General features: G+C 34.8%; 4 protein-coding genes and 1 long non-coding RNA gene across 13 annotated transcripts in view; 4 read left to right on the forward strand and 1 right to left on the reverse strand.

Moving 5' to 3' along the window:
* The first annotated feature begins 6,215 nt into the window (after nucleotides 1-6,215).
* Nucleotides 6,216-29,172, forward strand: LOC149792902 (uncharacterized). Of its 4 annotated transcripts, none has more exons than XR_016422667.1 (5): nucleotides 6,216-6,329; nucleotides 11,284-11,461; nucleotides 22,153-22,192; nucleotides 23,258-23,357; nucleotides 25,323-29,172. It is a non-coding gene; the product is annotated as an uncharacterized LOC149792902 (long non-coding RNA). The 4 variants fall into 4 exon arrangements; XR_016422666.1 differs by lacking the exon at nucleotides 6,216-6,329 and adding an exon at nucleotides 8,604-8,684; XR_016422668.1 differs by lacking the exon at nucleotides 6,216-6,329 and adding an exon at nucleotides 8,723-8,853 and having other exon boundaries at nucleotides 23,258-23,361.
* A 4,460-nt stretch (nucleotides 29,173-33,632) lies between these two features.
* Nucleotides 33,633-67,162, reverse strand: LOC149792903 (uncharacterized). 2 transcript variants are annotated; one of them, XM_089966726.1, is made up of 12 exons: nucleotides 67,082-67,120; nucleotides 63,284-63,304; nucleotides 55,854-55,881; nucleotides 53,446-53,551; nucleotides 52,770-52,855; nucleotides 51,379-51,465; nucleotides 49,837-49,985; nucleotides 48,301-48,394; nucleotides 47,476-47,569; nucleotides 47,036-47,128; nucleotides 40,067-40,145; nucleotides 33,633-35,000 (listed from the first exon to the last, which is right to left on the reverse strand). In XM_089966726.1, the coding sequence occupies exons 1-12, from the start codon at nucleotides 67,097-67,099 to the stop codon at nucleotides 34,908-34,910; spliced, it is 948 nt and encodes a 315-aa protein (XP_089822852.1). In that variant the 5' UTR covers nucleotides 67,100-67,120; the 3' UTR covers nucleotides 33,633-34,907. The 2 variants fall into 2 exon arrangements, with proteins under 2 accessions (XP_089822852.1, XP_089822853.1); XM_089966727.1 differs by lacking the exon at nucleotides 63,284-63,304 and having other exon boundaries at nucleotides 67,082-67,162.
* Nucleotides 67,163-67,369: 207 nt separating this feature from the next.
* Nucleotides 67,370-107,225, forward strand: LOC149792904 (tetratricopeptide repeat protein 23-like). Of its 2 annotated transcripts, none has more exons than XM_089966728.1 (12): nucleotides 67,370-67,508; nucleotides 73,134-73,310; nucleotides 78,295-78,499; nucleotides 81,591-81,714; nucleotides 82,990-83,272; nucleotides 87,782-87,908; nucleotides 89,546-89,628; nucleotides 94,209-94,291; nucleotides 95,483-95,610; nucleotides 101,541-101,690; nucleotides 102,513-102,595; nucleotides 106,226-107,225. In XM_089966728.1, exons 2-12 carry the CDS (start codon nucleotides 73,162-73,164, stop codon nucleotides 106,341-106,343), a joined length of 1,533 nt encoding a protein of 510 aa, XP_089822854.1. In that variant the 5' UTR covers nucleotides 67,370-67,508; nucleotides 73,134-73,161; the 3' UTR covers nucleotides 106,344-107,225. The 2 variants fall into 2 exon arrangements, with proteins under 2 accessions (XP_089822854.1, XP_089822855.1); XM_089966729.1 differs by lacking the exon at nucleotides 67,370-67,508 and adding an exon at nucleotides 67,606-67,887.
* A 9,174-nt stretch (nucleotides 107,226-116,399) lies between these two features.
* On the forward strand, nucleotides 116,400-131,871 carry LOC149792905 (E3 ubiquitin-protein ligase TRIM45-like). Of its 2 annotated transcripts, XM_089966731.1 has the most exons (9): nucleotides 116,420-116,438; nucleotides 119,541-119,627; nucleotides 122,777-122,941; nucleotides 125,007-125,612; nucleotides 126,004-126,369; nucleotides 126,746-127,292; nucleotides 127,591-127,748; nucleotides 128,091-128,308; nucleotides 129,793-131,871. In XM_089966731.1, exons 4-9 carry the CDS (start codon nucleotides 125,010-125,012, stop codon nucleotides 129,878-129,880), a joined length of 1,980 nt encoding a protein of 659 aa, XP_089822857.1. In that variant the 5' UTR covers nucleotides 116,420-116,438; nucleotides 119,541-119,627; nucleotides 122,777-122,941; nucleotides 125,007-125,009; the 3' UTR covers nucleotides 129,881-131,871. The 2 variants fall into 2 exon arrangements, with proteins under 2 accessions (XP_089822856.1, XP_089822857.1); XM_089966730.1 differs by lacking the exon at nucleotides 122,777-122,941 and having other exon boundaries at nucleotides 116,400-116,438.
* Nucleotides 131,872-138,522: 6,651 nt separating this feature from the next.
* Nucleotides 138,523-144,179, forward strand: part of LOC149792906 (E3 ubiquitin-protein ligase TRIM33-like) — a 14,828-nt gene continuing 9,171 nt past the window's right edge. Inside the window, exons 1-3 of one of the 3 annotated variants that reach the window (XM_089966741.1) lie at nucleotides 138,536-138,569; nucleotides 141,167-141,260; nucleotides 143,612-143,754. The gene's annotated coding sequence lies outside the window, so the exon portion shown is untranslated. Of the gene's footprint in view, nucleotides 138,570-141,166; nucleotides 141,261-143,611; nucleotides 143,755-144,179 lie in introns of all 3 variants that reach the window. The other 2 variants (XM_089966739.1, XM_089966740.1) reach the window with 2 other exon arrangements.

The raw sequence follows: 144,179 nt of genomic DNA on the forward strand, positions 1-144,179 counted from the left end.
ATGGCCTTTAAACTTTAATTTTGAAGTGACTATTAACTCTTTGCTTGTGATTCTTCACACTTCCTTCCTGGGGACATAATTTTAAATAAGTCTCAAACTGAATTAATGTAGAGCTTTGTTTTTAATAAGCCAATTCAAGTGTTCTAACTTGAAAGTGAAATGGTAAATTGCCCATCATCCACACACGCCCTCGCACTTTTTCTTCTTTTCAGGTAAATTATTATGCCGTCAAATGTGAAGGAAATACAATAAGTAAAATTCTAATAAGAGTTTCAACATGAAAGAAACATCATAATACATTAGATCCTCTACGTCTTCAGTTTTGGCCTGTAAAACTTAAATCAACGATAGGTGTGTGAGTGGGCGGCTACGTATTGTGTGCCCATGAAAAGCTAAGATAAATAAAATATTGCAAAACAACCTGAGGAAGATAAATCCTCTCAAATCTGACAGACAAATCACTATACCACATGGGATTGCAATTCAGGAACGCTAATTTAAAGTGGAGGTGATTCGGTGAAAGATGATACCTGATAGTCGGACCCGATCAAAGGGGGCCCAGGAGAGGGCGTTGTTTTTTTTTTAAAACAAACAATTCTGAAATTAATACATATACTTCGTTGTGTACTTTGTAGTCTTTTCAATCTTTATATAGTAAAGTATATGGGCTTGGTTTAGCATTCCAAATTTCGGCGTCATACTCTCGAAGATGCCCAGGCCTCTCTCAACCTCGGAAGAGGCCTGCTTACAGTATGTATGTATGTATGCATGCATGTATGTGTGTGTGTGTGTGTGTGTGTGTGTGTGTGTGTGTCAACGGCAATTCTGCTCAGTACAAGCTATATAGTGCCCATGAAAAACTTATCTTTACAAATGAACAAATTAAGAATTGCCAAAGATAGTGTAGGAAGATAAACCCTTCCAACTTTATAGACATTACAAGTGTATTGTTTGATCTATGCAGAAATTAAATGGTGTAAGGTAATTTTTTAAAAAAAAGGAAATTTTAATTATTTGTTACATGTTATGGTATGGAGATATTTGTAACAACTGAATATTTCATCTTTTTTATATTTAAAAAATCGAACCAATAAGTTAGAATCGAGCTTAATTCACAACAAAAAAAATGAATGTAATAAAATATTTAAGTAACAAAAATATGTCATTTATCTTCATATAATTAATACTGATACAAAAAACACATGCATTATTGGGTATAAATATCTATATGCATAAATGATAACCTAAGATATTGACATATATATTCTAGCAGCCGCATATGTGCTGTATATAATGCTGGTACTAATACGTTTCATATCCATATATCACAGATCAAAGATTTTAACAGAAAATGAAGGGGCCCCGAGTGGCCGAGAGGTCTAAAGCGCTCTCCGTTACGGATCACTGCCATCTCACCTCTGTCTGCGTGGGTTCGAGTCTCGGATTCGACTAATGTGGGTTTGTGAGAAAGCTTGCCAGTAACTTCTGGTGGGTCGGTGGTTCTTTCTGGGGTTTTCCCGGGTTCTTCCTCCACCATTAATACTGGCCGCCATGTATAGCCTATCGTGTGCTGGAAACCCTACAACAACAACAACAGAAAATGTATTTGCTGCGATAATTTGCTTCATAATTAAATTAACTGTCTTTCGTATTGGTTTCTAAGCATTCTTACAAGGAAATATATAGCTTATCGACTGTGAACAATTTAAATCGGAATCTCGATATTTTAAAAGAAAATTACAATGGCTCATAGAAGCATGCCGTCCTGGCATGAGTTTGCAGTTTCACCAATAAAAGAAGAACGAAAAGGTTTCGTTTTGGAAGTTCTTCATCTTTATTCTTATTTTAGACTACAACGTCCATTCCTGTGGTAACATTTGATTTGACATATACAACTTCTTGCTTTTCTATGGGAACTTAATAAATTGTTCCTAACATTAATTTCATGAGATTATCTATAAAAAAAAACGTCGCTAATTAGTTGAATTTGGTGTGCTATTTATAAAAGAGGCTTCTGACAATCGAGTCCTTGCCCATTATTAGCTCCCCTTAGCTCTCTTCAATATTAAAGAGTGTAATAGTCTATAGCTACAATTTGGGGCAAGCTACATTCGGGTATGCTGTTTACACTTTAACATGGGTTTTCAACTATAATAAACATATCATTTGGTATAATATATTTGATATACATGTGCATGTATATGAAATTAAATCTGATGTATATAACTCAAAGATCCCATATGCATAAACAACTTGTTAATTTTCGCTGTCTTATGTATTTACATGAAGCACAATATAAGATGTATATTTGATAACCTCTCTCTCTCTCTCTCTCTCTCTCTCTCTCTCTATATATATATATATATATATATATATATATATATATATATATATATATATATATAAGTACGAAGAAAATTATGTTGATTAAAGACAATATTATAAAAAGAAATGTTATTTATTTTCATGGTATAGTTTCGAATGTATTTTATACAAATAACTTTTTAAAATGTTATTCATGTTGAGGCTATTATTACAGATAACTGCTTCAGGTTCAGTGAGTAAAAGTAATGCGCTAAGACCTTTTTATTAATAAATGCTATTATTTACTGTATTTGAACTAAAGCAAAATGTTTGTGTCATGCAAGGAAATATTAAGGTTGTTGTTGTTGTTCCATGGTTTAACGCCATTTTTCAGCACAAGATAGGCTATACATGGCGGCCAGTAGAACTGGTGGAGGAAGAACCCTGGAAAACACAGGGAAGAACCACCGACCCACGAGAAGCTACTGGCAGGCTTTCCCACGTACCCACGCTAGCCGAGCCTTGGACTCGAAACCACGCAGATAGAGGTGAGATGGCAGTGATCCGGAACGGTGAACGCTTTAGACCGTCGGCCACTCGGGACCCCTAATATTAAGGTTTAAACATATATCTATTTTGGCCCTTATAATTGCATATATAGCGATGTTATAGAACCAAGATAACCATCATCTTTAAACAAGCTAAATTTGCTAAAGGCACTGGCTTTCCAGCATACATACATTGTAAAAATATATTTAGCTGATGAAATCGCTTCTACATTTTTTTTCCGAGAAAGTTACTGAAATTTTAAGTCATTAAATAACATATTTCCAAGAATACACTGTTTTATCCACCTAATCTACTCCATTATTTTCAAGCATTTTAGCTAAACTACACTGAGACGTTATTAATATTGCCAAATTACAATATGGCCATGAATTATTAATACTCGGAAATGGTCATTTAATCTTTACTAACAATATTGCGTTATGTCACATGAAAATGCGTATATTGCTGACAACAACACAAGGATATGCAGTGAGCAATACACATATTATGAAATAACACTAAACAGGTGACACATAGTTTCTATGCAAGCTAATTTACTGCAAATACAATGTATAATAATATTATGTACTGGTTAAACAACATTTTAAAAGAGAAAAAATTAGAGAGAGAGTGTGTGTGTGTGTGTGTATGTGTGTGTGTGTGTGTGTGTAACGTCAGTCAAAATGCATGGCTCTCTGAGAGTATTACAAAAACATTCTTGTAGGCTGAAGATCAAGGCATATTTCTCGGAAAAGATTAACAGTCGATTGCTTCTTTCTGGTACAGAAGCTGATACACGCTTGTCTGTCTCGGCGTTATCAATAACTCCTGGCCACTCGCTCGACTTTAAGCTTGTTCGAGTGTTTCCCTTTTTCCCAAACTTACATGCATCTTGGGTAATTTGACACTTTGCACATAATAAATACCGTCTTTATTTGTCCTGTTTCGTTTTCCAGATACAAAATGACATCAACATATTTTCAGAATTGACGTTTTTCATTGTCAGATCGGTACGACCTGAGGCATGCATCCACTGTGATTTACGATTCGGCTGTTCAGGAATTTGATAAAATCCACAAGTATTATTAACTTTGCTCCTTTGGTGGTTATACACGTACTCTGCAAAATGATCGTGCCCGCCCATTTTATTCAACCTCAATAATATATAATTCAATAGCTTTTAACTTGACGTGTTTACCGATCACTGTAGTCAATAACAACAACGAATCGACTGTCTCTTCTTTTGTCTGTCTCGCAAGAGCTGGTATAATATCGCAGGATCTTGAGACATCAGCGCAGAACAATGCACAAAGGCAATTTGAAAAAGTAAAAAACAATGACCACGCACGTGAACAAGACACGCTTCATTAGACGACTAATCATGGTCGTCATTTAAATTGTATTACTTTTACCATTGTATTGGTATTCGTGTGTTTATCGTTCTCGTTTATATTTATGTGTACATGTTTACATATTAAAATAACATTTTTAAAAAACCAGCTCCAAGAAAAGTTTGACGGATAAATGATTGAAATATTACATTAAAACTCGATGTGAACGACTTTTGCTATGAGAGACCACCTGTTATTTCAACCCCAAAATTGTACTACACATATATATACTAATCCGCTATAAAGGCAATCTAATTAAATTTTATGGCAACTATTGCTAATAATCTGTCGGAGATCTCAAGTTTAATCGGTTATTTACATTACATTTCACTAACTGGTGTAATCGCCATTTTATAGCATACGTCATGTAAATCCCAAATACCCATTAAGATTGTATCACCTGTTCCGTATTTAAATACAGCGGTCATGAATGTATATAATCGATTTAAAAGTTGGAATGGGGGAGCGATGCTGTCATAATAAGAGATCATCTTGCTCGGCTTTTCAGTGTAGCATTTTGAGTGCACCAAACGGTAAGCATGTCATTTCAATGACAAACGTATATGCCTGGCTTGAATGAGATCTTTGTCTTTTGAAAAGTTGCTAGCGTTTTCCACATGACTGAATTCTAGAATGGTTCCTATTGTTTATTTCTCATATGATAATACCGTTATTGAAACCCACACATTAAGCCAAAAGTACCTCAGTCACTGATCTCGTTTTATGATCACCGTAGTTGAATAGCTGATTCACATCATTGAAATGACATGCTTACGACTCAGTATACTTATTTGGGTAAAAACTGTCAAGCTGTGTTTTAGAGGAAATCATGCAAATACCATTCCATTTATTTAATGGCAGCCATATTGAATTCCGGACAGAAACTTTTGATTTTACCGATTTTGTGAACGACTTAAACGCTTTTCAAAGAAAAGCCTGTCTATTTTGGGTCAAATGTCAAAGGTCAAGGTTGCTTTGACTGAAAGGAGAAAACAGGGATTCTGAGGTCATGGCCATCATGGCTCAACGAAAGTTAGTTTTGCAAAATAATTTCTGTTATATAAAAACATGTCTGACCAAACTTTGTCGTGGTTTGAACTTAAGGTACAAACAAAAATTACATCTATTCTGGGAACTAAAAGTCTTAGGTATTGATCTCCTGAATCTAATAAGCAAGACATGGTTTTCTCAGATTGAGACTAGTTTAAATCCGCATATTGTGTCCAAACGTCGAGGTCATTGACAGAACGTTTTCTTCTTACAGTCAAATCAATCGAGTAAAACCTGACTACGACCTTGTGACTGGACTGAACAGATGCAAAACTGCATCTCTAGAATAAAGCTGAGTGCATTTTGTACCCGTAACAAGCGCTGAAATTCAACATCGCTTAGCTTTTGGCGGTCGTCAGTTATAAATATAGTATGCCTAATATGGCTACTCGTTGTGACTCATGAACATATTGCAAAGAAAACGACTTGTTCCTTTTTAAACAGTTAATAATAAAATGGGTAAATGCAATCCCTCGATTTATCAATGGTGTTCGCATTTACAGAAACACCCTTTAACGCAGACGTCATTTTTATGTGGAAAAATAATTGCATACTTTCATAAATATATACGCCTTTACATAGGCGTGACAGTGAATTGATTAAGCCACAGTCTTGAAAATACTGGTAATATGGGGCAAACCTAATAATGTTTTACCAGACGAAATTATAAACTTTTGACAATGTCTCTTAACATCTCCAATATCTAACTCAGCGAAAACAAATATTATATGACACCTAAACTACTGAAAATCTTCACTGTAAACACGAATACGTCAAAACAATCACGGGCTATACGTGCAACTGCAATTTCTCGAGTTATAAACCTTATATCTTATTATTCTGTTTATTTAAGGAGCCATGCATTATAACAATATTTTCATGATTGTTGTTTACCCATTATCAAGCTTGCGTCAGGTACCTGTGGTTCTTTAAGAAAGCCTTAAGCAGTGTAGTGGAGAAGCGTACTGTATCGATTAAAACTTGGACAGGGACGGGTATCTCTTGCAACTCACTGGTCCAGGTAACGAGTGCCAGGTAATTTCTTTCTGAGCCCGTGTATAGTAATGGCGGTCTTAGCTGACGCCCCAAAGTTTTTGGAAACTTTGAATTTATTTGTCGATGTCAGTCCGTGTGTGTGTGTGATTTGGATTTTTAATGCAGATTTTACCATTTTTTCAGTCATATCGTTACGATGTCTGCTGTGTGACAGTTTACAGTGATGTCTAGCACTGGGGCATCATGCCGCAGACATGTAGCGTCATGCCTCACCCAGTCACATTATTCTGACACCAGGCCGACCAGTCCTAACACGAACCTCTTAATGCTGAGCGTCTAGCGAGTAGCCGTTAGTACCGTTTTTATGTCTTTGTTTTGACTTGGCCGGGGATTGAACCCGCGACTTCCAGCATCCGAGGCGGACGCTATAATCACTAGGCCACCGGACCGATTAGTCATATTGTCATTCCGCTGGCTAGACTTCTTCCGACACCACCTGAGAAAAATCGTTCCGAAACCTCGGTATCTATATCTAAAGTCCAAATGGTTCCAGTATTGAATGTCTCTGGCACGTTGATGGGTCAGTAACGCTAGGGTTGACACCAGTTACGTATGTAAAAGAAACGTTCAGTATTGCATAGTAAAATGCAGCGCTGTAATATGTCAGTTTTTTATGGGATCACAAATGTGTTCTTAATTTAGCTGTTCTTCATGTAGCAATCTTAATGACGCGTTTGAACCATACAATCTGAAGACCTGGCGAGTAGCTGCCTGCCTCTGCTCTAGTATTATGACAGCGTCAGGCATGGATTATTCTCATCAGATCGACTTGACGTCAGGCATGGATTATTCGCATCAGATCAACTTTAACGTCAGGCATGGATTATTCGCATCAGATCGACTTGACGTATGCACGTCGTTTACCATCCTATTTTTCTCGTTGTGGTTTTTTATGCAAAATAAGTCAAGTAATATTGTTTGTCCATTCTTCGTCTGTATGTTTTATTGAATGCCCCTGGATCTGTATACTATGTGGTCAAAATTTCGTTAATTTCAAATCACATTTACTCCATGTGTTTATTACACTTTCCTTTCTTAAGGGAAAGTACCATAGGTTTATCCTTGTAAAGTAATAAGTTCATCAGAGATTAATTTGCATTCCATATCTAGTAATGTATAACGTGTCTTCCTAAATATAACAATATATATGTAATTAATTTTAAACATGATCTTATTCCATGACTGTAATAATGTAACAATGCTGTTAATTTGAGTTAAATTGCGATTACTGTGGGACAAAATATTTCGTCCATGACTGATGTAAGCGGATGCAAAGTGAGATACTAATATTTTACCTGAAATTTTGCCTATAATAACCTGAGTGTAATAAAGAATTTGTCATCGTCATTGTCATTGTAATATCATCTGAATCATAACACTACAATTCCGTTTTCGATCATTTTGATAAATTAATATCGGGGACGTTCTGCCGTTCGTTGTTTTTCTTTTTAATTTATTTGTCCTCTTTTTTATAGCACCATATCAAAATACGTGAAGACGAATAGAAGTAATATTGGAAATGAAAACACTACCAAAATTATTTTTTTTAAAATTATGTTTGCTCATTTATCTCTTTATTTTGGTAGAGTTAGACCAAGTACATAAAATGTAATCGTCGAGATTAATAATGCCCGAGAGACTAGAACATATTAGACTCTTAAACGATATTCTATTGCAAGGTTAGAATGCAAGGAGCTGTTGAACCTTAGACAAGAAAATACTCTCGTGTAAAATTATTTCCTACATTTTCAAATTGACTTTAAAATGCAAACAAATACAGATCCTTCTGTTTACTTAAAGTGAGATTTATTGGGGACATAATTACCTTGTAAAGATATTAAAGATATGTTACGAAGCATTTTTCGAACACTGATTTCCCGTCTGTCTGTCTGTCTCTCTCACGTGTGTGTGTGTGTGTGTGTGTGTGTGTGTCCTGTTTTCTCAGTGTTAATCGGCTACCTTAAACAATAACAACATTTTGTGTAGGATTTTGTATAGCTCACAAAATGTGTGAACAAATTATGGAAAAATGAAAATGATAAAATAAATAATCGGCATGGTTACGACGGGTATTATTATCATTATTATTATAACAGCAAACTATAACGGCAAACTTTATTTCTGACCACCAACCCTTAAACCCATCACACAACCACATATGACTTTTGATTCATTACGACTTTGGCTAACTAACAGTTTTTCGAGTTCTCCGGTAATGTATATACCCCATTTCTGGAAATGAACAAGGGCGTGCTAGGACAGGAATGTTAAATTGTATGTCAGAGATAAGATTCGTGGGCAATACAATGTCGCAGAACAGTTTTTCAAATACAGGTATGTGACGGGCCCCATTTTTTTTTTTTTTTTTTGTGGGTGTATTGTGTCTCTACCAGTCTAGTCATTAAAATATAATCTTGAACAACCACTGACTTAGGAGCCCTCTTGTTGTTTACCTGGAAATAGGATACAGGAAGGGCAGATTCAGTAATTGTCTAGTACGAAGGTAAAGTTGGAAAATGTGTTATGTTACTGTTACATATATGTGTTTTGTGTGTGTGTGAGAGACAGACAGACAGACACATAGATTAGTTCATTCGCATTATCAGTTATTTGTTTAACAATAGCCTCGTTACCAATACTAAGTGTCAACGCTGCAATGGATTTATACGTTATTTCCGTACTCCCTCGTAGAAAAAGGGGCGCTTGTATGAACCTGTTTGTCCATGTTTGTGTCCGGTTATACAGTAGTAAAAATGTAGCGCACTATTCGAGGCATTGTGTAAGTAAATTTGAGGAGGTAAAATTTGCCTATGTTGTAGATGTGCAAAACTGTTACGTTGTATCATGATTAAGAAGAGTGACAGAATGGGGGGGTTGGGGTGGTCTAGCTAAAACATACGGGTAATTGGACAAGACAGCTTGGTAGGATGTCAGATATTAGATGTATGTATTATATAACTTACTTAAGTTTACCATTTGTATCATCAAGTACAAAAAGTTCAACCTTTCTGCTTTAAGACAGACACACATATAGACAGGCACAAACAATCGTATAGGGAGAGAGAGAGAGAGAGAGGGAGATTTCCCTAAATCTGACTGTACTTCAAATTAGCACTAATTAAATTTCATCAAATTGATACAAAGAATGATTCTCTCTCTCTCTCTCTCTCTCGTATTCTTTCTTGTAGCATGCAAAAAAAAATCTAATAACATTCCTATATCAGATTCTATCAGTATTAACTTAATGCTATACATGTTTTTTCAACTGAACATAGCAGGGGGTGTCTAAACTAAATATACATCGGTGACAATAAGTTACTTATGTTAGTTTGTAATAGCAAGCAGACCGAAGGGAGTGGCTGAGAGGTAATTTGTTGGTAATTTTTTTTATTTTGAACGCAAAGATAAACTACAAATTTCTCTACCAACACACACACACACACACACACGAATTGTGCCCCAAAAAATGTTGCTAATTCGATCAGACAAATTGATAGTTTCTAAGCCCCGATTCATGCTATTAATAAATACCTTCGATGTAGGGTAATTAGCCTTTATTTGAATGGAGGTATTGTTCTGATTAACATCTTCTGATGACATTATTAACCAAAATCAATACAACGGAGACTACTCGTATAAAATATTGGCGACAAGAACCATTTGTTTCAAGACAAAAATAAAAAAAAAAAATGTTTATTCATGTACACACTGACGTACTGGTTGTCGTCAGCGATCTGTTTGCTCAGGTATTATCGTTGTCGGTACTTATTTGAAGAGGTTGGTTGAACGATCTCCAGCATTGTATGAACAGTCACTAATCTAAGTACTTATTGCAGTGACATCTTACAGTTGGAGCTAAATAATTTCGCAAATATTGTCACACATTGAGCGGAGAAAGTAAGATTCTTCAAGAAAAGATTTTTAAAAACTGAGCAGAACATAGCCCATGCTTATTGGACTTGTAAAAAAATTAAATCCGAATAAAACAGAACATCCAAATATGCTGTTTTATCTTACATCATAACAATATCTTTTATTAGAGATTTACGCCTACAATATTTTTATGAGCAGATGAAATGGGAGGATGACGCTGGAACGTTTTCCGCACAAGCTTAATTTTGCTGGAAACAATATTAATATTAACATCAAAGGAATTTCAGTTATAAATGTTTTATTATCATAGGTTTGTACTGCACCAACGTATTTGGATTCGCATGCATAATGTCTATACCAGCGCACTAAAAATGTCCACCCCGGGAATGTATACTTACACAAGAAAAATTGTTTAAAGCGGCCCGCATCAAAGGTTATATCCATCTGAGGCAATTTGGGGTACGTTTTACCCACAGACACTACAAGACGGCTGACACAACCTATCTTGACAGTCAGCAGCATCACTGGTTAAAACTAGACAACGACGCATGAGGGTTAAATGAAACTGCATCTTAATAATGCTAAACTTTTGACTGTGTCAGTTACTGTTCGTAGTTGTAAAACAGCGTACGTTTAAAATGTGCTGGATAATTCTTCAGGGAAGACAATGTGTAGCTGCATCCATGTTAAAAGAGTACACACGATTGCAATTAGCTTGATTAAATCTTGTTTTGAGCTGATTAATCGATGCTCTTTTATATCTTGTTAATAATCAACTAGTCTGGTACACGTATCCACACTATCAACATGTAACTAACATACGTATTAGTTACTTATTGACAAGTCGATCTTATAAAATAGTCCTGCCATATGGGACCGTGATCTAACAAATTCCCTAAAATTGCGAACTTTCCTCTTGGGTTTCCAGAGCAATCTTCACGGAAATAGAGCACACAGTTAGAAAGCAAACTTCGTTTGAACGAATGACTTTTTGTTACTTTTCACTCGCTTTCTTTTGCTGAAGACCCGATATAATAGCAAAACGTCGTTGTTTTCACAGGGAACCACCATGTCTCGTGTAACTGTTATTAGAGTTTCATGGTAATGGACGTTTCATGTATATTGTACAAGAGAAGTCTAGTTGTAAGTGATGGAAACAGGAATGGGCAGCAACAAACAGCACTCACGACTGACATACGTTTTCGTCCTTCTCGTCTGCTACCAAATCAGCATCTCCGGTAAGTATTGTTAAATGAAGAGAACAGTATTGTCCATTGCTTTCATCCTTTATCATAACGAAACGAATTGGTCGTATTTTTAGCGTAATAACAGCTTTCACTACTAGTCAGCGCCTGGAATACATTGTAAGAGACCTATCATTTTCTTTTTTACGGTAAGTTTTAGGATGAGGTGGTTGCGGCCCTTTTCTTTCTTATGTACAATAAATAAATTCATTGAGAAATTTCGAGAAATTTAAATTCCAGTTCTATCTGCATGTACTCTATTCTAAAATTACTTGACTAGTCAATCTCCTTGATGCTGCTTCACAAATAATGAGTTCCATACCAGTGAGAATACAAAAACAATAATAAAGACAGAAGATTTTATGCAATTTTAACACACTATAAATAATGACAAGAAATTTACATTTATATATATATATATATATATATATATATATATATATATATATATATATATATATATATATATATATATATATTATAGGTGATTTGAATATTTAACGAGTGTAACATCAAAGAAACATTGTCAGGATACAGCTATAATACGTATTTGTTTAAATTTTGGGATGGCATAAAAGTGTGATCATATTAATTTTCATTAATAAAGAGTGATCGTTTTAAAATAAATTGGTTAAATAAATTGAAATCAAATGAATCGAAATTAAAATGTTGTGTTAATTTTCATATTAACGTTCACGAGTGTTGATTCCATATCAATTTTGAAAGATATATAGTCCAGTGTTTAAGAAATGACGCATAGGATGATATCAATTGAAATTAGCAGAAACAGACATATTAGCAAAATGGTTTAAACCTTACAGGATGAGGAAGGAAAAAAGAACAGTTGACATCGGCAAATGCACAAATTTGTATTCTGCTAAATTAACAGTACAACTCGAAGATCTCATAAATTTTTAAAGGTTAATCCACAATGACTTTATACGACCAGGGAGAGAATTATTGGAGAACTAAGTTCGATTTATAACAAAACTTGGTGACTCAGCATATTAGATGGTTTCTTTAGAATCAGTCATAGGAATAGAAAAATTTGAATAACTCTAGCATCATTCATATGTTTGAAAGGACTGAAAATAAAGTTGCAAACTGATGAAGAGAAAGTTGGCAGACAAAAGCCAACAACCATTTTTTAAGCATATAGTGTTTTCTGTTGTTACAACACTATTGTATTCAACAAGGTAGCAGAAAAGAGTGAAAACCGCCAAGTTTTGTAAAATTCAGACTTAATTTAATTCCCTAAATTAGAAAGTGAACAATTAAAATTAACATAGTATGGTGCATGAAATCCTAAATATTACCTGGTATATAAATTAAAACAAATATAAGGATTTAAAAGGAAGGTTTGTTGAACAATAAATTTACATATTAGGCAAAAAGGTGAGAGAACAATTCCTTTCTAAGGGTTTTATATATGTCACGTGAGCGACCAGCTCAAAGCAGACATTGTTGACATTGAACTATACAAAAAGCACAAAAGGACAATAATAACAATACATTTTGACAATGAATTGTTTTGTTTTAAAAATTCGCGTGTGCTGATAAAGTATAAACTGAGAAGATAGATGATATGTAAATTTCGTTTAGAAAAACGAAATGATTAACAGAGACAGCTTTATTAGGGAACAGTTGTATGTCAGGAAAGTTAATGATTTATTTGAAAGGCGTCATCCTCCCATTTCATCTGCGCATAAAAATATTGTAGGCGTAAATCTCTAACAAAAGATATTGTATGATGTAAGATAAAACAGAATATTTGGATGTTCTGTTTTATTCGGATTTAATTTTTTTTACAAGTCCTGAACTACCTTTAAGGGAAAGGTTTAACAGAACCTAAAGTAATAGGATATGCAAGAATGTCACTCAGACTGAAATCAGACAATGGGTTAAAGGTTTGGGGTTTTTCGGGGTTTTGTTTGTGCAAATATAATTGGATGATAAACAAACTAATAACAAAACAATTGTCATGAACTCGGCTGAAGTAAACATGGAAGAAAAACAGGCAAAAAAGCGCGCATTAGTCTTTTTAGTTGCTTGACAACTGATGCACTGGGAAAATTCAAATTTAAAATCGGTTAAACATGAAGAATTTCAAACGAAAAAGCAATATTTAAAGAACGTCACTTTCCTAACTTTATTATGAAGATATTTAAAATCAGAAAAATACTATTAGGTGAAGTAATTGATTACAAACTGGAAGACGTGACGAGAGAGAGAGAGAGAGTACTGAGGACATCTACAACAAAATATAGGTCAACTCTATACGACAAACAAAGATTACATATACAAAAATGTAAATGAGTCTTTAAAACAAAAGGGATGAAATAAAATGTACTAGTCAAATAGAAATAATATTGTGAATGCTTTAATATTGGGAAATCATCGGAAAACATGATGCCATTACAATAAACGATGGACACGAATGTCTGCATCAAGAATCATTGAGGTTCAGAACGACAATGAGCTTTTGGAATGTGATGAAAGCGGAAAATAATCTGCTCATATAAGCTGGGACGAGATAAATAACGTATAGGTGAGGATTTGTGTTCATTATAAATCAAGGTTTTAAAAAGAACGGTAAAAACAACATCATCACAGAACAATAGAATAGTACACCATAAAATGTGAGAAGCGACTATAGTCTACACAATATCCTGACAATGAAAAATGACACTAATGAAGAAAGGAAACTAGATAATATTTTTTATATAAATAAACTTGATTTCAACAGTATTTAAAAAAAATATAAAACATAAATTCGCCGTTAAAGACTGCATGCAGGTCTAGGATATTTTCACCAAGATAACGATAATAAATAAAATGTTGATACACTCTTGAGAAAACTAAGTTGTCTAAAATTTCTATAAAATGAATAATGCATTTATTTTATAATCTATGCATTTTGCCACGATAAAATATTTACCGCGTACAATTCTAAAACCTCTATAAAATGTTCATTTACAAAGAATTACCGCATATCAACAAAAACAGTGGAGAGGTTGGGAAATTATTAGACTACATGGATGAAATAAAATTCGGATACATCGCATAGCATATAGATATAAAGATTTAGCACATAGAGTTTTCGTAAAAGATTCATTTGACTTCTAGTTGCAAATGAAATTAGGCTACATAAATAAATAGCGCCGTCACAAACTCAGTTTTAAAGCATTATAAATGCATGAGGCAAAGATGATAGTTAACATACAAAAACGAAATACTGTTATGGTGTTTTATATATATATATATATATATATATATATATATATATATATATATATATATATATATATATATATATATATATATATATTACACTTGGTATATGATTGTATCTATATCATGTGTAATGAATATACTTAAAAAGATATAAAAAGCTATTTTTTTCATGGGTATAGATTGTTTTAAACTATTACAGTGATTGTAGATTGTATAGGATCTATAACTCCAGTTCTATTAATAAACCTTTTTGACAGGTTTCAGGTAATGTGTCATTGGCTGGTAGGGTCAGGTATGATCTTACAAGAATTAAGTTATTCCCATTGGATTGGTAAGGTCACAGAAACAGGTACTGTAAATATTAGATTGAGTAGTATGATTTGTCACGTGGCGTGTATTGCGAAAAATAGTCCATATAGACTCGTGCATGTGTATATAAGGAGAGAACTGAGCACTCATGTTCATTCTTATTTTGGGTTCATTACTATTTTGGATTCAATTTTATTTCGAATTTCCGTTTAATATATTAAAATCGGTCCGCATATGTGTTTAATGTAGTATCCAGATAAGTTGAGAGGAGACGTTTGTTCGGGTTATTCACTGGAATTACACAGTGCTCATTGGATGAGAAAATTATTCTGTGACTATTGGGATTTATTCAAAGGAGTTATGGGCATGCCATTGTAATAAGTGCATTCTAGGATCTGAAATTCATTCGGAATATTCGATTCTTTTCTATTCTAACAAAACCATGTGGGATTATTTGGGGTTTACTTCATAATACTATAAGTTTCTCTTATATTTACATCTTATAATCTTGATAATTAAATTATTTGTAAAATTTTACAAAACTGGTTGGTTTTGCTTCTTTCTGTTAGATAGTTTATGACCAGAGTCGTAACAATACAAAACGTTTATGAATGCAAAAAAGTGGTATTGATCGGTGTGTGCGAAAAAATTAAGGAGAGGAATCAACAAACACTTACAAGAGAATGTAATTCTGAAAACAACAGTATATATAGGTTCCATGTATTTGCACAAGATAAACAAGTTTCGCGTTAATTTCCGAGCTTAAAAAAAGATATTAAACGAAATAACTAATAAGTTACGTAACGAATCTATGGTCACAAACTAAATAATAGACGAAAAGCAAAAACAACAAGTTTTGTAAAACTTAACAAACAATTTAATTATCAAAGTGATAAATGAAAATGTGAGAGGAACTCACATTATTATGATACCATTTTTAATGAATTGGCAGCGTTTTCTACGTTTTTGATTGGATGTACACATTTTGAAATTTTGCACATCAATAAATTTTTCGCACTACTTTTGGTTCCATGTTTTAAGGTCATTCGATGTGAAGGTTTATCTATATCAACGCCTTACACTCTAATAACAAAAACCTCCACCCACCTATTCCTGTGATTTCCAATCAAAATTTACAAAGCCCAGATTAAAATCGACCATTAGAAGTTAATTGCATAGACCTTCTTGTACTTTACATTCAACCCTTTTGCCGAAGAAAGCATATGGCAGGCTTTAGAAGCCAATCTAGGGAAACGATTGCTTTCGCCTCGACAACATTTTCCAGCAGCTGTTGTTATAGGTCAGGGTGATATGTTCAGCAAAGGATCTCACTAAAAGAAGACATGATTTTGCTTTGGAAACCTCGAAATGCCTAGGAAGTAACAACAACGAATGGTATAACACTTCCTATACGCGAGTGTACGTCTAGGAAAAAAGGAATAGTCTGGTTTAAATAGCGCCATTTTTTTAAAAACAAATATTAAAATAATGATTATAACAAAATATACTGGCATAACCAACTATGACACTCTACTCTATATTAATGTATACAGTATCGACCACTCTTAGGTAGCGAAGATCGGGCTTTGTATTCTGTCGCAGTTAAGAGGCTAATGAAATAAAACTTCGATCTGCATAAAAGTGAATGTTTTGTTGATGAAATCTGCTGATCTGATGACAGAAGGGAAGTAAATTGGAATTATAAGGATTACATGATTGTTTTGGGTATTTATCGATGTGTAAATGTTACGTAATCACTCACAAAGTTAACATTTAAACTTCGGACTTTATTTACTTTTTGGTGATGAAGTAAAATTTACAGATCGATAAATATCCAACCATGATTATTTAATAATATATAAATGTGAATCCGAAATAATCCCTATAAAGTTTATGCCAATCCTAAATGAACGAAAAGTTCCTTAATAATTTCAAAACCGGAAATGTACTGATCCTCCTAGAACAGTGACGTTGTCAAGATGGCGTTGTCAAGAATTCCTTCGAATAATATATAACAGTTCAAGAATAATATTATAGTCCAAATAATGAGCACTTTCTGTTTTCACTGAACAATCAAAACAAATGTTTTTCTTCTAGAAATAAGATCTAAGTACAACATTAAACTCGTCTGCAGACTTACAACAGGAACACTAAAACTGTGAATGCTTCTAAAACCGAAATGAAACTGATAGCTCAATTCTCTCCTTATATTCACCATATATTGCTGCTGTATTTCGCAATAGACCCCAGTGACAGAATACACAAATCATTTTGCATCGACTTGGCCTATTCTTGTGACCTAGCCCAACCAATGGGAAGTTACATATTTATTCAAGAAACGTTGAAACCCCGTCAGCTACTGCGAAATTAAGCCATAAGCGCCATTTAAGTCATATTTATATATTATCATTAATTGTAAACACATACGTAAACATCTATAATAGATCATATGTAAAAGTATGCTTTTAACAGATTCAAGTCACGTAGGTGAAACAAAATAAAGATATTCTTTCAGACATTACAGTAATGAATAAAAATTATACAAATTAGACAAAATCATATGCCAGGTGTTACAATAGACATGAATATAAATAATAGTTAATAAGTACAACACTTTACTCTTGTTAGGGAACTCAGTTTTCTACATAAGCTTGCCCAAGCGTTGAGCAAGTACTAACAAAATAAAACTTGACGACACTGAAGCTCAATTTTTCATACCAAATTATTCAACATTTTTATCAATATACTCTGTTGATTGATACTGCGCACAGTGCGATGACAATTTAGCAGGATCAGTTAACTTGGTAGGTCCATGACGAGCTTTGTTTATCATTGGCAGTTTAACACAGCAAAGTTTTATCTATTTGCATGTTTTACATTTACACCCAAATAAGAAAAGCGTTATCCAAAAGCATACTACCGTAGACTGGAGAATGTTTTAATCCTAATTAAAACGTATAGATTTAACACGATTTAATATGATCTGCAAGGGTTTTACTTTTCCATCATATCAAGGTCGGAAATCCAGTAAGGACAGATTGGCTGTTGCAAGGAATAGCTAGCTACAGGTGTATTTGTACACGTGGATTTAAGTGGGTTTTGTTGCAACAATAACCGGATTTCTGGCTAAAGCTTTCGACAAAATGTTGATCAGCAACACAAATTTAATACACGATTAAATAGTAACACCTGTCAACAGTAGGTTATCCACAACGAAGGAAATGCCAAGCATAGCAATAAGTGACAATCAAATCAACTGCGATGAGTACATTTTAATAATCAACGAACACAGCAGATGCAAAAATAATACAAACGAACAAAAAGTAAATCGCAACCAAAACAAAACAAAGACCAAACCATCGCAAAATACTTTAATACAGTATGTTTATCTTTAGTTATCGGCTTATATAGGTTGGTCATTTTATTTTCAAGACTGTGCCTAAGGTACAAAATACAATACGTACTTGTTGCCTCTTGCATGATTATTTTAAAATTACTATAAATAAGATATGGAAGGTTTAATTAGTGTTATTTGTTTTTAAATTTTACAACCCTTGAGGTATTACATCTACGGAGCTATATATAATATGCAGCGTCGGTTATAATCCGTATCAGTGTTCTGGCTTATGGAGACAAATTATGCATTAATATGGACATGTATCTCTGTCATAACTATTTATTTGTGATAATATCAATTTTGCTTGTTTTTTATGTTGTTTTATTTTTTGTGTTTCTTTATTAAATCCAACTTTCTCTTATTTTTAGGATCACCATATTGAAAGATAATTTACTTGTCAACATGTCTTTGTCTTTTTATTTCTTTTGCTCCAATAGGTATAACGTAAGTTAATTAATCAATTTTATAGGCATATGTAGGTTTATCAAATTATTTTTTTTTTCAATTTCCCAAGTGTTGTCTATTTGTACGAGACATAAATCAAACAGAGGAATGCTTGTATCAAGTTGTATTCTGATGGTCATTACACATAGTGATTTACTGTATTTAACACATGTTCCACAAACTAAAATAAAAATGCTCTCTTTATATTCAATCTTTATTTTCACATAGTAATACATGACTTTGGTTCTTAATCCATTCAGAGAAATCCGTGTACAATCTTCTTGTGAATGGTTGATATCTATGTACAATATTAAATATCCATGTAGTATTTTTATTTCTTTTCCAACTTTGGTATATAAATTGTGGAATAAACGTGCACTGATTATATCAATCCAACATTTGTTCAATATATTTAGAAACATTTTTCTGTGGTAAAATCTTTTATACTGAACTGTACACTTTCTTGAATGGGTCCTTTCATACATCAAATTGTAAGATTTAAATGAACTTTAATAGAACAAAATTGCTTCATGATCTTCTTCAAATATGATTCAATTAAATTTGAAAAATGATAAAAAATGTTGATTGATCCCTATATAGAATACATAATTGTTGAAATTTCTCCAAAATATCTAATAATTAATATCTAATTTGTCCTCACTGAAATTATATCTCTCCTTCGTTCTTCTACATTTTTAAATATTTATAGTGGTTTCGATTGGTTTATTTGCCTGGTATTGGTGCATCAAGCATCAGAGTCTTTGTTTTGAATTTTTCTTTACTTAATTAGAAATATTTCAAATTGAATTGAAGTATTTCCTTTACATTCTTTTGCATCACTGTATTATACGTACCACAACATTGCTGTGTTATGTAGAACTACGTCACTGTTTTTCTTAGTGCAATCTATCACTAATCTAAAGTACTTTAAGTAACACTGAAGTCAAAATGATGTCATGGTTTTAACTTTGGTATTACATCGCTGTTTCATGTAATGTACCTTGCAAGTCTTAATTATTATTAGTAGTAGTAGTAGTTGTAGTAGTAGTAGTAATAGTAGTATTACTATTTGTGCATAACAGTTGTTTCGTCTTATAATTTGTTAAAACTCCTCTTTTCCTGGGCTACTACAAAAAATATAAATTGGCGATTTATATGCATATAATGTACTACAGATTTTGTACTCATTTTTTGTAACTTTCATCATATTTTTCCCAACAAACCAAAACATATCTCCACCTTGGCCATTTCTCTCCTTGTGTTGCGCCATTAGTTATGATTGTCTTCTGTGTTTAGCAGTTTTAAGTCCATAGCTTGTTTAAAGTGATCGTAGTCCATCTAATGCATTAATTATAATGTGTGAAATTATAGCATTAATAATAATAATAATAATAATGAGGACTTTGTATAGCGCCTAATCTTTAGAAGTTCTAAGCGCTTTACAACATTAGACAACACCTATAAGATAAAAAAAAAACATATATAATGGTATGATTACAAAAACAAACACCATGAAATTAGAAAACATACAAAATATGCTGAGAATATTTAAGGTAGGAAACATTATTAGACCTTTAAGTTTGTTCTTGCAGTCGAAATAAGTGAGTTTTGAGAGCACTCTTGAATGGGATCACTGTGTCTTTGTGTCTAAGTTCAGTGGGCAATTCATTCCACGTTGCTGGGCCCTGGTATGCAAAAGAACGCTGTCCATATGACTTTGTTTTCATAGTTGGAATAATGAGTATACGATTGTCAGAAGAGGAGCGTAAGTATATTGCTGGTGTGTACACATGGGTGAGGTCGGATAGGTATGTTGGACTAGAGTCCATCAGTGAAACGTAGCACAGAGAACAAAGTTTTTGTTTGATTCTGGATCGAATGGATAGCCAGTGTAGGGTACAGAGCAGCGGGGAGGTGTGCTCTGATCGTGGTACTCTAAGTATTATCCGAGCAGCTGTGTTTTGAACTTTTTGAAGTTTCTGGAGTAGATATTGAGATGAACCAAACAGAATTGAGTTACAATAGTCCAGTCTTGAAAGCACTAATGAACACACAAGTGTTTTAGTGGCATTAACTGAAGATATATTCGCATGTCTCATTTGTACAGTAGTATTGTACAGTAGTATTGTACAGTAGTATTGTACAGTAGTATTGATACAGATTTTAAGTTTGATTTTCTCATATGCTATGTCCTGCATCTTAAATGATCTTTCAATGTATCATTGTTGCTTACGTATTAAAATTGTTTTCCATGTTATACTCTAAGACTTGCAACTTGAAATTCACTCTCTTGGAGACTTGTTCTCCTTAATTTTCAAGGACCAGTAATTATAAAAGCAACTGACTGAAATGGTGACCATGTGATGTACAAGAAAAATAATTTTCTTTGAGAGCAACTAAATGTTACAAGGAGTTCTTTGGTGAATACTAAAATTATCAACATAAGCAAGCCATTAAGGAAATGGTCCAATACTGCCACCATTTGGCATCTTTGATCTCAAATATGCCATGACTGGATATAGCACCAACTGTATTTTGCAAAATTTCAAAGTGTGTGTGTATATGTGTGTGTGTGATTTGGATTTTTAACGTAGCTTTAACAATTTTTTCACCCATATCACTATGATGTCTGCAGTGTGGCAGTTTATAGTGATGTCTAGTACTGGGGCATCATGCCGCAGACATATAGCATGATGTCCCACCCAGTCACATTATCCTGACACCAGGCCGACCAGTCCTAACGCTAACCTCTTAATGCTGAGTGCCAAGTGAGGCAGCTGTTCGTACCATTTTTATAAGTCTTTGGTATGACTCAGCCGGGGATCAAACCCACAACCTTCCACATCAGAGGCAGATGCTCTAACCAATAGGCCACTGGAACGGTCAAGAAATGGTAGAAACATCGTGTAAAAATAAATCTGCAGAAATAGCACTGAAATGGAGACGGTGATGTGGACAACAGGTTATCACATAAAAGTCTAAGGCCCCATTTCCAAAAAGTCTTTTTTCTTTCTTCAAAATTGAGGTTTTCAAATATCTTTATATTGCATGGCTGGAGTAAATGATGTTTTTGCTGAACAGATAACAGGAATCAACAAATAAAATACACTATACGGTGCTTAAGCAGCTTATTGTTTCCAGTCTAATGGCAGTTGGTGAAAATTAATTATGGTTATCCTCCTTCCCAATCTTTCAACACAGCAAACCTTTACAAAAGTGATAACCCACTGATCACCTCCTTCCATGTCAGCATGAAGTGGCTTAATTTGACTCATATCAATAGGCTATTTATGATTTCCAGATTCTCAAGAGACCCAAGCAAGCAGTTCAAATAATGAACAGTGAGTATGCTTTATATCTAAATTCTGAGTACAGCATTTTAGATTCTCTAGATAAAATATAAGGTGTGTGTTGTAGGTCCATTAGGTGACAAAATCTGCATTTGTTAAAGTTTCGTCTACTTTCAGAACAAACAATGTCTAATCTGTATGATTCTACCAACAGTTAGTAAGATATTAAATTCTATACAGTTCACAATTACAGTTGCACATTTTTAAATGTTTAATAACCGTAAGTGTCCTTGACCTCCCCATCCCATGAAAAATGAAAGAGGAGAGTGAAGTATCAAGCAAACTTTTACATCTTAAACTGTCCAGTAAATTCCATATCCTGCAGGCTGAAAAACACTGAAACTTAAGTATTTGAAAAAGTTGTTTAAAAAATCGTCATTTTTAAGATTCAAATTCAATGCATTTTTAAAAATGCATAATGAATTATGCAAAGTGAATGGAAAAAAGATGCACTGATGTCATAAAATGTTTGAGTTTGTTATAGACATTTATTATCAAAACATGATGTTACAGTAAAGTTGGTTGGTTTGTGATAGACATTTACTATCAAAACGTGATGTTACAGTAAAGTTGATTGGTTTGTGATAGACATTTATTATCAAAACATGATGTTACAGTAAAGTTGATTGGTTTGTTATAGACATTTATTATCAAAACATGATGTTACAGTAAAGTTGATTGGTTTGTTATAGACATTTATTATCAAAACATGATGTTACAGTAAAGTTGATTGGTTTGTGATAGACATTTATTATCAAAACATGATGTTACAGTAAAGCTGATTGGTTTGTGATAGACATTTATTATCAAAACATGATATTACAGTAAAGTTGATTGGTTTGTGATAGACATTTATTATCAAAACATGATATTACAGTAAAGATGATTGGTCTGTGATAGACATTTATTATCAAAACAAAGTTGATTGGTTGAATCTCAAACTCAGAATGAAATGTTGCATGACCACAGAGCCAGCTCTACCAGCCATTTCAGTGTTAGATGTGCTTCCAAATGTACGACAATATGATTACCTATTAACCCATATCTTTATTTCAGAATGGGATATATTGCCCTTGTGGCAACAGCGACAGTGTGCTCAGTTGCTGGATGTCTATGCTGTGTAGGCATAGGGGTGTGCTGTTACCAAAAGTGCTATGTGCGTAAGTGATAACCTCTCTCTCTCTCTCTCTCTCTCTCTCTCACGATGTGTTGCAATGATATTATACAAAATAAAATGATGTGAAAATTATTGAATATACTTAGGGAAAGGTTAAGAAATTCATCTTTTATGTGAAAACAACACTTTAATTTTATTTCAAATATGAAAAACGAAGTGATGTGAACTTGTATATCAATGTATAACATAATTATGGAGGTTCTGCATTTGGCATCAGACCTAAACATATTTACATATACAAATCAGCAGTAGTGGATATATATATATATATATATATATATATATATATATATAGATAGATAGATAGATAGATAGATAGATAGATAGATATTTTACAAAATTAAAAATACAATAATATGCTTACTATAACACTGATACATATGGAATCAGCAGATTTATAACAGGCAACTATAAAAGACTCGAAAAAACCTACTCTGCAACTGGCTGGCTTAACTTGGTTACTAGTACTCAGGCTCAAGAGATCAGCACTAGCCCCATTATTCGACAGCTGATTATTGCAATTTTGTCTGGGTTTGATCGTTCCATACCAAATTAATTAACATCTAGATCAACACAACAATGCGCATAATCTCTGGAACATTACATTCCATTACCATGGCTGCCAATACTAAGCAACATTCCTCCTCCACATCTCCGTTGCCACGAAGCAACTACAAAATTGCTGGCTAAGGTCTATGCCAGTGAGAAACTTCCACTGTATTTGGACATAACTTCACATCCAGCAGTCTGCTTGGCTTTGAAACATCCAATCTGGTTAGGTCTATTGCTGGAGGATATGACTACAACACTGACACAGAGTGAATCATCAGATCTAAAATGGCGACTATAAAGCAGTACCAGTGTTCCAAGTCTTGGTAAACCTTCCAATCCTCACAAGAGTGCTATAAAATCAGCAGACTGATTTTGTTTTACATTTGGACTTAATCCATCAGAACTGGTTGATTTATGGTATCTATATTAAAAATACATATTAGCACTTCTTACTGAGTGACGGTAACATTATCTTGAAATCATTCCCGTGTTCCAAGTCTTGGTAAACCACTGCTAGATTGTGTTGTTTTTAGCTGATACTCCATGGAGGAGTTTTACCAAGTATGCTGTCTCAAGTCTGTTGTTGAATATATATATATATATATATATATATATATATATATATATATATATATATATATATAGCAATAGCACAGAGTGTGTGTGTGTGTGTGTGTGTGTGTGTAAATTTAATACTTTCATTAAATGTGTGAAATGGATTAACTTAGAAGATAAAATGAGACAGTGGGCATTGAATATTGCTTTTATTACAAAAATGAGGGAAGACTTGAAATGGTGAAAAGACAAAAATAAATCATCACAAGGAAATATGTATATTGCAATGTGTGTGTGTGAGAGAGAGAGAGAGAGAGAGAGGAGAGAGATTAAAAATAAATGTGACAAAACAAATAAAAATGAAATGGTATTGTCAGTTTTGTACCAAAAGTGATATGGCTTGTCAATACTAAAATGAGCAAAATATAAATAAATTGATTTTTCACAAACCTTACACATATTGTGTCCAAATGCATTTAAATTATGTATTGTACAACTTCAAGTATACATTGGTAAACACAAGGACATGCCCAACGTAACACACACACACACACACACACACACACACACACACAAACACACACACACATACACACACTAGTAGCACAAATCCCTCATGAGACTTTAATGTATACAAGTTTAAATTTTAAAGAAACTCAATACAAAATAATCTAAACATTTAAAATTGTGTAATTTTATTATTTTTATGTAAGTAAAGATACCCAAATAACTCTAGTCTACACAGTAAAGGTGACGAAAGCCATAAAAGTTTGTTATGAGTAGGAAATTTATTAATTAATTTATCAAATAATCCATGCAACTTTTCTTTTTTTCCAGAGGGGTGTGTTATTTAGATTCTGGAAATTGAGACCAATGTGAGTCTCAAATGTTTCAAGCTGTGATTTACACTTATGTGCCAATGAAGGAAAACGAGGTGCCTGACTGTCAACTACAACGTAAACTATAGTCAACCAGCCAAAATCATGTGAATCAAATGTGTCATCTGTACATAAAATCTTCAAAGTGGCTTGCATAATTTATAATTCATATGTGATAATATGTATATATGAAATTATCTAAACCACTCTGAGTTTGACAATAGTGTTGTGCTTAACCAAACATACAGAACATGATAAAACAAATTCTATAATGTACAAAAATGAATCTTTTTCAGTTTTCCTGTTACCTTCAGTAATTTACTTACATTCTGTTCAATTACTTCACATGATTTGAGGGGCCCAGGTGGCCAAGTAGTCTAAAGTGCTTGCATTTATTTTTCTCTGTCATCTCACCTCTGTCCATGTGGGCTAAAGACTTGGGATCAAGCAATGTGGGTACGTGAGTAAACTTGCCAGTAACTTCCTTTGGTACCGTATTTCTGACATGGGGTATTCTGTGTTGTTCCTCCACCAAATATGCCAGCCACCTTATATAGCCTAACTTGTGCTGAAAAATGGCATTAAACCCCAAAAAACAACAAAAAAAAAGAACTTAACATGATTTGAACATGACTACCCTTGCCTAGTTAGAGAGGGGAAAATCCTTTTGTATTTTCATATGAATCTCTGGAACAAAGGCAAAACTAGTTACCTACCATGATTAAGTTTTACCTCAACAATAACTGATTTTCTTTTAAACGCCAACAAAATAGTGACTGATCTTAAAACCAAATTAGCTGTTACCCCTGTCAGTTTAACACCATTTTTAACTTTGAAGGATCTTAGCCATTTGACCTTTGACCCCCAAATTAACAACGAACTCAATCTAGATCTGCAGTACATCTTGTAGCAAGAAAATGTGGGGAAAATGTGGGGGAAATACTGCAGGAAACAATAATTTTCATATATAAACCATGTGTCATTGGCAGGGCCGGCGCTACCATATAGGCAAACTAGGCAGCCGCCTAGGGCGCTGATTTCTGGGGGCGCATTTCTCCAAATCAACAACAGTTTTGAAAAATAAATAAATAAATTTCTGTTTTATTGAGGTTCATTTTTTATCTTGGTTTATTTCATACAGAGACAAATAATCGGGTAGATTCAGTCTGACCGAAACACCAGGCTGTTTATAAATTTTGAAATTGATATTTTCCGGGGGGGGGGGGGGGGCAGAATCTAACCTTGCCTAGGGCGCCAGATAGTCTGGTGCTGGCCCTGGTCATTGGGCAGACTTCTTCTACAGTGGAATGTGAATCTGCCACTATGAAAGGGTGTACCGTAGAAGCTCGACACGAAATAAGTTATTGTGCAAAGATAAAAGTTTACACCAAAGTCCAGCAACCTTGAATTTTGACCTGTTTTACCATCACTTCATTCCAAAATCAGCAGGAAGCTGCCTTCACATAAGTGCAGCCTATCTAATTAGTTTCATGAAAAAGGTTCTTCCATGAAATTTGTTTCTCAATAAGAAAATCAAAACCAGGGTTAAAGATTCACTGTTGGAAATAATGAATTATCAAATCCTATAACTATTACATTTAACTTTTGTACCACTTCCCAAATAGGGCACAAATCTAGCAAAGCACAACCCATCTAAAACACTTGATGAAAAACAACTAAGAAAGCCAACTGTGTTAAAATAAAACTTTAAATCCAACCTGAATTTTTGAGTCCACATCAACAAGGAGTTGCTAACTAAATGCAGGCTGCTTTTGATTTAAGAAAAATTACTGCACTGCATTGCTTTCATGTACTGTACAAGAAACTAAAAACACCTGACCTGACCTGAATATTAATTCTTGTATTTATTTCCGGAAATATGTGTTGCTGTCAAGATGTGTTTGTGAACAACAAGTTGATAAATACTGAGACTGCCATAAAGTGTGCACTGCTTTATAAATGGTCCAATGCACTTCACCCTGTTGACAATTCAAAATGATGTATGACTTTATTCTCACTCTTGTGAAAAATACCTCCTCATTTCAAAATAAATTCAAGACAATTTGTTTCACTCTTGTCCATCCCAATATGTAGCAGGAAAATCATTGTAATTAATTATTTACAACAGCAAAACCATCATGGCCACCATCAAATTCAACAACCTGATCTTTTCATCTAAGTTTAAAAGAATGGCAGATATTGCAGTAAATGGTATATGGTTACCATAAGGCCTCAGATACCATATATATCAGCATAAAAGTCTCATCCTACTACAAACCATATAGACCCAGATCTCCCATCACACAATGAGCTAGCAGTTCAGAGTCTATTTTTCCATTCTACTGATCACTCTTAACAAGCAACATTGAACCAGACCTCATTGTGCATTATACAACAGCAGATCTGGGTCTGTGTAGTTTGCAGCTGGACTCAATTTATAAGTAAGTAATGTGGTTAGTAAACAATAGAAAATTTATTTGTGAAACAGGGGCCATAACTTCAGTAAATGTTGGAAAACTGAAAATTTTAAAGTGGGGCAAAATTAGCATGATACAGGATGTGACTTGATGGGATGGGGTGGACAGAGATAGGTAACATTGCTCCATTTATATTGTTGGGCAGGGAACCTCCATCAAGATGTCACTAGTTAATCAAAATTTGGTCGGCATATCATGGATTTTACTGCAGCTAAATTTGATCATGAACATGCGTGGATTTATGTATCTGCTTGGCCAGTGTGGATATGTGAATAAGCTTGCCAGTATCTCCCTGTGGGTTGTTGGTTGATAAGCTTGCCAGTATCTCCTTGTGGGTTGTTGGTTGATAAGCTTGCCAGTATCTCCTTGTGGGTTGCTGGTTGATAAGCTTGCCAGTATCTCCCTGTGGGTTGTTGGTTGATAAGCTTGCCAGTATCTCCCTGTGGGTTGTTGGTTCTTCATCTTGGTTCCTCTTCCACCAAATATACTGGCTGCCATCATCATGCACTGAAAAATGGCATTGAACCCATAAAACCTTGATATCAAACAAAAAATAAACTAGAATCTTATATTAGCAGAGGTGAGTGTATTGTACTATTGTTTATGATCCACTAAATAACAGAAGTTGTGGTTCAGGTTAGATCAGCTAGACTGTGTTACTTCTGTATCATATTTGGTTGTTGTTGTTGTTGTTGTAGGGTTTAACGCCTTTTTTCAGCACAGGATAGGCTATACATGGCGGCCAGTATTAATGGTGGAGGAAGAACCTGGGAAAACCCTGGAAAGAACCACCAACCCATGAGAAGCTACTGGCAAACTTTCTCACGTACCCACATTGGCCGAATCCGATACTCGAACCCATGCAGACAAAGGTGAGATGGCAGTGATCCGTAACGGAGAGTGCTTTAGACCACTCAGCCACTCTGGGCCCCTTCAAATTTGGTAATTAACTATATATTATATTAATATTTGTGTGTTTATTTTTTAAACAGAGAGAGAAAACATGAAAATCCAAATAAAAAAGAAGAAATTTTAAAAACATATTGAACTTAATCCTTGGTTCGGGATTACCAGACTTTATGACATGTTTCGCATTTGTATGTTTCACCATATGTAGTTAACTGATGCATTTTTTCAGATAAATAGCAAATATGTTATTGTTGAATGTGTATGATTTACATTTAGAATATTTCTACATAAATTATTATACCACTATTATAACTGTGTGCCAATATTTCTGCTTTTGTATTGATGATGTTTTTACCTGCATGTCTCAGATAATCCTACTGACAATATTTTGAATACATTTGGAAATAAAACCACAAAAATGTACATTCTGGAGATATTTTAAATTTATATTTGGTTTATATCTTTCATTACATACTCTACTTACAAAACTTGAACAGAACCATGTGCATATTTTATATGGGTCTTGTACATACCATCTATAGGTCTGGTACACACTGTATATGGGTCTTGTACACATCATATATAGATCTTGTACACATCATATATAGATCTTGTACACATCATATATAGATCTTGTACATACCATATATAAATCTTGTACATACCATGTATAGGTCTGGTACACAGTGTATATGGGTCTTGTACACATCATATATAGATCTTGTACACACTGTATATAGGTCTGGTACACACTGTATATGGGTCTTGTACACATCATATATAGATCTTGTACACACTGTATATAGGTCTGGTACACACTGTATATGGGTCTTGTACACATCATATATAGATCTTGTACACACTGTATATAGGTCTTGTACACACTGTATATGGGTCTTTTACACATCATAAATAGATCTTGTACACACTGTATATGGGTCTTGTACACATCATATATAGATCTTGTACACACTGTATATAGGTCTTGTACACACCATATATATATCTTGTACATACCATACATACCATTTATAGGTTTTGTACATAATATATATATAATTTTTAATACTGTATATGGGTCTTTTACATGCTGTACATTGGTCTTGTCTATGCTGTATATAGGTTTTCTCTATGCTGAAAAAAGCCTTGTCTATGCTGTATATAGGTCTTGTCTATGCTGCATATGTCTTGTATATGCTGCATATGTCTTGTATATGCTGTATTTAGGTCTTGTCTATGCTGTATATAGGTCTTGTATATGTTGCATATAGGTCTTGTATATGTTGCATATAGGTCTTGTACATGTTGCATATAGTTCTTGTATATGTTGCATATAGGTCTTGTATATGCTGAATATGTCTTGTATATGCTGTATTTAGGTCTTGTCTATGCTGCATATAGGTCTTGTATATGTTGCATACAGTTCTTGTATATGTTGCATATAGGTCTTGTATATGCTGCATATATGTCTTGTACTTACTGTATATAGATCTTATGCATGCTGCATATAGGTCTTCTCTATGCTGTATATAGGTCTTGTCTATGCTGTATATAGGTCTTCTCTATGCTGTATATAGGTCTTGTCTATGCTGTATATAGGTCTTCTCTATGCTGTATATAGGTCTTGTCTATGCTGTATATGTCTTCTCTATGCTGTATATAGGTCTTGTCTATGCTGTATATAGGTCTTCTCTATGCTGTATATAGGTCTTGTCTATGCTGTATATAGGTCTTCTCTATGCTGTATATAGATCTTCTCTATGCTGTATATAGGGCTTGTCTATGATGTATATAGGACATCTATGCTGTATATAGGTCTTGTCTATGCTGTATATAGGGCTTGACAATAAATAATGTCATGAATGCATTTTAACTACTGCTTCATGAAAGCAGAGAACACTGTCATCATATTATTATGAGTGATGGTCCCTCACTATAGAGCACCTTAGTATGGCACTGCATCATCTTCAAAGCTGATATGAATTCTAGGCCAATACTTCATATAACAGTAATAGTGTTCTGTCTATAATGTACTCACCATAAGGTATACTGGTATAACACTGTCCCTCATATAACAGTGGACATGGAGTTTGATCCAATACTTCCTGTCCCTCATATAAGGTAGGCATGGTTTTTGATCCAATACTTCCTGTCCCTCATATAAGGTAGGCATGGTTTTTGATCCAATTTTTCCTTTCTCTATTTTAAAGTTGGTATAATGGTTATTTATCCAGTACTTCCAGTCTTTCTTACAAGGTCAGTATGGTTATTGATCTAATACTTCATGTCCCTCTTACATGTCCGAGCAGACCTGCCAACCCTGACGAGTTCATCTCAGTAAGGCAGTTGATTTTTTTTCTGTAAGTTTGACCAGTTTTCAGCAATATGTAACAAAATACCATAAACTGTTACTATAAAGCTGGAAAATTTATTTAAATGTTCGGTATTCAGAACATGCAGCGACGATAAACATTATGTTCAACTGAAAAGTTTGTAAAGTACACGTAGACTTTATTTACCACTAGTACAGTTGTACAAATTTTAGTCCCAAACCCTATGGAGCTAAATGGCTTGTTGCCATCTTTCAAAGATGTGATTCTTGGAAATTCTTTTTCCATTTCACATGACGACAGCAATCATATTTCCCGCCACGAGTCATACTCAAACTGGCATGTAATGTCCAATAAACATAAATGTATCCCTTCCAGCGAATCTGAATATTTATTTTTATTTTTCTGTGTTAATTCTTCAAGAGGCTTATTTCGCCTTTTGTTTTAAACATGCATCGCTTGCTGGAGGCTATTTTTAAAAAAATTCTATGATCAACAGTTTGATCATGTAGACGCTTCGTATGACAAATATGTGCAGTTTAAAGCGTCAGATTGCTGTTGTAAAAATAGTCTGGTTCCCTGACAAATTTACTACTTCTAATATGAAACCCGGATCCAAATCAAACACGGTTGAACAAATTTTCTGGATTTTTGGCATGGATCATTTTTATGTAGTTTTTGCTTGTATGCTGTAAGTTCGTATTTTAAGGGTAAATTTCTTATAAGGTCGGTATGGTAACTTATCCAATACTTCCTGTCCCTCTTATAAGGACAGTATGGTTTCTGATCCAATACTTACTGTCCCACTTATATGGTCATTATGGTTACTGATCCAGTACTTAATGTCCCTCTAACATGGTGTGAATGGTTTCTAATCCAGTACTTCCTGTCCCTCTTATAAGATTGGCATGGTTACTTATCTAGTATGGCCGAGTGGTCTAAAGCACTCTCCGTTAATGATCACTGCCATCTCACCTCTGTCTGAGTGGGTTCGAGTCTCGGATTCAGCCAATAGGGGTATGTGAGAAAGCTTGCCAGTAGCTTCTCGTGGGTCAGTGGTTCTTTCCGGGGTTTTCCTGGGTTCTTCCTCCACCATTAATACTGGCCACCATATATAGCCTATCGTGAGCTGAAAAATGGCGTTAAACCCTACAACAACAACAACAACTTATCTAGTACTTCCTGTCCCTCTTAAAATGTCATTATGATTACTGATCCAAGGCTTCATGCTTAGAACTGAATTGACGAACATGTATAACACTGGTAATGAAATGACACAACATGCATAACAAAATTAGCAATGAACTGACATGAAAAGAAAGATCAAGAACAGTAAACGCACCCAATAAAATTGGGACTTTTTCCAAACGTGAACTTTGATAGCATAGGATTTTAAGACTGAAATGGAACACTAGGACACATATTCATTAAACTATTTTGTAATGAAACTCAGATTAATACTGCAAACTCTACTTCGAATATATCAATGGAACTGATATTTTACAAATTATTATTGCAACTCAAGCAAGGATAGTCTCAAAATTCTATTATTTTGTATTAATTTGAATGTCATATGTGTCATGTAGGAACCATCTATTTCCACTACAGGTGTCATTTTGAGAATTTGATTACACATACCTTTTAATGCTGATTATTCACTTTATTTTGTTCCTCATTGATCAATATTCATCTGATGATCATTACACAAATACCATGAGGAATATATAAATTAAAAGGAAATTTTAAAAGTATGTCAACAGTTTTAAACAAGGCCGAACAAGAGAAGTAATTCAATGTAAGCCAGACTGAACACCTCAATGAAAGCCAAACAAGGGAAGTAATTCAATATAAACCAGATTGAACACCACAATGAAAGCCAAACAAGGGAAGTAATTCAAAGTAAACCAGATTGAACACCACGATAAAAGCACCATCTATTAGAAAATAGAGAATTATTGTCCAACCCATCTTAGTGTGCCTACCTTGGTGAGTCCTTGGGAAACGCACTTAGATCTTGGTTCCTCATCATGAGACAGACAATAATGTGTAAAAAGTGCCAATAAATCCCCAGAAACAAAACTCAAAAATAATCTGACCTACAGCCTCATATGCAACTCTGCCACAACATTGTGAACTGGTCCAGAATTAATTCTGTGAGTTGTGGAATTGGCAGTCACCACAAGCCATCAAATGTTAGATCAACTGGTCCACACAGAAAACATAGAACAGTCAAGGTTACCCATGCCCCAATATTTAATTAAACCAATGCATTTGCCTTCCCAAACCCTCACCATCTTTTAATCTTGATGAGCTTAAACTTCTAATGCAGATTTTTTCCGCACACACTTTATTATTTGTATAGCGAGGTCTCTTTCGAAACCCATACATATCTCACATTCAAAAACGGGTAAACAAAAATGAAGCGAAAGAAAAAAATTGATGTAACAGTTCTTGTCATTTTGTTCAAGCTGCTTTTGAAATTTCTTTTATCTCCACCCAAAACTGATTCACATGCATTCAGTCCATAAAATCAAATAATACAGAAACAACGACTATAAAGTAAATATTTTATTTACAGGTGTTTATTTACATATTATATGTCAAAAATGTTTGCCATTCACAGCAATATACTTCACATTTTTACTCCAGCCTACCAATTCAGACGTGGTGTAATTCATGTTACATTACTTACACTCTTGTCAGTTTCACACAGAATCTTTCACATGTAACAGGTACTCTCTGGATTTTAATCAAGAAAACATTCTTCATCACAACTTTGAATTCAGATCTGTATGTTAATTATAATAGTCTTGATCTTCTTCCATAAAAAGCTAAAAGAAACAATTAAGAAAGATTCAGTCTCAGTTGAACATCTGTGGCTACATTATCCATAATGAAATGTTGTCCTGTTGAGGTTCATCTGTTCAAGCCAAAGGAGTTATATTGTTGATGCAAAATGACTACATGTATCACTGAATCATGAGATTCCCAGAGTTTTAGGCTAACCTGCAGATATGCACTGATGGATGTCTTATTGAAAATTGAAGTTCTGAAATCTAGAACCACCACCATTATTGCATCTTTCTCAATCTTCAACATCAAGATATGTAGTTCAAAACATCCCCAGCCAAAGAAACTTCACAGTATAAACAGTAATCCATAACCGTACAGTAAATAAACAGTAATCCATAATTGTACAGTAAATAAACAGTAACCCATAACTGTACAGTAAATAAACATGTTCATCAAATATTTCCAAAGTAACAAATTTATACTTAGGGGATGTTAGATATCAATTTATCTTAGCCTCTACTGCAGTGTTTGCTGCAGAAATTTGAAAACAAAGTAAGGTTTAGATTCCTGATTTCTTTTACATACTACTATGACATACCAAGGTCACCTAGGCCACAGGTATAGCATCTTACAAGAAAGAAAAACGCATCATCACAATCAAAACAAGTTTATATTCTCACACAATCATGAACTTTCTTGAGTTGTGTTTCTTATGATTTACATGTGACTTATCACTTATATGTGACTTATCACTTACATGTGACTTATCACTTACATGTGACTTATCACTTACATGTGACTTATCACTTATATGTGACTTATCACTTACATGTGATTTATCACTTACATGTGACTTATCACTTATATGTGACTCATGATTTCTGTCCTTCAATTCATACTGTGAAAAATTACATTGACGGACTTAATGCATATCTAAAAATCTCGACTTCAGATTAATGAATATGTAACCACAGAGTCATTTTATATGCGACAAAAGACAAGTCTCTTTTCTTCATCAGTATCTGTATGCTAATATCACTGTGATGGCACATCATACAAATGTATTGCCTTGTCATCGGACACGGAAACTATCCTTGTTCCTGCATTATTGTACTTAGCTGACCATACCTGCAAGAGGATAATAAAAAAAATGGTTAACAAGGCATTTACTTGAGTGTACGCATGAACTGAGTACATTTTGAGTAACATGCAAGGATTAGTATAGAGGAAAACACCACTTGCTCACACCAAAAATTATGTCTCTGAGACTTAATGTATGGCTGAGTTCTGAGACACATTCTAATACATATGTAAGTGAAATGTGTTCAAAAGAATCAATTAAGTGTGAAAATTAAGTACAATGACCTGGTTTTTACATAGATGATTTAGTATGATTAAGTTAATCAGTGACCAATCAGATACCAAACTGTATGCATATTGAAAAAATATGGTCTAAGAAATTGAGGGTATGAAAAACAGATAACTGAAAATACAAAAGTGAAAATTAGGTCACAATGACCTAGTTTTGTTATGACTAATTTCCTTTTGTCTAGGTGTATCTAGTACATACCAATTTACATGAGTATGGGCAAAATAGGGTCTGAGGCATTGATGGTATAGCAGGTGTGTGAACAGTTACAAAAACAAAAGTCACTCATGTGAGAAAGTAGGGTCAGTGTGACCTTGCAATAGTTTAGTTAAGTTACTTTCATTGAGATATATCCATGTACCAATTTTCATAGAACCCTAGACATTGAAGCTGAAAAAGACCAACAGCTTAAAATATTAAGGTCACTAGAGTGCAAATCAGGTCAGTGACCTACTTTTTTACATGACTGAGATATTTCAGATGCATCCACCTACCAGATTTCATAAGAGTAGCTGAAATAGAGTCTGACGTAGGAATAATCAAATGTTCAGTAGGGTAAGAAATGAATGAATGAGCACATATCAGCAAATGTTCACACACTGGAAAAATATTGCTTGCAAGCCCAGGGCATGATGAAGACCTGCCCACAAGTACACTTCATTATTATGATGCTGGAAAAAACTTATTTCTAGTGAAATATTTATATATACTTTCTTTCAAAATGATAATGTCACTCATAATATTATACTCCCTGGATTGAAATCAGATGCCTTAACTTTAGCGACTGCTGTAATAAAAAAATGATATTGTAATCTGAGTCAAGAATGTATAACATTGATAATATTAAAAAGATATAAAAACCTAATGGATATTTGTTACAATATATAGTAATAATATACATTACTCTTGTTTATTACACAAAAACAATAATACCTCCAAAGTGATGTCCTGAAAATGTACTTGAGAGAAAGGTTCACTGTGGTGGTCTATGTGCTTAAAACATCTACCTTAAATGAGGGAGGTCATGGGTTCAAACCCCAGCTGAGTCATATCAAGGACTTATAAAAATCGTACAAGCAGCTGCCTTGCTTGGCATTCAGCAATAATATGTTAGCGTTATGACTGGTAGGTCTGGTGTCAGAATAATATGACTGGGTGAAACATCATGATACATGTCTGCAGAATTATGTCCCATTGCTAGATAGCACTATAAACTGCCACACTGCAAACATCATAGTGATAAGACTCAAATTGTTAAAACTACTTTAAAAGTTTGTTTTTTTAAAACACACACAAAACAGGCTTGAGATAAAGCACTTCCAAATTTGAAATTTGCATTTTTACAAAAGGGGGAATATTCGGATAATTATGCTTTTGTTACATGTAAAGAAAGCAATTAGATACAGAAAGATTTTGCTGCTGGGCAAATTTATTTGTTGCTGGGAAATTAAAAGCTGGTTTTACTTGTCTGGTGGGAAAATGGACAAAAGGATGACATTTTTCTAGCAAGGAAGCCTTGCAGTACATACCCCATACATACTCACTTATCAGATAAGCCCAACTGCAAACTGTGCAGACACCGATCTGCCATTAAATAATGTGCCAGCAGATATGGGTATGTGCAGTTTTGTAATGAGTAATAAGTAGAGCAAATAAAATAAACCATGATATACAGCAAATCAAGATCTATGTTAAGACTCAACTTATAAGCAATGTTATACAGTTTTGTTGGTTATGGGACGATGGACTTAATCTCTAATTTACTGTTTATAATGTCATCCAGCAGAAATGGAAATCTGCTTTATGGTACAGGAAAAACTAGTATGTTATATAAAGCAATGATTTGTTTTCATTCCAATATTTATAGATTACTGCGTAAACACTATACTTTATGTTCACATTTTAAAATTGATACAAACATGTTTGAAAAGAAATCAGCTGAATTATTTGTAGGAGTGAGTTGCAGATACATGTGAATACATAACTTGATACAAATTGACTTTATTTACTGTTCCATCATGTGATACCTAATACTGTCATCATGTGATACCCAATACTGTCATCATGTGATACCCAATACTGTCATCATGTGATACCTAATACTGTCATCATGTGATACCTAATTCTGTCATCATGTGATGCCCAATTCTGTCATCATGTGATACCCAATACTGTCATCATGTGATACCCAGTACTGTCATCATGTGATACCCAATACTGTCATCATGTGATACCTAATACTGTCATCATGTGATACCTAATTCTGTCATGTGATACCCAATTCTGTCATCATGTGATACCCAATACTGTCATCATGTGATACCCAATACTGTCATCATGTGATACCTAATTCTGTCATCATGTGATACCCAATTTTGTCATCATGTGATACCTAATACTGTCATCATGTGATACCTAATTCTGTCATCATGTGATACCCAATACTGTCATCATGTGATACCCAGTACTGTTATCATGTGATACCTAATAATGCCATTTAATGTTACAAAGCAGCAAATTTGCTAGTGTTTTTCAGCACTCAAGTATCTATGAAATTTAGGAAGCTACAGGTTGATTCTTTGGTAGTTCTGGGATGAATAATAGACCTGATCCATCGCACCCCGCTGCTGCATGTTATAACAGTTGATTAATAAGGGCAGACATTTTAATTTGAAATGCATCCCATGATAATGTTCCAGCTGAGAATATGTTAGCTGTTTAAAAGACTGCAAATAATATCAAGTCTGACAATGTATTTTAGGAAATTTATCTTTATTGCTAAATTTGTATTTTATACATTTTTAGGATGTCTAAACTTGCTAGGCACTAAGTAGCCAGGACTGTGCTGAAATGTCATTAAACTCTGCATGCAGGCATGCATCCATCCATCCATCCAAACATACAGGGATGTCTAAATTTCCATTTTAGTAAATATATCAAATTTTAGATCACCAAAATTTAACAATACAATACCTTACACACTGTTAACACAAATCAAAAGTTTATGGACTTACTTACAGAAGGTGAATGATTTAGCTAAGTGTAATTATAAAAATGTAAAGGTTATTTTGAACAAAATACACAGATCTATCTGAAAGAACTGTCAAAAGTCATTATCTTTGTTTAAACTCAAGCCAGTCATTTAAAGTTAACTATCTGGAGTCCTCTAAATCTTCCCTATGTATACCGCCCAACATCACATCCACCGGTAAAGAGCTATAACATCACCTTCCTCTCACGACAGCTTATTTTAATAAAACCATAGCCATATCATATCTGCGTTTATGAAAGTTCACCTAAGAGTAATTTTACTACCATCTAAATTTTCTCTATTTGCCTAGTCTGTAAGATTACCAAGTTGGATGCAGAGGCCATTAGTCACATTTCAAGATGGCAACATAAAGTAGAAACTAGCAGTCTCACAATAAAAACTGGAATTCTGTTGTGAGCTAAAATGCATCTAGGCAAGTTTTTAGTACAGAGTGGGATATATCTGAAATCAGTGTTTTCATTTATTACTTATGAATTGTGATGGTCACGTTGGACAACCATTTTAACATTTTCTTTTGCCAACTCTGAAGTTTTAGTAGCAAATGTAGTCATTTCAGCAGCAGCTTGGGGTCTTATTCTTAACTGACAAAACAATGCCTAATCTCTACAATGCCTAATACATACTTGTCTCTACAATGTCTAATATGTACTTGTCTCTAAAATGCCTATGAGGACGAACTCTTGAAAATCATTTTAACATTATCAGATTAAATCTTCAAACTAATCTTTGCACCCATGGGAATTTGTCCAATTTTCAACAATTAGCACCCATGGGTATTTGTCCAATTTTCAACAATAAGCACCCATGGGTATTTGTCCAATTTTCATCAATTAGCACCCATGGGTATTTGTCCAATTTTCATCAATTAGCACCCATGGGTATATGTCCAATTTTCATCAATTAGCACCCATGGGTATTTGTCCAATTTTCATCAATTAGCACCCATGGGTATATGTCCAATTTTCATCAATTAGCACCCATGGGTATTTGTCCAATTTTCATCAATTAGCACCCATGGGTATATGTCCAATTTTCATCAATTAGCACCCATGGGTATTTGTCCAATTTTCATCAATTAGCACCCATGGGTATTTGTCCAATTTTCATCAATTAGCACCCATGGGTATATGTCCAATTTTCATCAATTAGCACCCATGGGTATATGTCCAATTTTCATCAATTAGCACCCATGGGTATATGTCCAATTTTCATCAATTAGCACCCATGGGTATATGTCCAATTTTCATCAATTAGCACCCATGGGTATTTGTCCAATTTTCATCAATTAGCACCCATGGGTATTTGTCCAATTTTCATCAATTAGCACCCATGGGTATATGTCCAATTTTCATCAATTAGCACCCATGGGTATATGTCCAATTTTCATCAATTAGCACCCATGGGTATATGTCCAATTTTCATCAATTAGCACCCAAGGGTATTTGTCCAATTTTCATCAATTAGCACCCATGGGTATATGTCCAATTTTCATCAATTAGCACCCATGGGTATTTGTCCAATTTTCATCAATTAGCACCCATGGGTATATGTCCAATTTTCATCAATTAGCACCCATGGGTATTTGTCCAATTTTCATCAATTAGCACCCATTGGTATTTGTCCAATTTTCATCAATTAGCATCAGAACTGACCAGGATTAAACTACAATATATTAACATAATCACTTACATCATCATCATTCCATGAGGGAAATCCATCAATGATTTATTAAAGGTTACAAAGGAGGCATTTTAGAATGAAAGCAGTACTGACCTGGTCAGAGTGATCATAGAATGTGTGTATACACTGTCTGGAACCGGCACTCCACAACTTCACCGTCTTGTCTGATGAACTGAAAAATTACATTAGACATAAAATATGACCTCAATCCGCATCACAATTTGAACTTAAAATAATGGGTGCATATCAGTCAAACTTGCTGTAATATCTATTATTGAATTAATTTGTCTATACTGCAACTTTAACAAGACCCTTGCAAAAACTTATAGGAGAAAATAATCTCCATGAAAAAGTCATGTGTCTTGCAAAGTCATAGTTCTCACTTCATAAAAGTGACTAAGAAAGGCACTGGATTAACAGGTTAGATTTAGATGAAATTAAAGAAGATTAAATGAAATAGACAAGATAGATACATATATAGAAAGACATATAGACAGATCACACATGTATATATCAGTAAAGACCAAGTTTTTTAACAAAACTAATTCTATCTCACAAACACTTGTTTTGCACAAAACAATAACATATCCATTTAATTACAGAGAATGACATATTTTGACCTTAAACTCATCTAGAATACAAATTTATAGCAAATCAAGTTACTGTGAATAGTTTTGATGCAACTTAAAAAATCTAATTTTGTTGGAATGATAAATTTACATTTGGTTCACAGCTCTGGTGGCCTAATAGTTAGAGCGTCTGCTTCAGATGCGGGAGGTTGTGGGTTCACTCACTAACAGCTGCCTCGCTTGGCACTCAGCATTAAGAGGTTAGTGTCAGGACTGGTCAGCCTGGTGTCAAGATAATGTGACTGTATGGGATATCATGCTACATGTCTGTGGCATGATGCCACAGTGCTAGACATCACTATAAACTGCCACAGTGCAGACATCGTAGCGATATGGGTGAAAAATTGTTAAAGCTACATTAAAAATCCAAATCACACACATTTGGTTCATACTAACCAACAGAAACTCAGCATGAATACATGTTTGACAGTGTGACAGAAAGAGACTGAGGAAGGAAAGCAAACAGACAGACAGACAAACATAAGCAGAAGATACATGTAGTAAGATTGAATAAGAGTACTGTTACTGTGGCGCTATACACCTACCATATGGTATCTGTTTTATGTAAAACCCTTTTCCACTGACTGGATACTTCATTTCTTTAATTCAGAATCAATATGTGTCTTCCTTATCTCAAATGAATGCCATTTACAACATTTGGTCGTTTTGCATCTAGGACAATTTTGTGGAAAGTAAATTTTGCAGTAAATTATAATTTTCTGAAATTCTTACCTAATCACATTACATTAAGGTAACTTTTTCTGCTATCTGCACATTCAGCCCTCCAGGAAAAAACAAATAAATGTCTTTCTGTCTATATATTATATAGATAAAGGGAAACAACTCTTAGAGGTTAACTCCCCTTTTAACCCAGACGGTGGTTATTATAATACAGGCAGACTAGCCAACCACAGCATGACTGCAGTAAGTCAGTCATTTCACCCCCATAAGTTAGACCAGTTTTCTGTAAGATGTAACAAAATATAATGCAGTGCTATCATGTACTACTATTGTCGAGCTAGAAAACATGCATTTAAAAAGTTCAGAAGCATGATTCAATACTTTCAGCAACTGTAAACATTACATTCAACTAAAAAAATTGCAAAGTTTTACCCCTAGCAGAGTGTCAAAAGCTGCAGTTCCAACCCTAAGGAATTCAATAGTTTCTAGCTTTCAACTTGATGAAAACCCTGCCATTTTGTTTCTTAAATTTCATTGGTGATGGCATCATCTTTCCTGCCATAAGGCATAATCAAATCAACACATGATGTCCAATAAACGTAACTGTTGCAGTTCCTACTTTTTTCCCAAGGATCCGAATATTAATTTTTATTCTTCTGAACTGACAATTAAAATAATTAAAATGGTTATTGTCCTTTTCAACTTCAACAAGTATAGCTTGTTGGATGCCATTTTGAGAAAGTTCTGTAAGAAATATCTCAATCATGCAGTCATTTTGTATGAAGAAATATGTGCAATTTAAAGGTACTGGAGAAGAAACCCTGTGCATGCAATTTTCGTACTATCTACACTGCCCTTTACAAGCAGAAAATGAGATTTCCTTGCACAAAAACATTCATTTTCATGGGACTGCTTTTGAGTTCCTTCATGAAGGTAGGATGATGAAAGCGGATGCATTTGGATAATGAAATCCAGAGACCATCTGACACAGTTTGGATCATCAATCAATTTCTGAGAATATTTGGTCCAAATCTGATGAAATGAGAGTAGTTTCGTGCCTCATGTAGGTCACCAGGGGGCATGGGTGATGGTTTATCCCTGATGATTGACAGAAGGCCTTAGGATGGGGGAAACTGTTTGGCTCCTCCCCTCCTTGCCTGCCTGTGAAAATAGGAACATATGACTGATTATAATGCACTTGGCCATGAGAAAAAAGAAAAAGCTGCCATTGCTGAAAACCGATAATGTGAATTCTCTACAAATAATCATCCCTTCTCTTGGGTAATGCAGAGATGGTTTTGTGGTTTTGTAGGTTTAATGGCAATTTTTTGCACATGATGGGCTATAAATGGTGGCCAGTATATATGGTCAAGCAAGAACCCAAGAAAACTGGGGGAAGAAGCAGCAACCCATAAGAAGCTATTGGCTATTTGTCGAGATCAGACTTAACCTCATGTGCATTGTACCACTCTGCCAGCCAGGGCCACTTGTGCAAAGATGGGAGATTGCATTGAAAGTTAAAGAGCAACTCTTGTGCCTTCTTATTTTGACACCCTCACAAAAGTGGAGAACCAAAAGGGAGGCATCACAAAAAAGTAGCAATGATTGTTAGTGGCTGCTCTGATAAATGAAAAAAAATCAACAGATCTGTAAAGTCAAGTAAAACTGAAGTTGACAAAACATTCTGACTAATTCTAACATGGTGATAAAGACTTGTCTGTGCACTTTATTCACACAAACACAAGGTATGTGTGGACAAAATAACTCTGTACGTAACAGTTTACCACTGGGGTGAGAAGATTGTAGGCAACTGACTCTCCACAGAAAAGATCCTGCATTACTGGCATCATGATTGATATGTCTGGCAATTTATCCAATCTTTAACAATTGTGCCAAGATTCTGAATGATGAACTGTTGTCATTAACTACATCCACCGAGCCACTGACCTTGTTAGTTAACTTCATTGAAGGTGGAAGAAGAGGGAGGGGCATTTTGACAGAGACAAAATCCTAAATGCCTTATGGTTCTGTGTGCTATGGTCGACTATATGGTCTGTTTGGAGGGCTGGTTTGCCAGTCTGAGATAAGAGTCATACTGATGATATAAGATTCAAATGCTTGATTGGAATCACCTGTACTTTTTACTGTATCTACATCTGCATGAGTGTGGGGGGAGTGGGGAGGTTGGGGGAAGCATCTTGACATCACCCAAAATACTAATCAATGATATATTATATTGTGTTACTGTTGTGCATCTCCATGGGTGGTGGAGAAGGCATCTTGAAATCGCCCATGAAACTAGTAAACAATTGTACTCTATTCAGAGATAAAACAAATTCTGGTACTGTTTCTGCATCTTCTTTGTGGGTCGAGAAGGCATCTTGACATCCCTCCTGATGGAGACAAATTCATATATGCTTGTGGTCCAGACAGTCGGTGTAGCATGGTTGGTATGGTGGCTGGGCTATGTGGTCTGTTTGGATGGCTTGCTCACCAGTCAGTGATAACAGTTTCCTCAATGTGGTCACAACAGCTCACTTGTATGTGGTGGGCAGATCAAACAGCATACTAACTAAGATATATGTCTTGCGGTCTGGCTGGCTGATCTGGTATTGATATGGTAGGTAAGGCCAGCTAGCCAGCTATACCATATTGATTCAATTGCAAACCTTTAGGTCTGGCTAGTTTTCTTAATACTTGTATGCATGGACAGGGCAAATTATACTTGTACATGCTACCACCTCAAGAGAAGAGGACAATATTGGCAACAAAGCCTTTTGAGTCGTACTGATCATATATAATTCCAATGCTTGATTGGAATCACTTGAGCATTCTACTGTATTTATGGGTATAGTATGTTTCTGTGTCTGCATATGGGTGTGGCTGAGATGAAGAGGGCATCTCAGCATCATCAATGAGACTAAACAACAATTCTTCTGTATTCTTGGATACAGTATCTTCTGGAACTTTTCTATGTTTCCATGGTGGGTGGGGTGGAGAAGATATATTGACATCACCCATGCGTCTAATTAACAATTCTACTGTAATCAAGGATACAATGTACAGTTTGTTCTGCATGGAAGGTGGAGAGGGAATCTCACCATCAAGCATGAAACTAATCAATGACATAGATATGACGTGTATGTTATGAAATATTGAAATATTTTTGTGGCCCTTGTGGCTAAGTACTTCCAACCAAAGTGCACATACATTACACTCTTATGCAGAGACACATCTTGTGTCAATCCTCCACAGCATTAAATCATTTACACTTCTTGCACCTGGTTGTCATAATGAAGAAGACGAACAAACAACTGCATATACAAACATATATAAAGCAAAATAATGTAAACCACATTATCAAAGCAACTCAGGAATGTAATGGTTTGTAAATACAGAACACAAAAATTTCTCCAGTGAAAATGAATTTACCAATCAAAAGCACACGACAATAAAGAAATGTAAAATAATTCCACAAATGTGAATAAATTTAGTGAAATTCACTAAAATTGTTGCATCACCATACAAATCATTTTGATTTACTATACCACTGAAAATAAAATATGGATGATGAAATTTAAGTTTAAGATTAAATGGATTCTATGGAGGACATCTTTACAGCATAACAGGGAAAATGTAAGAACTGGTATATCTGGGTATAACATTAACCACCTAACACAATGGGGGTAGATAACCTGTATGAGTTGCTTCCCTTTGTAATATATATATATATATATATATATATATATATATATATATATATATATATAGAGAGAGAGAGAGAGAGAGAGAGAGAGAGAGAGAGAGAGAGACTTCTCATCTTTCATGAAGAGACTGATTTGTAGGAAGCAGAGAAAGTTTATTAGTTAATGTGTATTTGATGAACAAACTGTTTCCCTTCTTCAAGTCTCTCTGCCCTAACTTTTGAATCCCAAAATCAAAAGATGTCATCCTTTAATCATATGAAAACCATCTTCAACATTTTAGTCAAGGCATGTGGTAGAGTACTTAATTGGGCAGTTTTGTGAAAATTATCTTTCTTTCATTAACTGGAAACTGATTGGCCTTTGGCCTTTTGACCCAACAATAATTATGTGTCTTTTGTTTCAAATGCATGACACTCAAAAAGTCTTATCCAAATAGGTGACAAAGAACTCAAAGTATTGTAAGAAACCATTTCTTCTCAAAGAAGCTGTGACCCCTGATCCCAAAATCTTAATGCACAAGTAGTGTATACAGCTTGGTCACAATATGTGGCATACAATTCTGACTATTGTATGAAAAGTCTTCCTTCTTTCAACAAAGGCAACCATGACCTCTAGACTTTTTAGCCTGGAATCAGTAAATTTCTTCATGCAAATGACTTACAAATACGTCTATCAAAATTCTAAACATGTAGAAAGTTTACAATAACCAAAACAATGCCTTTTAATTTAAACTAATTAGAATCTCAAGCCTATTCTCATCTCTCTCTGCTGATAGCATTTCTAATAAGAATGCCATATCACACACACTTGCAACTGTGTCATTTGCTGTACATCTTTTATATTTTATTATGACAGGATTCAGTTTGCTATTGTTGTTGTGAGTATAACCACATTTTTAAGCACTCAATTGGGGGACCAGCATAATTGGTGGAGGAAGAACCCAGGAAGACTCTGGTAAGAACCACCAAGCAATGGGAAGCTACTCGCAAGCTTTTCCACAAAGCATATTGACCAAGCCTGAGACTTGAACCCATGCGGACCAAGCCTGAGACTTGAACCCATGGGGATCAAGCATGAGACTTGAACCCATGCAGACCAAGCCTGAGACTTGAACCCATGCAGACCAAGATGAGATGGTGGTGATTAGTATAGATGACCACTTTAGACCATTCTTCCCCAATTCAGTTTGTACTACATGTCTTTGTTAAATATATCCGACAATTTAAGTATAACATCTCTAGGATCGTTGTGATATTGTTTCCTATTGCTACATATATGTACATGAAGCAAAATCAATAATGCAAGCAGACCTAATAGATAAAAATGCATGAAGAATGCTTTTGTGGGATCTACAATGAATAACAAAAATGCAGCGGGTTACAAACTTTAAATGGTATTACTATGTTGTTCAAAGGTAAATAATGTAACTTAAACAATTTTTTTCTGCATTATCAGTAATCAACTTGATATATGCATTGTTGTGTAATGTTGTACTATCACAAATTCTCACCAAATTCCGCTTTCTAGAAGCGATGCCACATTTAATGTGGGGGCCAGGGCTAAATCACTCGCCTTTACAGATCACTGCCTTTTCAACCCAGTCCACATGGGTTCGAGTCTTAGGCTCAGCCAATGCATGTGAGAAATCTTGCCAGTAGCTTCCCATGGGTTGGTGGTTATTAATAACAGTATTCCAGGTTCTTCATCCACCAGTTATGCTACCCATCATGTTCTGAAAAATGACATTAAAACCAAAACCAAAACAACACATTTGATGTGAAAATCATTCATACTTTATAAAACATAAAACTCATACAAAACAATCATCATAAGTAGACATTGGAAATATATCACTTAAATGGAAGAGGAAGTTCCTGCCTTGAAACTATTTACAGGCAGCAAACTAAACTTATCCATTTACAAGTGTAAACTAAACTTATCCATTTACAGGTGTAAACTAAACTTATCCATTTACAGTGAAAAAACTGTAACCTTATCAGTAACATCTCGAACAACCTACAAAACAATATGCAATCACTGATTACCTGGACACAAAAGTTGTGTTATCTGAGCAGAAATCCACACAGAGGACCCAAGATCCATGGCCTGACAAGGTTCCAGTTAAATTGGCATGTTGGCTGAAATAAAGGAAGGAAAGTTTTTTTTCTTCAAATCTACGCAATGTTGAATTCAGAAGTAATGTTATAAAATAGTCCTAGATGGGAAAGGTTTTCTTATTTTTTATTTACTGTTACATTTATAATCAAGTACAGCATTTGCTGACATAATCAGCAGGTCTTAATAAATTTAATATCATACTCCTGAAAGTCCCAAGACTTTATGAATATGTTACAACAAAAGTCCAAAATTAACAATGCAAGGAATATCTTTATTGTAAACATTTTTTTGTGATGTATAACAAGTGGATCTGCCAAAATTGTGTATTTGATTTTTTTTAAATTATTTTTTTTATTTTTCCACTTACACATCATATATTTTAATTTGGCTATCATCGGACCCAGTGACCAACAGCTCGGAGTCAGGTGAAAAACACAGGGATCTGATTGGAAGAGCATGACCTGGAAAAGTCAAAATAGTATACTTGACTTCACCTATTCTCCATGATAAGTCATCACACTTATATGATGAAAAACCTTTGAAAACATTTTTTTCTTATTAAAAACTGTATCTGACATCTGATATTGTAACACCTTGATGATTCCCGATTGCACTGATGCAAAAACTCTACAGCAGTATAACTCATAAAAATGGTTCACAATGCTCACACTTTAACCAGAGAATAATACAAACTACAATTTTTGTAACAAAAATTAAATTTACTAGAATGGAGAAGACATGTCTGTTTCGTGGAGAAGACATACATAGTGGTTTACATACAGAGATGCAAACACTGGGCTTGCTTATTAATTTTTATTTTGGAATCTAGGCTGCCTATCCACCATAAATAATATGTTCATTAAATGGAATAAACCAATAAAATCATGTTGCATGAAATTATATACACCCCTACACAGCCAGAAAAAATAAATGTTTAATGATCCAAGCAAAAATAACACCAGGAATAAAGCATCAGTGCTCCTGCAATTTGAGTGGATAATTTCAACCATCTCCCATGTCTCGCACATATTCGCTAATAAATCCAACTGCAAACTGCACAAACCCAAATCTGCCACCACATAACGCTACAGCAGATCTAGGTCTATGCAGTTTGCAGCTAGACTCAAACCTATAAGCAAATATACAGATGGTATGTTCATTCGGAAACAGCCTGTATAATACTGATACTTACCTTCCAAAGTATGTATCAATTTTCCTGTTGAAATATCAAACACATTAACAATACCATCAATGGCACCACAGGCTATGTATTTACCATCTGGACTCTGAAATTAAGGAAGGAAATCTTGCTTCACCTGAATCAATACCCATGGTAATATGGATACTTTTTAAATATTTAAATATTTATAACACATCTGAATAAAAAACGTCTTTTATTTTTAAGTTATTTGCAAGAAGATTTTGAGCCAAAATAAAATGCCTTAAGGTATTCATACAAGAGGATATTCAAGAACATTAAAGACTGCTATATAAATTTTACCTTGCAAGAATATAAATAATCAGGTTAATATTTCAGTATATGCTGCACAGAAAGAAGCCACCTGGCAAATACTATTGGCATACTGCTTGACCAACATTCACATTAGTAACCTCCATATTATCTGTGATTCCCAGGCTTTTTAAATACTTCAATTTGGAATGTATTACAATAATTTTTTTATGTACTGGACTTGCTTGAGGGAGTTGGAATTCTTTTTATCCAGGATAATGATCAATACGTGTAATGCATGCTGAGTGGTTTCCTAATTATAAAGCTCAATGGCAACCTTCTGAAGATGATCATCACAGTGTGACAAGTGTGAGAGAAAGATGATAATCCACATATGGCAGTGTGAGCAAAACATGATAATCCACGTGTTAATGTATCAGAGACAAAAATCAGCATATGTCCATGTGATCCGCATATGTCCATGTGATCCGCATGTCTATGTGACTGATGCATGACAATCCACAATATAACGTAAATATTAAATCTGTCAAAATTTAGGAAAAATTCTGAGTAACCTTTGATCTTAACAAATGGTTACATGGATACCAGATCAAAGAGAAATAGTACTAAATGTATACAAACCTGAAATTAAGCCAACATATCTTTTAAATCATAGTATCTTATAAATATCATTACCTAATGTCACCTGGTACAAAGTCCAAGAATTCATCCTCATTTTCTGATAAAGATCTGAAATCCCTCCATCATTATCTAGTAAACTATGGTCATCATCATATTGTCCGACTACCTTTCCTTGGCCTCACTGTTATATACAGATGCTTATTTCGATACTCAGCTTGACCTTTGTAAGCACTCTGACCTTTGATCATACAATCTGTGAAATCTATTCAAGGTTGCAGCTGAACATGGGTCATTTGTATGGCAAGATCAAATAACCATCCTCTGTCAGTTGCAATGTACCACACTCGCATATCAATCAAAGAGTTGTCACGGGAGAAAACACCCTATGGGATTAAGGTCAATTATTTACTGGAAGAAGCAGACCTCTGCTTGGCACTGACTAAATTACATATATCTGCAGTTCAATCAAAGGTACTGTCAACCTGTAAATGAAGTCAGTGCTACCTTTATAAGCACTGGCAGAAAACTTGCATAAAGTACGCTATGGCTCATTTTATTACCCAGGTTATTATCAACTGGCAGGTATCCAAGTACCCAGATATCTATTGGCAACTTTAGTAAATATAAATAACTTACATATGCAATACTGAGGATGAATTTTCCCCTGGTTTCCAAGGAAGTTTCCTTTGTTCCTGAGTCCACATTAAACAGATTGATTTTGCCCCCATGACTCCCAGAAGCCAGGAACCGTGAATCTGGGGAAAATGCTATTGTCCAGGCATCCACTGAAAAATAAATCATGCATTTTGGTAGCTATTTTATATCAAAACTAGAAATGCTTTCAAAGAACATCGATATCCTGCCACCACTCATCTGTAATATATTAAATCTCTGACCCAATTTCAAACTTAACTCCAAAATAAGACACAGATAGACAAGAGTCACTATATGCCCCTCTAACATAAAGACCATCAAAAAACAGAAATGGATAGAAATTCCTAAATTTTGTAGAAATAATAACCTCTTGGGCAATATTGTTTGTAAATGTCCTTAATTATGGAGAAACTCAAAGTCTTAGAAAACAGAACTAAAATCAACTTCAATTTTAAATTGTTTGATTAAGTGAAAGAAAAAAATGTTTATTTTGCCTTTGAAATTACCTTGAAAAGTACAGCTGTGCATTAAAATGACACCCCCAAAATAAAAACTAAACCAAATAAAACTAGTTGCATCCATTCAAATGACATGCTTCCTTGTGTCCAGGTATCAAGTTACATGGCCCACAGTCTATTGGCCTGTTTCTATCTACCTGGTTCTGCATCTTTTCACCCAATCACTGGCAAATTTCTGTGTTTAAGTTTCTATTTGGCCCAGCACCAACTTAAGTGGCCCGTTTCCTTATATTTATGCCCATCTTACCTGGCCCAGCATATACTGACATGGCACATGCCTACATCTTTTTGCTCCAATTACTTAGACCAGCATCTACTGAACTGACACGTTTGCATTTTTCTTTATCCCACCTACTAGGACTTACATCTATCAAGTTTGTACAATTCACAGATTGTTTCACTTACCTGTCCCAGCACCTATCAAATTGCTAAATTTCTCAGTCAGTTTTACTTATCTGGTCTAGCATCTATTGAGTTGCTACGTTTCTCAGTTGGTTTCACTTACCAGGCCCAGAATTTATTGAGTTGCTACATTTATCAGTCTGTTTCACTTACCAGGCCCAGAATTTATTGATTTGCTACATTTCTCAGTCTGTTTCACTTACCTGGCCCAGAATTTCTTGAGTTGCTACATTTATCAGTCTGTTTCACTTACCAGGCCCAGAATTTATTGAGCTGCAAAATTTCTGTCTGTTTCACTTACCAGGCCCAGAATTTATTGAGTTGCTACATTTCTCAGTCTGTTTCACTTACCAGGCCCAGAATTTCTCGAGTTGCTACATTTATCAGTCTGTTTGACTTACCAGGCCCAGAATTTATTGAGTTGCTACATTTCTCAGCCTGTTTCACTTACCAGGCACAGAATTTATTGAGTTGCTATATCTCCAAACCTCTCTTTCACTTACCAGGTAAAGAATTTATTGAGTTGTGACATTTCCAAGTCTCCATTAATACCTGGTCCAGTATCTATTGAGCTGTTATATCTCCAAGTCTCTACTTCACTTACCTGGCCCAGCATCTATTGACTTGGCACACTTCCCTGTCTCTATGTCCCAGATCTTGACATGTGCATCCAAACTGCTTGAAGCAGCCACTGACAAATGTCAAGGTCCAACTACTGCTCCAATCTAGTATAATTACAACTAGCATTTGAGTGAGAGCAAAGCTAGAATTAAAATCCTTCAACACAAGAGTCCGACTTGTATCCCTATTGTAACACAATTTATAAATGTTTGGAGCATGTTTGAAAATGTTTGTTTGCCAATAGAAAGATTTTAAAAAATATAACAGATGGGCCAGAGGAATCCAGGTTATAATTAGGTATAGTCTGATAATACAAACCCGTTTGTTTGTACCCCCCTACTGATTTAAATAATGGAAACCTTTAATGTGATAAAAAGTGCAAGGAACTTTGTCAATTCATTCACTGATTTATAGTTTCTAACCTGACTGTGAGTAGAGTGGATCTAACACCGTGATCCTCTGCACTAACGGAAGTTTTCAACGTAATAGATGGACATGCTCAGATCCATTTCCAGTTTCTGGACAAGTCCATTTTCAGCAAATGGGTGTGTCATGACTACAGATGTACATACATAAGTTGTCTGCTTTCCAAAATTTACAATGTCGAATCAAGCAAAGGAAAATAATGACAACTACAAATTTGCTTTTCATGTGGATTTAACAAGCGGTTTAATTTCTATGTTCATATATGCAGAGGGATATAATTCCAAACTCTCAACATTATGTAATTTACACAATTATTCAGCAGTCATTATGTTGTCTAATGGAAATAAACTAGCCTATAGTGTACGGAATATGGCACCGTATTAGTATGGAAAGTCTGTTAAGCATGAAATGGTGCAGGGGATGCCAGCATTAGTGCCATTCTGGTCAGGTTAGAAATTATAAATCAATGATTCAATTGACTTTGTTCTGTGCACTTTTTATCACATTAAACATTCTTGTTTTTGAAATCAGTAGGGGGGTACAAACAAACGGGGATGTAGAGTCAGACTATAATCAAAAGCAGTTTCATGTTATAACAGTTATCTATTAAATCATACTGTATTTAACTATAGATCAAACATTCCTTAATTTAATTTAATTCCAACTTTAATTTTTTCATTTTTCAGTCTAAAATGTTTATCTGGTATCAGTAAATTTTCTGTACCACTGCAAATTATTACAAACATGGAAAATATGGTGTTTGGAATATTGAAGATTCTGGGTGCTTTGATTAATGACAATAGTTTCAAAGACAAATTTGAAACAAACTCTTGATGCACTGACACTCAATGGTGCCACTGTAGCTGCTGGGCTATAGCACCACAATGTTTCTTCTTAAGTGTGACAAAATGGCTCCTATATATATGCCCATAAATAAATAAAGGATACAGGTGCCTGCTTTGTTTATATCGACAGATACAACTCCCAGCTGATGACCTTCCAATACATGACGCAGTTCAAGCTTCTCATCTACCCTGTGTATATAAAGGAAATCATATCATATATATTTATCCTCCAGTCAGAACTATTTTCATTGAGGGCATACCAGACATTTAGTGAAACCCTATGCTAAAATCATCATTCATTAATTAGTAGAGATAACATTATTGTCAAGATGGTGAAAGTTACTATTTACTGAAAGTAATGGCAAATACTTACAATAACGATTTCACAAAAAGTACTTTGACTCCAAATTTTGATGAATTCAACTGAAAACCGCCAACATATTTTAGGAGTGTTTGATTTTGAGAGGTGTGAATACATCACTATGGTCCACGTGGTCTAGATAGGATCATTCCCATCCTATTATTATCTTCATCAATGATTCGGCATGGCATTATGTCTATTAGTCCAACAAAAACCAAATTCTTCCAAAGCTGGAATGACATGGGTCATCAAGGAGACAAAAATTAAACAGATGATGCTTTTCTACGTAGATGAGAACACTGAATATCTTAATGTTTTACTTTGTAAAAAAAATCATCAGTATGTGGTAACTGATAATGTGTCTACTTCCAAGTGATAATAATCATGAATATCTATAATATTACTGCTATACACTGACCACTTCCAGACTTTAACAGTGTCATCTACACTCCCTGTTATTATGTTTTCTGTGTTGTCTCTATTGCTCCTGCCCCAAGCACAACTCCATATACTGTCATCATGTGCTGCAATAAAATTAAAAAAACGATACTAGTGTAATTTCTCCTTCTTTACTTGCATCTTAATTATAATTTAAATACTTTATACACTCTCTGATAAGTTGAATGTAACAACAAACAACAATGACCATGATATGCTGTCACATTACATGTCAGTAGATCAGGATCTATGCTGGTTACTGATTACTCCCAACAAGCTGCATAGACCCAGATCTGCCAGGACATTATGTGACAACAGATCATCACACTTCCAAGGCTGATAGATTTCTCCTATTTTTGAAATTTACCACGTTATAAAATTCTGCACTACATTAATATCTATGCCACTTAGGGTATTTAATGTAAGACATGATGTCTCATACAATCAACCTAGAAATACATACAACTTAAGGGGGCCCCGAGTGGCTGAGTGGTCTAAAGCGCTCTCCGTTACGGATCACCGCCATCTCACCTATGTCTGCGTGGGTTCGAGTCTCCGATTCAGCCTAGGTGGGTATGTGAGAAAGCTTGCCAGTAGCTTCTCATGGGTCAGTGGTTCTTTCCGGGGTTTTCCTGGGTTCTTCCTCCACCATTAATACTGGCCGCCATGTATAGCCTATATTGTGCTGAAAAATGGCATTAAACCCTACAACAACACCAACAACATACAACTTAACATCTGCACATTGTTTAATAAGCACATATTCCTTTTTCTGGTCAAAAGTTAAAACAAGGAGGGAAGGCCTGCAAATCACGCCCGTGATTAAAGCACTATCTGAAAGCCTTTAACCAAGACCTAATTTTCTTGGAACTTTACCACGATACATGATTGCCATCTCATTACCACTTACCTCAATGCCCAAATATGTCTCAATCACAGTATGCATCACAAGAGGGAACTGACTGATAAAACCAGCCTAGAATATCATAATTTTCTAAGAACTTACCATATACATTGTCTTAAGTTTTACTACCACATAACTTAATGACAAACATGTCTCAATGTCAGCATGTGTGGAAATTAGCTTAAAAAAAACCTGCCTTGAACATGATGATGATTTTCCTGGAACTTGCCACTGTACATGCATCTTGTCTCATTGGTTAACTATCTCAAAACAAAATAGTAAATAATGCTTCATTTGGTGTGACCCAATTAAGAAAGACTGCATGCACATCCAGACCAAAGAGCTCAAAGGAAGACAACTCTTCTTGCATGTACACACAAGTGATGGGACAATGAACAAAGGAAGGTAACTCTTCTTGCATGTACACACAAGTGATGGTGACAATGTACAAAGGAAGGTAACTCTCCTTGCATGTACACACAAGTGATGGTGACAATGTACAAAGGAAGGTAACTCTTCTTGCAAGTACACACAAGTGATGGTGACGATGTACAAAGGAAGGTAAGTCTTCTTGCATGTACACACAAGTGATGGTGACAATGTACAAAGGAAGGTAACTCTCCTTGCATGTACACACAAGTGATGGGGACAATGTACACTGTAATATGCTAAAACATGTAAAATTTACCAAAATATTAATTTCTTAAGCATAGAGGGTATGGATAATTTAAGTCGAACTGCCAACTGCACAGACCTATATCTGCTGTGGTATAATGCACTGTCAGATCTGTGTCTATGCAGTTTATTAGGAATAATACATAAAACAATACAGACTTTGATCTGCCATCAGGTGTTATTTTGCAGCTGGAGTTGCAGTAAAAACCAGTTATAATGTGATGCTCTGGGTCCTAAGAATAACAGCACAATAAAAGCAGGATTCTGAAAAACTTCCCACAGAAAATGTGCATTGAAATTCAATGTCATCAGTTTTAACTAACCTCTTGATCATATATTTGATTGTTTTGTTCGCCAGGTTTTATCAGACATCAAATATACTTCAGTTTTGAATTGTGTACATGCCAATATGGTGGAAACAGTACACAGTGAAGTTAAGGCAACATTAAACACAGTGCTGACATAAAAAATCTGCTAGGGATACAAATAATAGGCTTTTCTGAGAGGATGTATTTAGGATGTTAAAAAGAGAGGTCACCTTTAATTAAAAAACAGGAGCCATGCTGCCATCATGTTATAAGCAGAATAGCGTTATAACGAATTGTGTTATAATGGGTTTTACCTGTATAAGCAAACATAAATACTAAATAAACTTTAAACAGTGTTAGTGTGGTGCTAATGTAGGTTAATACCTTGTACAAAAACATTCTGTAGTTCTATCTTTTAAAAATAAAAAGATAAGAAAAAAATTCAGACTTAAGATAATCTACATAAAATGATATAAGTAAAACTATTGCTATGCATAGTACCTTGTTCTTGCTTGAATATTATGGAATACTGCAAAATAAAAGACAAAGCATATTTCAGATAGTTGCATACAGTAGGATATATAATAGTTCATAAAAATATATGTTGATAATCACAGCAAGCTATTGTTTTGATATTCTTTATATTTAACACATTAACTCCTGGAGGTTTTTGTCCTTTTCACCTGAAATTCGAGTAGGAAACACAATTTGAAAGCTACTTCTGAATACATCCTAATACATCAACTTCCAGGTGATTTTCCAATAACCTAATGCCTAGTTGTGTTAGAAACTTCGTTTTTCGTTGGTTATTTGGCTCGCACATGAGCAGAAGGACAAAAGCTGAGTTATTTCTTTTTTTGCTTAATGGACCAATTATTTTTTTTACCGAGACCACTCTTTATTCCAAATGCCCATCTTATCCTACTTTTTGCAAAGGTTCAGCTGTCTGTTTGCAGTTCATACCGGTCTGCCTTAGATATGAGACCAATAAGTCTAAAATCTGGACACAAAATCGGATTCCGACCACAGGTGAATTTTGGGTGGGAAAACAATTGTTTCCAAACAATGAGGTTCTCCCCTCTGTATTTTGTAGTGCAACTACAACTTCCAGATTATTTGGTATCATTGTAGAGCTACATCTGTCTACCTTTCTATAATACCACCCACTTTAGTGTATCATACATGCCCTTGACAATACAATGTTTGGCAGCAAGCTACTACCTCCTGTCATGTAAACTCGTAATGTGTTAAATGCAAGAAGTTATGATTTACACCGGCCAAAATGCCCACAAAATTCACACCTGTCATGATGTTACTCATAAACACTAGACAGCAATAAACTTTAACTATTATCATACCTGTGATACTTTCAGAGTACTAAATGAAATACTCTGAGCCTGGAATACATTCTTTGACATAGGATCTTCTTCGAAATGTGTAGTTTTTTTTTTTTAATACTAAACTCTTGTGCTGCTTCCAGAATACCAAGTTTGAAATTCGATAAAATATTCTGTGATCATGACTTTCTTCAAAACGTTTAGCCTTGTTCAATCGGACTCTAGTACTGCTACATAAGAAATTTAATGTTTGGTCTTGTTCGATCGGAGTCTAGTACTGTTACATAAGAGATTTAATGTTTGGTCTTGTTCCAGCAGATCCTAGTGTGGCTTCCTGAGATCTTAGATGCTCAGTGCCAGTCTAGTTCAAAAAGACCCTTGTATGGCTTTGTGAGATCTCTGACGTTTAGTCTTAAACAAACAGACCCTTGTGTGGCTTTGTGAGATCTCTGATGTTTAGTCTTATTCAAATAGACCCTTGTGTTGCTTTGTGAGATCTCTGATGTTTAGTCTTGTTCAAAAAGACCCTAGTATGGCTTTGTGAGATCTCTGATGTTCAGTCTTATTCAAACAGATCCTTGTGTGGCTTTGTGAGATCTCTGATGTTTAGTTTTGGTCAATATGAGCATTGTTTAGCTTCATGAGATCTCTGCCATGCCAGGGTCATAAAGTTTGGTCAAAGTCATTGATTCAGACCTAAATGTTAATGTATGGAAACTGACCATGATCAATTTATTACAATATACCCCGAAAACATTAGACTTTTTTCATTCTGCAAGTGCAAGGAATCTACTATGCTTTTTGGAGGTTTGTGATATTGTACTAATGTTATTACATGGAAACCATTTTTGTTCTTATTGCCAGTGTCCTTCACCATCCACCTTTGACCCAAAATTGATACCTGTAAACTCTGGCTATGATATGTGATGTAGAACCTAAGTTATTGTGTTAAATAGGACTGGTTAATAGACAGATGGACAGTATCATAGTATTAATATGCTTCCCAAAAGGCTGGTGAAGAAAAAGGGCTTCATCCACTTAACTGTCTCAATGACATATCTGTAACAACTGTACAGCTCTAACTGATGACCAAGTGACAAAGTCAGGTCACCACAAATTTGCTTCCTATGTGTTGTTTTCTATCCCACAACAGAGCTTGATATCTGTCATCCTACACAAAGTCAGGTCCACAAATTTACTTCCTATGTGTTGTTTTCTATCCTACAACAGAGCTTGATATCTGTCATCCTACACAAAGGTCCACAAATTTACTTCCTATGTGTTGTTTTCTATCTGTCATCCTACACAAAGTCAGGTCCACAAATTTACTTCCTATGTGTTGTTTTCTATCCCACAACTGAACTTGATATGTCATCCTACAAAAAATCAGGTCCATAGATTTGCTTGCTATGGGTTGTCTAACATAGCTTGATATCTGCCATTCTATACAAGAAAATAAACATCTTAGTATCCAATGTAAGTCATCACAACCTACTTTTTGACAAGTGATGTCTCTTTAGTGCAGTCCATTTCCCGTAACATTTGCACGTACAGCCACAAAGCGTGTCATTCATAAGCATCAGTACAACTATACAACATAAAATCCCATCAGGTAGAGTAGATCACTGTCAATTATATTTCACACTTGAGTTTTAACTTTCTACACCCAAGTCAATGTCTTCCTGTTCAATTAAACTTTTATTTGGAAATGGATTCCTCATTATCATAATACTACATCAAGAAAGCTACACCTAAAATACAAGACTATGCATGCCTTTTTATCAGGTTTACTCCACCCTACATGGAAGACAATATATCAATGTCATCAAGACACTTGATTAGATGTGGCCTTTTCCCTAGCAACATCCACCCTACATGGAAGACAATATATCAATGTCATCAAGACACTTGATTAGATGTGGCCTTTTCCCTAGCAACATCCACCCTACATGGAAGACAATATATCAATGTCATCAAGACACTTGATTAGATGTGGCCTTTTCCCTAGCAACATTCATGTATTAACTATGTACTTATACAGTTATGGCCCAAAAATAATAGCATACTTCAACTTGTGATAAAAATTCTGCCAAAAAATGGGTGTTGTACAAAATGAAATTAACCACAATTCTCAAATAAAAAATGCAGAACACACATTTCATCTAGCACAGCATTAAATATACATTTCGAATGTTCGATTGCTTTTAATATAATCAATTAAACTTTCATGATTTTGTAGATTGAAAAAAAAAAGCACACAAACTGACTAATGTATTCTCTTGACATAAAATGCAATGTTATGTCAAACAACGTACTCTGAATACTGTTATCCTCTAGGCTTGAAATGAAATTAAACTACAATATTTAAGAACATAACTATACTGCTATTAACAGTACCTTTTACTAAGTACACTTATTTATCTAAATATATACCAGCTGCTCTAAAAAAATCTTTATACATTTTGATTATTTTTCTCTGCAAATTTTTGCTAGAATATGAAGATTATTTGAGAAAACAGATTTATTCTCATGATTTTCATTTAAAAAACATTGTAACTATTGGTTCAAGAACTACCGGTACCATCAGTTTGACAAAACGCAAGTCAGATAACTACAATCAGGTATAATCAATTACCTAAATTTTGAGTCGTCTCAGTGACATAAATTTACCAAAAAGGTCATTTATCTATGCTTTGTTACTAATTTCATACAACCATACATTCTGTGACATTATTAATAACATAATATATATCTGGTAAAATAGAACAGACACAACCTAAGCAAGCAGAGATCCAAGCCAAAAATGTTAAAGTAGATGACTTTGAAAAAGATGTTCATGTAAACAAAAAGTACTGATATTTAACATTGTTTTTAAAAAATGCTACATTTTAAATCATGGTTTCACCCGACCTTTACCATATCAACATTATATATATATATATATATATATATATATATATATATATATATATATATATATATATATATATACATAGATGTCATTTTTGTTACCACTAAGGAAGACCAATTAGATTTAATCTCAAGTTTTAACATACACATATGACATTAGCACTCAGCTATATAATGATAATGTAAACTACTTGATGGACATTTTTTTTAAAATAAAATCTGGACTCCTGAGAAATTCATACATTAAAGATGAAATACTACTAAGAGCACTGAAGGAATAGTAGAAATAGTAGACGTGTTGATGTACAAATCAAAAAGATTAAAACGTGATTAAGAATAGTCACTTAACCTGAATAGCAGTCTGGAGAAGGATGAAAGCACACATTTGTAAGAAATCAAGCATTAGTGAGAAATGTTTATTGAACACAGAACTAGAACCAAATGGGACAATGCAACCAAACACAGCACTGAAGCTAAGGTTTGTGTGCATTTTTTTTTTTTAAACGTGAAGTATTTCTGTGAACCATAACTTGCATATACTATATACAACTTTTATTCAGCTTGACTTTATTTTCAACAGTATATTCAAATGCTGATCATATAAACATATTTCCTGACTTCTTGGTCAAATTGAGTATCCACTTCCTTTACAATATATTCTGTTCACATTTATAAAATACCCAACTTAAAGTCAGAGTAGCATCATAATCATTTTCAGAAAATAAATGTCTGGGAAACTGACATAAATCTGGCAATCTTAGTTAACAATCAATCTGATTAGTTAGAGCTTTTCTGGGTTATCTTAAAATCTCAAGTTTAAACAAAAATGAAGACAAGACAACTAGCAGAGATAAATCAGTATGTTACTGGTGTGCTACATTATTTTCACAAAGGCTTTGCTTACTGCAAAATTAAAGGCCACAATGCGCCCCAAAATTCTCCAATCAGATACACCTGTTTGCACATAATTTCACTATAAATAATACTTAACAAAAAAAAAAAAGAAATAATGTAGTGCACCAAAATTGTTCCTACTTACTGAGCTGGTTTTCATGTCTCTGGTGTTCCGATTTCTTCCAACATTTGAACCATGAAGTTATTTTATCTGATAAGTAAAGCTCATGGGAATTTTACATGTAGTATCTAGGTGAATATTTCATGTAGTGTCTAGGTGAACATTACATGTAGTATCTAGGTGAATATTACATGTAGTATCTAGTTGAATATTACATGTAGTATCTTGGGGAATATTACATATAGAATCTAGGGGAATATTACATGTAGTATCTATGGGAATATTACATGCAGTATCTTGGGGAATATTACATGTAGTATCTAGGGGAATATTACATGTAGTATCTAGGTGAATAATACATGTAGTATCTATGGGAATATTACATGTAGTATCTTGGGGAATATTACATGTAGTATCTAGGGGAATATTACATGCAGTATCTTGGGGAATATTACATGTAGTATCTAGGGGAATATTACATGTAGTATCTAGGTGAATAATACATGTAGTATCTATGGGAATATTACATGTAGTATCTTGGGGAATATTACATGTAGTATCTATGGGAATATTACATGCAGTATCTTGGGGAATATTACATGTAGTATCTAGGGGAATATTACATGTAGTATCTAGGTGAATAATACATGTAGTATCTATGGGAATATTACATGTAGTATCTTGGGGAATATTACATATAGAATCTAGGTGAATATTACATGTAGTATCTAGTTGAATATTACATGTAGTATCTAGGGGAATATTACATGTAGTATCTAGGGGAATATTACATGTAGTATCTATGGGAATATTACATGCAGTATCTTGGGGAATATTACATGTAGTATCTAGTTGAATATTACATGTAGTATCTAGGGGAATATTACATGTAGTATCTAGGTGAATAATACATGTAGTATCTATGGGAATATTACATGTAGTATCTTGGGGAATATTACATATAGAATCTAGGTGAATATTACATGTAGTATCTAGGTGAATAATACATGTAGTATCTATGGGAATATTACATGTAGTATCTTGGGGAATATTACATATAGAATCTAGGTGAATATTACATGTAGTATCTTGGGGAATATTACATGTAGTATCTTGGGGAATATTACATGTAGTATCTAGGTGAATAATACATGTAGTATCTATGGGAATATTACATGTAGTATCTTGGGGAATATTACATGTAGTATCTAGGTGCTGTATGGAAGCTTTAAGGAACAGCATCTGGGGCATCATTAATAAACAAACACACAAAATCACAGTTTCAGTCTGATAATATCTTAGGTGTGGACATATGAACAAGATTCTTCATTTTGCAATTCCCCAAAATGTGGTACCAAATATAATGCTGCATATACATGTGGGAAATTTACCTTCCTGCAGTCTTTGACAACTTGAAACCTTTGCTACGCAAGTAACATTCTCTGCTATGTCATACATGCCCAAAGTTTTATAATGAAGAAGAAAAAGATTTCTCCAACACTGCTTGGTTTCTCAACTTTTCTTACATTTATCTACATGTACATGATATTGGGAAGAAATGGTTAAAAAGAATAGTCATTACTTTAAGTAAACGGTAGTATATTATCTCATTTGACAAACATCTCTTGATTCTTTGAGCTCTGACATTCTGCATGTACATTACTTGTATAGAGCATTTCAAACCTTTCAATTGCTTAATCCATCAGTGTCCATGGAAGTGGTCACACATGACATGCACGGTTGGACATCTTTTGCTCATTAATTCATGTTTGTAATGATTTTACTCAATATGACACAGTAATGAACCAGTATTAATGGATCAAAGCCAGCCAATGTAGTCAATATAACATAGTAAAGGAGCTGTGATCTCAATAACAGTGCAACAATTAATGGGGACTCCCTTCCTGATAATCATAGTGGCACAATTAATGGGGACTCCCATCCTGATCATAATACTGACATAGTTAATGGGGACTCCCATCCTGATTATCACATTGACACAATTAATGGGGACTCCTCCCTCCCTGATCATCATATTGACATAATCAGGCTGTGTAGAAACAATAAGGCACTCTGGATTAATTTTAAGCACATCAGTGTTACTTTCAGTCACAAATATTTGAATTCAGTGCTGTTTAATTACCAGGCCCCCACTATAAGAAAACAACCTTATATCACAGAATGAAAAGGAATAAACTTAATCAAAAAGTAAACAAAACTGGGACCTTTTTCACAGAGGCATTGTTTTGCATATACACCAGCAACATGCTTTCCTTATGACAGAGTGATATGTATAATCTTTGTTACTATTTTTAGCAATGTGTATACTGGCTTCATATATTCATTTTATGTTTAAAACATTACTTCTTCATAGCAATCAATCTTCATGGAATGGGTGGAGGAACAGCAAGTCAGTGGTATAGAAGTACCACATTACTTGATGAGCCATGTGATTTCAAATTTTCATATAACTTGTAGACTGGCTTCTGTCAACAGAGTTTTAGAGAGTCATAAGTGCATATGTGCAGACACGCAAGATTTAACAAGTGTTGAACAACTTTCAAATCGAGTAATAGTTAGAGATTTCAACAAAGCAGTGTTAATAGCACAATTATGAGAGATTACTTCTATGACAGAATACTAAACAAAAACCACTTCAATACATTTACCTTCTCATCACTAGTCCTAAACTGAAAGCATCAAAACAAATTAATAAGACATAATGAACAATAGCTTTAAAAATGACGAGAAAAGTAAAAAAAACAAGAGCTAATAGCAGTGGGTGCACTGCTAAGATCCCTGCTCCCTACGAATTACACCACTCCCTCAATAACTCTCAAACCCGCTTATAATGCTGGGTCAGGCATGGATCACATTTTTTAAACCAGAAAATGCCAAAAAACTGATCACTATTCGTTGAACTTGAAGAAAATCGCAACCAAAACTGGTAATGGAAACTTTAATATATTGCTTGTTTTATCATTGAAAACAGTAGATAGGACCTGGAGATTTTAATCAACATTATGAAATAATAAGAAGTCATATAATTTGTTACATTTTCTTTTCAAACAACGTTCTTAATTGACTACAATTAACAATATCAAGACCATTTCAATAAATGAAAATGTCTCTTACACCTAGTGAAGACAGTACCTTAATAAATAAATACCAATTAAATTAAAAAAATTATCAATTGAAATTTGTGTTCTAGTTCTATCTTTGAGTTCCTTTTAAGTGAAATCATCATAAATGCAATGTGTCCTCTTGTAAATAAACATAAAATGTGTCAATTGACTGTAACAGCTAAGTCCATGAGCGTTTCTTTGAGAAACTAATTAAGTGCTTACCTTGTTTTTATATCATATTAGCAGAAACAGTTGTTATATTGTTGCACTAAATAAAAAGTGGACCTCCTTTTATATTATTACGGTAATTACGTCTTTTGAATCAAATATAGGAGGTGAAACAAAAATAGTTAAAAGGCATTCAAATCCTACATGCTTAAGAACCAGTGGCCCCAGTCATATGCCTGGTAACTCATTTCAGTTGATTAATTGAACACTGTGATAAATTTTATTGTGTACGTAATCTAATTAAACTACATCTCTCCCTCGATAACTCGCGCACAACAGGGTCCACAAACATAGACCGCACTATAAGCAAGGCGCTAGTTACTGAGGGACCTCAAAAAATTGAAAAAATTCATGCTGACATCAAGAAAACTGGGGGGGGGGGGGGGGAAGAGCAGCACTAGGGAACTGGGCTGTTTATTGACTGAATCCTCATTTTACAATCACGTCAAAGATAATTTGTAATAACGCACTTTTTCTAATCAAGTTGTTCATTATTCTGCTTAAATAACTATTATTTTCAAAATGTCCAACATATGAAAGATTGTTCCAACTGGTATCAACAACCATCATGTGTACGCGAAAAAATATGTGTATTACATCACTGCTTTTTGTTTTCTTGATGAATCTGGTTCCCGTAGTGGTGTTTAATATTATAATAATAATAATAATGAGGACTTTGTATAGCGCCTAATCTTTAGAAGCTCTAAGCGCTTTACAACATCAGACAACACCTATAAGATAAAAAACATAATGATATGATTACAAAAACAAATATTATCCTGCCAAATCAGGAGTCAAAAGAGCAGGGAACTAGACTAGCTGTTGATACACCACCAAACAAGATCCTTTTTTTTAAAAAACACACAACATTTATTTTGTGAGACAATCGTCTACACTGAAACTCAATTTTTCTATTGATCAATTAATACAATATCGATGTAATGAATTAATTAATTGGAATTAATAATGAAACATCTTATCATCCATGAGGATATCTCTAAGTGCCAGTTCAAGAATTCTCTGAAACTCGCTTGCCTGCAATGGTCTGTTTCTGTGAAATCAAGTTCTTTATTTTACGATTGGTTGCCTTGTTATCTTTGATCAGTTATGAAAGATTCGGTAAATTTAAGGTAGTTTATGTTATAAACACAATAACATTTATAAGTGTTTGATTGATCAAATGAAGTGAGTTCACCCAACATACAACCGGGTCTGCTAGATTTTAAGTTTGTAGGATTTTCGTACCTATTAACTTTTCTTTTATTCCACCTCCTTTATTTGATTCAAAAGACATAATTAATGTGATAATACAAAGGAGGCCAGCTTTTAATTCAGTGCATCAATACAACATATGCTTCTGGAAGTCAGTTATCAAAACACGGTCGGCACATAAGTTCTCGGAGAGACGCTCACAGACATAACTGTTACGGTAGATTGACACATTTTACGTTTAATTACAAGAGAACACACTGTATTTATGACAATTACACTTGAAAGGAACTAAAAGATAGAACTAGAACACAAATTTCAATTTATAAAAAATTATTTAATTTGTATTTATTTATCAAAGAACTGTCTCCACTAGGCATGAGTGAAATTTTAATTGATAGAAATTTCCTTACATATCATTAATTGCGGTGTACTAGGAATGTTGTTTGGAAAGAAAATGTAAAAAAATTGTATGACCTATTTTTAAATTTGATATTTCATAGTGCTGATTAAAATTTCTAGGTCCTATCTACCATTTTTGATGATAAAATGACCAATACATCAAAGTCGGTGTTACCAATTTTGATCATGATTTTCTTCAAGTTCAACAAATAGGGATCAATTTTTGGGATATTTTCTAGTTAAAAAAAATGGGATCCACGCCTTACCCCGTGTTATAAGCAGGTTAGCGAGTTATCAGGGTGCGAGTTATCAAGAGTGTGGTGTACATTAAATTAACCTACTCAGTCATAATTGTGATTAAAGATAGCAAGGCAACCAAGCAAAATGAGTACTTCATGAAATAAAGAGCATCGTTTCATAGATATGGACCATTGTGGGAAAAACGAGTTTCAGAGAATTCCTGAATTCACACGTAGAGATATCCTCAATGATGATAAGAAGTTTCACTATTATTTGCAATTAAATCATGGCATAAATATTTTACTAATTGAAAAATACCACAATTTAGTTTCAACGTAGACGATTGTATCACAAAATAAATGTGTGGTTTTGATAAAAAGGAATCTTGTTTGGTAGTATATCAACAGTTAGTCTAGTTCCCTGCTTCACAGACTCCTACTTTCGCAAAATACTACTATACATCACTCCGGGAACCAGACTAATCAACAAAACAGAAAGCCATGACATAATACACAAATGTTTTCGCAAACCGTGTTTGCTTGTTGAAACCAATCCTCTGACCCCTTTTCACCCCATTTTTGATATTTGAATATTCATGTTGGGGTGTAGTTAGCTGCGCCAGCTAGAAAGCAGCTACCCATGCCAACACCAAATGGTTTCGCTGAATTCCAGCTTTTCAAAAGGGAATGGACTTTGACCATACACCCCAACATAAATGTCCAAATATCAAAAATGGGGTAGCAAGGGTCAGAGGAAACTCAGACTACTATCTTTCTATTTCCTTTGGTGGCATTAAGATCAAAATGTAGTGCTATGACTGGAAATAAAAGCCTATCTTGATCATCTCCAGCTGAACCCAGGATCTCCACAGGTAACTGATATTTTGCTAAAAAGCCTAGTTTATAAAGGTGATAAACAGACTTGTAATTCCCATTAAACTGGACAGAGTCAATGCTTAAATATTGTTGTGTTGCAGATGAGAAAAAGAAATAATTTTAAAAACAGTCTTGAGTGAAAGATGCTGAACTGAAGCTTCACTCAGTGGTTCATAGGGAAATTTTGGTTAAAAACCATAACAAGATAGCATGAGACAGGTTTCTGTAGCTTAGAATCCCTAATAAGTTCAGCATTGTGCAAATCCGAACTGATTGCTTTGCCTTAAGAGCTATAAAGTGTATTAACTATACTATTCCTGTAACATGATTCTATGCTAAGACAATATCCAAAATATGCACAGATGATCTACCGGTTCATCATCCTTACCAATGAAGCAGTCGCCATGCTTGCTGTTGTGATATAGGTGCTGCCCCCTACTAAGATATTGGACTGGTTTTCAATAATAAATATTTGTTCTTAAAAAGTATGATTTTAATTTATATGTTATATAAGCAGGGCAAGGCCGCTATCGAGCGAGTAAATTATCTTTCATTAATTTATTAAAATGTCCTATTTTTCTAAGTTAGTTGTACTATTTATAGTATCTGGCTGATACTTTTAAGTATTTTGCAAATTTTGAACGTTATCGTGAAACCTCTCGCCTTTGCGTGAGAACAGTAAACAGCGTCCATAGTGAAGTGGAATTTATCCACAACTTTTTTTAAAAAAATATCAACATATTTTTCTAGTTTAATATTTGTAAATTAATTTTAGGCTGGTGTCTGCGTGCCGGTGTCTTTAATACTGCAAAAAGGTAGCAATTTAAAATGTTTTATTCCTTGTTTTGCGTGGGTGAGATATACGAGTCTGAGTAACAGCAGGTGCTTCCTTTTATGCTGATTGGTTACTAATGGGTTATTTTCTGCCTGCCAATACTGTGTCTGCAGGGTTCTCAGTAGATATAAAAATTGAAGAGTTAATTGATCCTTGTTGCCAAAATCTCAAGATTCAAAATGAAAATCTAAAGAAACAAAACGGAGATCTCAAGAGCCATTTGTTTCGAGTCTTTATCATTTAGCTGGGATTGTTCTTTTTGAAGCAAATGATGTTTGAGATATCTGACAACGTTAGGAGATTTGCTTCTCCTTTTCCTAATAGTCATTACTAACTTTCTATTTCTTTTGAGTCTAAAGGTCAGTATAATCATCAATGAAAGGTTGTTTTTTTTTGTTGACGGAGACAGAAAAGAATATACTTCCTTGAGCCATTGTAATTTAACAGTGATCACAAATACATCTAATATAAAAATATTTTTTCTTATTATTCAGATCTTGAGTAATATTCTAAAGCATGAAATAAATACTGAGCATAATGTCCCAGGGATCGTTCTGGGCTTCGCCAATGTCGCAAATTGCGATTTTTTTTCCTTATTGGCGACAAAAATATCCCATCTGGCGATTTTTTTGGCGACAGACTTTTTGGTTATTTAATTTGTACATACAATCATGGATTTTGACTGGATAAATTAAAAGGGAGCATGAAAGGAAGCCACAAATTCGACTAAGCAATGCATTGGAATCAATCTGTTACACAAACGATCCTTTGTTCGTATTGACAACCCCATCTTTAGAGTGCATTGTTACATCATAATCTGCTTATGCTGACATCTGGGCTGTGATACTGTCAATCATGCTACCGAACTATACCTACAACTAACTGACTTCTGAAGACACGAATAGAACAGATACAATTAATTGAATGGCTAATCCTTCTGTTGTTGTTTTTTTTTTTACATATACCAATGCAATAGTTTTGCTGAACCTTCATAGAAAACTGATAACCTTTGAAGTACCGACTATTGCGTATAAATACAAAGCAAATGGAAAAAATCTCAATCACAATTATATCTGTTGCCAGTGCAGCATTTTACTCACTGATCTTTTCCTTTTGCCATCAATCTGTGTTATGGCTGCAGAGACTTAAACTCTGCAACAAGAAATAGTTTTGCATAATTAATAATAATTATTTATTTCTCAAAATACAGGAGTGAAAGAATCCCTGAATTGGGTGTGAATTTATGCTTATATATACGGTCCAATATTGCCAGGTGTTGACTCATGTAAGTTTCATTCTTGGGAATGGAGATCCTTGTTTGCTGGTCGAGAAAATTTATACAGCATTCAGTGATCATTCTTGGGATTTAGGAAGCAATTCACTTCAAGCTTTGTGAAGCTAGCCATGGGGGGGGGCTGCTGAGAGACTACTGGTGTCACCTGTCAGCACTGTAGACTGTGAACGTGGATTCATTAAGATGAACCTCATAAAAACTGACATCAGAAATAAACTCTGCATCTCATCTCTTGAGAATTTAATGAGAATCAGCATGTACAGATGTGAAAAATTAGACTTTGAAACTGTATTCAACAAGTTGGCAGCCCTAAGATCGCGACGGATCTTCATATAACACTTTGTAACATTTTGTTAATGCTTATTGTACTTAGAGTATTAACTAACCCATCTTTTGTAATTTTCATTGCCTGTTACATTAATAGACTAAATTAACACTTCAAAAAATGTACACTACTTGTTCTGGCGACACTTTTTGAAAATTGGCGACAAAATATTGAGGTTGGCTATATTTTTGGCGACAGCTTTTTAAAAGCCAGGACCATCCCTGTGTCCAGTAACTTATTGGTGATACCTTTATGTTATTACATACCCATTTAATTTTACATGGCTGATCTAGCACTCAATATAGATGTTTAGTAATTCCATATCACACATTGTTTATCACAAACCTAACATTTCTTTATTGCACACACAGATTGGAACCGCATTTACAACATGAAATATTCAATTATAGTCCAGTTACAAAATATCTGGAATGATTTATTACTATACAATTTAAAAAAATTTCAAATGCCAACACTTCTTGGTAACTTTAAGAAATGCAGTCACATTTGCTGCAAGTCGCTACTTTTGCTGGGTATAATGAGAGAGTACTGTAAGTAGCTATGGGCATTTCACAGAATCTAGCAGAGAAATTAGGGTTCAGGCAGACAACAATATCTTTGACAGTGTCGATAGTGAGTTCTCAGATTAAGTTGGTGTGCAAAGTGACATCAAACGAGAGAGAGAGAGTACTTTGCCACTGTAATCTTGTGTTGAAATTTTTTTAAATCCAGACAAAATAAGAAAGACTCAGGTAGTCAGGTAGTCATGTGTCATTTCAAGATTCAAGGCAGTTATAAATGACCCAAGTATGGAAAATATTTACCCCATGTTCAGTTTTCAACAGACGTTCCACAATGTATATCATTAAAAATAACAAACATTACTAAAATCCATTTGAGCATTAGAGTTTCAAAACTATAGTCTGCAGAATTATCTTTTTTAAGGAGTAAGTTTAAGTGGAGTTACTTACAATTTGTCAGTTAAAATCACTGAGAAATATTTAGTAAGTCTGAGGATTGACAAACATTTGCATTGTAGAGGTAGACATATCACAGAGAGCTGCAGCTCTCAGTCTTTGATTATGATGCAGAGTTAGAAGAATTGCATCTTGTAACAATGTGTTGAGACTTTTTCAATCCATTGGTCACATGGAGCAAACTGTATATTTACATTTTAAATTCTTGAGACTGTTTTAAGTAGAAAAAAAAGAGAAGAAAACAGAACAATGTTGCAATATTGTTTAGAATTTACTTTTTAATTATATCCAAAAATGGAATATTAAAAATCTAACCTAAATGTTAGAAAGAGTCAGAATCTTCATTTTCTTAAAAGCATATGCTTAATGTATCACTTTAAATTCAGTGTATCAACAGTTTCTTGTGTTAAATGAAAACATACAATAGTTTGAATGTACTGTAAATTCATGACCTTTCTGTATAAACTTGAATGTATTTCATTTCTGTTATGCCTGTAAAATTTGCCCTGAAATTCAGTAAATAGAGTGTAAGAAAAGTTTTACTTACTGGTCCAAAACCTATGTTTCATTTGAGAAGTAAGGAAAGAATTGACTTGCCTGTGACTGCAGATTAAATCCATTTATGCATCCCATACAACATTGTAAAAATTAAATCCATTCATATATCCCATACAAGATTGTAAAGGTTCTTCCTCCACCATTAATACTGGCTGCCATGTATAGCCTATCTTGTGCTGAAAAATGGCGTTAAGCCCTACAACAACAACAACAACAACAACAAGATTGTAAAAATAAAATCCATTCATACATCATTTTTAAAATTTCAGTGCTGATTGCCATATCTGCATTGTAGACCAAAGACATAATTCCATGGTAGTTATTTATGGCGTAGGCCCCAGAGATATACAACAACAAATGTCAATTTCCATTTTGTTTAAGCATACATTTAAAAATTTAAAAGAAGGTGTGAATAAAAAGAGGATATATAATAAATACACAACCAAATCCATTTTGTTCTGAGTCGAGGGAAAAAACTTGTTTGATACAGCATAGAAATATAGTCTAGGTTTGATGGCCTTGACATGCCTGTGCCAAATCAAACTCATTTTTTCTGCCCACTAAGAACAAAGCACATGTTTTATCTATAAAACACACAAATTTTTTAATGTTTCACTGACTGAAGCTTTTTTGTTGTTGTGGGGTTTAACGCCATTTTTCAGCACACGATAGGCTATACAAGGTGGCCAGTATAATGGTGGAGGAAGAACCCGGGAAAACCCCGGAAAGAACCACTGACCCACGAGAAGCAACTGGTAAGCTTTATCAGATACCCACATTGGCTGAATCCGAGACTCGAACCGGTGCAGACAGAGGTGAGATGGCAGTGATCCGTAACGGAGAGAGCTTTAGACCACTTGGCCACTCAGGGCCCCTATTGACTGAAGGAAATTAATCACAATTAAACAGAATTAAAGTTTGTCTACTTATATTTGACAACAGACTTTGTTCTCTGTCTGCGTATGTTCGAGTCCAAGGCTCGGCTAGCGTGGGTACGTGGGAAAGCCTGCCAGTAGCTTCTCGTGGGTCGGTGGTTCTTTCCTGGGTTTTCCAGGGTTCTTCCTCCACCAGTTATACTGGCCGCCATATATGGCCTATCTTGTGCTGAAAAATGGCGTTAAACCCTAGAACAACAACAGACTTTGTTAGCCACTATATTTTCCAGTTTTTTAATTAACTGGCAATGAAACAAATGCTGAGATTTGATGAAAAGTTAATCTAGTCAAGTCATAATTGATTCTCTCTGCCTCTAAATATCATAAATATCAAAGGTCATCTCAAAACACTTTAACCTTGATTCAGTTATGCCCACCTAAGCTTGATATAGCAGCATGTTGACTCTGTTAGTTTATATTGATAAGATGTAAACAGCATTCTAGCATGTGTTGATCACTGGCATTTACAGTCAGTTTGTTATACAGAACAGAGTCAGTAGGAAATTACGCCAGAGACAAATGAAGAGTAATAACACGGATAAAATGCAGTCCAACTCTACATCCATCATTAAAATGCACAGATTGGAATTGCCATGTTTAAGAAATGTGTCAAATTTAAATTCCGAGTCTCAAAACCTAAGGGTACACATGCATTGAGAACTCTGGTCTGCACAGAGAATTACACGTCAGTCCACAGAAATATGCAGTCGGAATTGCGACATTTGTAGATTGTTTGCTTCAATACTGTTGACAACATGATATTGTTTGATGTTTAACAATGCTTTCAACAATGTTAACTATATCATGCAGTGGAAGTGGGAGCAAAGTGCAATATCACAGAAGCACCAAGGCAGCTGACTGATTCTGTCTCAAGCAGGCATTGAACCTGTGACCCATGGATTACAAGTCAAACACACTCAGACATATTAGTCTGGAATAGAATTTAGTTGGTTTTGCAATATTCATCATGAATTATCTAAATTTTATTTATGTTTGACTTAAAGGTGAGATTTAGCATGTTCTGGTTAATTTATTATTTTAATTTGCCTTGTCTGTGTTCATAATGCTGTCTCAAACCAAAAATGTGGGTAACATTTTTATTTTTATTCACTTTGCTTTATCTCCAGGCCCTGATTAGCTTTCCATTGCATGATGATGGAAACTGAAACTGGCTGTGTGACCTAGATACTAATAGGTCACTAGTTGGTGCCCTATGGCTACCCATTTTTATGCTCTCCAAGCATGCCACCTTTAAGTATCAACTCATTGCTTGAATACCAGCTGCAAAGCAATACATTCAAAGTGAAGCACTTCATGTATATCTTTATTAAAATCCACATAGCAGACATTAACTGCTAAGGAAGAACTAGAGTATTTGTGTATAGTTTCATCAAATTAATAAATAAAAAACAAAGAACGTGAATGCTGTACAACTAATATTGATTTATGTATATAATTGGTGATGTATCCAGGTTTAATGAACTATTAAACTATTTGTAACATCCACTTCTTTCAGATTTACAAAGAAAGCATAGAGCTGCAAAATGTCAGAAGAAGAATCAGACATTGAGACACAAGGTGTGATGGAGCCGATGGTGGTGGATGTTAAACGAATCAGAGGACGTAGAAGTTCAGCCCACTCACCACATCAAGAACAGCATGCTGAGAATCATGAAGACTCAGATGAGGAAATGTAATAGCAGTTTTATGTGATATATTATGTAAAAAATAATACTAATTAATACTAATTTCATGATTATTATTTTTATTATTATTATAATTTTTTATTTTTTTTTATTTTTTTTACTTACATAAACCTATAGAAAATAAGAGGAAATTGTTGTTTTGGGTTTAACATCATTTTTCATCACATGATTGGCTATACATGACATGTGAACATTCAAACGATCACAACTACAGAGACATTAGATAAAAAGCACACAAAGTTTCTGGCTGTAGAATCCATTGAACAGTGGAATACTGTAGTAATCTATAGTTAATGACCATGTTGCTGTCAGTATTTCCTTGGAGGATTTGAAGGCAATGCAAATGTCATTTAAAGTGATCATCACTGCACTCATTAGAGTCTGGTTGGTATTGTAATTTAAAAGTGATCATCATTACACTCATTAGAGTCTGGTTGGTATTGTTATTTTAAAGTGATCATCACTGCACTCATTAGAGTCTGGTTGGTACTGTCATTTAATAGTGATCGTCACTGCACTCACTAGAGTCTGGTTGGTATTGTCATTTAAAAGTGATCATCACTGCACTCATTTGAGTCTGGTTGGTATTGTCATTTGAAAGTGATCATCATTGCACTCATTAGAGTCTGGTTGGTATTGTCATTTAAATGTGATCATCACTGCACTCGCTAGAGTCTGGTTGGTATTGTCATTTAAAAGTGATCATCATTGCACTCATTAGAGTCTGGTTGGTATTGTCATTTAAAAGTGATCATCACTGCACTCACTAGAGTCTGGTTGGTATTGTCATTTAAAAGTGATCACCACTGCACTTATTAGAGTCTGGTTGGTATTGTCATTTAAATGTGATCATCACTGCACTCGCTAGAGTCTGGTTGGTATTGTCATTTAAAAGTGATCATCATTGCACTCATTAGAGTCTGGTTGGTATTGTCATTTAATAGTGATCGTCACTGCACTCACTAGAGTCTGGTTGGTATTGTCATTTAAAAGTGATCATCACTGCACTCATTTGAGTCTGGTTGGTATTGTCATTTGAAAGTGATCATCATTGCACTCATTAGAGTCTGGTTGGTATTGTCATTTAAATGTGATCATCACTGCACTCGCTAGAGTCTGGTTGGTATTGTCATTTAAAAGTGATCATCATTGCACTCATTAGAGTCTGGTTGGTATTGTCATTTAAAAGTGATCATCACTGCACTCACTAGAGTCTGGTTGGTATTGTCATTTAAAAGTGATCACCACTGCACTTATTAGAGTCTGGTTGGTATTGTCATTTAAAGTGATCATCATTGCACTCATTAGAGTCTGGTTGGTAATGTCATTTAAAAGTGATCATCACTGCACTCATTACAGTCTGGTTGGTAATGTCATTTAAAAGTGATCATCATTGCACTCATTAGAGTCTGGTTGGTATTGTCATTTAAAGTGATCATCATTGCACTCATTAGAGTCTGGTTGGTAATGTCATTTAAAAGTGATCATCACTGCACTCATTACAGTCTGGTTGGTAATGTCATTTAAAGTGATCATCATTGCACTCATTAGAGTCTGGTTGGTATTGTCATTTAAAGTGATCATCATTGCACTCATTACAGTCTGGTTGGTATTGTCATTTAAAAGTGATCATCATTGCACTCATTAGAGTCTGGTTGGTATTGTCATTTAAAGTGATCATCACTGCACTCATTACAGTCTGGTTGGTATTGTCATTTAAAGTGATCATCATTGCACTCATTACAGTCTGGTTGGTATTGTCATTTAAAAGTGATCATCATTGCACTCATTAGAGTCTGGTTGGTATTGTCATTTAAAAGTGATCACCACTGCACTTATTAGAGTCTGGTTGGTATTGTCATTTAAAAGTGATCATCATTGCACTCATTAGAGTCTGGTTGGTATTGTCATTTAAAAGTGATCATCATTGCACTCATTAGAGTCTGGTTGGTAATGTCATTTAAATGTGATCATCACTGCACTCGCTAGAGTCTGGTTGGTAATGTCATTTAAAGTGATCATCATTGCACTCATTAGAGTCTGGTTGGTAATGTCATTTAAAAGTGATCATCACTGCACTCATTACAGTCTGGTTGGTATTGTCATTTAAAGTGATCATCATTGCACTCATTAGAGTCTGGTTGGTAATGTCATTTAAAAGTGATCATCACTGCACTCATTACAGTCTGGTTGGTATTGTCATTTAAAGTGATCATCACTGCACTCATTACAGTCTGGTTGGTAATGTCATTTAAAGTGATCATCACTGCACTCATTACAGTCTGGTTGGTAATGTCATTTAAAGTGATCATCATTGCACTCATTAGAGTCTGGTTGGTAATGTCATTTAAAGTGATCATCACTGCACTCATTACAGTCTGGTTGGTAATGTCATTTAAAAGTGATCATCATTACACTCACTAGAGTCTGGTTGGTATTGTCATTTAAAAGTGATCATCATTGCACTCATTAGAGTCTGGTTGGTAATGTCATTTAAAAGTGATCATCATTGCACTCATTAGAGTCTGGTTGGTATTGTCATTTAAAAGTGATCATCATTACACTCACTAGAGTCTGGTTGGTATTGTCATTTAAAAGTGATCATCATTACACTCACTAGAGTCTGGTTGGTATTGTCATTTAAAAGTGATCATCATTACACTCACTAGAGTCTGGTTGGTATTGTCATTTAAAAGTGATCATCATTGCACTCATTAGAGTCTGGTTGGTATTGTCATTTAAAAGTGATCACCACTGCACTTATTAGAGTCTGGTTGGTATTGTCATTTAAAAGTGATCATCATTGCACTCATTAGAGTCTGGTTGGTATTGTCATTTAAAGTGATCATCACTGCACTCATTAGAGTCTGGTTGGTAATGTCATTTAAAAGTGATCATCACTGCACTCATTACAGTCTGGTTGGTAATGTCATTTAAAAGTGATCATCATTGCACTCATTAGAGTCTGGTTGGTAATGTCATTTAAAAGTGATCATCACTGCACTCATTACAGTCTGGTTGGTATTGTCATTCACACTTACATGAAGATCTTTTTCAGTTTTCCAATCATCAGAAATGATCTTTCTTCAGCCCAGATGCAGGGTGGTGTTACTGTGTTGATGACTGTCACATGCTCTAGAATGACTCATGTATTGCTGCAGTCCATGGACAGTACAAAATGCACCCCCTTGCAACTATGCTTCCATCAACCAGGAGTACTAAACTTTAAACTGTCTGGACTTACTTTCCACATGTTTCATTCTTTCATTAAACAGAGCTGAATTTTACATTTTACCTTCAAAAATGAATCACACTGCTTCTATATTTTATCATTCCAACTACAGAAATAATCACATTTATCATTTTATGCACAAAGTAAATTTAGACCTTAGAGAAAAGTTTTTGCTGATTAGTATTTTACACTTTTGTTTTCATCAAAGTAAAATTCTCAAATGCACAATATGTCACAGAATAAGTGAGCAGAAAAATGTGAAATTTACGTAATGCATAGAAATAATGAATAGCTTAATTGAGACCGTAGCAAAAATGATAACTGCACAGATTATTGAAATAATGGACAAACTTCTGCCATTTTCTTTACATTCAGTGGCATCTATTTCATCATCTTTTGTTGATATTCATATTACGTTAGGGAAGGTAAGCAGGGTTTAATAAATGTTCAGTTGGCAACTTGTCCTGCAGAGCATTTGGCTTGGAACATTTACTTGACATGTCCTGTATCAGTATTACTGATTCTACACTGTGCATAATAATGATTCTATTTAAAGACCACTTGTCAAATAAGGCAAGCATTTTGAAAAGAAAGTTACTTGCCCTTCCTTAGCCACTGCTTGTAAATACTTGTAAATATTATTGGATAAATGGCAATTCTGAGACCTGTTATATATATATATATATATATATATATATATATATATATATATATATATATATATATTGTTATATATATACTGTTATGTTTAGTTCTAGAAATAATAGCCTGATTTTCAGCCTCCACAGTTCATAGGAAATTGTTCAATCAGTATATATATATCTTAATATCATAGGAATTAAACATGTTTGTTCTGGTATCATTGTTCAGCTAATCACGAGGGGATTTTTGAAACCCAGGCCTGAAGTGTGAGACTTTTAATGCAACTGAGGAATTCCAGAAAAACATGTATTGTTACTGTTCTTGCATGTAAATGAAAAAAGACTCTGAAAATATTTGCAGTTTAAAGTTTCTCTTAAAAATAGTGAAGGCACTTATCTGGTCTGTTCACTATTCTGAATCCATTTATGGGATGGTGTACACTTCAGATCAGCTGTTGTCAAGCTTTTGATGTGCATTAGCATCTCACAAGAGAGTTCTCAGAGATCTTTTTTAAATAACCACAGTTGCAAATGGGTCAGCATGTTATCTGTCAGAAATAAAGGAACTACCTGATGATTGGCATGTAATTTACAGATTTTGGATCATATTTTGATTAATACAAAAATGGGAATACACACTGGTTATTGTGGAGCATTTGAAGTGGATATTCACTTTGTGTGAATCATTATTTATATTGCTTTAAGTCATTATGATGTATTAGGACAATAGAACAAAACCTTGTATTAGGACAATAGAACAAAACCTTGTATTAGGACAATAGAACAAAACCTTGTATTAGGACAATAGAACAAAACCTTGTATTAGGACAATAGAACAAAACCTTTTTTCATTATCTAGAATATTTACTTCATCCGTGAAACTGGAGAATGTAATTGAATTCGAGGTTTTCAGCCAGTGCATGATGCAGAATACAGAGCCATTTGTTCTGCTTGGGGCATGGATAAAGATATGTATAATGAAACACTAGAACTTCAGTGACATAGGAAATCCAACACTAATGCATGGATATTGCCATGTTCATGCACTTTGATAAGCAATGCTGAACAAATATTTTTATGTAAAAATTTGTGTTACAGCTCTGAGGAGTTAGAAGAAGATGAGGAGGATGTGGTCGAGGGGATAGATGTGCAAAGCCCTTCAAGTCATAGGTCACCTGGTCGTTCAAGCAGTAGAAGAAACACAAAGACTAAGAATGGTAAAAGAGCTGTTAACATGACTCCACCTGACAGGCTGTTAAGATTAGCAGAGAAAAAAGCAGGCAGATATGCTGAAAAGGGAAAGGTATAATTATAAAAATGTTATCATTTGACATACACTGATGCTCTAAGGTGCTCAGTCATAAGACTTCTGATTGGCTGATGTAATTAGCGATTATGGTAATTATAACCAAATTCAGATCAATTAAGTTTCTATTAATTAATAATTTAAATATTTTCTATAAACCAAATGCAACTCATTTGCTTATCAGAAAATATGTACTAATCCTGCATGATTGTAAAGATTTAATCAAACTTTTGTTCTTATACAAAGAAGTTAAATTGGGTCTATCTTTGATCTAAAACTAATAAAAAATGTTTGTGTTATTCAAACTCATAGTTATTTTATAATCTGTATATTTTATTCTACTATGTGGGATGTTGTCATACAATGCACTCACATGATTACATACATTATCTAATACTGTGCAATCACTTACGCTATTCATTTGCTAGTCACCGTCTTATTGCTGGGGTTGGTCTGTCAATCACCAGTTTTGCATTTTGCAAACAACTATTCATCTGGCAAAAAGCATATGCAGCTGACAAATATTTCTTGCAAAAGTAATTTGTTGGCTACATAGGTTCATTGCTGATGCCTAATTTTGAGAATTTCCCCCCCCCAGCATAAGGAACCTTATATTTAGCCCTGCTCACCTTCCAGACAGGTAAACTACATACATGACTTTTTTAATCCCTTTATTTAACAATCAATATATTTAACAATTTAGAGTTTTTTTAAACTAAACTGTTGCAGTTGACTAGGCATACAGTAGATCACACAACGTGAACTCAGGTGCCTTAAACAGTTTTTAGCCACGCTTTCCTAGGTTAAAAATTAGTCGATGCTACAATATTATTTTATGCTTTATTGTCAAATAAAATATATACTTACACAGCATGCTTGAGCAATAAATTACACTGTCTATGAAGACTTCACTGCTGAATGTGTGCTCCTATAAAATAGTACTGTCTTTAATTATATCCCATAAATGTTTTCATTTTTCCAGTATGATTCAAATCAGATCTCCACTGTGCTTTGTGAAGATCTGATAGCAACCACTCACAGGTCATGTCCAGTTGACCAGTGTTATTACCATAATCGCTAATTATATCAGCCAATCAGAAGTCTTATGACTGTGCACTGTAGAGCATCAATGTATGCCAAATGATAACATTTGATTCACTTTAAGATTTCCAAAAGTTGCATTTCCATTGACTAATTCAAGGGTCACCAGAACATGACCTCTAATTAGTCGCTGTCAGATCTTCACTTAGGACAGTGAAGATCTTTCTTTTTCTTTCTCCAGTATATTGGTATTTATTGATCATAAGTTGTCAGGATTGTGCATGTTCCCCTCCATCACCACCTGACCAGGTGTGTATGGGGCATTACCTTTAGATTATTTTCCATTCTGAGCTGTACTCATATACATTCACTTAGGACGGCGAAGATTTAATTTTAGTGCAGATCTGATTTTAATCAGATTGTCATTCTTCCAAATATGAATTTACATTTGATATTATGAATAAATATTTAGAATAATAGATTGTGCAACAAAATGTTAAGATGAAAAAACTCTAAGTTTAACTTTCATGTACATAATTTATCATGGTTTGTGTTAGATGTTATTGTATGCACTTAAATCATAAATTGGGAAAGGGGTTCTGTTGTTTCTGTAGAAGGAATTTTATTCTTTGTGTCATATAATCCATGAAAACTGTTGCCCCACAAAAATAGTGAATTTTCAGTATGTTTTTATAAACAAAATTACAATTCACTTTCTTGTGCAACCTTATTGCTTGTCTGAATTCAGAAAATATTTAAATCATTTGTTTTGAGTTATATTTAGATTCTATTGCAACTATTAAAGTACTACACATTTTTCAAATTTTAGCAACTGCTTGAACGCTTCTTACACATGTACATGTACAAAAATTTGCCAAATGTATATTGAAATTTTATAACATATTTTGCCGTGCTATCATAAAAAAGGTACAGGTTTAAACCTTACATCAGGACATGCTGGTGTGTCCTTGGACAAGGCATTTGACTCCAGTTGCCTTTACATGAAATAGCCAGCTTGTGTTGCTGTGCTGTGTGTGTATGTGATTTGGATTTTTAACATAGCTTTAACAATTTTTCAGTCATATCGTTACGATGTCTGCAGTGTGACAGTTTATAGTGATGTCTAGCACAGGGCATCATGCCGCAGACATGTAGCATGATGTCCCACCCAGTCACATTATCCTGACACCGGGCCGACCAGTCCTATCACTAACCTATTAATGCTGAGCGCCAAGCGGGGCAGCTGTTAGTACCAGTTTTGTGAGTCTTTGGTATGACTCGGTTGGGGATCGTACCCACGACCTTCCGCATCCGAGGTGGACACTCTAACCACTAGGCCACCGTAGTGGTGTTGTTGCTGTGCTGTAAACCATCAAACCAAATTAAATCTTATACTTTATGCCCATTTCTTCATATAAAGAGAACCTTATCCTTAATACAAGTTGTTGTCAAGCATATCTATAGCACTGTTGTCATAAAATGCATCAAGTAAATTGTCTTCCATTAAACAATGCATATAACATTTAAGAGATCACATCTATAGAAAAAGTTTTTAATCAATTTAGTTGTGGCAATACAAGAGGCCAATTGGTTTGAAAGTTCTACATCTTTTTAAATCTATGACAAAATATTTTTTCAGTCCTAGGCCCAACCTTTCATAGAATTTAGGAAAATAGATAAATGGCTTGATTTGTTAGATGGAACTATTGTTAATGCCCAATATAAATTGTCATATTCATTATCCCAGTACTGGCGTCAATGTATAGACTTTGTTGGCAATTCTATTAAAATATAAATGTTAAATTAAAGAGGACAATTACAATTATTAGGTGTACTATGTCCCCAAAGTTCTCTGAAGGTACAACCCAGAACTCAATATATCTTTACCAGAATTGAGACTTAGCGACTAACAAAATTAGAAGACATGATAATGCACTTAAATTTATGAAGTTTCTCATTTTATTTATGACTATAAATAAAGTTAAAGAACAATTCATGACATATATATGGATTCTCTTTGAAAGATTCTCTTATTTTGCACCTGCAGGTTGACAAATCTGTCCAGGAGAGAATCCGGTGTTTGGCCCTGACGAGGATTGTTTATGGCAGTGTTCATTGGAAGATGGCACAGAGCCATGTTAACCTTGCCGAGGCATACCTTGAACTCAAAGGTAGAAATATTGCCAACGGATTTGTCAAAATTAACAGAATTATAGCAACAATATGACTTAACCAAATGAACCTTTAGCAAAATTTCACTTAATTTTTAAATTAGTGAAGATCGTATGCACTTTATTTGGTATGTACTCATCAGCAGTTAATATGTTACGGTACTTGTACTTTTATATGTTTGTGTTTATTGATGAAATGTAAGAACATGTTAGATAAAAATGGTTTATGAAATAAAAGAAAAATAGAAAGCAAAGGCAACATACGTATCAGGTAAATAGATTTAATTGTCATGCCAATCACAGAATTAGCATCATAAAAGATGTCTAAATAGTAACTGTTAGATTTCCAGTTTTCCATGACATCATTTGCAAAGGTTTCATGCCTTAGTTGTGCATCCTGCCTGCTTTGGTTTCTGCCGCATAAATTTTGGAAGGTTTGTTAAAATTGTAAACATCATGATGAGACCTTGAACAAGTTTGATTTTCCACAACATTATTTACATGAGTTATGCCCCTGATTATGTCCCCCTGACTATGGATTCTGCAGCATACCTTTAACAAGGATCGTGAAATTTTCTTTACTGTGCAGCTTTATATTGGTGAGACAAAGAATGAGTTGTTTCCAGTATTCCACAGCACCATTCAGAAGAGTTATTGCCCCTACTTTACAATCCTCCTATCTTTGGTTTATGCACCGTGGCTTTACTTAAGTTTCTTGGACTAAAATCAATTTGGCATTCACCTTCATTTTCCCTGTCACTAAGTGTAGGGTACACTGAAGTAGTCTTTGTCTAGCTAATAAAGCATGATGGTCGCAATTAGCTTTATTAACCATGGAGGACCCCTGAATATTTAAATAAAGGATCAGTCTGCTTGTAAACTTAGCTACAAGGCCAGAACCTTGTTAACTGCTTCCAGCTTAAAGGTCTTTAGTCTTCAGCCAAAGATGGGTCTGGTATAATTAAAAGATTTTGCTATTTCATCAAATTGGTCATTATTTGCTAGTTAGATAATTTTTTCGTGGCCTCAGTCCCAGTTCTTTGAATTTGAACATTCTGCTTGGTTTCTGATTCTTCACAATGTTTATTCTAAGACAATTTGCTAAATGCATATTTCTTTTTTCTTTCTTGCAAGTTCAATATTTTTTGTCCCATATTGAGAAATTGCATTATACAGGCAATTGCGTTATGCAGGCAAGCCTCTGCTGACAGGGGTAGAAAAAGGGGCAACTGACCTGGATCAAGCACTTAGCAGGATGTTGGTATTTTCTTACAGGTTACGCAGTACAAGCAGAATATCATACACAGAATGCCATGGATATTATGTTGAACTCTGTCCACACCACAAGCACTGAAACGGAGAAAGCTGAAGTGTTTCGTGTATTATTTCAACTAAACTACACCCTTGGCAAAGCTCAAACCATGATGAAAAAATACGCTGATGCTGACACTGCATTCCTAAAGGCTGACAGAGCATACCAAGCCTTAGCAAAGCTGTCATGTGTGACTGATGATGAATGTGAGGAGCTAGAAATGCAGCTAACGCATGTGATGGCCAGGTATGTTTAATTTCATCTTTCTCTGATATACTTCATTTTATTTATTACACTTGAAAAATTTTCCATAATTAGCCCAGTATTTTAGGAGAAATCAGCCTTCAGTTTCTTATTTTATATCAGTCGAGGCGGTTTGCCATTTTTCCTCGACTATGAAATGTACCGTATATATGCCCTTAAAAGACAGGTCCAACTTCAAACTGCACGGACCCAGATTTGCTGAACATAATGCATCTGTAGATCTGGGTCTATGCAGTTTGCTAGTAGTAGTAGTCAATAGAACAAACAGCATAGATCCTGATCTGCAGGCCAATTATGTTATAGAAGATCAGGGTCTTTGTTGTTTGCAGTTGGACTCAACTTGTAAGCAGTATATACGGTAACCAGCAGTTCCAGTAAGTCTGTTTTAGAACTGTAAGCCAGGTCTGTTGAACTGTATCCAATCATATTTTGTGTTAGAGAGAAACCAGTATTTGTATTGCAAGTACTTCAAAGTGAGCTTGCAGCATTTTCAGTTGCAAAGCATTAGATATTTGGGTTTTTAAAATAACAAACATAAGGGTGGCAGAGTGTTCTGAAGTGCTCGAGTTTACTGATCATTGCCATCTCACTTCTGTCCACTTGGGGAATTTGAGTCTCAGGTTCAGCCACTGTGGATATGTGAGAAAGTTTGCCAGTAACTTCCTGTGGGATGGTGGTTGTTACTGGGGTTTTCCAGATTCTTCCTCCACCAGTTCTAGTAGCTGCCATATATAGCTTATAATGTGCTTAAAAATGACCTGCAACAACAGCAGCAGCAGCAACAGACAAACATGATGTTTTGAATGAACAATGTTTTTATCCCAAATTGTGTATAATTGATGCAGTCTGTAACAGTTACAAAACAAAAGGATTACATGCTGTGCAGAACATATGACTAGTCAAGTGAACCATATCAGACACATTTTGTTTTTGACCATCATGCTGACTGGATTTGTAAAAGTAATTTAACATCTTAGGTCATAGACCTATTTTCACAAACTTCCAATGCAAATGAAATAAACAAAGCATTAACAATATTTGTATATTTGGATGTATCGTTTTCCTTTTTACTTGTATGTATGTTTTTCCATTATATTTCTATTTATCTTTTTCCATTTTATTGTAATTAGTTGTTTAAAAGTTTGAGTAAAGTATATCTTGTATGGAATTTGTATCACATATGTGTGAAGAATTTATTTACTATATATATATATATATATATATATATATATATATATATATATATATATATGTATGTATGTATGTATGTATGTATGTATGTATATATATATATATATATATATATATATATATATATATATATATATATATATATATCTTTATTTAATATTCACCATCATAAATATATTGTGAAAAAATTTAGTACCTAAGTGATCTGAAGAATATAGATTCATATAAAAATGTTTCAATCCCAGCCATTATCACTAGGTCGATATGTTGCTCTGACATCACTTGAAGAGAAAGGGAGTTAATTCAGTTCATCTCAGAGTACCTGGACAGAGCAAACATTTTGCAGTGTGTCATAATTAAACTTATGTCCTATATCTTGATTATCTAATTAGCCAAAGTTCTTAACATTGGTACAGTACTTAGAATTTTAAGGAAGCTTAATGTAGAGATAACTAATTTAAATGCGAGATCCACTTTAAATCTGCCGCATTGATTCAAGAAAATTATTAGATAATATCACCAGTTTCCTAAATGACTAGATCATTTGTGAAAGTATTAACGTGAAATATAATTAAATGTAGTCTCAGTAATGAAATATTGTTACTCAATTATACTGCTTTTTGACAGTAGAAATATTATGAATTGCAATGCCTATACTTCACAATATAATATTATTATTATGAATTGGTCGTCTGAATTCCTCCATCCATCCATTCTGAGTATCTTGTTTGAATGATTGGGCTCAATGTAGTTTTAGAAATTGAGTATGCGTATTTTTATGCATATGCAGATGACATGATTATACAGTGTTCGATCTAGAAAGAAATAGATGGGCACCTGTCTTGTCTCTTGAAAGGCCCACCTCTGTGCCCGTACTATGTGCCCCTTCTATGTGCCCCTCTTCCCCATTCTGTGTTCCATACTGTCCTCTGAATTGCAAACTTAGAGTCTTTATACATATTGTGTCATTTTCTATGTTCCTCATTTGTTAAATTGGTTGTTTTGATTGTTTCTGACTTAAATCACTTTCTTAGTTGCCTGTAAACCACATTTTATAAGTATTAAATAATGGGTGGCCAATGCTTGTCTTTTGTCTGAGTCTGAATTTAAATTTAATGTATAAAAAAAAAAACAATGCTGTTAAACCTACAATTTTACATAAGTTGTTCAAGGGATCTACATAATGGTAGAACCATTCAGACTGAAAACATTCACATTTCAAGCTTGAAAAATCAGAAAGTAGCAAAGTAAATCATTCAGGAACTCGCTTTTGGCAACAACAGGGAGGTAATTTTGATTTTAATCATTATTTCATTTAATTTAATGATTTTTTTTAATGTCACTGTTTATCACTATCAGACATATTACCTGATGCATAACCCTGTGGCCAACATCATTTTGATGTGGAATGAATAGTTAATGAAAAGCTGTACATGCAAGTCACAAATACAATATCAAATATTTTGCATAAAAAAGTTGCTGTAAAAATGCAGATAAAATAAACCCATCATGAATAGTTTTTTTATTTTATTGTGGAGTAAATACTTAAGGTAAATTGTCATTCTTAAATGTGTCCCCCTCCTCCACTGCCCATAGCATGTATCATCCATGTAACCAGTACATGGTTATTACTGTTGACAAAGGAGTTTCGTTTATTCAGTTATTGACCAAAGATGCAGCTTCAGCAGGAGTGCAGTTTTTTTTTTTTAAATTTTGATTCTTTATTTTAAAGTTCTTTTTAAAATTGTCTGTCTTTTTATAATTAAAACTTTGCTTCATTTTATTTTCCTTACAAGTTTTATTTGTTCATTTAAACAATTTAGGAAGACAGTATTATGTAAAATTATAACTGTGACATTGTACATAGCATGATGTCATTGTGATTCTTAACAAAGGACCCTTCTCAAAGAAAAATGCCAGTATCTGCCCCTCCACCCTTCTCACTCCCCCTTCCCCCTCCCCCCTTCCCCCACCCCCTTCCCACTCTCAGTTTGAAATTTCATCTTGGAGCACTGTAGTATTTTCATGCCACTACAGCAATCTTTATTTTTTTCTCTTACAATTCTGTTTATACAATTTTGAACTCTACTTCCATTGATGAAAGACTTTGAGACAGACAAATGCAATTTGATTTGCATAATTGTAGGCATATGTACTGCATAACCTTACTGCAGCAATTTTTCAGATATATATTTTTTTATAACTTTTGGAGACATTAATTTAGTTGTTGTTATTGTTGTAGGGTTTAATGCCATTTTTCAGCACACGATAGGCTATACATGGCGGCCAGTATTAATGGTGGAGGAAGAACCCGGTAAATCCCCGGAAAGAACCACCAACCCTCAAGAAGCTACTGGCAAGTTTTCTCACATACCCACATTGGCCGAATCCAAGACTCAATCCCATGCAGACGGAGGAGTGATGGCAGTGATCCATAACAGAGAGCACTTTAGACCACTTGGCCACTTGGGGCCCCCATTTATTTACTAAGGTCATGCATATTTTACAAGCATATATCTTGTATAATAAGACATTATAATGTCAGTAAATAATATTATATAATCGTAATTTCACATATGGCTGCTACTGTTAAAACACAGAGCCTTAAAGGATATTTTTCTTGAAAACTCGTACTGCTCTGATGGTCTAGTGGTTAGAGTGTCCACCTCAGATGTGGGGGGTCATGAGTTCGAACCCCGACGAAGTCATACCAAAGACTTATAAAAATGGTACTAACAGCTGCCTCTCTAGACACTCAGCATTAAGAGGTTAGTATTAGGACTGGTCGGCCTGGTGTCATGATAATGTGACTGGGTGGGACATGATGCTATATGTCTGCGGCATGATGCCCCAGTGCTAGACATCACTAAAAACTGCCACACTACAGACATCATAGTGACATGACTGAAAAATTGTTAAAGCAACTTTAAAAATCCAAATCACACATATTCTTGAAAATACAAATTTTATTTTCTGTAAAACCAATATGAGACAATTTTTACGTAAACTTGTAGTCACGGACAGCATTCAGAATGTATATGTATGTTGTACTACATCCATCAAGTACAGTGGACATGATATGAGGACAGGCTGATCCCCTTTCAACACATTTTCTTCATATGTCATTATAGAACTGTGGACAGATGGAATTTTAAAACAAATCTAGTGTTTGATTCCAAATGAAGTGTACAGTTTTGGGACTTGATGTGCAATAAGCCAATATGCATTTAATTTTTAGATATGACACTATATCATAGCAAAAGCAAATTTCTGTAAAATGCCACTTTTTGTGTTCATCAGGTTGTCATGGAGACAGAAGAAGCATGCTGTGTCTGCATCACAGTTGGATAAAGTCCTGGAACTAGCGTCTAGAAGATATGGAGAGGACAGCGTCCAGTTGATACCAATCTACCAGGAGTGTGGAAGAATATCCTTTCACTTGATCAAACATAGATGCAGATTCCAACAAATCTTGTGCCTAGGGCATTGGTTCTTAAACCATGGGATGGGAAACAAAACTTGGTCACTATGCTTTTAGAGTGGGTTGCTGAAATCAACCATAATAATTTGAAATTTCGTACCCAAGTATTTAACGGGTGGAAGGTGATGGGTCTCAAGGCTAACACCACAATCCTAATTTGGTTGCCGCCGAATAGGTTAAGAACTTCTGTCTTAGGTCCAAAAATAAATACTTTGTTTGGACTACTATTTTCTGAACCTGGGGAGTCCCATGGGCTGCCACATGGCCTTTTCTACCTTTATGTAGTTTCTTTGTTTTGCTAAATGTAATTTCTTATATGAGTCACAACATAAAAAAAAATGAAAATTTGAACTCTATCATTTTTAAATTATAATCTTGCAGTAGCTACTTAATTTAATTTGGGTAGTGAGTTCTTTACTTGCCTTGACTTTTATGAAACTTTCTCATTTTGATTTCAAACCAAAAAAGTTTGCTCCTCCGTAAAAAGTCTATAAACTAAAATTTAAGCCCAGGATTTTAATGTTAAGCCCAAATTAAGCAGCCTGTTTCAAAATAAGACTCGATTTAGTTAGCCTACAGAAGTTTACAAACAATCAGCATGCAAAATTTGAGCTGAGTTTTTACTCAGATTTAAGACATTTTACAAAACCCAAATATAGTAACTTGCTTGAGTACCAGTTTGGAAATTTATTGGACACTCCCATCCTACATACACAGAAACTCTTCTGAAATTTAGCCATGGTGTGTCTTTGGTAACGGTACATGGCTATGATTTCTTCATCTTTATATTGCCAATTATATGTTGAAAATGCCTTGAACAAACCAATAAACTCAAGAAAACAAGTTACCTAAGCTATGCAGAAAATGTTTTTGAACTTATAACTGATTTTTAACAGGGGATCTATTATGATATAAATTTTATTTAACAAATTCTTAAGATGGAGAAGGGAAGCTTTTGTGTATTTTTATGTTCCTGCGGGGAAATCCATTTCTTTCTGTCACTGTCCATGTGAGTCATAAAAGAGGACTGTCTTATAGACAATATTACTTTATATTGAGGTATTTTATACATAATATTGCTATTAAATGATGAAAAGATAACCTTGACAAAACTACTTACAGAATGGATGTCCTAACACAGAGGTACCTAATTGTAATGGAACATTCTACATCTACATTTGCTGTTGTATTAAGTACACAAATTTATTGACAAGCAACACAGCAACTTGAAGTGTTGCTGATTGATATCATATATTTTGGTAATCTTGACAAATAATGCAAAACAAAGTAATAGATAGAATAGAACAAAGTGATAGAACACAGAACAAAGTAATAGATAACATAGAATAAAGTGATAGATAACACAGAACAAAGTAATATTTAACATAGAACAAAGTAATAGATAACAGAACAAAGTGATAGAAAATGCATAACAAAGTGATAAATAACATAGAATAAATAGATAACATAGAACAAAGTGATGCATAACAGAGAACAAAGTAATAAATAACAAAGAACAAAGTAAAAGATCACATAGGATAAGAAATATCAGTCTGATGATTCCTTCTTCCTTAACACAGCACTTAGAGCAAAGTAAAGGACGTCATGCCAACCACGAGAAGGTTATAGAAATGTTTTTACAAGCCCACTCCATAGCAGGAGCAAAGTAAGTGTTATTTTTCTATGCACAAGTTATCATTTCCTTGTTGTTGTTGTTCTTGGGTTTAACACCATTATTCAGCACAAGATAGGCTATACATGGTGGCCAGTTTAACTGGTGGAGGAATAACCCTGGAAAACCCAGGGAAGAACCACCGACCCATTAGAAGCTACTGGCAGGCTTTCCCATGTACCCATGCTAGCCGAGCCTTGGACTCGAACCCACGCAGACAGAGGTGAGATGGCAGTGATCCGGAATGGTGAGCGCTTTGGACCACACACTTGGCCACTCAGGGCCCCCTCATTTCCTTGTAGAATCTTTGTATCTTAAGCTTGAGTCTGCTGCAGTAACTAATGCAAAACAACTTCAACATTAGTCACCAAGATACTCAGTCTTACAGAGACAATTCTCCAGTCCATGTCTGGAACCCCAGAAAACTCAAAAGAAAACAAAATGTCAAACAGAAAGTTGGGGCCTAAAGCCCTTTGACAGTTGACATTTATGTTGTTATTTTTGACTGAATACAGTACCACTTAATTGTTTTTAAATTTAAGGTTAGCTTAGATTTTTTGGTACAACATTATAGCAAACAACCAGTCACACCCCCACCCACCTTCCTGGATGTATGTTGTCTTACTTTTGAGACATTTATCACTTGTCTGACAGCACTGATGCTTCAGTGTTAAGTTTTTGCATCTAGCTAAGTTTTTCTGACATTGCTGCATGTATGGTGAATGAACATGATGGCTGTTTTCATTGTGAAGGGTTCTGCTCATCACAGCTAGGAAAAAGGAGGTCACAATGATCTTCCTTTCATGCACCAGTGACAGTGTCATTACTGGGTACTTATTTATGTATTCTCAGGATAGGCAAGACAGCATTCTGCAGAATTCTTGTATGTCCAAGATGCCTTATAGTGCCTGTTAATTTTGCAGCACAAATATTATTTTGACCTTAAAAAAGAATCATTTCAGTCAGTCATCTATGAAAGCCCCATTGCTGCCGTTACATGCAAAAAGTCGTATATGCCAGATCATCTGAATAATTCTGACTCTTGAAAGATATTGGCCCTGAACTTTGTTTGGGTTCCATTAAAATGAGATAGTTTTGCTGTTTCATCACATTATGAGCCATGTAATTTCTTGCTTGAGCTGAGAAACCATGCCATTTTTCATATGTGTACAAACTAATTAAATGTTGATGGCAACATCCATGGGCCTACTGATTTCAGTTGAAAGCTGGAATACAAGATTTGATGACATCACTGTTGTAAACATATTAAGCCAACACTACACTGTGTTGGATTGTCTGTAGCCAAATTTCACCCTTCAAAGTATTTCAGCGCAACAACTTATTACCAATATTCACTCAATTCTTATTTCCGTCTAATGCACACTTCTTCTCCTCGGATCTGCCTCTCATCATTCCCTCTCAGATCAGTTTCTACACTGCTGTCAATGTTGTTGTTATTTGATAAGTCATTAATAGAAGTTGTCAAATGTTTCACTAGTTTTGGAGCACTCCCAAAAAGAAAGGAATTACGAGCACTTTTGTTGACTGAATTTAGGAGTGGCACCCGTTAATTCTAAACTGAATATTTGAACATTGTATAAACCTAGCATCTTGATTATTTGAAAGAACAGTTTACGTGAGACAGCTTTTTAACAAATCATTTCCTTTCTTCCAAACTTTAGTTACATTGGAAGAATGGTGAAGTCTATGATAAATGGCAGCATTGAGGCTTTAAGTGAATTTCACTGCAAAATTATTAAATATTTCTGTAAATTTGAAGATATTATATAAAAAGGAATCCATAAACAGTTATCCTATGGAGTAACCATTGATTCAAAGAGAAGTTTTAATTTTTCAGATTCTATAGTTGGACAGATTTTGCAAGAACAGTATTGTCCAGTATTACAGCTTTAATAGGATATATTAATGTGAACAATTTATGGTTTAAAATGAAAGGGTGGCAGAAATCTTCAGTGTTATGGAGCATACAACCATACATGAGTAAGCAACCATTTAAGAGATTTGGTTAAAGACTCGTTACATGCAGGTTGTCACTGTTACATTCATTCAGGTATTGGTTTATTTATAAGTGGTACAGTGGTTCCTCTCTTAAAAACAGACCCCTTGACCAGAATCCCTTGGCCTCCCATCTAATGCAGCCAATTTTCTGGTTTATTGTTAAAATCTCAAGAATATTTGTAGATTACTAAATTTGATATTTGTTTCACATACCAATAAAATATTAACTTTAATCCATGCAAAGAGGTAAATATCCAAGACTCCTTTGTGTTGCTTAGAAATCAGGTTTTGTCACTTTGATAATTACTGGCTATTGTTAAGATAATTATCAAGATGAATAAAGCTAGCAGGTAATAGGCACAGTATTATTACTGGCTATTGTTAAGATAATTATTAAGATGAATAAAGCTAGCAGGTGATAGGCACAGTATTATTACTGGCTATTGTTAAGATAATTATCAAGATGAATAAAGCTAGCAGGTGATAGGCACAGTATTATTACTGGCTATTGTTAAGATAATTATCAAGATGAATAAAGCTAGCAGGTGATAGGCACAGTATTATTAATGGCTATTGTTAAGATAATTATCAAGATGAATAAAGCTAGCAGGTGAGAATAAATAAAGCTAACAGGTGAAAATAAATAAAGCTAGCAGGTGAGAATAAATAAAGCTAACAGGTGAAAATAAATAAAGCTAGCAGGCGAGAATAAATAAAGCTAGCAGGTGAGAATAAATAAAGCTAGCAGGTGAGAATAAATAAAGCTAGTAGGTGAGAGGCACAGTATTATTCAGCACAAGTCAACATGATGTCAAATTGCCATAAAGTAAAAATGGTGTGTCAGCTGTCATGGCTTCTCTTAGATCACAATGTGTTTTGAAGGCATACCAGATTATAACCAGTCAATTATAACAAGTCAATTATAACCAGTCAATTACAACCAGTCAATTACATAATAAGCTCACATCCTTTCTAAACATACAGCAGTTCATGTAATAGCTACAGATTAGTTTTACAGTGGTATAACTGTCAGTGAAGGAACATGTTTATGCAGACAGTGCAAAACATCATCAGTCACACTCAGTTTAGATGGAAAAGTAAAGCAGTTTGACTAAATAAAAGACAGAGAATCCTAAAATCACTGCTGAAAAATCTGATGTCAGAAAGATTCTAAACAACACTGTCAGTTATGCATTCTGCAGCAGTGGGAAAATGGATTGGACAGAGATCGCTAGGTTATCATCTCATATCATATCATCTCATATCATATATCATATCATATCATATCATCTGATATCATATCATATATCATACCATATCATATCATATATCATACCATATCATATCATATCCTATCATATACCATATCATCTCATATCGTACCATATCATATCATACCATATCATATCTTATCCTATCATCTCATATCATATCATCTCATATCATATCATACCATATCATCTCATACCATATCATCTCATATCATATCATATCATATCATCTCATATCCTATCCTATCATATCATACCATATTATATCCTATCCTATCATATCATACCATATCATCTCATATCATACCATACCATATCATCTCATATCATACCATATCATACCATATCATATCATATCATATCATATCATATCATATCCTATCATATCATACCATATCATCTCATATCATATCATATCATATCATTTCCTTAATATAGAGAAACACATTTTAGAAATTGCAGGGGGAATGGTTGTTTTGTACCCAGATTTTAATGGCAAGGTTTTTAGATGGTTTTTATTGTCATTAATAATTATTCATGATTATATCATTGTAACATCAACACATGTATTATCACAATGATTCCATTAATTTTTAAATGAAAATATTAAATATTTGAAGAGTAGTTATACCTTTCACATGTTCTGTTTAATTATTACTGAAAACAATGTGTGATCCCTTACTAGATCAACCCTCTTATAAATCCACTTTCCAAATGGGATGGCCTTATAAGAAGAGGACAACTGTATATCTTGTACTACTTGACTTTTATATGTACATTTATGCAATAAAGCAGGTTTGACTGTGTTTAAAGGTATATCCTGTTAAACGACATATTTGTATCTATCATGAAGGGGACCCAAGTGGTCTAAAGCGCTCTCCGTTATGGATCACTGCCGTCTCACCTCTGTCTGCATGGGTTCGAGTCTCAGATTCGGCCAATGTGGATATGTGAGAAAGCTTGCCAGTAGCTTCTTGTGGGTCAGTGGTTCTTTCCGGGGTTTTCACGGGTTCTTCCTCCACCATTAATACCGGCCGCCATGTATAGCCTATCGTGTGCTGAAAAATGACATTAAACCCCACAACAACAACAACTAACATGAAATGGTTGGATCTGAATATAGTTACTGTAATGAGAGTTGATTATATATGACAAACACACATGCCATATTGTCTGTAATTTTCTCTGTCCTAAAATTTTTTTTGTAAACCATCATTTCCTAAAACTTGTAACCATTCTTTGTCCTTCAGTAAATGATGATCGCTTTGTTTTCGGTCTTTACAGTTATAAAGACAGCATTGAATTGGTTGACACAGCACTGGCTCTGGCTCAGGCATATTCATGTACAGGAAAGGAGGAAGCTGAATGTGAGAATTTGACCTCTACTCTCATCTTTTCTTGTTTTCTAGAGAATTTGACCACTACTCTCTTCTTTTCTTGTTTTCTAGAGAATTTGACCTCTACTCTCTTCTTTTCTTGTTTTCTAGAGAATTTGACCTCTACTCTCTTTTCTTGTTTTCTAGAGAATTTGACCTCTACTCTCTTCTTTTCTCATTTTCTAGCGAATTTGACCTCTACTCTCTTCTTGTTTTCTAGCAAATTTGACCTCTACTCTCTTCTTTTCTTGTTTTCTAGCGAATTTGACCTCTGCTCTCTTCTTTTCCTGTTTTTTAGCCTGTATGATAAAGAAAAATATACTTGAACACATTTGTGCTTTTGACTCCAACAGCAATTTCTTGGTAACAAAACATTCATGTTTCGGTTATCTTTTATTCTTTTGGAAAGATTATACTATGAACTGAGAACATGTAAAAGAACACTAAACATTACAACAATGAAAAAAAATCGCAATAATCAAATCCTGGAAAGACAACTTTGCTTGGTTTAAAAAAAGTAAAGGTATAGAAGTTTAAAAGGTTCCATGGCCATGAGTTATATTAGCATTTTTTGTGATCTTAGTGTTGACAAGCCTTAAAAACCCTTCAAGCAAAAATATTGCAGATTTTCTTAATGTTGTTTTCTCTAATTGCTTAATTATATTTTAATCAAACGATGTCCAGGATTTTCTCGTTACATAGTCTTTATCACATTTTGTTTTTACTCAAGTGTGCGCCAGGTGATTGATCTATGGTCTGTTTGGGAATTTAAGCAGAAAATAGAAATGACAATTTATGACATGTGGTATATTTTTATTGGCCACCTGCAAAATTAAGCCCCTACATTATAAAATTTGACTCATGTTTTTCAGTAATAATCACTAGTCAAGTTCAAATGCAGCCTTTTGATTGGTCAGAATATTTTTAATAAGATTTGGAGTGATGTGAAGTTTTATATAACAAGATCTGGTCTAACTACAATAAAAATAAATTATGTTCAGGCTAGACCTGTGTTCTTTCCAGGCTCATCATTCTCTTTTCTGTAGGCTTTTAACATTCTTTTTTCTTTAGGTTTTAAAACATTCTTATTCACATTTGAAAAAAACTTATTTTGTTTTCAATTTTCCAACTTGTCTTATAACTTTAGACTGGATCTTGTGAATAATAAGATTTATCTCTCAGGTTCAGCGGAAAAGTACCTTAACGAGTGTTTGGCTACATGTACCACAGTTCATGGTCCAGAGCACACCAAAACGCTGGAGGTTCAAGATGAATTAGCACGTCTCTTTGTCAGGACGGGTAGAGAGGAGGTAATTCCCTGTAACATTTTTTAAGCCAAACTGACCTGTCAACAACTGTCAATCAGATACTGTCTATAAATCTAGTGGACTTTTAACCATTTAGACTGTGAATGTAATGACAGTTGATAGATAATCACCTTTTCACTGCTGGTTTGTCCGAGTTTTTAGTGAATAAACTCTGACAATCAGACATTTCTGGCTATATAACATGTACCCATTCTCTTGCTTAGCATGTAAATGTTTTAAAATTATTTTTGGGGCAAAGGGAATAAACTCTTACATGTTAACTCCCTTTTCATCCAGCTCAGTGGTTATTTTAAATTTGGATGTACTAATTTTACCCTTTGCTGTCATGCTGAAAAGATGTCCTCCATAGAATTAATTTAATCTTGTCCTTAAATTTCATCATTTATCTTTTATTTTCAGTGCTATTGAAAGTCAGAATGTTGTTTTATATGGTATATACAACATTTTTGTGAATTGTAATACCTTTATTCATGTTTCTGTAATTATTGTAACGTTCATTATTTTCACATGCATTTGTCATCAGTAACATTCAGTTTTAATTTGTACTTATCAACTATTACACTTAAAGTCATTTCAATGCTGCTCATATGTTTGTATATATTTGTATATATTTGCATATATTTGTATGTATTCATATACATTTGTATATATTTGTATATATTCATATACATTTGTATATATTTGTATATATTTATATATATTTTGTATATATTTGTTGTATGTACTTGTTTGTTCCTCTTCTTCATTACAGAGATTGCAACCAAGTGCATGAAGTGTAAATGATTTAATGTAGTGGAAGGTGGCCATGAGACATGCCTATGCTACAATTGCTCATTGGCAGACACTTTTAATGTGTGTGTACTTTGGTCAGAAATTCTTTGTCCAATGTGTTGATAAAACAGTTCAAGGACAAAAAGAGAGCATGCTTCAGTATATCATAGCATACAGCTCACATTTGAATCATTCATTGCTCTCATGGGGGATGTCACGGTTCCCTCTCCACCAACTGCACACCCATTCCCCCATTAAAATGCAGAACTGCACCAGAGTATACTGTATCCATTAACTAAAAAGACTTGTTGAGTAGTCTCATGGGAGATATCAAGATGCACTTTCCGCTCCCCGTGCTGACACAGAAATCTTGTCTGACAACAAGCATTCAGTAAGTGTGGTTCTTGGTTCATGACAGGAATAAACTTACTTCCCTCATTTGCAGTTCAGGGTGGATAATCGATGTAGAGAAGTTGGACCTTATCCCATTTCAACATTTTGTCCATCTATGGAACTCAACACATTAACTTGGTGTCTTTCTCTCAAACAAATCAAAGGTATAGCTCATAAAACATCAAACAAGATGTAGTTTAGGCAAGGAGGTTTCTTGCAGCTCATCTTCCTACTCAATGGATTGGTGGTGGTGGACTTGTTACAGTGCCATTTTATCAGGCTTCTGGATTTCTAATGGTCGGTGGCATGTGGATTCTTCAGGAGAAGGCCCTTCATATCAACCTCTTGAAAATGAAAGCCATTCTTAATGGCATCCACATGTGAGTGGAACTTATCCATGGGAACACACTCCTGATAACATTGGACAATTCAATTTTGGTCAGGTACCTCTGTAAGTGCAACAATCACTAGACCTTTGTCTCATATTATGGGAATACTTCTTGGGTACCTCTAATATCAGGTAATATTTAAGTCCAAAATGTACCTGTCTGACTCATTATCAAGGGAGAACAACTGCTTCATACAAAGTTATTACTTCAGGCATATTTGATTGAGTATGTGCCCATTAGGGCAGTCTGATGCATGAATTTTCTTCTTTTTTTCCTGACCCCAGAAGCATGGGCCAAACATGCTTTTTAATCATTTAGGAGATAATGTGTTCATACACCTTCCCTCCATTAGTTTTGATTATCCAGGTATATAAGAAATGAGGGGCACACATTGCAATAGCTTGGATTTCCCCTCTAAGATGAAATGTCCTGGATCAATGATTTGTTTAATATAGTGACAGTGTACCCAGACAATTTGTAGCAACCTTTTCTCCACTCAATCTGTCAAGATCACCTCTGATCCATCCAGCTCTCATACCTAATCTGTAATATACAATGCTAACTTCACCATGCAGAGGTACATACACTATCCATAGATCAGAAGGGAGTGCAATACAAGTTTTTTCCATGATCCTGACCTTAAATGTAAAATCTCAATTCACGACATAGTGGAGTTAGCTGGCTTACATACACAGTCTGCCTTTTCAGGCTCTCATTTGCATGACATGACCTTGCTTAATGAGAGAACTGAATCTCATTGGTAGCCGTTCAGACAGTGACTAATCCCCATTTATGAAAGCACAATCTTAGACCCAGAGATGAATTTGCCACTTCTGCTGGATTCGCTTGGGAATCTTTTAGTGGTGAGACAATAATCAAGTGCAGAATCTCACAGGGATCTATCTCACACATGTATAAAGAAATTGTCTCTCATGCTAAACTAACATTAGGAGAAGTTCATCCTTTTATTCATGCTCCTACTGGGTGACACAGTGCTCAGTATTTCTACCTCTTCTTACCTATGATCCAGTTGTAATGTGATCAGGTAATAATGTATTTTATGGAGAAACCAAATATTTTATAATGTTACGTTTCCCCTGTAATACTTACCAGATCACATTATAAATAATCCCGTCCTTCCTTCTCCACAATATAAGCATCCATTAGGGTTTTGATCATGTAAAATATAGTACATCTGGGTCTAAAGTCACCACCTATGTAAAGGGAGTTAATCTGTTTGATTAGTTTCCCTTTGTCTATCATTCATGGGCAGGCAGAAACACACACACACACACACACACACACAGATTTGTCTTTCTGCACATCCTGCTTAACAAACCAGAGGTCACATGTATGAAACTCTCTGTGGCATCCCAATTTTTTTAATTTGGGGAGGGAGATTTTGAAAGCTTTTTATGTATTTTTATGTTCAGACTTTCTTTTAAACTCACACATCCCCAAAATTTTCTCCTTTTCTTACTATCTTTTTATTTTTGTGTTTAAACTTTCTTTTCTCACTTCTGTCCTAGGACAGGCAATCAGCTGCCAAACAAGATGTTGCAAGTTCGAAACTCATGGCAGCATTCTAACTTTTTTAATGCTTTTTTGCCTTTTTATGTTCAAACATTCTTTTAAACTTGCTCATCCCCAATTTTGTTTTATTCATTTTTTTAAATTTTTTTTTCCTGTCTTAGGTTTGGCATTTAATCTAGTATAATATATATGGACAGAAAGATATATTTTGTTTTTCTGGGAGGGATGGATTCAGAGGTTGCAGAGAAAGTTATTCTGATGTAATTTTGTCAGGTTAAGTATTATTTGAGGAACAATTTATTTTTCACAACTTGAATATAAAGTTGTAACAGACATTCATTTGTTTATGCCACTAAAAATAGAATATTTGTTTTAGACATATTTGAAATTTTCATTAAAAAGAAAGTAAATTACAACTGAAATAGGACGGCAATTTTTAATGATTACCTCTATTTGCAGCTGTAATTAAGTTCAGGCTTCACTAATCATTTTTCATATAGGGTCAGTGTGTCTCTTATGTACAGTAATTAAATACTGGCAATAGGTAAAAGGAGGAGGGAATGCTGAGCATGCAACCGCTACCTTGGATATCTCAAGGGAATGATGGCTGGATTCACCCATTTTCTCCTAATTACAATAGCTGCACATCTTAGGGTCACTTGACTTGTGACCCTTACATACAGTTAAGAAGATAAATACTGAAATCTTCTTACCTACAAAATTTCACTGGCGAATCCAGCAAAACTGATAGGCAGTGCAGTCACCACCAGACTTACCAGATTCAAGTTTTGCCTCTGCTAAGCTAAATCTCTTGAGTTAAAAACTCTCGAAGGTTGACTCTGCATACCAACCAACAGCATTTGTTAGATATTGGATCAGAACATTACATTTGAGTGCAAGGCTCTCAGAGGTGGCTCAAATCTCGTGAGCAGTAATCTTCATGAGGCAACTCAGGGCCCTGAGTGGCCGAATGGTCTAAAGCGCTCTCCGTTATGGATCACTGCCATCTCACCTCTGTCTGCACTGGTTTGAGTCTCGGATTCAGCCAATGTGGGTATGTGAGAAAGCTTGCCAGTAGCTTCTCGTGGGTCGGTGGTTCTTTCCGGGGTTTTCCTGGATTCTTCCTCCACCATTAATACTGGCCGCATGTATAGCCTATAGTGTGCTGAAAAATGATGTTAAACCCCACAACAACAACAACAAATCATGAGGCAACTCTGATCTTGTGAGACCTCAGAGTACACAGAGCACATAACCCATTTCATCCATGAGCAGTAATCTTCATGAGGCAACTCTGATCTTGTGAGACCTCATAGTATTCAGAGCACATAACCCATTTCAACCATGAGCAGGGGCTCAATGGGTAATATCCTGATTCCCAGTTTTCACCAGAGAAACATAATTTACTTAAAAATTTGCTTTCTTAGCACATTTGCTAAATAAGGAGGAAAACTGGTTGAGTAATTTACCTTGCAAGTCTCCAGCATGGCACACAATTCAACAGAGAGAATAGATACAGTTTGACTCAATGTATTATTTAGCTGTGTAAGTGCAAGAAAAAGAGATTTATGACATCTTCTTACTGCAGGTGGGTTGTGAAATGGCTGAAAGCAAATTGGACATCTTCATTCTGCAAGTGGGCATTGAAATGACTGAAAGCAAATTGGACATCTTCATTCTGCAGGTGGGCTGTGAAATGACTGAAATGAACTTGATCATCTTCATACTGCAGGTGGGCTGTGAAATGGCTGAAAGGAACTTGAACATCTTTTTACTGCAGGTGGGCTGTGAAATGACTGAAAGGAACTTGGACATCTGCATACAACAGATGGACTGTGAAATGGCTGAAAGTAACTGGGACATCTTCTTACCACAGGTGGATGAAAATAATGGCTGAAAGTAACTGGGACATCTTCTTACCACAGGTGGATGAAAATAATGGCTGAAAGTAACTGGGACATCTTCTTACCACAGGTGGGCTGTGAAATGACTGAAAGGAACTTGGACATCCTCTTACTGCAGGTGGGCTGTGAAATGGCTGAAAGCAAATTGGACATCTTCATTCTGCAGGTGGACTGTGAAATGGCTGAAAGCAAATTGGACATCGTCTTACCACAGGTGGGCTGTGAAATGACTGAAAGGAACTTGGACATCTTCTTACTGCATGTGGGCTGTGAAATGACTGAAAGCAAATTGGACATCTTCATTCTGCAGGTGGGCTGTGAAATGACTGAAAGGAACTTGGACATCTTCTTACTGCATGTGGGCTGTGAAATGACTGAAAGCAAATTGGAATCTTCATTCTGCAGGTGGGCTGTGAAATGACTGAAAGGAACTTGGACATCTTCTTACTGCATGTGGGCTGTGAAATGACTGAAAGCAAATTGGACATCTTCATTCTGCAGGTGGGCTGTGAAATTACTGAAAGCAACTTGCACATCTTCATTCTGCAGGTGGGCTGTGAAATGACTGAAAGGAACTTGGACATCTTCTTACCACAGGTGGATGGAAATAATGGCTGAAAGTAACTGGGACATCTTCTTACCACAGGTGGATGGAAATAATGGCTGAAATTAACTGGGACATCTTACCACAGGTGGATGGAAATAATGGCTGAAAATCTGGTAGACTATAGATGATTGTAATGATTCTGTTCAAAGATTTATAACATGATGAACACTGCCAGTGATGTCAGATGTCCAAATCAGGAAGTAGAAGATCAGTGTTACTGCATAATAATCAGTTAATTGGATTAGAGTCTGTGCTCCATGCAATTTCCTTCACTTTATATATAGGTCAATAAAGTATGTTAATTGTTCTTTGCAGGATGCACTTGGTATGTTGAGATCCAGTATTGGCCCAAAAGCCGAAGTGTATGGAGACTATTCTGAAGTTGTATCAGACACCTACAAGCTGATTGCATCAATATACCTAGCACAGGGCAATATTGAAAAGTCCCTAAGAACTTATAAAAAGGTAAATGTTGACACAATTATGCAACTGGGATATAAACGCCTACTTAGAAATTGGAGTACAGTAAACATTCAGTTCATGGCATAATGAAAAATGAAAATTCAACTTTCAATCGATTGGCTGTTCTGGTAAAAATATAACTGGGACCCAAGGAGGGCACGTTTAATATAGAGTTGTCTCCCATAGATGCAGTTCAGACTTTGGTGTCATTTCCATATGTACTCTTAAATAACGAGTATCTTTTACAAGCACCTTCCCTTGGTAATATGCATTTTTAAATGAAATTGTTCCAACTAAATATTCTATTGGAATGGATGAAAAGCATATTTTTCACATATAGGTTTACTTTCCACATAATATTATACATAATTTGCATATATATGCTGTCCTTTCTGTCTACAATGATTGAGCTGCATTTTAGTAATAAAATTCTCTGCAAGGGTCATTGTATATTAGATATTTCTATCTGCATTTTCTGTGCTTTTTTGTATTAGATCTCTAATCATATCTTCATATTTTTTTAAACTTTTATCTTGTCCCAGTTGGATTTTGGCCATTGTAAGTCCTATGAAAGCTGTAGATTTGTGTAGCTTTTTATGTTTATTTATTCTTCACGAAAGAAACGATAGACAGTAAAAGAGGAAATACAGTGCATGTCAAATCTAAAGTTTTGTTTTTCTTAGTTGTTTTGTTTTTCAGCTGCTTTCTTGAACCTTTACCATGTCTATAACTAGAGATTTACCAAATTAATGTTATATACATATCAAATGCATTTCAGAATCAAAATTTCAGGTTGTTTTGTTTTTGGTTGCTTTTTTTTAACAGTGCCTTAACATAGAGACCCATGTGCTAGGAAAGAATCACAGAAAAACTAAAGATACAGGGAGAACTATAGATATACTTATAGCGTAAGTATTATTGGTTAGATATAATAGCTATTATAGTAATCCAAACCAATCGATAGTTTGCTTGATATTGATTTATTGACTAAGTGGTTAGCATCCTTCTCGGATGTGGGAGTTTGCTGGTTCAAACCCTGGCCAGGTCATACCAGAAACATCTTTAAAAAATGGCAGCTGCCTCACTTGGCACTCAGCATTAAGAGGTTAGTGTAAGACTGGTCAGCCTGATGTCTGGATAATGTGACTGGGTGGGACGTGATGCTACCGGTCTGTGGCATGATACCCAAGTGCTAGACATCACTAGAAACTGCCACACTGCAGACATCATAGCGATGTGACTAAAATTGTTAAAGTTACATTAAAAATCTAAATCACACACATGCTCTGTTCTCCCCCTACTTGGAAGTATATCAAAGTCTATGAAAATTGAGGTCACTAATGAAAATTCTGTCATAAGGAATAGAAAAGATATGGCAAGGTCAAGTGGTACAGAGTAGTCACAGGGACTCAGACAAACAAGCAGGACAGAGGCTATTGCATAATTATTATCGGCTAGAGGCTATTGCATAATTACTATCGGCTAGCTCATTTGATTAATCAGAAGTTCTCTGGGATCACAGATAAACTAATTGCTTGACAGTTGTCAATAAGTTAGTTTTATTAAAATCTGATTCACAAGGAAGTCTTTATGACAGAAGATTCTTTTTGCTAAAAACATTTAGATTATACACAGATAAGGGGTCACAATTAGACTAACGACCAATATAAGAACTTAGGATCAAGCCACCATTTGCATAACACATGATAATGTCAGTCAGGGTATTATCGGACGAATATTAAATGAAATGCAGTAATAAGACTTATCTGTTTAAGTTTTTCCTGCCGAATGGAATTAATATTAGCAAATAACCTCAATTGCTATTTTGCAGCATCCATTTTGAACATACATGTATCATGTGATCATGCTGGGTCATGCAAAATTGAGGCTTAACACGGGGTAAAATAAGATAGCTCCAGATATTCTCCGACATTTATTTGTATTTTTTTAAATAACGTTTAAACCCTAACATATGTAATTTAATCAAGCACAAGAAATAAATTAAACAAGACAATATAAATATTCAAAATTTTGGTTATATTTATCATGATTGTTACTGTCGATATAAAAACTGCATAATGGGGTTTCAAAAATGTTTAAATGAACTATGTGACCAAAAAATTGCACAGTTATTCCTGATGTCAACACTGCCAGAAAGGTGAGTAATACTTTGTTTTCCAATAACCCAAGTGCAATAAAAAGAAATTACATCATTTAAGCTTTAAGATAATCTTTTTTTTACATTACTAGTCCATGAATTATCAAGCATGGGATTGTTATAAACGTTTCATTATGTCATAAAAATCTGTATTACACTGTTACATAAATAGTCTTGATGACATGTCATGAGACAGCTAAAACTTTTTGAAATGAAATATCTAAATAATAATAATAACAAACAAGTTGGTGGAAAGATTTTATTTTATTATCAGTGGTGAGGTCTAATGTAGAGCATTGGCATATTTGATTCTTAATTAATGATTAATTTTTAATTAATTAATTAATTAATCACAAATGTTATCAATGCAGTTTTGCTGGGAATACCAATTAAATCATCTACTATATCAGTGGAAGTGGTTTTTATCTTCTTTACAAGCTTAGTTTATTTGAAATATTAACCATTTGGTTGTACGTGATAACCTGCTACATGTATTTCAAATGTCCAATAATACCCCATTCAGGTGTACACCTATATATTTATCAACCAATCAAACAAATTTTAATGCAGGCATCAGAGTAAATATTCAGTCAAACAGAACAAGAATTGCTCTAAACTATGTAGGATTCATAAGCTGTGTCAGGCATATTTTTTGTCTCCGGGAATGCAATAATATGGTTTTTGAGTTAACTACTTGAATACCAAAAGTACTGCAAAGGTCACTCATTTTAGTACAAAATACATTTTTCACCTTTTTTAATCAAAGTATCATCGTATTTCAAAATAATGAACTTGATGAGGTCAGATGTTACATATGATAATATATTTATGGGTTACTACTTTGCCTTTAAATAGTTTTTGTAATTTTATTGGTTTATCTGATAATACATGCTGACCAATAATACCCTGACTGACGTTATGTTGCCAGCAAAAGATTCATACCCCACCCAGCATAAATTTCTCATATTTGCTAATAAATGTCACCTTTTTCTTTATAGCAAATTATAAAGATTCTAGCTGTTTCAGATTCATTTTAAGCTGTTTGGCTAGAATTTGTTAAACCTATATCACCAGTTGTTTCCACTGTCTTTAGAAACACTGTGAAGATTCAAAATCAAGCTAGTTTTTAAAGTTAGCATCATATCTTAAACTGTATTGCTCTTAAAAGAAAGTCAGTGATCAAAATGTTTTGCTGATTATGTTGAATTTTCACTTTGTATTCATGTATGCTTACGTTTGGAGAGATTTTTATGTTTATAATTGAGATACAGAAACTATAGGCTTGCATCTGTGAAAAATCTAATTATAAAATCTTATATAAATTTGTATCTATTTTCTGTTGCCACATGATTTTCATGGGAGATACATTCTCAATGGCTGACACATTGTATGTTTTGTGATAATTCATGATATTATTCTATAATGAGACCATAATATGCGTGCAATTTAATTGGCATTTTCACTTTTCTAAACAGAGCTCAATTTCACATTTTCACACTAAATCATGGAATAAAAGAATTACAGACCTTTCTTTGAGGTGGTTATGAAATTTTATAACCAGTAAGCTAATATCATATTGACTGCTGCTTCTTGTTAAACAGTACAAGTTCGGCTGGTTCATAAAACTTTATATTCTGTTCATCAGCGGTCATAATTATTTATTATGACTAAATATACTATTACATGATTCTTCAAGAACCTTGTTATGTACATCATCTCTTTTACATGTATGTGATGGATTGGACATCAACCTACATCGTAATTGAAAATAAACCTGTCAACAAATGTTAGCCTATACTATGGCCATGTTGTCTAACATGCTCACCTTTACCAGTCCCTTCCATCTGTTCATATGGGTTCGAGTCTTGGGCTCAGCTAATGTGGGTATTTGAGAAAGCTTGCCAGTAGTTTCTTGTAAGTTGTTTGTTCTTAACAGTTTCACAGCTTCATCCACTACCAGTTATATTGGTCGCCAAAATTTGTGCCAAAATATGGCCTTAAACCCACAACAATACTTCACAAGGCTGATGTTAGCTTTATGCTTCGATTAGTACTGATAAGTCAAACAAGAAAATCACATATATAGGCTACTGCTGATAGTTCAATTTTCAGAGTATCAGAGGTAAGCTTTTAGAGCATTAGAATTTTATGTTTAGAGCATTAGACTGATGTTTGGTGAAAAACATAAAAATCTGTGCCTACATTGCAGGAGTCCCTCTGTTTCCAGATTTGGTGAAAAATATAAAAATCTGTGCTTACATTGCAGGAGTCCCTCTGTTTCCAGGTTTGGTGAAAAACATAAAAATCTGTGCTTACATTACAGGAGTCCCTCTTTTTCCAGATTTGGTGAAAAACATAAAAATCTTTGCTTACATTGCAGGAGTCCCTCTGTTTCCAGCAAGTTTGTTTTGAACAATGAAGATGAGCTAAAGAAGCGGCCAAGATTCAGTGCTGTTGTGAATAGAAGTAAACCAATTGGAGGTTTCAAGCCGCAGTGATGGACATAAAAGAGGAACATTCTACCCTAGAACACCTGTTCATTTTCATATACCTTTTTCAGCATTTTAATTCTTATTTTATATATCACTTACCCCTTAAACAATGGCACAGCTTGTACACAATCCTTCCAATGAGGACATACGGCATCTAAAAAGTAATTGTTATGTTCAATACGTACTGTAGCAGAAATTGTGGCATTTTACGTTAGGCACTCAGGTATTGTAGGAGACCTTGTACCTAAATAATCATAATAGTGTATCAGTATTGCTGGCCGAATCTACCTAAGTAATTGTAATGGTGTTTCGACTGTGCTGGCCAAATCTACCTAATTAATCATTTGCGCTCGCCAAATATGATTAAGTAATCATATTGGTGTATCAATTGTGCTGGTCTAATCTACCTAAGTAATCTTAATGGTGTATCAGATGTGCTGGTCAAATGTACCTAAGTAATCATAATGGTGTATCAGTTGTGCTCTTCAAATCTACCTAAGTAATCGTAATGGTGTATCAATTGTGCTGGTCAAATCTACCTAAGTAATTGTAATGGTGTATCAGTGGTGCTGGCCAGATCAGATCAAGTAATCATAATATTGTATCAATTGTGTTGACCAAGTTACCTAAGTAATCGTAATGGTGTACCAGTTGTGTTGACCAAGTCTACCTAAGTAATCATAATGATGTATCAGTTGTGTTGAACAAGTCACCCTAAGTAATCATAATATTGTATAAACTGTGCTGTTCAAATCTACAAAGCTGCACAGAATTTCACTAGTAGATATTGCATTTTACTGTCTTACAGTGAAGACAGTGTACACAACCAATCATCAAAGTTTCAAGTGCTCAAAGATTGTTTTATAAAAATAAACAATATCCATCAGATTTATTTCCAGTTTATTTTTCCAGTTTCACTGGTAGCTTTGCTGAGCTTGATTGCTTTTCCCCCATATCTTCTAATCCTACACATAGTATAGTTAAAAATTCTTTGTAAATAATCATGTACACATTATATCTCACAATATTTCTTTTGGAGAATAAGCTTGGCACGGTATCAAATTTACAATCCTGAAAGAAAGTATGGAAAAACTTCAAGTAATGTCCTGAGCTTTTATTTACATTTTTAACCACAAGAAAAATTTGTACTCTGCAGTATAAATAAGTCACATGTTTCCAGTCACATGATATGACCCAGACAGAGCTCCATTTACATTTGCAATGGCAGCAAAGTTTCAGTAAGGGGTAGATAGGAAACAGCAGTATAACTATTCTGATTTCTTTGCATCAGGAATCAAAATTACTACAGATATCATGATTTGGTGAACAAGCCAGTAAAATCCAGAGAGGTCATGTCAAAATACAACATAAGTACAACAGATGATGAAGAATTGGATCCAAAATAATTGAACCAAAGAAGAAAAACATTCCCACATCATCAGGAAATCACTTAAAAACTGAAACTTTGCAAAGACTAATTGTGATGCGGTAGGTGAGTACAGTTGAAGACTTTTGACTTGTACAGTACTGCAAGGATGTGGTCAGAGTCATTAGATAGGAGAATCTTAAAGTAAAGAATAAATTTATTTGGTTTTTCATGCAGATGGCAGTTAAAATAAACCATACAAATGATATCCTGCTTTAAGGTTTGCCCTTTCTGAGTACAACATTGGCTCACTTTTTCAAATAAAGGGGTGTAATTGGCCCCTTTTATTCACAAGCCAGGCCAGAATATTAATTCTTTGAGAAAACATCAACCTTTAATCTAGATCTAAAAGCAGTTGTTTTCCTCACATAGATATTTTAAACTTAATTTTTAATGTCAGTATGATGTACAAATGATCATGTCATTATAATAATGTACAATTGATCTTGTCAGTATAATGTACAATTGATCATGTCAGTATAATGTACAGATGATCATGTCAGTATAATGTACAAATGATCATGTCATTATAATGTACAAATGATCATGTCAGTATAATGTACAAATGATCATGTCATTATAATAATGTACAAATGATCTTGTCAGTATAATGTACAAATGATCATGTCATTATAATGTACAAATGATCTTGTCAGTATAATAATGTACAAATGATCTTGTCAGTATAATGTACAAATAATCATATCATTATAATGTACAAATGATCTTGTCAGTATAATGTACAAATGATCATGTCATTATAATAATGTACAAATGATCTTGTCAGTATAATGTACAAATGATCATGTCAGTATAATGTACAATTGATCTTGTCAGTATAATGTACAGATGATCATGTCAGTATAATGTACAAATGATCATGTCATTATAATAATGTACAGATGATCTTGTCAGTATAATGTACAAATGATCATGTCAGTATAATGTACAGATGATTGTGTCAGCATAACGTACAAATGATCATGTCATTATAATAATGTACAAATGATCTTGTCAGTATAATGTACAAATGATCATGTCATTATAATAATGTACCAATGATCATGTCAGTATAATGTACAAATGATCATGTCAGTATAATGTACAAATAACCATGTATGCTGTGACATACAGAGCTTACAGGAATTGTTTGTTTATTGTCACACTCTTTCTGTAGAGAAAAGAAGGAAACCTTTTTTTATATTCTGGCCCTACCCTCCTTTCATCTGTCCATCCCACTTTTGCATCCTGTAATTGTTATTGGATTTAAACCAAATGTGATGCATAGCTAAAATATGATGAGACTTTGGCTGAGTTTTATTGTCAGCATTCTATGTCATCATTTAGTTTTATTCCTGAACATTAGTTCCCTCAAGTTTGATTATATTTGAACCAAATTTAGTTTGCTTGTTGTTATTGATGAGACCAGACCACTCTGGTGGCCTAGTGGTTAGAGCGTCCACCTCAGATGTGGCAGGTCGTGGGTTCGATCCCCGGTTGAGTCATACCAAAGACTTATAAAAATGGTACTAGCAGCTGCCTCACTTGGCACTCAGCATTAAGAGGTTAGTGTTAAACTGCCACGCTGCAGACATCATAGCAATATGACTGAAAAATTGTTAAAGCTACATTAAAAATACAAATCACACACACACACATTCATGAGACCATGTCAGTGTTCAGTTTTCAGCTACATGTGACATTACAGAGTGGATATTTGTATCTGACTGTTGGGCTCTCTTATTTCTTTTTCTGCACAATATTTCCCATAGTTATTTTTGGACTGTGTCAAAATTTGATATGAAGCTATCTGTGTTTAGTTACTAGCGTTCTGCATCATTCTATCATTTAGCAGAGTTATAGCCCCTGATTGTCAGACCAGCCCATTTTCATTTCTAAAAATAGCTCCCTTAATTATTATTGGATTTCATCCAAATTTAGTATGCAGCTTGCCACTGATGAAATGTTGGCTAGGTTCTTCTACACAACCTTTTTTAAGGAGTTATTTCCTCCATTTGTAAGACCCACCCATTTTTTCCACAAAATAAATCCCTTTCTTATTATTTGATTGCAGTTAAATCTGATGTGCTGCTTGTTGTTGATGATACATTGATGAGCTCAGTTGTCAGTTTCTGGGGGTGGGGGTGTATATGATTTAGATTTTTAACATAGCATTAACAATTTGAGTCATATCGCTATGATGTCTGCACTGTGGCATCATGCCACAGACATCTAGTATCATGTCCCACCCAGTCACAGTATCCTGACACCAGGCCTGCCAGTCCTAACACTGACCTTATAATGTTGAGTGCCAAGCAAGGCTAGTACCATTTTTATAAGTCTTTGGTATGACTCGGCATCAGTTTTCTGAGTCATCCTATGGCAGAGTTATGTCCTTGGATTGTCTGACCTACACCTTTTCATTTCCACACAATTTTTCTCGTCTAACTTTTGGACTAGAGCTAAGTTTATTAAGCAGTGTGATTTTCATGAGACATTGCCTGAGTTAAATTGTCTGCATTCTGTGTCATTTAGTGGAGTTAGAACTTTTGATCATTGGGGGCCCCGAGTGGTCTAAAGCGCTCTCCGTTATGGATCACTGCCTTCTCACCTCTGTCTGCGTGGCTTCGAGTCTTGGATTCGGCCAATGTGGGTATGTGAGAAAGCTTGCCAGTAGCTTCTCGTGTGTCGGTGGTTCTTTCCGAGGGTTTTCCCGGGTTCTTCCTCCACCATTAATACTGGCTGCCATGTATAGCCTTTCGTGTGCTGAAAAATGGCGTTAAACCCTACAACAACAAAAACAGTCTTTTGTTTATACAGAATAACTCCATTCATTATTATTCCAACTAGATTTTATAGCCATCTTGATAGAGATTAGGCCAATCAATTCCTGCAGTTTGCTTGTTATTTATCTTCGAACAACCTCTTTTTATTCTGATATGCTAAACGTTCTCAATAAAATTTTATGGCAGTTTTCTTATTGAAGGTAATTTTTTCTGTTTGAAAGGTATCTTCTCTCTTTCACTTTCTCTCTCTCTCTCTCTCTCTCTCTCTCTCTCTCTCTCTATATATATATATATATATATATATATATATATATATATATATATATATATATATATATATATATATATATATCGGCTCATGAATAATAATGTATTAGGGTATTAGGTCCATTGTTACTGGAACCTTTCAAATAATACTAAGTAACAGACACAGTTATGTCAGTAAGTCTGAAAGCAGTGACACTCTTGTTTCAGAAGGTATAATTGAAGTTAGGTCGTTTCAAGATATATGCATTGTTATAGAGTGATTATATTGTTGTGGAAAGACCCATTGACTTAAATGGATGCTCGTTTGATTTAAAAAATGATGTAGTAATACTCAAGTTGTTGAGTTTTGAGACAAAGGTATTGTATGTCAGTTATATTTTGAGGACCACGAACATTGATCTTTGTATTTGAGAAATTTGGTATCTCTAATAAAGTTATACAAGCAGACTTAATGGTAAAGTTGGTACCTGATTCCTACAGATAACAGATATCAGTGTTCTTTTGGTACTCGTTTGCCTAAAAAAACAGGACAAATTGTAGTCCATTAGCCTCATGTAACAGACTTCAGGATAATAACGTAACCCACTTGCCTCACATACCAGACTTTATGGTAAAGTTGGTATCCATTTGTCTTCATGATAAAGTTGGTACCCATTTGTCTCACATAACAGACTTTATAGTAAAGTTGGTATCTATTTGCCTTGCATAACAGCAAACTGTGTCAGTCCTATATACCATGTAAAATGCCTCGGCATAGTTATTTCATTAAATATGCATCTAATAATAATAATGATGACTTTGTATAGCGCCTAATCTTTAGAAGCTCTAAGCACTTAACAACATTAGACAACACCTATAAGATAAAAAACATAATAATATTATTACAAAAACAAACACCATGAAATTAGAAAAACATTAAAAAATAAAAAACATGCTGAGAATATTTCAGGTAGGAAACATTATTAGGTCTTTAAATTTGTTCTTGCAGTCAAAATAAGTGAATTTTAGTGGTATCAACTGAAAGATATTTGCGAATTGAGCTGATGCGTCTCAGCTCAAGATATGCAGCCTTGCATATGTTCATGACATGTTCGTGCAATGTGAGAGTACTGTCCAGAGTAACACCTAGTTTTCGTACTGATTATGTGAATTTAATGTTGGTGTTGCTGATATTTATTGTTTGAGGTAAAGGATGCAAATGAGAAAGTCTTTGTGTTGTGATCAGAATGACCTCAGTTTTATCATCATTCATCTGCAGCTTGTTACATGTCATCCATGATTTCACATCAGAAATGCATCTCTCTACACCTTGGATGGTAGCATCAACTTCAGTTGGGTGGCTAGATTTGTGTATTTGAGTGTCATCAGCGTACAATTGGTGAGACACTGGATGATGATCTATGACAATTGAGAGTGACTGAGCGTACAGAATGAAGAGAACAGGTCCAAGAACAGACCCCTGTGGAACACCACAACATAGATCAACTGGGCTGGGGTGTATTCCATTCACAGATACAATTTGTGTCCTGTTGACCAAGTAGGACTTGAACCACAGTAAGGCTGTATCATGAATGCCAAATGCATGCTGGAGACGGTGAAGTAATATATCTTGGTCTATTGTGTCAAATGCTGCAATCAAGGAGGGTGAGGACTGTAATCTTTCCGCTATCCAACGCAGAGAGAATGTCATTAACTACTTTTAGAAGAGTAGTTTCAGTACTGTGGCAAGGGCAATATGCAGATTGTACATTACTAAAAAGACTGTTTGAATTTAGATGAGATACAAGCTGGGATAGAACAACCTTTTCTAAGATTTTTTATATGAAACTGGGCGGTAGTTCTTTAAATCGTTTTGGTCTAATGTTGGTTTCTTCAGCAGACGCTTTACAATGGCAGTTTTGAAAAATGATAGGAATTCCCCGGATGAGAGAAAGGTATTAATAACATCAGTTAGTGAAGGCAATACTGGATCTAAGACCAGTATAACATCTATGACATAACAGGTACAAAATATAGTTTTCATTTGACTTATTCAATTGATCATCTTTTTCTTTCTTTCTATTAGCTTTCTCACATCGTTTGCAAAAGGAGGTTTGATTCGATTATAGTAACTGCCACATGGTACAAAAGTGCATCAAAACCCAGACATAAGAAAGATTCACACACACACATGCTTAACAGACACTTGGCAATCTGTGAGCCAATGCTCAGTCCATCATTTTACTCTGACGTCACTACTGACTTCAACCAATCAGAAATTTATTTGAATTAATTTGTTCATTTGAAGCCTCACTTCGATAAGGATAATCAAATCCGTCTTTGATTTGGAACACTCACATTTTGTTGCATATGGTATTAAGGAAAAATAGATACGAGATAATGTGACTTCTCAGTACTCTATCCTATCATGTAATTAATTTTTGTTTGTATGTAGTTTGATGTCATGAGCACATATGCTTTTCCTTTCAACAATTAATAAATGTATCCTTTTTCTGTACAAAGTACAAGGCTTCAGATGAGTTTTTACTTCATGAGACTGACACAGAATAGGTAATGAGGGAAAATATCAGAAATGGAATTAAACGAATTAAATAAATTATTATAGACAAATAATGCTTTGGTCTTCTTTGATTCCTTTTTGTAACATACAAAAGAATGGCAACGAAAAAGCCAATGAGAATCGTTCTAGTTGTAACATCACAATCCCAATCATCCCACCTATCTTAGTACAAATCTGATGACATTTTTATATGTAACACAACAATACATGCATAATGCCAATTAGAATACTGCAAATCAGGAAAGATCTTATTACTGGGACTCAAATTTTTGTGGCTCAGACTCAAACTTATACAAAGTTAGGATCCTTGGACTCCATCTTGAAAATTTCCTAGAATACGGGTCTGCTTTTATCCCCTTAGGTCCCTTGATTTTGTTGACTATTTCATTCCATTTGGACTGACAGTTTTGTTTTAAAACCAAGTATCTATTCCTAACAGGATGTTGAAATTCACTCCCAAGATTTCTTACGATTAATTTTGAGAAAACCCGGAATTACAGAATTTATATTTGAAGGAACGATGCACCATAAAATCCATGTAATCTGAGCATTTTCATCTCTGGAAACCCGTCTATAACCTAGATGGGTACTAATCGTGTATAAGTTCATCCTACACGTTACCCCTGCTTTTCAGAAACGCATCCCCGCATCTCCATTAACGCATCGTGTCAAACCCCAGTTGTCTTCCGTCCATCAAAATGTGCTTGTATGGTAAGTGCAAATAAAAAGGAGAAATCTGCAGCTGGACCAAACCTCAAACTAGGAATATCCGAGGAGTATCCGAGCCCTGCATGGGCATTATGATCCCGTGGGGTCTTCGTGTTTTTCAGAAGTCTAGCCTCAGTGGGCTCAAAGTCATCAAACGACAGTGGGAAAAAAATCACAGGAAAAAGAAAAGGCCACAGGAAAAAGCCATAAGTAAGTTTGGATGAGATGAAGACAAAAACCATACAGGACTTAATAAATGCTCTTTGGATGATCGCTACTGTTGGCATTTGTGTAATAGAAGCATGCGGTCCAATCGCTTAATTAAGGTGTTGATATATGTACTGTTGCAAGATCGCAGCGTTTTATAAGTTAAGAAAATAAAGTATTTCTAACCATACATGGACTCAGCTTCTCTATTATTTGGATTTGCCTGAAGACTCTGTGTGTGTTCGTGTGTGTGTGTGTGTGTGTGTGTGTGTGTGTGTAAACCTGTACTACATCTGAGTTTGTCCTAGGTGTCGGTCAAATTGATTGTCCAGCTCTGAACACATTTTATTTTATTTGTTTTTATTTTAATTTTTCATGGTCAATTACATAAATGAAGAACAAATACCAAAAGAGCTGTCGCAGCACCCTACAGGCTCAGGACACTTGTAAACATAAAACGTTTAAAACAAAACATGAATTTGCGTATTGTTTTGATATGGGAAACCACCATTTATAAATCAATATGAGATTATTCGATTTTGGCTTAGCATGAACTGTTTTGTTACGGTGAAATCGATTAATATATATTTAGTAATAATATAGGTATCTGTAATTTTAGTTGTCTTAAGTACAATGGTATGACTCGGTCGTGGGTTCGATCCCCGGCCGAGTCATACCAAAGACTTACAAAAATGGTACTAACAGCTGCCTCGCTAGGCGCTCAGCATTAAGAGTTTAGTATTAGGACTGGTCGGTCTGGTGTCAGGTTAATGTGACTGTGTGGGACATCATGCTACATGCCTGCGGCAGGATGTCCCAGTGCTAGTCATCACTATAAACTGCCACACTGCAGACACCGTAGCGATGACTGAAAATTTGTTAAAGCTACGTTAAAAATCCTAATCACACACACACACACACACACACACAATGTACGTTGCTCATACAAGTAACACTTTGTACTGAACGCTGGATACAGGGAGGAGGTGGATTAATAAGGTAGATTTCAAAATTCAAAATTGTATCTCTATATGATGTTTTCGATATACACATTCATTCGTCTCATTTCTTAACAGTTTTAGTCTTACTGCATAGAATGGTAATTTTTTATATTTACGTGATGCACGAGAGAAAGGCGATATGTGTCTTTACTCGCGGCACGTGGTTGATTTCTGCTTTGGAACAAAAACAAACATCAATACGAAACTCGCGTGGACCAGACCAAGCTTCTGGATTCTGCCGATTCCATTCACAAAACGGCACGAAGCTAAATGGGACGATTGCACAAACGAGACAAGAACAAAGCGCATTAATGTAATTACTTTGCATCCAGGTTAATGTATGGTTGTAAATACTAAGAAAACGTTTAAAGTCGTGAAAAAGAAATGTCAGTTGGGTCTGACTGAGGGTTATTCCAACTTGAGACTGTCCTCTCCCAGACAATAATTAATTACACCACAGGAGGATGAAATGAAATCACCTTATCGGTACTACAGATGAATAAGTACAGTACCGATAAGGTGATTTCATATTGTCAGAGATTTCGTTGTACTTTATTGATAAAACATCAGACTCCTGTGATTACACGAAGCAGAACAATGCTTACACAATTACGGTTCAGTTTGAAAAAAGCTAAGATCGTTATGTTGCCTCTAACGACTATTATTTTTCAAGAGTACCGATTCTTAGATAAATATAAACTTTTTCCTTTGTTTCAGTTGGTACTGACTTATTTACAAATATTTTATTTTCAAAACAGACCAAGAGTCAAAAGGTACCGTCCCAGCACCGTTGTATGATTCGCATGTAGATTAAGTATTAAATACATTTTAAATGATCGATCTGTACGCGCATAAATAACGTTTTTATTCGTCATGAATTCACTTGAGCATAAGAAAATATGCTGCAAGTATCGTTGTAAGTTTATTCTCTCTCTCTCTCTCTCTCTCTCTCTCTCTCTCTCTAATCAGTTTGTCACAGAACTTGTTCTCTATTCCTGTTGCAATTTGAAAGTAGTTACCGGATTCGGCATTTCCAAGTATATTTCCAAGATGAACACTTATTCCAAGTATTGAGATATGAATAGACTTCTTCGTCACGTGCTATCCCATCATTCCTTGCTGCATTCGAGGTATAATTCTTTCAAGGTAAGTACTTGTAACCTCTGCTCTTCCTCGTATTAATCGCAGTAATGTGTCATTCTTTTTGGTTCGATTGATTTAACAGTAATGCTAGTAGTTACATGTACTACGGTTTGTCTATTTTATGGTTACTATTCCCAATAGGTTCGTTGTTTTGTTTTATTATTTAACAAAATCTTTACAACTACTTTCGTTTTCTCGTTGACCTATTTTCTTTATCTGTAGCTCAGTTTGTTTTTGCCGTAAATGTAGCATAATATGGCTAAATTAGAAGTCTGTGAGCAGTATATACCCCATTAGCCTTATAAAATACATTTTAAAAAATCAATTTATTTAAATCCGCGTTTTGATTTAACATTGTTACATTCTGCTCTAGCTGATTCCTGGTAAAGCCTATTAATATGTAATTTATGGTACCTGTCAACAAGTCGCACTTTGCGAATGGAGGAGTGATTTCCCTTTTCCAGCTGTAACAACATAATGATGCTTCCGCTGAACATTCGAAGAAATAACTAAGGCGGAAATCTGTGTGCATTTGAAGCAATTTTTTTAAGCATCACATGTTTCATTTTTTTAAATCCAATAATGTAAATAAATGTTTCTTTATTTCTATTAAAGAACACTTACTTTTTTTAATTTATTTATTTAAAAATTTGAGACAGTTCTTTTTACAACCTTGACATATTTAGATCTGAAAGTCTACAGTTACAGTACATGCTTTAGAAAACGTGTTTTACTTTAACGTATCTTATATTCGAATTAAAAATAAGATTTGTTAAGTCTACTTTGAATTTTTATAATTTAATTTTTGATCGCCTTTATAGGAAAGATAAAATAACATTTTCCTCTTGTCATACGGAGAATGTCAACGGAGAGTTTATATAATCGTAAAGATCGTTACTGAGTAAGCATCCAGATAATAGTGTGTACATAGATACGTTCCTGTTGTCTTTTTGTTTTTACTTTTTAATTTATCTTTCGTTCATCGTTTGAATGAATCAATTTTGAGGCTTTATCTATTAAGGGAATCAAATTAACATAGCCATACTCATTATTGTATTAAATTATTTAATTATCCCATCATATAAATGTTAGGGTTGTTTTGTTTCTTTTTATGTAAGTCAGTGGTGATTTGTGACACCAATTTTCGGTCTTGATCTAATACAGTGAATAAGTTGACATACTTTTCGTCACATTTTTTTAAATATATGTAATTTATTTAATTAATTCATTGTTAATATTATTATGATTTTAAATGTCAACCTGTATTTCTGACTGCAGCTTTTAATATATTGATCTATAGAACATATGTGAACAAATAGTCCATCCGTTATACATGAAGTATGCAAAGAGTGATTCCTTGAAAATACAGTTGCAACTTTTACAGAATGCAGTAGTCATTTGGTCGTTAATGCATTGCTGCTTAAAATCTAACATATTAATGACAAGTCATGACTATTTTAGTCTCTCACTATTTTCACATTTTTGTACAGCATAGTTTTGAGATTACCTTGTCAAAAGTGGCATAGTGTATGGTAGTATAATTAACTAACAAGGTCACCATCTCACACCGGTTAATACCAGTGGTGATTTTGGATTCTTCGCTGACTGCTCATGTATTAGTGTGCTGTGTGGAATGTTGTTTTTTTTATCAACTTGAGATGAGAATCACTATGCCTTTGTTTGAGTGTGTGTGTGTGTGTGTGTGTGTGTGTGTGTGTGTGTGATTTAGAATTTTAACGTAGCTTTAACAGTTTTTCAGTCGTATCGCTACGATGTCTGCAGTGTAATAGTTTATAGCGATATCTAGCACTGGAGCATCATGCCGCAGACAAGTAGCATGGTGTCCCACCCCGTAACATTATCCTGACACCAGGCCGACCAGTCCTAACACTAACCTCTTAATGCTGAGCGCCAAGCGAGGCAGCTGTTAGTACCATTTTTTTAAGTCTTTGGTATGACTCGGCCTGGAATCGAACCCACGAGCTCCCGCATCCGAAGCGGACGCTCTAACCACTAGGTCACCGGAGCGGTCGACTTTGTTTGAAAGACAGTAGTCATAAAATTAATTTAAAACTGCTTTATGTCACTTAATAAAAGATAGCAACCTACCTGTTTCCTTTATTAAACTTTATCCGGGAAGGTAATTAAAAATCCATGCTTATTGGAAGGGTTTTAAATAACTGATGTTTTATCTAGTATGTGTAGGTGTGTGTCGGTGTTTTTGATGGTGTGGTCAATCGAACGCAATATGTAATACTGGAATGTGTATAACGAAGGTACAAAGGTACTAGACGTACTCAAGCGGTGATTTTAATATTCTGGCCATTCTGTTGACTTCGGCACTTTACTGACCATCCAATAACTTTAGTCGAATTTAGCTATAATTGTGGTACTTAATGAAAGCAGGGCCGGATTGGGTGGGTGTCCTAGTCCCCCCCCCCCATAATAAAAGTATGCAAACACACACACACACGCGCGCGCGCGCGTGTAGTCACTTGTCACTTGAAATTTGACCATCGTTTTATTCTTGTGAACGTTTATTAGGCAGTATGCACACTTTGAATAAACAGACGGATAGATCTTTGTTTTGGTGCCCTTTCGCGGAAAATCAGGGCATATTTTAAATTTTGGAACCCCCCTCCCCCAAACACTTGATCTGATCCGACCCTGGAAGGTATTCTGTTAAAAACAATGTCAGCTATGTCAAGCTGGCTTACGTATACACTTTTTCAAAATCTCTCAGTAAAAACTGTTGTTGTCATTACCCATTTTAAGTAATATGTCATAAAAGGATATGGTCCTTACTAGCCATTGGTGTCTACATAAGACATGTTTTAATGCCTTGACTTCATTACGTCATATTATATGCATAGTTTGGCCCTAGGAACCAACGAAATAATCTATATATAATCAGAGATAATATTTAACCTACGAAGTATATTAGTCCCAGTTATCAAACACGATTATAGTGCCAGTTTCATTTTCGTTCCAGTTCAGTCCATACTTGCTAAATATAAACAAAGATAATATTTACACTTACAGTGTATTTTAGTCCCAGTTACTAATTCCTATTTTAATGTTACTTTCCTTTTCATTCCATCTCAGATCAGCCTTGGTAAAGGATTTCAAGACATCGAAATTGTGTGTCCACGCTGCATGGTCATATATGTTGACAAATATTTGACCGCTTGAGTGAGTGTATTTGCTTTCGCCTATTTCTTAGTACCACCACCTTTATTTTGATTCGGGTAATGAATGTGTGATTTGTAGTGTGTGTGTGTGTGTGTGTGTGTGTGTGTGTGTGTGTGGTTATAGCTATTATTGGGTGATATCAACGCTTATTAAAGTATGCTTTTAATAATAATAATAATAATAATAATAATAATAATAATAATATTATTATTATTATTATTATTATTATTTCACTACCATATCTCAATATTTATTATAAATATGGTCTTATTTTTTCACGAGGACGTTTAATTTTGATCGATTTACCAAGTTCTTGTACGTTTTAGAATCAGTTGTCAGCCCCATGTAGCAACTCCACTATGTATATAGGAATTAATGACCAGTACGCTGAAATAAAGAACCGCTTGGTCATGAATATCGAGTTCATAAATAGCAGAAACTCAAAGCTTAGTTAGATGGCCGATAAAATATAACCCTTTTATTTTTTCGTTTTGTAATGTTCAGCCGTTTGTATTCATATACAGAATATGGTAGATTAATGTACGCTAAAAGGTTTTAACGTAGCCATTTTTTCCAGTTATGTGATGTGTTTTCGCAATGTTAAATATTGCGCCCAAGAGCTTTTAATTGAACATTACTTTTACACTTTTATACTTTCATGATGTTTTATATTCACACCAGAAAGTTGACCGCCAGAAGAAGAAAAGAACTTTAAACTGCCATAAACATTTTCCAGTAAACAGTTTTACTTTCTAAAACATTCTTTTCCTTGTACTTCTCTGTTAAATCGCGTTACCAAGTACAATTAATTGTTTGGTCTTTCTTTCTTTCTCTCTCTCTCTCTCTCTCTCTCTCTCTCTCTCTCTCTCCTGTGTGTCTGTTTGGAATTATTATGTCAGAATATTTGATTAAATAATTCTTCTTAGCGATGAGACTTTACGATCTGTATCAGCTATGTTTGTTTTACCATGTTGTGTATGATTCATTTCTATGTTCTGACATCATCAAACTACAATTGTGTTTTATACGGTAATACATATTCTGTTGTGTTTTCGGGATAGTAACTTGATCTTGTCTCCAGCAATTCTTCGTACAGAAGTACACTTTGAAAAGGCTATAATGATTTTAACTTACATGTCACCACAGATTTATTGTATCACAATCCACAGAGTTCTTGTTTTATGAACACACACGAGACAATATGTTGTGCGTGAACATTGTGTTGTTTCTACGTTAATGACTTTTCGTGTTTGCCGAAGCCTAATAGATAACCTGGTATGCTTTACAAAAAGACAAGACAAGGCACATGTAATAGCAAGGCCACCAGTCTAATCTCAACAATATCGGCCGTACCTTAAGGTGGGTATACTCCCTGTGATGTAGCAGTTCTTTTATGCAGTGTACCGCTCATCTTTCATCTATAAAAAAATGAAAGGCCGCTGTTTTGCTGCCATGTCAGTTTAATCAGGTATGAAACTTATAATGCAGAGAGAGAAGGGGGGGGGGTGGGGGTGGCAGTATCCGCAAATAGAAAATTCATATTGCTATTACATAAATTTTGTGTTCTTCGAGATTGCCTTTGATAGGGTTTTTCGAAGCGGTAGCAGGAACTCCAGCGCCCATATGTGCTCGACTCCGGTCGTGAGTCCTCAAAATATTCGTGACGTGTAGTGGCGATTGTGAAGTATTTATAATGGTGATTTCAGATTAAATTTAGTTTTGCCTGTCAGAAGTCTTTGGGCAGTAACAAGTAGCCAGTTCATTAATTTAACGACTACTTCTGCTTTATTGGATGTCCGGTTTATTGGATTAGTTCATATAGGTATTTCGGACTGCTTTTCTTTATTGAAGTGAATAAAACAGTACTTTTTTTTTAAAAAAACTTTCTTTGTTGTATATTACGTATAACAATGTGCCCTACAATATCGAACTGTCTCTGTAAGCGTAATTCAAGTGCAACGCTAGTTGTGTAAGGGAAATAGTGTACCAGGTACTAGCGTACCAGGTACTAGCGATGTAAAAGAAAAATCCAATTCCCCCGGAAAGGTATCTTAGCTAAATCAAGAATGTCCGGAAAGGCATCTTAGCTAAATCAAGAATGTCGTGTTCGCTTTCCGCTTTCACTGCATGCGTAGTTCGGTGGGTGGGATGGAGGTGAGAGTACTTGACCGATTTGTGAAAAACCAATGGTTTTGAAACAAGATACATGATCTATAAAGAAAAAATAATAAGTTGCATGAAACGAGTCATTTATTCAGCTCCATGGACATACTTCTCTAGTCAGATTTGGGTTTTAGAGTACCCGCGCAGATCATATACATGTTTGGTTTGACTGTTAGTATGTGCAGACAAAACAGATCATACCTGTATTGCTTATGTATTTTGATACATAGGATTGCATACTATTGTGTGTACCAAATTTAGAGTAACTGATGACCAAAACAATCGAGTTATCACAAATCGGTACACTCTCTCCGGAGGGTAATAACTGTTGTCTCAAGTAGGTCATATGCGGGTAATATCACCATAGCATGAGGTAAAGATAGAAGTGACATGCATATAATTTTCATATATATATATATATATATATATATATATATATATATATATATATATATATATATATATATATATATATCCAAATTAAAATCTTTTTCTCTTGAACGTGTAATGTAATATATATATATATATATATATATATATATATATATATATATATATATATATATATATATATATATATATATATATATATATATATATATATATATATAAAGAGAGAGAGAGAGAGAGAGAGAGAAACAGTTTTACTAATATTTTATTATGCACAATATATTATGGATATAATATTGATGAATGTTCAACATTTCACCAGAACTCAGTTTATATAATACAAATGTGTGATGTGCATAATACTTGTAATCAAGCATTTTATAACTAATTAATCATTATACATTGAGAATTAGTTTTAAAATGCTCTTTCATTTTTAAAGAATTAGTATATTTATTTTTTATATTAGTTTATACTTTCACTAGTTAAGTTATTCTGTAAATTAGAATAATATAAAACTATTCTTAACTAATTGTAAACAGGGGACATAATTTTAAAAAATTGATTAATGAATGTCGTACAGTGTTTTGTAATTTAGACCTTTTGGATATACCGTATTAAGACGGTGAATCTAACTGGTTTCATCGCTCCGGTGGCCTAGTGGTTAGAGCGTCCGCCTCAGATGCGGGAGGTCGTGGGTTTGATCCAAAGATTTACAAAAATGGTACTGACAGCTGACTTGCTTGGCGCACAGCATTAAGAGGTTAGTGTTAAGTGTTACGACTGGTCGGCCTGGTGTCAGGATAATTTGAATGGGTACATTTTTCAGACATCGTAGCGAGATGACTGAAAAATTGTTAAAGCTACGGTAAAGATCAAAATCAAAATCACACACACACACACACACACACACACACACACACATATTGGTTTCCTTTAGCAGACGTTCCATCTCAGAATCAGCTATAACAATAGGTTGAAAGGAAAAATCTTACAAAGTATGTGACGCTCCGGTGGCCTAGTGGTTAGAGCGTCCGCCTCGGATGGGGGAAGTCGTGGGTTTGATCCAAAGATTTACAAAAAATGGTACTAACAGCTGCCTCGCTTGGCGCTCAGCATTGAGAGGTCAGTGTTAGGGCTGGTCGGCCTGGTGTCAGGATAATGTGACTGCGGCATGATGCCCCAGTGCGGGACGTCACTATAAACTGCCACAATGTATACATCGTAGCGATATGACTGAATTTGTTTTTTCAAGCTACGTTAAAAATCCAAATCACACACACACACACACACACACACACATAAAGTATGGGAACTCTTGTTAAAATGTGCGGCAACATAAGATGAAAATGACTGATCGATATATATATTTTTTATGTCTGATCTATGTTGGTTCATACTTAAAGATATTTGTTGACTGGTTTGTCCAATATATTCGGTTGGTTCAACACATTTGACCTGTTGGTGTTGTTTATTTTATTATGTGTGTGTGTGTGTGTGTGTGTGTGTGTGTGTTAAAGAAAACATTTTAATTTGATTTATTTAATGGCTGGGAATCATGCAGACAACTCGGATAGATGCAGTTTTACTTACGTCCTATCTTAGTGCTTTTCTTAAGTACCAGTGCTATTCTTGTACGTGTGTTGATCAGAAGATTACAAAGTTCGGAGTTCGTGGTCATAAAAAGAAACGGAGTATCTCGCATTGCAGTGTTTTTCTTGTGAAATAAGTGGTCATTTTAAGTGGTGCTCGATTATTCCTTTCTCATTCACAAGAAGTGTGGATGGCTTCAGCTTTGATTCTTTCGGTTACTTGTCGGTATTTAAGTGTTTTTTTATTTCAGGTAGGCATTTGATGTTTAGTACACTCAAACAGCGTGCATTATAATAATTCATGATAAAATCCTTATTAGAAAAGGCATGCTGCCTATGGCGCCACGTGTTCTTAAATAGCCACTTGGACCCAGCTTTGGCACTGCTATTTTTGGGACAGGTTCTGCTGTAACTTGGGATCCGCCTACATTATTACCAGTCACCTAATTGTTGGCTGGTACAGCAATATTAATAGCTATTTTACAAGATACTATGATGACTCGTCCCAGCATTTAAAGACATGACTCGTCCCATCATTAAAGTCCTAAAGAATGACGTCATTCTATCGTTACTTCTGTGGATTTATTGTAATTATTGACGCCAATTCGTCCACTAATGCGTCAGTGTATCCATCCCTCCCTCTATCAATAGGTTCTCTCTGTTAGATGATTTACATCTGCACATAAGAGTATGGTTCAAGATGATGATCAAATGACCAAGAATGCTACACAGTCTAGGTGTAGTGGTTTAAGAGGTTAATTATATGACACAGTCTAGGTGTAGTGTAAACGGTGTAGGGTTTTAAAGCTAACATTTTCGTTGGTAAAATGTCTGCGCTCCATCTGCACCGTATAATGGAGGATAATCGTATATGGTATATCTTTAGAAATGTTAGCAGATGACAACAAAAAGGTTTTGGTTCTGGATGCTGCCTAAGAGGGAGAGAAGGAGTCACAAATTTAAAGGTTTGGATTGATTACTTGTCTATTATAGGCTTATTGTCATGATTCCTCGATTATAACTGCCATGCATTAGTGCCACTATTTAAATTATATTCCATATGCACACATGCAAAGATTACTTAGTATTCCAAAATTCAACAAATAGGGCCTCGACATCAGTAAATATTACACGGAAGGTAGTGGTTTTGCCATAAAGGTAACGGCAAAGTAAACGTGGTGTATATTATACAATGAGCCTTCTTAAATCGAAGTATGTTTTCTTTTTTTTCTTCAGACAATGGCTGAGTCTCCAGCAATAATTAACGACCATAAGTACATTGAGGAGCTAAAAGAAAGGTTTCTGATTTGCTGCGTGTGCCACGAGGAGTTTGATGAAAGTTCCCGCCATCCGCGACTTCTTCCATGTCTTCACTCTGTCTGCTTCACTTGCCTTCAGAAACTGGTCAAGGATGAGAGAGTCAAGTGCCCACTCTGCAGCGACAGCATCGTGATCCCCAGTAATGATGTGAATGTGATTCGTAAGGACAACACCAGACGAGACCTTCTGGATTTTGTAAGCGTCCGAACCGAGACCACCGGAATCAAGTGCACCCAGTGTGAGAAGGACACGGCTGTCTCGCGATGTTCAGAGTGTAAAGACTTTCTCTGTAAAGACTGTACGCACGCGCATCAGGTTACTAAGATGACGAAGTCCCATCCCGTTTCTTCGTTCGAGAAGTTGTTGAATATGTCCCTGACAGAGTTCAGTGGAAAGTTGAAATGTCAGAAATCTGGACACGACCAGTATACGCTAGACCTCTACTGCACAAAGGACGGATGCAGGCACCCCATATGTACATTGTGCGCACTGACGGAACACAAGGAGGCTAATGGACATGTAGTAAGTTTTCATATTGTCAAAGATAATCTTTGCTCCTTTTTGAAAACTATTTTATGATCTTGTTTTCGAACTTTTGCTCTGATTCTTTACCAATAACAATTAGTTTCCGAACAACAAAGGTTTTGCGTTAGGTTGTTGAAAAAATAAAGTGCAGAAAAGCTTTGCTTATTTTATGCAACAAGATTAGTAAAAATAGAAAGTATTTTCTTGTGTATATCTCCAGTAACAAAGAAGGAGGATGAAGACGAAAATAAATAATCAAACAATGTGACGCAGTACATAACGGATTTATATGCAGCTTTCATCTATGTCTGGGCATATATACTATGTACTGTAGGTGCAAAAACACCCCAACAAAAACAAAATTAAACGCCAATGTGTTTCTATACAGGTAAATGATGTAACTGCGACATATACAAAGGAGATGACAGAGACAAAGGAAATCTTGACACGAGCCGTGGAGACTGAGAGGGATGTGGAGAAAGTGATAAACGAGGTGAAAGATGAGATTCACAATGTAGAGGTGTGCGCTATGAACCTAGAGGTCAACATCAAAGCAGCCTTTAACAACTGCAGAACGATGCTGGACAGGCGAGAACAAGAACTGATTCAACAGGTCAAACAACACTGTCAAGGAAAGGTGAAGACCTTAAGTCAACAGAAAGCTTGTCTGGAGGAATTCAAGACAGAGCTGAATGATTCTATTTCATTCACGAACGGTGTCCTGAGTGGATACAGCCCAACAGCTTTCTTACAGGTGACTAAAAGCACAAAATTGCTCCTTATCATGTGGTATTCCTCTTCTTTTTCTATAGGTGTATACAATATAATTTTCCTCTTTTTCATAACATTATCCACTATTGCAGGTAATCTATCATTTATTCTCTTTCTTCTACCACCTCTTTCTTTTGTCTATTTTTCATATCGTTCATTCGTTTCTTCCTGACTTTCTTTTGAAGTTTTTTTCGACTATCGCATTCTTATAAGCGACCTAGTCAGTTTATTTCTGTGAAGATTGGCCGCTGTCGTCCTTCGTACTATTTATTATATATCTGAGTAATCTTAGAAAGTACATTGTATTAACTCTTTTACATAATTTTTTTTAAAATCAATAACCGTCTTATTTCCCAAAGGTCCACGGACGAATCAATGAAAGGCATGAGCATTTATATGCCAGACGCTTTGACCAATGTCCCCATGCAACAGCAAATATGATTTTTAATGCAGTCAGCATGGGCGCGGACTTTCAGAAGCATGTATTTACCATGGGAAACGTTGAGAGCTTTGACATCTATCCAGCACACTGCAAAATTGTGGCAACCGATGGATTGATTGGTCAGCCATCCAAGGTTATCAAAGTTTTCTTATACGACCGTGAAAGAAGACCATTCCCAGAGGAGAAGGCCGATGTACAGGTTAGGATTCTGGACACGTCCTCACAACCAATGACCCCATTTTATGCTGCTCTTTATTCCAAGCACGACAACGCTTTCGTTCAAGAAGTGACTGGAGATGAACCTGGGGACTTCATGGCAGAAGTTTATGTTTGTGGGATTGGGATTGGAGACAAACTAATGTTTAAAATCAAGGATAACAAGTCAGGTGCTTCAGGAGAAGAGAAAGGTGCTCGTGCTAGAGAAGCTCCACCAAAAAAGAAACCTACCAAAGTGGAAAACGCAGGTATGCTTCTGGAATAATTTCCTGTGCTTATAACTTAGGAGTCGTGTTTGCCAGCTATTCTTAATTAAAATGACTGTAAGAAAATCATTAGATTTGGAAACTTTTAGATAGCATTTACAAGGAATTAAGACAAATACATAATTGACCATTTTCTCTGTAGCTTTTTACTCTCTTATTTTTAGCTTCCATTGACTTTATCCTTAGTTACATTGCCTGAGTGATTTTAATGTAACTAAACGAAGATTTTCAATCACTCTACGAGTCGTTTGTTATTCACCTACTGTGACATTTTTCATAGCAACTGAATCGACATCGAGAATGAGCGGGAAGGCTGTGACGGGAAAACAGCCTCCGGGTACTATGGACATACGGGTGGAAGCGACTCCAAGTCTCCCCGGATACGACGGATGTGGAACTATTGTCATCACTTACACATTCCAGGGTGGCATACAAGGGGTATGAATTCTTTTATGTCATTAATGAATACAATTTAATAAATAAATCCCGAACCCTTGCATATTACAAAATTTGAATCTCTCTCTCTCAAAAAAAAAAAAAAAAAAAAAAAAAAAAAAAAAAAAAACCGACACACGAGTGCCAGTTGCAAGTACTGCATAAATTCTTGGAATTGTTGGACAAACTGGTTACGAAGCAGAGTCCACTTTTAGTTCAGACTCGGGAACAAAATACCTTTACTACGGCAACACTTTCAGAAATCTGTCATGGCGTTCGTTGCGTTCATTTAATGAGATATTAAAGAAATTGTAAATAAATACATGTACAAAATCTATCTTTCAGGAAGATGACCCTAATCCCACGAAGCCATATAGTGGGACAAAACGGACGGCTTACTTGCCTGACAATAAGAAGGGACAAAAGATCACGAAACTATTGAAATTGGCGTTTGACAGAGGGCTTTTGTTCGTGATTGGTGTGTCGCAAACCACCGGAGTTGACAACTGTATCGTGTGGAATGGAGTTCCGCACAAAACAAATCGCCATGGAGGACCGCCAATGTAAGGCTTTTCATAGCTTTATAACATTCTAGAAGATGTAACTCGTATTTGGCATTTTAATATCTATATATGTTTTAATTCACTGAGATTGTGTTTGTCATTTGATGAATTACTTAATAGATGGATATTTATTTACGCGTTGTATTGTTTCTTTGAATGTATTGCTTTATTTTGGTCTGGTGTGATGAATTGTAACACTGATTTGACCACCTATTTATCCATCTGCCAGATACTTAGAGGATATTTTATTTTTCTGTATAATGCAATATAAATCGCTTTCAGTGGTAGAAACACTTCGTGTAAACACGTTGAGATACGTACCACAGGATAAAATATATTTGATATTAATGCTAGTAAAAGACAAAGTTTCTTGCATAAGAAAACAAATCTTATTCTTTCTTTGGAATTTAGAAGCCGTTACCCATCCTTCAACCCCCACCCCACTTCGACTTAAATCATGCGAAGAATTATATCAAACAAAATGCGTTCATGTAACAGCAGTGGGTTGGAGGTAACATATTTTGCTGTAGAAAATTACATTTTTTTACGAGAGCCTTGGCAAATCAGTAGCAGAACTTCGGACTTCCATCTTCCCCATATATATATATATATATATATATATATATATATATATATATATATATATATATATATATATATATATGCAGGGCAGGCGCTACCATATAGGCAAACTTGTCATCCGCCTAGAACGCTGATTTCAGGGGGCGCATTTCTCCAAATCAACAACAGTTTTGAAAAATAAATAAATAAATTTCAGTTTTATTGAGGGTCGTTTTTTTTATCCTGGTTTATTTCATACAGGAACAAATAATCGGGTTGATTCAGTCTGACCGAAACACCGAAATATTTTCCGGGGGGGGGGGGGGACGCCAGAATCTAACCTTGCCTAGGGCGCCAGATAATCTGGCGCCGGCTCTCTCTCTCTCTCTCTGTATATATATATATATATATATATATATATATATATATATATATATATATATATATATATACACACACACACACAAAATTACAACAAAACGTTTTTTATTTTTTTATATACAATACAAAATATTGGCCCGTAAAGTATGTTGAATCAAGTGTCATGCAACTTAGAAGGAACCTTAACAGCGGGGAGTCAACTATTTTCGGCAAAAGACAATGTCCACGCATAAGAAGAAAGCAATATACATTCCATTTATTTATTTAGTTTTAAAAATATGATTGTTTTTCTTGGTGCCATAGTATCTTCTTTTGACATATATAAATAGTCGTTATGTGCATGATGGATTTTTTAAAATATATTTTAGCATGAAAAATTATTAGTATAATACATTAGATGAAATTATTGTTTCCGTGAAGAAATGTGAAAAATATGTCAATAATTATTTATAATTCACACATAAGGTAGATATATTACGTCAGATATGGAGTCTGTTGTTGAACGTTATGACGGCTAAAATAAAATAAACTTTCACTTTTAGGTTTGGATACCCTGATACCGACTATCTGGATCAAGTCTTGGAGCAACTGGCGGCTAAGGGAGTTACTGAAGCTGACCTTCCTAAGTGAAGTGATAAGGGTTTTCCCCCAGATGTCATTCTAAGTCGAATTAATAGCACTTTTTATCAAACAAATTTGATAAATTTGTTGCGATAATTTTCTTTGATACTGAAAATAAAAGCAATAATTCACGATCAGCAGAAGAGAGTAACGATATATATTGTTGATTAGACTTACCACCTTGAGATTTATATTTCAGAAGAGAAGACATTATAGAGTGTGTTTGTCAAAATATGAACTTGATTATTTTGGGTTTTTTAATATCAGTATGCTAACAACAATATGTGTGCTTAGAATATGAGGGATGGGTAATTTTGATGTAAGAAAACATCAGCATATTTCTTTTGTTTTACACAAGGTGGATTATATAAAGCGGAACAACAAAAATCCCACTTTCTTTAATCCTAAATTATTCGGTCCGAATGCAGTTGTAAAGTACAAGAGAGGTTGCATTGCATGACTACTGATATAGGTTAATATAGACATATAATATTCCTATATATAAAATCTTTTATGACGAGTTGGTACATTTTACAAACATTGACTGCGTTTTCTTATTTTTTTTATATCCCAGCAAGACAGCGTAACACTTTCTGTGAATGTGATTGGTCCACAAAGAACTTTTAAATCCATGCGCAGTATTGATGATTTTGATTGGCTACGGCCATGGGAAATTTCCTTGCCGCAGCTGCTGGGACCACTTTATCTTAATTTTACTATTAACAATATGGCAGCCTTCTTTCTAATCGGTAGCGAAATGGACATAGTGATCAAACGCACAACTAGCACAAAAACGCGCAGTAGTGGTCAGGTATGTCAGAAATATGGCTAAAACTAAAACAAGAATATGAGCAAACCCGATGGATGTTCGCCAGATTAAACGAAAAATGGAGAACTACAATAAGACATTACGCTGTCCAAAACAAACTTACTGAGTCTATGTAAAGAAACGCCTGGCAGCTTTATCATCGGAGATTAAAATAGCTAATATGACGCAGTATTTGTACTGTTAATTTAATAATTCCTTTAGGCATGCAGTCGTGTTTAGTTGTGTAACATAACGCTTTTTTTTAAAGATCGTTTTTTCTGTATTGTATTAACTTTTAACAGAGACTGAGTGAGAACCTCTTTTTTAACACACACACACACACACACACAGATTATTGCATTAAACCAATTGGTCTTGGAGCATGCATACAATTCTAACGTCATTATCTACGTTGAAGTTCAATCTTATGAATAGATAAATGGTGAACATCGATTATAACTTATCTCAAGCGGAACAACAAAAATCCCACTTCTTTAATCCTAAATTATTCGGTCCGAATGCAGTTGTAAAGTACAAGAGAGGTTATATTTAATATTTATAACCATAGTTGCAAAATGTATTTCATAACTGTAATTGAGTAGTTTTTGCTTGTCCATTTTAATTTGCATATTTGCCAGTTTAATAAAACAATATATCGATTGTGACGTAAGTACTATACTTCTGAACTGCGCTTTTTGGTTTGTTTGATTAATTTAAGAATGATTTTTGTGTTAAATTTACGAATATTTTTTTGCGTTCCTATTCTTGTATTGTTGTTACCTATTAGTTACTTTTGAAATCGTATAATTGTGCTTTAGTTTTCTCACTGACCGTGATTGTTTGTCAATTTCTCTTTGCTTAAAGGTAGCGTGGACGCATCAAATGCAACTGTGTGATCATTTTGTAAATCAATAGACCGACAAAATCCAGTGAAAGTTCAGTTTATTCAGATTCCATTTTCTATGATGATGCAACAAATTTAGATGCCCCTTTTGCTCATGCGTGGTATGCCTTTTACCATATCATATACGTATGATACGTAACAGCACCTAGCCCGTATGCACGATGATATTACTTTCGAAATTTCTTGGGCAATGATTTTAACTTTTAAAAACACCTGCATATATACAACTAATTTAGAAAACAATATGTTCATGTCGAATGTAGTCTTAATAAAAAATTAAACTCTTCAGTGTATATTGTTGTTTAACCTTAAATTAAAATCTCATTGAGCTCCTAAATGACTTGAAACGTCACCATATGTTAATCACTTTATATCTCTTTCTTATCTTCGCTGACCGACCATACCAAGAAACACCTCTAAGCACACATATTGTGTAAATTTTTAGGAACAATTCCTTTCAAATAGAAAGAATTTAGTTACTTACATAGTATTCCGCAATTCTAAATCGAATGGAATGCATTGAATACATAATGGCTGCTTCAAGGTCCAAACCACACAATCACACCAATTATTGCCTGTAATGGCAGATTGTCCATGCACTTGAAACAAATGTGCATGCTTCCTTTTTCAGTTTACATTGCATCGCAGATCTGATGTACAAAAGAAATATAATTGCGTGCTTCACCCAACTTGAAAAGATTAAAAACAGATTAAATATAACTGGTGTACAAAGTCCCCCAGTGTTATACATGCTTAATTAATTATATATTGTAATAAGTTATGGAAATTTAATTAGGAGGTAGGGTGGGGTGAAGTTAAAGCCATACATTTTGTCTCTTTTCTAAGTTATTTTTCAAGTAAAACGCACGAGGCAGGAGACGTTTTTTTATTTAATTTTTAACAAAGTTTGGGTATTGTTTTCTTGGAAGTTAGATATTTAAATGCGGCAAAAAAAACGTGCAGGATATGCAGATTTCTATTTTTCAGCCAATTTGAGGATATATGAAAATTCAACAGTCGCTTTGCCTTTATTTTCAAACGAAATGATTGCAGACGTCATTCTCTTTAAAAGTTGGAATGCTACACAGAACTCTGGTCCAACTATTCAATGACACCAGCACACGATAATATTTCCTGATCATTTGACGAAACAAAATTCACATCTTGTTGTCCCAACACTGTTATCCCCTTCGCTAGTTTGAATAGTTATTCTTTTTTTCCTGCCGACATTCTGCGATGTTGTCTCAGGGGAGATTTAAGTTCCGGAATTTTACACCTTTCCAAAGTATCGTCATTTAAATAGTTTGTTGAAACACTGTAACATCAAAGTCGATAAAGGTATCCCTCGGAAGTTGATCAAGTGATGACAGCGCCCAAATCTAAGGGAAGTAATTAACTTACTGAAAAGGTCTATGTTGGAGTGATTTTCCTTACCAGCTGTGACCTCATTTGTTGAACATTGCAGAATATACTAATGCGGAAATACAAATCAGCATAGCTGAATTTATTAAAGTGATTTCTTTGAAGCATCGTCTTGGTTAATATTTTGATAATATAAGTGAATCTGTATTTCTGATACTAAACTTCTTTTGAAAGCAAAGTGTCTATTTTTATTAAAGACCACCTATTTATTTTCTTTAATTTATACATTTTAGAATTTGACAAAAAAGTATTTTTAAAATTTAAATTAGATTTAAGACATCAGAATATATTGGTATTGATTACGGGTATTTCACTAAAATAGATGTACTTTGGGTTAATTTATCCCTTTGTAATGTGAGTATAATTTAGGCCGTCTGTATTTATGACCTTATTTCGATTGTTGTTTTTTTTTTTGTTTTTTTCATCAGAAAATTTGGAATAGAAGTTTGTGGTTAGATTCCTCTTTATTAAAGAATTCGAATTCATTTAATTTCTCCTTTTCTTAATTTTAGGATTTGCTTGTCTACTTGGAACTTTGACATCGATTATCGTCTAATACAGAATTGGTCTCTTGATATACAGGGAATAGGTTAACATGATTCTAACGATAATCGTATGCGTTTTTGTATGATGGTCGACATAGCTGCATTTAATGTGTTGATTTTTAAATTATTTATTTTACAATATGAAAATATTGATTAACAACCTGGATTTTACAAATTCGATTTTCAAGTTTTGTCACTTTTTTAATGAGATTCTTTCATTCATCCATTTTTACAAATGTTAAGGAGACTTGCTTTGATTCAATATCATTTAAGGATATACATTTTTATAGTCGGTCTTGACTTCTGACATTAAACTTCCTGTCCTGAGCTAGAACTTGGAACAGGTTTACATTGTTTACATTTCCTTCATTAATTACCCGTATGTTCATTAAGTAATCCATGTTTAAATATTTGGGTACACGTCAGTGTACACCTAGATTTCTGACACCAAGTTTCAATATTGGTGTATAAACAAAGTTTGATTCAATAAGCCATCCGATGTACAGAAAATGTGGGACATTTTGTTTCCTTAGCAAGACAGCAAGCTGCTCAAAATGTATCAATTATTTGATGATGGAAGTTGTCCATTACAGTCTAGTCATCCGTAACACGTCAGTACGTCACGTCGATTGTTAAATTTACCCAGCAGGGCTTATACTACCGTGTCATCCTGGTAGTCTCGTTAACTATGATGATCTCACGTCATCCTGGTAGTCTCGTTAACTATGATGATCTCACGTCATCCTGGTAGTCTCGTTAACTATGATGATCTCACGTCATCCTGGTAGTCTCGTAAACTATGATGATCTCACGTAATCCTGGTAGTCTCGTTAACTACGATGATCTCACATCATCCTGGTAGTCTCGTTAACTATGATGATCTCACATCATCCTGGGGTACTCGTTAACTATGATGATCCCACATCATCCTGGTAGTCTCGTTAACTATGATGATCTCACATCATCCTGATAATCTCGTTAACTATGATGATCTCACATCATCCTGGTAGTCTCGTTAACTATGATGATCTCACATCTGCTTATAAGTGCGTGATGTTTGCTCCTCCTTGCTGATTCTTCGTGCATCAGTATTCCACGAACCTTGTCAAGAAAGTGTTGTTATCTTTTCCAGGTGATAATAACCAGACATTCCTTATGCAACAATGATGAAAATGGATGAATCACCAAAACCTTTTCTATCCTACGTTATGTACAGAAAGTAGCTGCCATTTTATTTTATGTGTAGGTTTCAACTATTATCCTCACTTGTTGACATCCAGTGAAGGTAATAAAAAATCCTTCCTACTGCAATAGTTCTATAAGACTGATGTTTATCAAGTGTTTGTAAGTGTGTACTATAGTTTGCGTACGTCTGAGCTTTCGAAGGGTGTGGTCAATCGTATGAAAAACAGAATATATAATAATGAATGTACAAAACCAAATTTAGAAAGATATCAATCCCACACGAACTAATACTTTGCCCTTTCTGCTATACAGACCACCTAAATACCTTTGTCATGAATAGTTGGTGAATAAATGTTGTCAATTACAGTAAAATCGGGTTTACAGAACAAGCTAAGGTTAATACATACCTTAGACGTACAGGTTTTCAATACATGAGTATAGAATATTTTCGTAATTCAGCGTTTTGGAGTAATATGTTATAAAAGGCTGTTTTTCTCACTTCCTAAAGGAGGCCGCAAAGACAGCTGTTTCTCACTTCCTAAAGGAGGCCGCAAAGACGGCTTTGGCTGTTTTTCTCACTTCCTAAAGGAGGCCGCAAAGACAGCTTTGGCTGTTTTCTCACTTCCTAAAGGAGGCCGCAAAAACAGCTTTGGCTGTGTTTCTCACTTCCTAAAGAAGGCCGCAAAGACAGCTTTGGCTGTTTTTCTCACTTCCTAAAGGAGGCCGCAAAGACAGCTTTGGCTGTTTTAACATTGTACCTCTTGATAATATTTGTACGATAGTCTCAGCTATTAAACCATATTACAGTGTCAACTTCATTATTTTAGAAGAGTTCAGAATTTTAAAATTGTGCGCTATACTGCAGGGTCAAACCTGTTCAAATATTTGACCACACGAATGAGTAAATTTACCTCGACTATTTCTTGGTATCTTCAACTTCTAGATCGATCCAGGCATTGTGTTTGTATTTGCTTTGTAAGGTGCATCTGGTTTGTGTGTACGCGTTTGTGTGCGTTTGTGTATATGTGTGTGCTGAGGTACATATCGCTATATAATCTAATAATCATGTGTGTGTGTGTGTGTGTGTGTGCAATTGAAATTTGTGCTATTTGGATTGGAAAGAAATTAATGTTTAAAATCAAGGATGACATGTCAGGTGCTGCAGGAGAAGATAAGGGTATTCATGCAAGAGAAACCACACCAAAACAAGTACCAAAGAGAAACGTAAGAGGTATGCTCCCGTAATACTTTGCTTATCACAAATAATCGTCGTGTTTTCAGGTCGTTGCTAATCGAAGTAATTGGTATAATTAATTGGACTTTCGAACAGTTTCAACACAGTTTTAGCACAAATACGTAAGTTAGCACTCTTTTCTCGAAGGTTAGAACACCCATTAGGAGCTTCCTGGGGCACACAACGACCACATTTAATTTGGTAAAATTAGCCAAATAGTTGCAGCAACCTTTGCTGCCTTTTATAATTGGCATTTGTGTAACTGACTAATATTGTTAAAGCTACGTTCAAAATCTAAATCACACACACGCACGCGCGTGCACACACACACACACACACACACACACACACACACACATTGCTATGCCTCTTACGTGCGACCTCTACAGGCCATTTGGTAGGGACGGTTCATTGGCAACCATCTAGAACGCGCGACGGTTCAATTTGGGTTGGGATGGACGCATTTTAATGGCCTCACCTTTTAATTCTTTACATTACAAAATAAGATATCGATCTTTATTTTCCACATTCATTTCAGACTGATATCTTTGTAAGAGAAAAAAAAAATCCCATTTCATACTTCCTGATATTCTGATGAAAAAGCATACTGTTATACTAACTGCAATTACGTCAAACGCATGGAGTTTGAGAACCTAGAAAGAAAGAAAAGGAATCTTACAGGATATTCCGCTTGCTAACATCAAAATTAGACGTTTTAAACCAAAAAGTTCTCAAGGGAGTACCAAAATGAAAATATAGAAAGTATCTATTTCAAATACGTATTTTTTTTTCTTCTGAAAAAAGTTCGTTTAATTAGTGTTTTTATTGATTCTCTTGCCCATACTTACTACAGTATTGCTTTTGCAATACTTTGATCGCACTACTATTGTTAATGTTACTGCTATTACAGCAGTAATGATTAATCAGATATACAACATACAGCGCTACCAGTTTATATCAAAACACAGATGTCGCTACTGCTTTTCTTTACATTGGTCAATATTACCAAGGTTATCATTGTATCTTCGGAGTTCTATTTATAATCTATAATTTTCAAGTAGACTTACTTTAGACCCACGATTATGTTAAGCTACGTAACTTCAACGCTTTCTTGTGCTGTTTCTTTTTTCTTTCTTCTTTTCTTCTTTGTTTATGTGTTTTTATATCTTTGTTTATGTATTCTATATGCCTTTCTTTAACACGGAGTAAATAAGAGCCAAAAGCACTTAGACTATTTCGATACAAGCTTTGAAATATTCGTTTTCAGTTTTTACACGCATGTGTGTGTGTGTGTGTGTGTGTGTGTGTGTGTGTGTCGAAATTGTTTTGCAACAAACCAATTGACCTTGTTAAGTAGCATACATTAAAACATCGACTTAATTACATTGAAGTTATAACTTAGGAATGGATAGACCTAGTAAAGCCCGATTTAAAGTTTCTTAAGATGACAACACAGTTCATGTATAGCGGGTCCTCTCATTCATAATAATATTTACAAGAATAATAATAATGTTTACAACACGTATCAAAACACAGGTCAGTTTGTACAGGTCCAAGTTGTTATTATTTATTTGTATATTGATTTTATGTATGTTTAAAAAATGACACATCTTTTCCCCGTTTTCAGGTGGTACAGAATCCTTTCCACTATCTTTTCAAAATAGATAAAGAGTTATTATATTCCTTTAAAGCATTCTCTTGTGTTAACACGTGAAGCTAAATTGAAACCATTTTAAAAGATAAATATGTATGCACAGAGAGATTGGAAATGTTACTGGTATAACTACCTGGTAACATTCTACGTGAAAAACAATCAGATTATTCCTTACATTTTATTATTATCAATTAAACATGACTAACGATCACAGTAAATTCTCTCCAAAGTAACCTCAAAATGCACGTGGAAAAAATTTATAGTATAAGGTATAACAATTCATAGTCCTCCCTTTTGACAAGCGTTTTTTTATAAAGTTAATCTCTCTCTCTCTCTCTCTCTCACACACACACACACACACACACGGACACACGCACATACGCACGCACACACAGGCACACGCACGCACGCACACATACACACGCACGCACACACACCCACACACTCACACACACACTCACATAAACACACATGCACACGCACATACACACACGCACACACACACACTCACGCACGCACGCACGCGCCCCCCCGCCACTCACATACACACACATGCACACGCACATACACACACACACACACTCACATACACATGCACACACACACAGCCTCTACGAATACAAATACTAAATAAACTGTTCGCCTTTCTCACAATAAAGGCAATAGTCGATGCATTCTAAAAATCATAATTTTGAGAACGAATTACACTATACTCGTCTCCTATCCTTTAGCTTTGAATTTTCATGTTATTCTTCATTTTTTCTCATTCGGATTGTATCGTGTCTTGATCCTGTGTTTGTAGTAACCTGAGAGTATGTTATTTATTTAAGAGATTAAATGACATTCTCAGAATGAATACTAGAACTGGTTATCGAGATATAAATAGCTTCAGAAGTCACGCGCTATCCCAACATTCTTTGCGACAATTAAGCTGTACCTCTGTTAGGTAAGTACTCACCGACTGTCCTCATTCGTAACTGCAACAATACGTGCCTTTCGTTTCTTTTGATTGATTTAAGAATTATAGTCATAGTTAAATTAACTTACAATTTTACTTTTATACACTTGTATGGATCACCATTTTTGAAAAATCAGTTTTGTTGCTTTTGAATAATATAATTTTACTTTCGTTTTCTGATTGACCTTAATTGTGAATAATTTCGACTTGTTGCCGTGAATATAATACGAACAATTAAAATGCAGGTATGTGATCATTGTATAAATCCAATACTTGACAAAATCCAGCTTGTGATATTTCACATGATTTAATATTCTGTGTTGATATACTCTGCTTTCTTAGGTTACTGGTAAACCCGGTAATTTATCATATATGGATTTCATGTACGTCACACTTATCTCCTGTAGGAGTTATTTCCCTTTCAAGGTGTGACCTGACAGGAAGATTCTGCTGAAGATCGAAGAATTAGTTAATGTGGAAATCTACTATTAGTAACGCTGAATTTATTAAAGCGATTTCTCTGATGCATCTTTTTTTTAATAGTTTAATGATTTTTAGAAAAGATTTTATTTCTCATCAGAATTTGCGTGCTTAATATATAAATCCAAGTAAATGTTTATTTGTACGAAAGAACATGAAACTATTTGATGGATATACTTTAAAATTTAAAAATAATGTATTTATTCAGCCAAGATATATACTTCTTTTTAAAAATGTTTATTTCGATAAAATATTTTATTAAATTGCAAGTGTTTTTGTTTAGTTTATTCATTTTTAGTGGGAGTATAATTTTAGAAAGACCGCTCCGGTGGCCTAGTGGTTAGAGCGGCCGCCTCAGATGCGGGAGGTCGAGGGTTCGATCCCTGGCCGAGTCATACCAAAGACTTATACAAATGGTACTAATAGCTGCCTCTCTTGGCGCTCAGCATTAAGAAGTGTTATGACTGGACGGCCTGGTGTCATGATAATGTGAATGGGTGGGACATCATGCTATATGTCTGCGGCATGATGCCCCGTTGCTAGACATCACTATAAACTGCCACACTGCAGACATCGTAGCGATATGACTGAAAAATTGTTAAAGCTACTTTAAAAATCCAAATCACACACACAAACACTAATTTTAGAAACCCTTAAGTTTTGACCATGACCTTTAATTTCGACTCGGTTTGCAAGTTTACTTAAAGCTTTTACATCAAATATTTTACTATTGATTGTGTAAGAGAAACAAATGGTCCCTTTATATGCGGGCAGTGCGTCACTAGAGGTGCATACAAATTTTAAAGACAATTTTAAAGTATTTACCGGCTGTTTGCTTATGCATCAATAAACCTAACCCTAACCCTACGACATGCGTCACAAAAACAATACCAAAATACATAACACAAAGATATATTCCTGTCTCAAATTTGCTAAACTTCTATAAAATATAATATCTCGAGAATGCACCAGGTAAGGGGATTAGGGAGGGTGCATTTTACGAAACTAATTCATACTACCATAAAGTCTCTAGAGTACTGTACATGATGGCGTTTGCTCCTAGAAATTAGATAATTACTCGGTTTGAGAAATATGTTCCCAACACCGACTCCCATAGCTAACAAATAATCACTGAATCCTGAGAAAGCTATAAATAGGCAAGTAAATTCATAGGCCGATAAATTAGCCCCTCACCCATGATGATATTGATTTTCTGGTTAGGGGCTGATATTACCCATTTATTAAAAGCTGCAATTATTTGCAGCCAATTTTGACTACACACATCGGTGTACATTTTATATACTTACCAGTATTTTCCGTGGCTGAGGAGCTATCGTCGGCTGAAGGGTTCTTTTGGTGACATGTAAATTGTATTTTCGGAGCAAATCCTATGTTTGGTGACTTGTAAATCCACGTGTAATAGCACAACCATCTGTCATCTGACCATTTTGATTTTCGCGCTAGATATCGTTGTTACCAATTACCGACATGCGTCTAAATAGTACGCAGGATTGTTCCGGAATGATTTGTATGCAGCAAAATTACACATTTTAATGAACAGGTAACATCAGACCCATTCATCGTCTGACACCATCAACACAGATTTAAGGGGTCGATTTATCGGACTAATTAATTCAGTTAGCACATATTCTAGCTATTAAATAGTACCAATTACACTCGAATGGTCATATTTATAAATTTACCATTTTGCCGCTTTATTGACCACCTAATGACCTTTGTCGACTTTAGTTATTTGGTTGTAGGATGTAGTCAATTGCAGTCCTACCCACCTTAAAGGTCACCTCAATCAAACAAAGACAATCTTAAACAGACTTTTTTTTAATTCTCCTAGTACAAAATACTGGGGCAATTAACCCTTTTTAAGCAATACCCTGTCAAAAAAAGCTATTTTCTTCTCTTTTCAGGTGTAGTCGCTAAGGACAGGATTTCGCTGTATTGACATCGTGCTTCTTTTAACATCATATGCTTAGTCTATCCATTTGAACTATTGAAGTAATATAAATAGAAACATAATTTTAAAACTAAGATGTATGTTAGTCCCATATATTCAACCTTATTAAATGTCACTTTCACTTTCATTCCAGCCCAAGCCAGACTTGGTAAAAGATTTCAAGACATCGAAAGTGCGTGTTTATACTGGATGGTCAAACGTGTTAGAATATTTGACTGTTTGAGTGAGTGAGTACATTTTCTCTTCCTTACATTGCTCCTTTTTCAGTGTCTGTGTGTGTGCGTGTGTGTGTATGAGTAAGAGTTCGGTTTATATTATTGTATTTGCTGTGCGTGTATGTGATATATATATATATATATATATATATATATATATATATATATATATATATATATATATATATATATATATATATATATACATACATTAGGCTACCAGAGCTGTCCTTAGAAAGGAACGAAGTACACACAGCATAGTAAAAACAACACATGTGACATAACACAGTTTATTGTTTAAAGACAACTCCTGACCAGTTAAATCCACCCATCCATCCATCCATCCATCGAGAGAGAGAGAGAGAGAGAGAGAGAGAGAGAGAGAGAGAGAGAGAGAAAGAGAGAGAGAATACAAGTTTTGCACTTAAAATCGATTACTATTACAATAAACACAGAAGAATTTGAAAATTAAGTATTACGACAATAAGCACAGTTAACCTTTTAGAACTTTTACGGCCATTTATTACTTTTACTATGTTGGTGGTCACCAATTTCTGGCATGTATGTAAAACTAACGAGAACCTGTTCAAGCATAAAATATATACCTCTACAAAACTCGATACATAACAGGAATAGCATAGCATGTTTGTTTACTTACGTAACAACATCAAAAAGTATATAGTAATCTAACAAACCTTGAATAGATGTTCGTATATAAGCTTATGAGCTTTAGAAATGAACTATTTATTACTGATCATTCGACTAAAGTTTACGACTGCTCCGGTTGTCTAATGGTTAGAGCGTCCGCCTCGGAAACGGAAGGTCGTGGGTTCGATCCCCGGCCGAGTCATACCAAAGACTTACAAAAATGGTACTAACAGCTCCCTCGCTTGGCTCTCAGCATTAAGAGGCTAGTGTTAGGACTGGTCGGCCTGGTGTCAGGATAATGTGACTCCGTGGGACATCATGTTACATGCCTGCGGCATGATGCCCCAATGTTATACATCACTATATACCGCCACACTGCAGACATCGTAGCAATATGACTGAAAAATTGATAAAGCTACGTTAAAAATCCAAATCACACACACACACACACACACACACACACGCTAAAGGTTACGCTTATGCCGTTTGCTGATTGGGCATTCTGTGTTGTTTACTTGGTGGGCATTCTGTGTTATTTGCTGATTGGGCATTCTCTGTTGTTTACTGAGTGGGCATTCTGTGTTGTTTACTGAGTGGGCATTCTGTGTTGTTTGCTGATTGGGCATTCCGTGTTGTTTACTGAGTGGGCGTTCTTCTGCTGTTTACTGACGGGCGTTTCTGACCAAAGTAATCGAAGTAATTTCTTGGTGAAATTAGGACAAGAACGTTTCCAATGCTGACTATATACTTAATTAAAGAGGAAACATAACCCTCACTTTGCAAACTGGAGTTGTTACTAGAGGGACTGGGTTTTGAAACACATACGAACTTAATTTAATCAAATGAATCGTTCGTGCTCGTCACAAACTTGTATAGGCCAGTGTATTTGGCTGAGTCAAATTCTGGATGATCTGCTGACCCACCAGAAGCTACTGGTAAGCCTTCTCACGTATGCTGGCTGAGCCGTGTGCAGACGTACATGTCCTGTTCACGCAGAAGCCGTAGCAAAAAAGTGGATATAGTACCTTGTAAATTAACGTGATTAAAACGTACTTTTCAAAGAAGCGAAATACAGTTATTAAGAGACGAGAAGATAAGTTGTATATAACGTCTACATGCATAATAACGTCGACATGCATAATAACATCTACATGCATAATAACGTCGACATGCATAATAACGTCTACATGCATACTAACGTCGACATGCATAATGACAAGCTTTAACAAATCTTGCGCTGACATCAAAGACAAACAAAGCGTAATACACAAAATCATGCCTGTCACACATACGGTATTAATCTACATGCATAAAATACACAGTAACATGCTACAATAAAAAAATGCACAAATCAAGGAAATGCACTTGAGTCCGGCGTAGTATATCTCTTATGCACAAACCCAGTCACATGACAACACTAAATAGACCAACAACAAAAAATCCCAACTATCTGGTGCTGTAGCGCAAGGCACCAATCCAACAATGTAGAGATACGACAACAATAAATAAATCAATCCTCGCTGGCGTAATATGAATATGACACACAAAGGGTCTTTAAAAGGAGCAGTAAATTTGGGTGACATTATCTAACTAAAATCGATACTTGCTGGTGTTGGATTTTATGTCAGGCTGTTTGAAATATTGCTTAAATAAATAAAGATGATAAAATACAATCATTTTGACACTGACAAATCTCTAAGTCTTCTTGATTTAAGCGAAGGATCCCGTTGTTTGTGCTATGTTGTGTTTGATTGGCCAAAGTGGTTAGAGCTTAAGCTTCAGATGCAGGAGGTAGAAGGTTCGATCCCAAACGAGTCATACCTACATCTGCCTCGCTTGGCGCTCAGCATTTTAAGAGGTAAGTGTTAAGACTGGTCGGCATCGTGTCAGGAAAATGTGACTGGGTGGAACATGATGTTTTATGTCTGTGGCATGCTATACATCACTATACACTACCACACTGCAGACATCGTAGCGATATGACATAACTTGAAAAGACTACGTTAAAAATCCAAACTACACACTCCTTCCGACGGACGTTACATGTCATCAAAATATAATTCTGTTGTATAATTCTCTGAAACACGGTAATTCACACGGTATTGTACCCTTGGTACAATTACTGCGGGTCGTGTCGACAATACTTTCTTAAGAAGACACCAGCCTTGAGCAGTCGATTATTCGCATTTGCACTACACAATCGGGTTTTGTTGTTAAATGTTGTTGGCTTGTGCGAAGTGCCCGAGCAGTACAAAGTATGCAATCCACCTGGTAAAGGGATAG

This window comes from Sinohyriopsis cumingii, chromosome 8 (assembly GCF_028554795.1).
Source record: "Sinohyriopsis cumingii isolate HCF-2022 chromosome 8, ASM2855479v2, whole genome shotgun sequence".
NCBI lineage: Eukaryota > Metazoa > Mollusca > Bivalvia > Unionida > Unionidae > Sinohyriopsis > Sinohyriopsis cumingii.

What these genes read in the sequence shown, in the direction of transcription:
- LOC149792904 (XM_089966728.1), top strand. Translation starts at nt 73,162, where the DNA reads ATGTCAGAAGAAGAATCAGACATTGAGACACAAGGTGTGATGGAGCCG. An exon ending in GAAGACTCAGATGAGGAAAT is followed by an intron (nt 73,311 to 78,294) that starts GTAATAGCAGTT and finishes TTTGTGTTACAG; the next exon opens with CTCTGAGGAGTTAGAAGAAG. An exon ending in GATATGCTGAAAAGGGAAAG is followed by an intron (nt 78,500 to 81,590) that starts GTATAATTATAA and finishes TTGCACCTGCAG; the next exon opens with GTTGACAAATCTGTCCAGGA.
- LOC149792903 (XM_089966726.1), bottom strand. An exon ending in TTAGGACTAGTGATGAGAAG is followed by an intron (nt 55,882 to 63,283) that starts GTAAATGTATTG and finishes TTTATTTTGCAG; the next exon opens with TATTCCATAATATTCAAGCA. An exon ending in ACTGTTAAAGTCTGGAAGTG is followed by an intron (nt 52,856 to 53,445) that starts GTCAGTGTATAG and finishes TTATATACACAG; the next exon opens with GGTAGATGAGAAGCTTGAAC.
- LOC149792905 (XM_089966730.1), top strand. Translation starts at nt 125,010, where the DNA reads ATGGCTGAGTCTCCAGCAATAATTAACGACCATAAGTACATTGAGGAG. An exon ending in TACCAAAGTGGAAAACGCAG is followed by an intron (nt 127,293 to 127,590) that starts GTATGCTTCTGG and finishes CATTTTTCATAG; the next exon opens with CAACTGAATCGACATCGAGA. An exon ending in TCCAGGGTGGCATACAAGGG is followed by an intron (nt 127,749 to 128,090) that starts GTATGAATTCTT and finishes TCTATCTTTCAG; the next exon opens with GAAGATGACCCTAATCCCAC.